The 144,179-nt window shown below is 38.6% G+C and overlaps 2 protein-coding genes across 3 annotated transcripts; both read right to left on the reverse strand.

The window, feature by feature from the left end:
* Window positions 1-911: 911 nt before the first annotated feature.
* On the reverse strand, window positions 912-78,556 carry atm (ATM serine/threonine kinase). 2 transcript variants are annotated; one of them, XM_081369709.1, is made up of 62 exons: window positions 78,219-78,556; window positions 76,648-76,769; window positions 76,421-76,566; window positions 76,151-76,315; window positions 75,326-75,491; window positions 75,006-75,244; window positions 73,493-73,662; window positions 73,018-73,190; window positions 70,926-71,300; window positions 68,216-68,419; window positions 67,886-67,987; window positions 65,592-65,826; window positions 65,274-65,405; window positions 60,405-60,530; window positions 59,620-59,712; window positions 58,922-59,117; window positions 58,623-58,816; window positions 57,027-57,109; window positions 55,669-55,833; window positions 53,585-53,660; window positions 53,289-53,419; window positions 53,105-53,213; window positions 51,626-51,796; window positions 51,368-51,543; window positions 50,383-50,626; window positions 50,104-50,222; window positions 49,621-49,747; window positions 49,325-49,524; window positions 45,198-45,372; window positions 42,143-42,307; window positions 41,022-41,154; window positions 40,805-40,900; window positions 40,062-40,233; window positions 39,337-39,478; window positions 37,186-37,362; window positions 36,894-37,071; window positions 36,671-36,782; window positions 35,868-36,026; window positions 35,671-35,779; window positions 34,999-35,087; window positions 28,550-28,652; window positions 28,314-28,462; window positions 26,544-26,648; window positions 23,688-23,807; window positions 22,266-22,500; window positions 20,776-20,946; window positions 20,538-20,657; window positions 17,065-17,282; window positions 11,427-11,634; window positions 11,208-11,336; window positions 10,978-11,118; window positions 10,238-10,376; window positions 8,262-8,344; window positions 8,018-8,158; window positions 7,183-7,299; window positions 5,348-5,497; window positions 5,049-5,214; window positions 3,489-3,575; window positions 3,286-3,400; window positions 3,070-3,133; window positions 2,834-2,979; window positions 912-1,568 (listed from the first exon to the last, which is right to left on the reverse strand). In XM_081369709.1, the coding sequence occupies exons 1-62, from the start codon at window positions 78,288-78,290 to the stop codon at window positions 1,388-1,390; spliced, it is 9,306 nt and encodes a 3,101-aa protein (XP_081225835.1). In that variant the 5' UTR covers window positions 78,291-78,556; the 3' UTR covers window positions 912-1,387. The 2 variants fall into 2 exon arrangements, 1 of the variants encoding a protein (XP_081225835.1); XR_014030395.1 differs by lacking the exon at window positions 5,049-5,214.
* A 907-nt stretch (window positions 78,557-79,463) lies between these two features.
* LOC308693837 (kelch-like protein 10) lies at window positions 79,464-84,459 on the reverse strand (the record flags this gene model as incomplete). Its single annotated transcript, XM_081370928.1, has 8 exons — window positions 79,464-79,620; window positions 79,734-79,825; window positions 80,143-80,259; window positions 80,430-80,579; window positions 80,797-80,994; window positions 81,392-81,811; window positions 83,452-83,941; window positions 84,317-84,459. 8 exons carry the CDS (start codon window positions 84,457-84,459, stop codon window positions 79,464-79,466), a joined length of 1,767 nt encoding a protein of 588 aa, XP_081227054.1.
* Between the last annotated feature and the right edge of the window lie 59,720 nt (window positions 84,460-144,179).

Consider the following 144,179-nt stretch of genomic DNA (forward strand, 5'->3'; position numbering starts at 1 on the left):
TTTCAAAGTGGACAATATCAGCATGAATTCTTATTTCTTGGCTTGTATTATACATTGTGAAGGATATTTAGGAGCTATGATAGTAATCAGTGTTGAGCACAAGGCTAAATAAATGTTTGAAAATGATTAACAGTTGAAAACATTCATTAGAAAAGTAATCAAATGTAATCGGTTACATTACTTTAATAAAGTAATTGAAATAGTTACACTACTTATTACATTTTAAATAGGGTAACTTGTAATCTGTAACCTATTACATTTCCAAAGTAACTTTCCCAACACTGCTGAAATCATATTTCTGCGCTAACATTACAATGTTTTCAGAAAACCCTTTAAATAACAGTATATTGTTGATGGAGATGGTTTATTTCATTGGAAATAAACTGGTTGTGCTTGTATCAGAAATTCAATGTATAAAAGCTACCGCTTTTTGAGTTTCATTGCAATATTTTACAGTAAAACTGTAACTATATGGAAAGTTGGTTCTGAATACAGTTAATAAAATAAATATATTTAAAAATACCCATAGCTTTACATAAAATATAAAAATGGTCTTTTTATCACCTTATTTACAGTATGGTGACTGTATATTTGAGTATTTTATGTACATGGTTTTGTAATTTATTATTATTTTGTTTCAATTTTTTTGTTCATGTGTGTTTCTCTTATTTTTGTGTGAGCAACACTTCATGTTCTTATTACCTATAAATAGTTTTAATATGTAATGCCCCATTTATACTGTGTGAAAAAAAAAATATTATAAAACATGTTGTTTGAAAACCCCTGATCAAGATTTGATATTATGGCAGTCCAATGTTTATTATTTCCTGTGGACTGTGGAAATGAAAGAAACTATTAGTCATCTTTTTATTATCAAAAATGTGTTTTTAACTGAAATGATTGAGAGCTTTACAGTTTAACCGTGATTTATTGTACATCCAATAAGTAATATCTGTACTGTGTATAAGGCACACATTACAACATGAACCAAACTTTGATCATCAATGCATGTGATGAGCTTTTTGTTTAACTTTACTCTCTTTTCAATTCCATTGTCATCTATTATTAAGTAAACATTCATATTTAATACATACAATTCAAAGCTTGTGGTGACATTGAATACAAATGTTTTCAACAAAACCTTACAAAAACAGATCAGACTGTTCAACCGTTCACTAAAAGTATTAGGCTATAATAAACATTGCTAAGTGCTAAATATATTCAAATCTTTTAACTATATACAGGCTAATAGTGCAACATGTATTAAAGATGGACATTCAGAGTTAATAAACATTCCATGTCACAAAGCGCATGAGAATACAGTCATAAGGCATTTCCACTGTATTAGTTCATCTGGAGATTTCTTTGGTGTAAGAATCAAAGTGTGTCAGACCCAGGCCTGCCATCCGGGGAAGAGGCGGCTGAGGTTTTTGGGGTCCATCGCCTGCTGAATGAGGAGGTTTACCTGGCCATCCACGCTGAGCACCGTCCCGTCCTCAACACCCTTCAGCTTCTCCTGCAGGCGCAGTAACACTCGCTCCGCCACTTTATTAAAGCTCTGACTGTCACTGCACAACACACAATCACACTTTGCTGCAGGAATCCAAAGCGCTATGTAAATAAACCTGACTGTTAGAAACATGGCCTTGCACTGGAGAAATGTGTACACAAGCTTAATACACCTGTATTTTCACTTAAAACCTTGATTCAGATTAGGGTGTGTGTGCATACAGCTCTGATCACGACTCTTACCAACTCTATACTGCCGTACAAAGGTAAAATACTATAACTACACCAGTACTGAGGTAAATGGATACACAGTCAGACCAACATTTATTCAGACACCTTCAACATTTCTCACATTATCACAGTTTATTTGCTATAGTTTAGAAAATGGTAATAAAATATGACAAGAACTCAGTTTATATTTGACTGGTTTTGTCCATCCTTCTGTTAGACCGTCTCACACATGAATTATGTTGAATACCTGTCAGCTGTTAAATTTAACTACACAATTAGATAATACCAGTTTAGCTCAACCGATTACCCAGCAATGCTTCATTTTCTTCAGTCTGTGTGTAAAAAGGTCGCATTAGCAAATGAAGAAAAACATGATCAGGTCAAAGTGTCTGAATACTTTTTGGTCCCAAATTTTTATACATTTTACTGGTAGTCACTGTATGAAGAATGTTTGGGTATAATATGTCACAGTTTACTTTATTTTGCTATCCTCACATAAATGAACTATAGTGTCCTGCACACACCAGTAAAAAAATATCACAAATTATATCTGGTGTCAAAATAAAACGTGGCGCTTTTCTAAGCGGGTAAAAAGGATAACTATAATGTATGGCGGAACAGCACTGGGAGCACTTCGACTCGGCGTTGTAAAAAGTCATGTTGGTTTTAATGACAGAAATGAGAGGGAGAGGGGGGGGGGGGATTTTTCAAGAGTGATGATATTACTGCGCCGAGTCGAAGTGCTCCCAGTGCTATTCCGCCATACATTACAGTTATCCTTTTTACCCGCTTAGAAAAGCGCCACGTTTTATTTTGTGCCACCATACTTGGTCGTGTAACTACTCGTGTAACTGTATCTAAATAGGGAAAACGTGGAGGTGTTTGGTCGCTTCTAGTTTCATCTCTGTTTGGATCCTAATGAATGAACTGGGCTAAGCCAAGTGCTTTCAAAGTGTCGCCGCGCGCCAGAGCGATTGAGTGCACGCACTGAGACGAGAGAGGTATGTATCAACTCGTCTTAGTTAAGGGAATAACATAGTTTAATATGAAAAAACGGTGGAGTGTTCCTTTAAGTGTGTGAAATGAGTGTTACCTGGCCTTGCGATGCGCGTCGATCTCGTCTGCGCCCGGCGTGGGGTTGAGCGTGGCATTGAGCTCCGCCTGCTCATCGTGTTGCTGCAGGTAGAAGGCCTTCAGAGGGTTCATGGTCCAGTCAAACAGAGGGTCGTACAGCAACACCTGCACACACACACACACACAAAATCAAACATTACTTTACCGACGAATGACACCTGTCAGGTGTGAGATGGGATAAATGAATGTGTTTACCTCCACAATGGTCAACAGGGCTTCCTGAGAACTCCTCATAACTTCCATTGTTTTCTCACAACATCTAAAAAAAGATAATAATTGTTCAGTTCCTTTCACAGAAATTGATTATAACGTCACAAAACATCAAGAGTCCCATTTTGGTTTCAGAGTAGGTTTAGAGTTGACAAAACCCGGTTTAGATCAGGTTCAGTGGGTTCAAATGTGAAGACTGACCTCCGGAAGACGCCCTCCACCCCTGTGATGCCCATCCCATCCACGATGTCCCGAGACAGTCTGAAGGGAACCGTCTCAGGGGTGGGCAAGATTTTACCCTGCTCAAACGCAACACCTGTGCGGAGAGACGACGAAAAGGTGACAATGTAAAACACGAAAAGAGCCAAGACCTTCCGAAGCGTTCGTTTTCGGTGCACACATACCGAGGTCAATGTGGACCAGTTCTGCAGTCTGTTCATCAATGAGAATGTTCTGAATGTGCCGATCGCCCAGGCCGACGATGTAACCCACTGTCAGACACAAGACACATCATTCACATCATTGTCTATGAAATTCAGGGAATAATATTGTATTTTAAAGGGGTTCGGAAAAGCTGAGGCCAGATGAATGTCTGTTCTGTCCCGCAGAAATGAACTTTTCCAATTAATATTGGAACGGAATTGATTTCCAGGGGGAGTTTTTATTTTTACCTTTATCTAATTAAATGTATCCGTGTTGCCCTCTACGTCAAATAGGCCTGCATATATTTAACCAAGTACTTCAATCAATCAGAATACTACAGACCATTATCAATAAAATGTTATCAACATTAACAAAAGCCATCTTTACAGCTAAGGTAGAACAGAATCTGGCATAGCACTTATGTTTATTTACACAGACCAGGGTTCGTACCGATACTGTAAAATGAAATTCCAGGACTTTCAAGCACTACTTGTTTGGTTTTCAAGGGATCGCACTTATCAAACAATATCTTTAGTGTTTTTTAAGGATTTTTTAAAACTCAAATTACAGATATAAGGTATCTAAAATACAACTTACAATGTATTTAACCTTCGAGAACATTTATAATGGCTATTATTGTTCAATAAATAATATTTTAGAATATAATGTTGGCGTACCGTACCGAGGGCTGCAGTGTTCATTTTGCGTGAAAAGATTGCATTTGTGTTTTTTTTTTTCTCAAAAAAATTACATTTCATATATATATTGTATTTAAATAAGTCAAGCACTTTTCAAGTCCCTCTTCGTAAATATGGCTGTTTTCAAGGGTTTTCCAGGACTTAAAACACCTTGTACAAACCCTGAGAGTTACTCAAAGGTGGTGATTATTATTGTAGTAGTAGTGATTATTATTAATGTCATTTAATAAAATGTGTTTGGACAAATGGCACGTCATATTTTGGCTACACAGACATTTATGTATTTTTTTATTGCTTTTTACACATTACAACACTTCACAGTAGTTATTTTAATAGCATGTGAAACAAAACTAGGAATAAATTACATACAGAAAGTGATACGATAGCATTCCCCATCACTGAAGCGGTCCATGACTTCAATGAATCCATTACTTAATATATCACATCTGCACTTTGTTGTTTATGATGAGAGAATCTACAGGACAGCAGCATTTAGTCAGTGAGTGTGAGCAATGAACAAAACCCCAGCGGTGACTCGGACTGACCTCTGCATTCATAAAGTCAACAGAAACGTCTGTGATTGGATTTAATGCTCAATGCTGCATCTAAATGTCACGTCGCAATCAACACTTTTCATTCATTTCATGACAGCTGTATTAGATTTATTTAGAAATTGTACAGAGGCATTTTCTGCCCCCTTATCTTGAATTTGGAGACCATTTTTGTTCATTTTGTGTGTATTTTACCCAAAGCCCCCGTTAATTTCCGACCCTGCATGTCACTAATAATCAGTTTATGGTCAAATGGAAAACTTGTGAGTCATGATGTTGTGTGTATGAGTACCGATAGAAGAGGTGGCCACACTGCGAGTGTACGCCAGCTGTCTCTCCAGCCACACTGCAGGATCTAGGAAGCGCTCCATGCAAAAGTATCGGAATACTGGCCGGAATTTCTGGCACACTTCTGTGAAAGCCTGAAGTTTGCCATTGAATTCCAGCCTTTGAGCCTCCTACATCATCACAACGAGCACATGAGTCAAATATTTCAATTTTTTTAAGACGATCCCTAATATTACAAACAAACAGGTCATAGTAAAACGCCTGTAAGAATGAATTAGCAGGATGACAAATGAAATCCAGTACCATCATTTTCTTGCGACAGGACATGTTGAGCCAGTCTTGTGGGCGGAAGCGTTTGTGTGCCCCCTTCTGTGGGTCCACCAGGAACTCTCCAATGGGCACAGTACCAGAACACCACTCCAAAACACCACTGCGCTGGGAAAACGGCACCACCTGGTACAAACACATGGCTCAGTGTTGATAAAGTCATATTTACATATTCATTACAGCTCTAAAAGCTATTTTACTTGACCCAGTAAGCGCACACACATTGTCACATTGTTAAATTGTGCATTCAAATCGTTTAATGCACAGCTAGCCGTGGGTTAACCTGCTTATATCATGGTTAACAAGTTAAAGCTGTTATTGATGTTTGCAGCATAATATTTGACTAGATGGGAAAAAATTATGTTTTTTTTTTTTTTTTCCAGTTATTGCTCATTAGATCTAGCATTCTGCCCACTTTAAATCAGACACAGAGATGAAGCAGTGTGGCAAGATTACTTTTATTTGAATGAATTATAGCATTTATTTGCATTAATCATTGAGAGAGAGAGAGAGGCGTGTGTGAATTACCTTTATCTGTGCAGCATCTCTCTTCTACCAATGAAGATGTGAGTTTAATTACTTGAAAAACAGTGACGCTACCCCCTCATCACTTATAAATATAGCAATTCAGAAGCAAAGCTATTTCATTCATAAAAGCCACAGGGCAATGTTGATCCGATTCTGTGCTTCTGAATCTTTCTCCGTGCGAGTGTGATTCAATGAAAGCAGTGCATTAAAGGGGTCATATAATGCCATTTTTGTAAAAGCTAATATGATTCTTTGGGGTCTAAATTAAAAGTTTGTAATATACTTTAATTAAAAATTCTCATTAGTATTGTAAGAAAACACTAATTTTTCCTGGTCAAAAACAGCTCTGTTCTCAGCACGCCGTTTAAGTGCACGTGTCTTTAAATGATAATGAGCTTTGCTCACCCCGCCCCTCTATTCTGTGCGCACACCGTTTGAAATAATAACACAATAACCATAACGCGTTGTTCATTATAAACGTGGGATTATGAATTATATTGAGAACGTCGTACATAGAAAACATGCCGTAATGTACCCTTGAGTGTAAACCTTAGCTGCATTCATCGTGAAGCATGCTAGCAATTTGCTAGCCTGACTACGTCAGACTTTGTACTTCCGCTCAATTTCAGTTCGCTTCTGTACTCAGCCGTTTTCCCCGTTTTCCTCCGGCCTCAAAACAGCCGGCCAATCAACGAACAGAGGGCGGGCTGAGAGCCGTGACGTAGATGCTGATTGTACTGTGGATGCGATGGTTTTGTTTTCGCATCATACATGTGTTTACAGTGGAAGTTAGATGCGGCTGAGCATGCGCATAACACACGCCATAACCAAACGTTATGTGATTGGCTTACGGGTAACCAATGATTTTAAACTTCAGACAAGCCTGACAAGTCACAAACTGCCTTGTAACCAATCAGATCAACGTGTGATCGTCAACGAGTGGATCTCTGAGCTGTGTGAGTGAGTGGAGGCGGGGCTCATTTGCATATTCATAGAACCGTGAATACTAAATGAGGCAAGGGTGTAGAGTTACATTCAAGCTATTTTAAGGCATGAAGACTTATTTTTTCAAGAAAAAAAAAACTTTTAAATATGTAATTTTGGTAATCAAAGATGAGTTTTAAGGGATAAAATGATTGACTACAGACGTACTTTAAAAGATTTGAATGCACACCTTTTCAGCCAATTGAGTATTCAGACAGACCATGGTACTGTATTAAGATTTTAAGTGTATGCACATAGACATAAACAATAAATCATAGACATCATCAAAAGGTCTTTACTTTGTAACGGCGGATGTTGAGCTTCCTCTTGCGGGTTTCTGCGTTGCGCTGGAGAAGAGTGGAGCACATATGAAAGACCTGCTGCATCACTGCGTCCTGCCGGAGATCATCCTGACCCTGTGTCAGAACACATTACCTCACTTCAGACTCAGTTATTAACAACACTGACTGGCAAACCTACAAGTTTTAAACAAGTAAGAAGATTAAGACATGTGCAAGCGATTTTGTCCCCACTCTGTATCTAAAACAAACGAAGGGGTTCTCCAGGATTTTAGTGTCCGAATACTTGAAAGAAGAAAAGAAAAGAAAAAAGCACAAAACAACTAAGTGAAATAAATAAGAAATCAGCTTTTTGACTGGATGTTATTATTAAAGGCACACTATTTAGTTTCCGTTTTTCTCAAACGGCACCCCCTAGAGTCACTGTGGAGTACTTGTATTTAGCGTTACTGTCGTAAATACCACTCACGCAGAGCCGTCTCTGCACTCTTCCGACCGCGCTTTCTTCATTTTCTTCGTCGACTCTGCCATGATTCACGTCTGAAATGCGTGCTAGTGTCTTCCATAGAGGCTGCTTCATATGTTGTTGATGTATGTGACGTCGTGCCGTAAAGCAAGTCGTGATTCTCGCGAGATCTGGCGGGGCGCCACCGTTCAAACCTGCATTGCTGGTTTTGCCAGCGGCTTTGCTATCGGGATGATCTGCCCTACTACGACTTTGTTTACCATCGAAATGATTTTGAAGCTGTTATATTAAGGTACAAATCTTGCATAGTGTGCCTTTAAGAAAAAAGAAAAACTCTGAAGAGGTGATGGTGTTCTTGGATAACCAGACCTTGACTAGCTGTCTCCTGCTCTTGCCGTCTGAACCCACACAGTCGATTATTTTGGGTAGGTTGACACCTCCAGCAAGGTGAAAGTGAGGTTTGAATGACCTGACAGTCACAAGGTCTTCATATTTGCCTGATGGGTCCACCTGAAAGAAACGGCCACATACACAACAACAAGCTCAAGTAACCACATCACAGGGCACAGGCTTCTCTGACAAGAAAGAAGATCTTTCAGTGATCACGTGTCACCTTGATGTCCATGGTGGGAATGACGACGTCATTGAGGTCTTTGATTTGCATGATGGGTTGTTCCGGTGGAATAGGTATGGCTTCTGCACAGAAAAGACAATCATATTTAACAATAAACAGTCTGTAGTCAGTATATAACATTTATAACGTTGACCATTTTGACTCTAAGTCTATAAGAACCACTTGCCTGAAAGTCACCATGTAATCAAAATTTACAATTCTTGTTTTTTTATGGAATATATATATATATATATATATATAATTTATATATACAGTATATATATATAGAGTATATATATATATATATATATATATATATATATATATATATATATATATATATATAATAAATTATTTATCCATGCACATCTTTATAAAAATGTGTTTTATTCAAGTTCCTCATAATCTTTAATCAAAATAACTTCCCCTCCCTCTTGAAGCTCATCTCTTCTCTTCTCTGATGATGTGTTTACTGGTGTGAGGGCGGAGCACATGAGGTCCACCAATAGCAAACCACACCGATCCAAGACTTCCAATGGACAAAATCAAGTCCCGCTTGTTCGAGAAGCATATTTCACGATGCAAGTAAAGATTATTTCGTTTCTTACCTATTTTAACAACATGTTAAAGCACAATCCTGTTAATGCACCCTATTAGTGTAAAACTCTGATAGGAACCATAAAATAATATTGATAATTAAATAACTACTAATTAGTAAATTACCTGGTGCTTTTATCCAAAATGACTTAAAAGTACAGGTAGTACAAATTTTGTGGGTGAAAAATGGATCTTAAAACACTTATAAAATGTGTAACAAATGGTCAGTAAAAGCAAGTGCCTAATCCTAAAAAAAAAAATATTAGTCCACTTTAGGACATTATATATTGTATTTTAAATATGCAGTTTTTGCAATCATATTAAAATTTTAGACATGTCTAAAGGTTTAGTTTAAAACCATGATGTGTCTTTTTTTTTTTTTTGGCAATAAACACTAAATACTAAAATGAACTAAATAAATAGATACAAATTATAATTACAATGTTTAAATTAAAATTGTCAAGGTGGGTAACAATATTGACTTGAAATTAATATCAACACTTTCACAACATTGTGAGAATAAGAGTGGCCAGAATATTCACTTGGGTTTAGAATAACATAAAGGTTTAAATGTTGGTGAACTAATAAGTTATCATCCCTCAGTAGAGGCTAGTTAGTTTGACAATAGTCTGATTACACTGTATTCAGCACAAACACGGCTACAATAATATGTTAAGAACATGTTTGTATTTATATATATAAATAAATAAAAAAAAATCCACCAAAATGCGGCGGTGCGTTTGTCGACCCAGAGAGTTAAAAAAAGAATACAATATATCTACTACTTATCAAGTAAACACTGAATTTGTACAATTATTGCTTAAAAATTTGAACTTTTAAGTGCAAACTGATAATGGGAATAGACAGGAAGTGAATCTCATCAGATGGTTGACCTTTATTTGACATATATTAAGGACTATATTAGGGGGAAGCACAGGCAAAGCACTGCTACTTGGGCGTGATATCTCTGCCCAAGTAGCAGTGCTTCGCCTGTGCTTCCCCCTAATATAGTCCCAAGTCAATATCTGCATAGGAAATCGCCTAGTGTTAATCTGCATCGCTATTTGTACCTGTTGTGAATACGCAGGCCACAAGAAGTAATTACGTGTTTTTTTTGTTTTTTTATATTACTTTTACTCAGGACATGCTAGCTGGCAACAAAGGATTCCATTCATTATGCTAAGCTAAGCTAGCGCCGACCCTGTCAAACTAAAACAATGCATGCACTGAGACAAAAATGCATTTGCCCACCTATCTAAATGTATGAAAGAAGGTGAATAAGCCCTATTTCAAAAAACGGTGGAGTGTTCCTTTAAGTGCAAACTGATAATAGGAATAGACAGGAAGTGAATCTCATCAGATGGTTGACTTTTACTCACTCTTTTCAGTCTTATGGCGACTGGCGTCCATGTATGCCAACGTGATGTAGGCATTGCAAAGTGTCTCAATGTCTTTGACCATCTTGGGTCTCTTTTTACGAACCACGTCAATGATCTTTCGAGCGACCTCGGCCCGATCCTACAGACCAACACATGTCATTAAGGTTTTGGTAACAAAAAGGTTAGTCAGGACATAGTGCTACTGTAAAACTTGATTTCTACATAGTATATTTCCATGTTTTATTAACAGTTCATATTAGTATTGTGTATTTAGCATGGTAACTTAGTTTCCAACTACTGTATTTCCACAACTTATTGTATTATGAAAAGCTAGTTTGAGACTGCTATTTAATAGCCTTCCCTTATACTGTTATTCATCAGAGTTAGTGATATTCTTACAGTTTATGTGTATGTTAAATAAAGTGGGACGGTACTTGTGTGTGTGTGTGTGTGTGTGTGTGTGTGTGTGTGTGTGTGTGTGTGTGTGTGTGTGTGTGTGTGTGTGTGTGTGTGTCAACTATTTTTAAAAACTAAATACTTGATTCAAATTCCTGAAAATTTGGGTCACGGCTTAATGACAATGGGAAAATGTGCGTCCCATGGCCAAACCAGTGGAGAACCACTGATTTAGACTTTATAGAAACTCCTAGAGCAGAGCAGAAATATCTTCTCATAACAAATGTTTAGCCAATGCAGCCAAAACGTAAAAGACTTATGATTATGTCTTCTGTGTTTTATACCAAGTCCAGAGGTGAAGGTTGGCGGGCACTGCTCTTGGATAGACGACTGCGAGAGAAACTCTCATCCTTGTTGGCGTTGACCAGTGCCAAAATGATGAAGAGAGTGTGGTGGGGGTGGTCAGTGGATGACTGACAGATCAGCTGATGACAGACCATATGTCAGTTGTGCGTCTATGGTAGATTTCACTTATGAGGTTCAAATTCTGAATAAAAATAAAGGAACATGTTACCTGGTTTAGAACATGATGGAAGCCCACGTCCTGTGAGGTCACGGAACTGGACACTTTAGTGCCCATCCGAGCAGCCAACTGGTACATCAGGGGCAGGAACTTGTATGATGGGATTTTCTTTACACCACTCTAATAAAAGCACAAACACAAATTACAACACAGAATCTTGACCGTATTTCATCTCTGCTTCCTCCGTACTTCTGGGAGATGTTGTCTTACCTTCATCATGTCATTCACGGTCTTGACATCTGCATTCTCCAGCCAGAGTGAGGCCAGTCTGAAGACCCAGGTGTCATGTTCTTCTCCCAGCTCCAGGCACTGAATGTAGTTCTCCACGGCCTTGAGAAGGAAGCGGTTGCGGTCGGACTGTAGGTTAGCCAATGCCTTGACGTCCAGCTCTACTTCTCTCATAACTTTCACTGTGTATCTGCACATGAAAAAGAGACATGTTTAACACTTCGTATATGTATACCAATCTTTCATTTGAAAGTCACGTGTCTAGTATCTGTAAAACCGCATTTTTCCATCTTAAAGGAGAACTCCGGTCAATTTTAACATTGAGCTCATTTTTTTGTAAATTTGGAGTGCTGTCAGTACAGAGAACAACGACAAAAATCGGTGTTGCCTACACCGTGTTATCCTCTTTTTAAAATTTGCACCCTGTTGACTTCAATGGGGACCTGCGTGAAGTTGGCCCCCCACCCAACGCAAAACGTCGTCAAACTATGCTCAATCGTTTGTGCTCCGTTTGTGCTGTAAAAATTTTAGTTTGTGCTGTTTCGGTTTTTCAGATATTAGAATATTTTTAGGTCATTCTGAGGTCACTCAGCCCCCCTCATGTTCCAAATTCACCCAAAATAGTCTCGTTCGTTTGTGCTTCGTTTGTGCTGGTTTGTGCCGGTAAAATTTTCGTTTGTGCTGCTTCGGGTTTTAAAATATCAGAAATTGAATTATAGACGATGACGTCACCAGCCCCCCCACATGCTCCAAATTCACCCAAAATAGTCTCGTTCGTTTGTGCTTCGTTTGTGCTCGTTTGTGCCGGTAAAATTTTCGTTTGTGCTGCTTCGGGTTTTAAAATATTATACATTCAATTATTTTTGATGACGTCACCAGCCCCCCCACATGCTTCAAATTCACCCAAAATAGTCTCGTTCGTTTGTGCTTCGTTTGTGCTGGTTTGTGCTGTAAAAAGTTTCGTTTGTGCTGCTTCGGTTTTTTAGATATTAAAATGATATTTTTAGGTCATTCTGAGGTCACTCAGCCCCCCATATGTTCCAAATTCACCCAAACTAGTCTCATTCGTTTGTGCTTCGTTTGTGCTGGTTTGTGCCGGTAAAATTTCGTTTGTGCTGCGTTGGGTTTTAAAATATCAGAAATTGAATTATAGACGATGACGTCACCAGCCCCCCCACATGCTCCAAATTCACCCAAAATAGTCTTGTTCGTTTGTGCTTCGTTTGTACTGTTTTGTGCCGGTACAATTTTCGTTTGTGCTGCATCGGCCTTTAAATATATATAATATAATATAATATAATATAATATAATATAATATAATATAATATAATATAATATAATATAATATAATATACATATTTTTTTTTTACAGTAGCTAGTTGAAGTAACAAGGTAAGACCGAAACGGATTAAATTAATCAAAAGGGGAAAAAATATCAAAAATTACATTTTCCACAAAAAATATTAAACATAAAAAAAAAAAAAAACATACGCAATATGTAAAAAATATAATACAAAATACAATACAAAATAAGAGCCTTTCTTAAATGAGAAGTGAGCACCAATAATAATTGAGCACAACATCAACATCTTATGATTTCTAAAGAATAATGTGACGGTGAAAACTGGAGTAATCATACAGAAAATTCAGCTTTGACATTACAGGAATAAATTACATTTGAATTATATTAAATTTGAATTATATTAACATTAAAATATTAATTATATGAAAATATATAATCTATTTATAGGCTAATCATTTTTCACAATATCAGCAGCACTTCCAAACTGTAATACATTATAGATTACTTTGTTACTTTTATTTAAAGGAAATTATTTAGAGTACCTTACAATAAAGGCCGTCTCAGAATTGTAATGCATTAGCTAGGCTACTCCAGTTACTTTCACCAAAATAACTACAGAAGTAGAACTTAACATTTCTAAAACAAACGACTAGGGCTGTGTAACAATATGCAATATGAAACCAAAATCCCGACGCTCCATCCACGGACCTGTGTTGCGGTGTGAGAAGGCAGAATCGCGACACACCCCTTCCAACTCCTTAGTCCAGATCCAATGCTACCACATCTTCATATAACTATTATTTGAAGTTAACATTATAAAATACATAGACTTACACCACAAAAACAGTTGAGGATAAATTCTTTCAAATTGGTCAATTCCAGCGTTATGGACGTGACATTTGCAAGTCAAAACTTGAAGTATAAATTATCAGAAAATGCACTTAATACCAATATATTGAAACTGTCTGTTATATATCCATAGGCTTCTCCCTTAATAAAGGAGTCCAGACATTAAAAAAAATATCAGTCTACTCATGCGTTTTATATTTAATATGAGGGAAATAGCATGTGCGTTACATTTTTTTTTTAGTAATTCTGCGCAAACCAAAAGTAGCCTAATACTAGCCTACCCACCGGATGAAGAAGCGTTGTCTCTCCGCAGAACATAAATTATTCATTTTATTTAATTTTTCGTGTTTGCATTTATGAGGAAAAAACAATGTAACGGACGGAGAACTGCGTTACGGACTGACCACTCTGAAAACGCCAATAAAAGACTGCTTTAAAACTTTCACAGAGACCTCAAACAGAAAGCACAAAGCCTTTCTTTAAGGTGAAATTCGTTTTGTATTAATTTTATCTTAATTTTAATCATTGTTTCATCTACCAAATGTCAGGATTTAATAGGCAAAATAAAATGTTAATAGGCCTATATCAGACAATAGATAATCAGGACATAGAGGCGCCGGCGCCTGAACTGCAGTTGGTCTCATAAATGAACCGAAACTCAGCGCCTAGACCTACTTGCATCACAGACATGTCTACTTTTAAACAGAACAATTCAAAACGAAAGAAAACAGACTGCTCTCTGCTTATGTATGAAATGTGCATTTCTCTGTGGTGCGTTCATGAAGATGCAGGCTGGTTGAAGTCATTTAATGGGCTGGTGAAGTCACCGTCTATAATTCGCTTTCATTCACTGTCTAATATTTTTTAAAGGCCGATGCAGCACAAACGAAAATTGTACCGGCACAAAACAGCACAAACGAAGCACAAACGAACGAGACTATTTTGGGTGAATTTGGAGCATGTGGGGGGGCTGGTGACGTCATCGTCTATAATTCAATTTCTGATATTTTAAAACCCAACGCAGCACAAACGAAAATTTTACCGGCACAAACCAGCACAAACGAAGCACAAACAAATGAGACTATTTTGGGTGAATTTGGAACATATGGGGGGCTGAGTGACCTCAGAATGACCTAAAAATATCATTTTAATATCTAAAAAACCGAAGCAGCACAAACGAAACTTTTTACAGCACAAACCAGCACAAACGGAGCACAAACGATTGCGTCTATTTTGGGTGAATTTGGAGCATGTGGGGGGGCTGGTGACGTCATCGTCTATAATTCAATTTCTGATATTTTAAAACCCGAAGCAGCACAAACGAAAATTTTACCGGCACAAACCAGCACAAACGAAGCACAAACGAACGAGACTATTTTGGGTGAATTTGGAACATGAGGGGGGCTGAGTGACCTCAGAATGACCTAAAAATATTCTTTTAATATCTGAAAAACCAAAACAGCACAAACGAAAATTTTTACAGCACAAACGGAGCACAAACGATTGAGCATAGTTTGACGACGTTTTGCGTTGGGTGGGGGGCCAACTTCACGCAGGTTCAATGGGGCAGGTTTGAAAACCTGCGTTTAGCCTCTTAACATCCTTGATGTGTCATTACAAGTGCACAGGTCATGTGAGTGATTCCTTCAGAGTGATCACGGGTGAATCTGACTGCAGTAGATGTGAAAGAAATGAATAAAAGTGATGTTAATTCAGCCAGTGAAAATACCTGTATTTACATCCTGTTTTCGGTCGAAGTCCATAGTAATCGATTGTCGAGTTCACGCACATAGGTTTAGTACCTATGATCACGCGCGTGAACTCGACAATCGACTACTTTGGACTTCGACCGAAAACAGGATGTAAATACAGGTATTTTCACTGGCTGAATTAACATCACTTTTATTCATTTCTTTCACATCTACTGCAGTCAGATTCACCGTGTTCACTCTAAATAAACTCACTCACATGGCTGTGCACTTGTAATGACAAATCAAGGATGTTAAGAGGCTAAACGCAGGTTTAAAACTTGCCCCATTGAAGTCAACAGGGTGCAAATTTTAAAAAGAGGATAACTCGGTGTAGGCAACACCGATTTTTGTCGTTGTTCTCTGTACTGACAGCACTCCAAATTTACAAAAAAATGAGCTCAATGTTAAAATTGACCGGAGTTCTCCTTTAAAAATATATCTAAATTACGCCATATGCTCTCATTTAATTAGTTAATGCGTTCATGACCTCAAGGCTAGGTTATTGTAATGCTTTACTGGGTGGTTGTCCTGCACACTTAATAAACAAACTACAGCTGGTTCAAAACGCAGCAGCTCGAGTTCTTACCAGAACCAGGAAGTATGACCATATTAGCCCGGTTCTGTCAACACTGCACTGGCTCCCTATTAAACATCGCATACATTTTTAAATATTGCTGATCACTTACAAAGCACTAAATGGTTTAGCTCCGCAGTGCTTGAGCGAGCTCTTAACGCATTATAGTCCTTCACGTCTATTGCGATCTTAAAATTCCGGCCAGTTGATAATACCTAGAATATCAAAATCGACTGCTGGCGGTAGATCCTTCTCCTATTTAGCACCAAAACTTTGGAACAGTCTTCCTACCATTGTCCGGGAAGCAGACACACTCTGTCAGTTCAAAGCCAGATTAAAGACACATCTCTTTGACCTAGCATTCACATAATACATTATAGACTTCTATAATTCCATATTAGGCTGCAATGCATAGATTAGGTCAGCCGGAACTGGGAAAACTTCCCATAAATCCTGATATACTTCCCATAAATCCTGATGTTTAGTGTCTTTGTTTATCCAGGGGTTTTCCCGCAGCCTGCCGGATCCAGGCCGTATCCAGATCTGACAAAGGACCTGCGCCTGGACCAGATGACAGCGCAGTGCTGAAGTGCCAACTAGTCTCTCCCTATGGAGGATCCCACTACCACTTTACAGATAAAGCATTTTTGGGAAAATTTGTTTCGCGTATCTACCCTGAAGTGACAAAATAAAATAAAAATTATGTATCAAAATTTAAAAGGAAACGCCAGTACTTTGTTTAGGCTTGGTTTGTAGGGAATTACAAACCTGCGCACATATATTCAAACGCACATAACTATAGAACCAATTCTTAATGCGCATGTGAACGCCATCAGCGTTTATCACAGGTTCGCGTTTAAAGTCTATGTAGAGAGAATGGTGTCGTCTTAGCGGCCCCTAAATTAATAACAAATGATTGTTGCGACGGAAGCGAATCAATCATAACTAACTTTAGCTGGAAAATAACTTTATTAAAGAACCGCTATAAAGCCAAAACAATCTCTGTTACCTTAAATTATACGCTTATCTCTGTAAAGCTGCTTTGAAACAATCTACATTGTTAAAAGCACTATATAAATGAAGATGACTTGACTTGACGTGTCACTGGCAAAAGATTTCTAAAAAAGGTAGTTTCATGCTGACCTGTTGTTGCCGACCTTCCTCTCCCGCATCAGGTCCACTTCCTCCTTGGCCTTCTCCAGGAGGGCATTCTTGTTCTCGAACTCAGATGACTTCATGTAGTTTTCGATGCTCTGGTACTGTGCGTCAGAAAAACGGGCCAGCGAAAGGAAAGCCTGGGTCTTCTGGCTCTGGAGTTTAGCGTCTGAATCTCCACAGTGGTCCTCAATGACCTCCACAGCCTATCCAACAACACCACATCATCAATACAAACACAAAGGTTATGGTACCATGGTATGACCATGGCACTTCGACTGTAGTGCTGCATGATTTGGGTAAAAAAAATAAAAAATTTCTTATAAAAACTGTGATATAAAATGTGATTTAAAAAAATTCCAGGTTTGCAGGTTTGTTTGGATTGGGATATAATTTTGTGGTTTTATATTAATACAGCAATAATTACTAAATAAAAATATAAAAAATACTGAATAAAAACAAAATAAAACAAAGATTACTATTGTTATATTTCAACTGTAAAAAAGTATTTAAGAAATATAATATAATAAAAAAAATTATTGTGTAAAAACAAATTGCCGCACATACATTTATACATTTATTAAGCACATACATTTATTTAATTAAATTGCAGTCTTTGCGATTTGATAATCACACCAAGCCATATCTTCCTCCACTTCACTATGGTGATCCACATTAGATATTGATGGTGTATTGGCCAAACCTGGCTTCCAAAAGTTCCCTTCGATTCCACACTCCTTCACTTCACACATTTCTTCTCTCACCAATTTGTCCTTTCTTCATCTCCACAACATTGCCAGGCTGTGTCCTATGCTTAGCTCCACTGATGCTGAAACCTTTGTTCATGCATTCATTACATCACGTCTTGACTACTGCAATGCTCTCTTTTTTGCTCAACGCTCTTCCAAATTATTTAATCAATATGCTCCAAAACATTCATAATTCTGCTTTAATGGATCTCACCTTTCCCAAACAGTGTTCTCATTTCACCTCCATCCTCCGCAATCTACACTGGCTGTCTGTTTCCTATCAAATCCAATATACAGTGAGGAAAATAAGTATTTGAACACCCTGCTATTTTGCAAGTTCTCCCACTTGGAAATCATGGAGGGGTCTGAAATTGTCATCGTAGGTGCATGTCCACTGTGAGAGACATAATCAAAAAAAAAATAATCCAGAAATCACAATATATGATTTTTTAACTATTTATTTGTATGATACAGCTGCAAATAAGTATTTGAACACCTGTCTATCAGCTAGAATTCTGACCCTCAAAGAACTGTTAGTCTGCCTTTAAAATGTCCACCTCCACTCCATTTATTATCCTAAATTAGATGCACCTGTTTGAGGTCGTTAGCTGCATAAAGACACCTGTCCACCCCATACAATCAGTAAGAATCCAACTACTAACATGGCCAAGACCAAAGAGCTGTCCAAAGACACTAGAGACAAAAATTGTACACCTCCACAAGGCTGGAAAGGGCTACGGGGAAATTGCCAAGCAGCTTGGTGAAAAAAGGTCCACTGTTGGAGCAATCATTAGAAAATGGAAGAAGCTAAACATGACTGTCAGTCTCCCTCGGACTGGGGCTCCATGCAAGATCTCACCTCGTGGGGTCTCAATGATCCTAAGAAAGGTGAGAAATCAGCCCAGAACTACACGGGAGGAGCTGGTCAATGACCTGAAAAGAGCTGGGACCACCGTTTCCAAGGTTACTGTTGGTAATACACTAAGACGTCATGGTTTGAAATCATGCATGGCACGGAAGGTTCCCCTGCTTAAACCAGCACATGTCAAGGCCCGTCTTAAGTTTGCCAATCACCATTTGGATGATCCAGAGGAGTCATGGGAGAAAGTCATGTGGTCAGATGAGACCAAAATAGAACTTTTTGGTCATAATTCCACTAAACGTGTTTGGAGGAAGAAGAATGATGAGTACCATCCCAAGAACACCATCCCTATTGTGAAGCATGGGGGTGGTAGCATTATGCTTTGGGGGTGTTTTTCTGCACAGGGCGACTGCACTGTATTAAGGATAGGATGACCAGGGCCATGTATTGCGAGATTTTGGGGAACAACCTCCTTCCCTCAGTTAGAGCATTGAAGATGGGTCGAGGCTGGGTCTCTCAACATGACAATGACCCGAAGCACACAGCCAGGATAACCAAGGAGTGGCTCTGTAAGAAGCATATCAAGGTTCTGGCGTGGCCTAGCCAGTCTCCAGACCTAAACCCAATAGAGAATCTTTGGAGGGAGCTCAAACTCCGTGTTTCTCAGCGACAGCCCAGAAACCTGACTGATCTAGAGAAGATCTGTGTGGAGGAGTGGGCCAGAATCCCTCCTGCAGTGTGTGCAAACCTGGTGAAAAACTACAGGAAACGTTTGACCTCTGTAATTGCAAACAAAGGCTACTGTACCAAAAATATTAACATTGATTTTCTCAGGTGTTCAAATACTTATTTGCAGCTCTATCATACAAATAAATAGTTAAAAAAATCATACATTGTGATTTCTGGATTTTTTTTTTAGATTATGTCTCTCACAGTGGACATGCACCTACGATGACAATTTCAGACCCCTCCATGATTTCTAAGTGGGAGAACTTGCAAAATAGCAGGGTGTTCAAATACTTATTTTCCTCACTGTAAATTCCTCCTCATCATTTTCAAAGCTCTCCGCTGCCACTCTACAATATATTTATGATCTCCGTCACCGCTACTCCCAACGTCGCTCGCTTATGTCCTCCAGTAAGGGTTCTCTTGTTACACCCTGCTTTAAGCTGTCATTATTTGGAGGTAGGCGATCAGTGTTGCCTCTTCCAAATTGTAGAATTGTACAATCGCTCCGGTACATCTCCAATATTCCTGACTTCAAGAGAACTGAAAACCACCTCACTGTAAAAAATCTAACCTCCCCAACTCAAAATTTTCTAGTGACTGGTCACATCTAAATTTTTCAATTGGCCCAAGTGAAATTCTGTAAATTATCAAATTAAATTTACAGAATTTCACTTGGGCCAATTGAAAAATTTAGATGTGACCAGTCACTAGAAAATTTTGAGTTGGGGAGGTTAGACATTTTTTACAGTGCTCTTCCTTTAATGATTTTCTGTGTGTTGCTGTATTATGTACTATACACTTGTTATCTCCTACTTTATTGTTGTATTTTTCCATTGTTGTATTGTAAACCATCCTTGAATTGGCAGAAAGGCGCTATATAAAATAAACATTAATATTATTATTATTATTATTATTATATCGGGTTTTTGGTATTATTTTGATTAAACATGCAGCCCTACTTTGTTATTTACCATTGTACATAATTGTGTTATAAAGCTTATTCTATATGGATATCATATGCAATGACACTAGAAAATAAATAGTGCACACTTAGACTACTTATATGTCACTGAATTCCTTTTATTTCCCATCATGCCTTGCAGAATATATGAGCGCTTTACCCTCTCCAGATATTTCTCCAGTATGATAGCAGGGCTCTCCAGACAGGATTCAGCCAGCCAGCTTCCACACAGTCTCAAACACTCCGAATACACCGGCACCACAGCAGGGTTCACACACACCTGCTCACACAAAGACGTTCTGTGTTATTCAGCAGATATGCGAGTACTTGGCACATTTGGCATTATCTACACCTGTGAAACGGACTATAGAAGCCACCTTAAGCACACTTCAACTCACCAGATCCTCTAGTTTTTGGATCATCTGTTTGAGGAGCCCCAGAGCCAGCCCGTGTTCCTTCTTCACCCAGAACACCTGAGCCTCCTCCAGCTGGCAGGCCCATGAGCGGCTGCCGACGCCACCACTGACCAGGCTGTGCTGCTTCATGTGGAAAACGGCTCGCTCGGCCAGCTAGAACAACATATGCATGACATATGCCTTTGCATTATATAAGAAAATACCATAAAAGGGGCATTTTATGTCATGACAGAGTACAAACACACTTTTCAGGTAAAATATTTCACAAAAAAAGTTTGTTAGGTATTAATATATGAAGCAAAAGTCTTATTGTTCAAAATGATTGATTTATACAACTATAGGTATACCCAAGTTTACCCAGATACATACAGTGCACTCATGTTACTCAATTCTGACATCTCGCAATTCTGAAAACTCTCAAAACTCAAGTTTACATCTCGCAATTCTGACATCTTTTCTCAGAATTGTGAGATATAAACTTGCAATTGTGAGTTATAAAGTCCAATTATAAGGAAAAAAAATACATCACACATACACATCACACTTTTTTCCTCAGAATTGCGAGTTTATATCTCACAATTTTACCCCAGTACTTCTGTGATCATTTGAATTATTGTAACACAAAAATGATGATACTGTGTGGTTACTTGTCGAAGGTTTAACAGACACAGCCGGATCGTTGTCATATAGGAATCATATAAGATCGTGTGGGTGTTTGAATCAAGATAATGATCTTTTAAAGATTAATTGTGCCGCTCTATCACCCAGGGATAAATAAAAAATTTATATATAATACATCCTACTTTACCTGCATACATACAGTATACTCATGCAAAGCAATATGTAGTGTATTAAATCTTTGCTACCTGATTGTTTATATTGTATCAAAATGTGAATTGCTTATTGCTCAGCTCTATATATAAAGCTGGACATATAACCAAATTTATCCATACACATACGGTACACTATATAATATAATATAATAAATATATATATATATATATATATATATATATATATATATATATATATATATATATATATATATATATATATATACACACACACACACATTGCTAATATATATCGCTAATCTACCTGATTTTTTTATTTCATTGCAAAATCTAACTATATTATTGGCCATCTCTTTATATAAACTTGGATGTCCAACTTTATCTGCATACATACAGTATACTTGTGTATTGTGTAGGGCATGTATTATGTGTACTATACGGCAAACTACCGGTTTGCTTGTATCGTCACAAAATGTAAACTATATTATTGCCCAGACCTGCTAAATGTGACTTTAAGGCATTAAGATGTTATAGCATTAACATCATGATTTTTTGTTTAAAACAATGTGTATTGTGAAAAATGCTATACAAATTCATTTGACATGTTCATATGATAATATAATGCACTACACCAATGACACATGAGTCTGGCTAACTGACACACAGACACAGACAGACCTGTGTGTTTCCTGCAGAACGAGCCAGCTTGCACAGCTCCATCAGGTGGGAGGAATAGGCAGAAAGCAGGTATTTCTTCTTCTCTGGGTCCGTCTCTGAGGAAATCAGTGTTTCCTGTACAGAGGAGCGCAAGGCTAAGACGGGCTCCACCAGACTGAAGTCACTGTCGCTTAGGAGATCCGAGTGCTGTCGCCACTTCCTGTAGACTTCATTGAGGCTGGAGTCAGTTACAGGCCTGGCAAGAACAGAAACATACTATATATTAATATACAGTCATATACACTCATTTCTTGTATTTGGATCTATAATCAAAAAAAAAAAAATAGAGTAATCACTTATTTTACCTTTTTTAAGGTAAAAATAATTAAATGACAGTAATTAGTTACTTAATCATGCATTACACCCAACACTGCAGCTGTGTATTTGTGATATCATGTTATTTTTTTAACATTAAGGGTCAAAGCACTTCCAGATCTCACAAAAAGGAGTAAAGTTCTTGCATGAGGTTGCTTTAAATAAAATAAAAAACTGCATCTGCTTTGTAAAAGTGATTTTTAAAGAGTGTTTATGTCTATATAAAAAACTAAAACGATCCGTTTGCATTTCCATTCATATCAATAAGACTCAATACTTCTTTTATTGATCCCTGAGGGGAAATTAAAGTGTTAACAGAAAGAACAAGACACAAAACAAAATAAACAATACAATCAATACTCACAATAACTCAAGAATATTTATCATTACAGAGTACCATGCAAAGAGCTAATTATCATAGTAAACTCAAAAACACCTACACTTACACACAGACGCTCTTATATTGCATTAGGCCTATAACTTAACCGCCAAACATATGCCGCTCATGTTCTTAGTTCAAGCCAAAAAATAGTTTTATAGTTTTTGTTAATGATAATGATAATAACCCTGTGCAGAAGTATATCAGACACTCAGTTCTTGCTCAGTTCTGCTGGCAAGCTGATCACTTGAACCTAACATCACATGTGACTAACGACTACACACACATGAAAATCAGGGCTGTGCTGATTGGCTGAGGAACATTTACTAGCCATTAAACTGCCATGTCATCATAAAATCATATTTTTAAGTGACTGTCAATGAGAAAGATGCTCTTTGCACCCAGATAGTTCAGTCACAAAAGCTACATAGCACAAATTTGACCTTGACTTGATAGAAACGTATACAATAACATTTAGAATCTATGAAAATTTGACTCTAAAGTTCTTAGATTCCTCAAGAAAAAAATCAAATGATACTCAATTATCATATCAAATCTTGAAACCTTGAAATTTTTTCTTGAGGAATCTAAGAACTGTAGAGTCAAATTGTAAGTGTAGAACCCTGCAATAGTGCTTCAGGGAACAGTGCTTTTGCTTCTATGACTGTCAGATGCGAGTGTAACGTGACCTGGAGAAAAGCTCCTCGACGCCCCGCAGCTCGCTGATCCTCTGCAGGTTACAGAGAGCGGGATACAGTGAAGACACGGCCTCCAGACTCCCACGACACAACTCCTCCACCTCATGACCTCTGGCAGAACAGGCAAACACACACAGGTCACATGGATGATGCCTCGTGGACAGGATCTATATTCGTAAGTGTTACTCAAGTCATAAAGTGAGGACAACAAGTATCCACAAAACCATCCTTATTTTACCAGTGTAGAGGCCCATTCTCACCAAGAATGCTAACTATAGAGATAACTATAACGATAACTACATTAGCATCCACACCAATGCATAATATCGCTGTTTATTATAAGAGTGCGCTGCAGCTTTGTCATCTGCCACTTTAAACGCTTAAACATTGTAGAGTCAGATGGGATGAAAAGTTGAAAGTTACAGACTATTATCTAGTAATGTGCATTGTTATGTGCAGTCGTGAAAACTTTGTATAAACTGCAATCTATTCTTTTAACCAAAGACTTTGAGACTTGTTACACATTCTTGTATTTCCACACGTTGGATTATATTGAAAGGGATACTCCACTTTTTTTGGAAATAGGCTCGTTTTCCAACTCCCCCAGAGTTAAACAGTTGAGTTTTACCATTTTTGAATCCATTCAGCCGAACTCTGGGTCTGGCAGTACCACTTTTAGCATAGCTTAGTAATGATATGACGCAGCGCCTGAAAATAGTCCCCAGCTCGGTAGACTATAGGGTCGACTATTTCCAGGCGCTGCGTCATATCATTACGCCTGCTGCACTCATATTACGGCAGCAAAGTTTCTTGATTATTACGCAGGAATGAGAGTATAGTTCCTAGCCATATCAACCTAGAAAATCGCAACTTTATATTTTCCGTCGGTCTAAGTGCACGATGTAACTACAGAAGAGTCAAGTTTTAAATAGGAAAAATATCGAAACTCTTTGGTCATTTTTTGGAGAGAGATGCTAATGGTCTTGTCCGATTCAATGATCGGCTGAATGGATTCGAAAACGGTAAAACAACGGGAGTTGTAAAATGAGCCTTTTTCCAAAAAAGTGGAGTATCCCTTTAAGCATTAGTTGTATGGCTTCAGTATGTCCAAAATGCTGCAGCAAGACTTTTAACTAATACCAGGAAAAGCGATTATATAACACCAGTGTTGATAACTCTTCACTGGCTACCTGTAATATACAAAATACAATACAAGGTTTTATTGTTTGTCTACAAAGCACTGCATGATCAGGCTCCAAAGTATTGAATTTACGTACAGCACTTTGGTCTATTTTTTTTTGTGGTTTTGAAAGTGCTTGATAAATAAATTTTGAGTCGAGTTGAGAATATTACTACTTCATATAGACCTTATGTTGTCCCGCCTCTTTCCAGCGCTGCGCTCGTTGTCTTTTGACTTCCGGTCTGTATTTTCACAGTGATCTTGCGTATTTATGAATGAACGGCTCGTTTTAAAATCTTCCCGGTCTAGTGACATTTGTTAAGTCATCTGCTTTAAACATTACAATCCTCATGATAACTTTCATTAACTTTACATTAAGTAAATCCACTTCAAAAGCTAATTACTCCTGGACAGCAATGCCATTGAAATATACAGAGCGATCGCAAAAATGGAAGTTCAAAGACAATATTCTAAAGATGGCGGCGCCCTCGTTTCTCTGGCGCATAAGGTCTATAAGGTCACCATGATTTTACAAAGCAAGACATGTTCCTGGGCTGGGTCAACATGTTTTGTTGATCCTGGAACAAAATTCCTGTCCAAAATTTGAATCCCAACCATAACCCTACCTCTAAACTAGGGCTGCACAATATATCGGAATTATCGAAATATCGCAAATGTATATATCGCAATGGCTTGCAATAACTCGGGTCAAGAACAGAAGACGAAGAAAATCTTTCACTGCTCTTGGCTGAATAACTTTTGTAGTTTTAATAAGAATCAGAATATATATTTAATTCATACTGTGAAAACTAAAACTACTGATTATTCAATTTCTGTTGTTAAATAAACCTTATGTTAACCTGAACCCCTAAACCCCGTGGTTTACACTGATGTTAAAAGAACACTTCTTACGCTACAGTAAAACACTGCTGTTCACTTTCAGAAGTTTTAGGGATATTATCTTGTCACAAAAAGAATGTGAAACACGCATGTAGGTTATATAATTTTAAAGGTATTTTAAAGATAATTTAAGTTCATTTTACACACTTTAAGCATTATCGTCTCGCATATCGAATATCGCATTATTTAATGAGTCATCGCATTTCGCATTTTTCTTCAATATCGTGCAGCCCTACTCTAAACCTAACCCTACCCATAACATTTATCTAAAATCAGAGGGAAATGATAGTGAATAACACTGATGTAGAAGCACCTAACCCTGGTTGTAAGCCTAAACTAGACACAAAGTGTAAACTTGTCCCTCAAATCTGATTGGTTGATTGAAATGTTGTTCCAGGATCTACAATGATGTTGATCTAGGAACATGTTGCACTTGGGTGAAATTAGGTTTCACCTTCCTATACGCAGAGTAATCATTCTGTACTGTACGCATTAGCCACCTACCTTCTAAAAGAGGGCAATAATCGCGGTTAAATCAAATAATAGATATTTAATAATCGCGGTTAAATCAAATAATAGATATTTAATAATCGCGGTTAAATCAAATAATAGATATTTAATAATTGCGACAGGCCTTGTTTTCGTTATAATTGTGGTGTGGATGTCCCTATTGTCATTGAATTAGAACGATTATATTAACTTTATAGTTATTGTTATAGTTATCGTCCTTGGTGTGAACAGGGCTTAACACAGTGTAAACTGGTTACCTGGCGTAGTTGAGGGTTTGCTCAAATAAGGACAGTTCTCTATCTCTCAAAGCTTGGAGGGCATTGAACAAGGACTCGTTGATGCCAGGCTTCAGCTTCTCATTTCTGAAAAAAAGAGAGAGAGGGTAGAGTACAACTGAAAAAAACCTTCACTACAGTTGAAAGTAATGATTATAATTCTGTTCCATGGTTAAGGCGGCGTACACTGCGTGAGTTCGGACACACGTTACGAGTCAGTTAACCTGATAATCTCGTCAAAACAGCTGGTACACGGCACGACTGTATTACAGGGTGAGCCGGCGGCGATCACATGAGCGTCAGATAGAAATAAAAAACGAGTGTGAAAATTACGCATCTGCAGAGAAAGACGCAGCCATTCCTTTCAACAAAAACAACTAGAGAGTGTATTTGTGTGTGTCAGTGTGTGTAGGGATCTATAATAATATTCATGGATCTAGCCCAGGGGTAGTCAATTCAAGTTCCAAGAGGTCCGGTCTCTATATTTCCTTCCCAGCGGAGGTCTGGACAATACTTTTTTGGAACAGTTATACATTTTCATCGAGGCACTAAAAAAAATAACCTAAACACTCAAAATAGTCATCAAAGATTAGAATTTTGGGCCCATAGAGCCAAAACAGTCAAGTCAAGTCAAGTGTATTTGTATAGCGCTTTTCACAATACAGATTGTATCAAAGCAGCTTCACAGTATTAAATTAAAATAATACAACAAGGTTTGTTTCTAGTGGAATTTATTTAACAGTAATTTTTTACAAAAAATGTATCCAAAAAAGTAAATATTTCTACCAACTGGATATGAATATAAAAAGGTTAGGTCAGATGTTTTAATGGGCTATTTTAATTTATTTTACATTTAGACACCTACATGTATATGGCACATAGAGGGCCTTGGGACTGAGAAAACATACAGGCGGTTCAGGTTTACCTCTTAAGAAAAGTATGAACCATTGTTATATCTTGCTCAAAGCAATAACCTAAAAAACAACTAAAAACAAACAATGTACAAAATCTAATAATCAAAACTCTCATCATGAGGACAAAACAAAGTTTTAATTTAAAAGTTTTTTTGTCTTTCCTTGCCATCTCTAAATAATTTTCCAAATTATATTATGAAATGCTCTTCATATGCTGATTAATAATTCTAAATGTATGAAAAACCGTCTAAAGATGAACTGGTTTAGTTAAACCATCAGAATCAGCTGAATGACAGATCAAAATAATTGTATTAGCAATTCTCATTTCTCATTTTCTGCAGTGTTTTAGCAAAAGTATCTATTTTGCTGCTCACCATGTTTCTGCTACTGTCGTTAACCGTGTCCTCTGCAGCCATTAATGTGGCGCTTTACGTTTAAAGCGAGGGAGAGAGAGAGACACGCACGAAGGGAAAGGGCTTGAATGAAGCACTTTGGCTCTAGATAAACATATTATAGATATAGCTCTGTTGTTTTGCTCACTTCAATCTGTAGAAACAGTAAAATGGAATAATTATGTCCCGCGGTCCCGCTGATCTAGCCTATGTGACGTGGTTGTGTATGATTTGGCAATAGGGGACAGCCTATACACTGGTCAAAATCGTCCGACACATTTTTGAAACATATTTGAAAATTATTGGGAGGTCGGGAGGTGCTTGTCTCGTTATTCCTCTCACACAATGCCAGCCGCGACCATACTTGCATCAGCAACTTCCTCCGAGAGAAAAGACAGCAAACTTGTGTTCGCCCGGCTTTAAAGAGCGTTGATCCAAACACACACCTCTCAGGCAGGTCACAGTCCCACTGTGTGCTTCTCCAGGCGGCCTGAAAGCGCAGCTCTCGGAGTTCAGGACTCCACTCCACCCCCTCTCTCTCCAGCCCGTGGAGATACGTGCGCAGAATGCCACACAAACCAAAGTTCTGCAGACCCTGAGAGAGACACACACTGACCGCTGTTACCCAGAGACCACCACTTTAAATCGCATCCTCATAATTTGGCAGAAGCTTCAACCGTACCTCTACTATGCCGATCTGTCGAGTGACCTCTGGGAGGTTGGAGTGAAGGTCATACGAAACCAAAGCCTTTTCCCACATGGCCTCATGTTCATACGTCCGAATTCTGGAGACCACACACACACACACACACACACACAAAGAAAACATCAACACCTTTAAATTTAGATCTTAATTAGTAAGAAAGTAAAAATAGCTACAGGGTAACACTACAATGAGGACCATTAATTAACATTAAAGGTGCTCTAAGCGATGCCGGGAGTCGTAACTTCTTGTTGACATTCGAATTGTTGTCAAACAAAACGGAGGCTAGCTAGACCCTCCCTCCTCCTCATCCCGTCTCCTCCCTCCTCCCCCCTCCGCTCACTTAAGTCAAAGTAGTCACTACAAAGTTAAGTTTTACTGATACTTCATTCAAAGTGTAATGTCACCAAGTTAGATAATTGCTTTTATATATTGCAGAACAGAATGCAGAAAAAGAGAAACATTATCTTAAAATCGTCTCGCCACCTGAGGTTATAACTATAGCTCCCATACAAGGACGCAATAATAGCAAGATAACGTTAGCTTCGCGTTTCCCAGTGAGCATAAACAATGGCGGCGTCGTAAACAAATTTAGTCAAAGTTGTCAATAGCCTAAATGAACATTCAAATTCATAACAAACAGTGAATGAAAACGATCATTCACACAAATTGTCGCCCTACTGTGAATTTACAATAGAGATTGATCGCTAGCTGCTAGAAACATATATGTTGTGTATTCACCGTTCTAGCTAATTACATCCTTGTGTTGGTTTGGCGAACATGAACGTCAGTTTAGAAAGAAAGATGGATTTACCTGTTCTGCAAAAACAGAGCAACTGAATGTCGGATTGGAAGCCCTTCTGCCGGCGGAGTTCTCGCCACCTTTCTAAGGTATTTCCGATGTAAATTCGGTACTTCGCGCGTTCCATATCCTTGTCCCTCTTCTTTGCAATTTGTTCATCGGAACGTCGTCTCTTTGGTCGTGTGTCGGCCATAATTCAAACTTCCCTCTTCTGCTTCTCTCTCCTCCACACCCCCTTCATGTGTACGCGCACTAACCCCCCAAACCCCACCCTCAAATACTTCTTGTCGGTGATTGGCTGGAGCACTGTTTGTTGTGTTTCGTGGTGCGGGTGAGCCCAGTTTGTTTTTGTTGCCGTTTGTGGAGCCTGTGGTGTCTACAGAGACCGCGTTTTTTTACAGTGTGTTCAGGGGATAGGCAGCTAGCGGATAGTGAGGAGATGTTTGCTGGATGTGACAAAAAATGTTTTGGCCTAAAAAACGCGTGGCATCGCTTAGAGCACCTTTAACAAAACATTATTATGTTTGTTAAAAAAAAAACGGTAACACTTTACAATAAGGTTCAGTTATTAAACATTAGTTCATGTATTAACTAACATAAACTAACCATGAGCAATACATTTGTTACTGTTTTTGCTCGTCTTTGTTAACGTTAATTAATAAAAATGCAGCTGCTCATTGTTTGTTCATGTTCGCTAGTGCGCTAACTAATGTTAACAAGATTTTAATATAGTATTAGTAAATGTTGAAATTAACAAAGATTAACAAATGCTGTGTAAGTGCAGTTCATTATTTGTTAATGTTAACTAATGTAGTTAACTAATGTTAAATGATGTATGGAAGTAAAATAATGTCAAATGTTTTTGAAACAAAAAGCCTGTTGAATTGCACTACTTGAAAAAAATAGGCATTGCATTAACCATGCTTGCATTTTAATGCATTGTATTTTTAGGGCTTGCATTTTTATGGGCTGAAATTCAACATGGTTGAATATTTAAGCTGTGAATATTTCAATTAAAAACATTTCAAACACATTTTCATTATTAAAAATTCAATAATCCATATTCACCTTTCATATTTCACTTCCAAAATATTCAAACTGTTTAAAAATACAACCTATAATATTCAACAGGCAATTTTCGGTCCATTTTATTTCGCTTTGCAAAATTCGCTTCCACAAATTCAGTGGTTCAAATTCGACAGTAAATTCAACGGAACTGCAGGAAAAGCAATAGATTACCGAGATACTCTTCATCTGCTGTTAGTCAACCTCACCAGCAGGTGGTGCAAAAGCGCTTGTTGTTGACGAAGACAGAGCAACAGTTAGAGCAAGCCATTCATTCATAAAACTCATTTAACAGCAGTGCAAGTGTATTTGTGATTATTATGACGGCGGTTTTATGTTAAATTCAGTGTCTTCACGGTTACTTTCCCTGTGTAGCCTACAATCTTTCTCTACCGTGAACAAGATTATAATGTTATTCCCCGATGCGGATATACAGATCCAATATTACATTTTTGAGGTTGACATATATTTCTCTTGGTTGTTTAGTTGCCTTAACTTTATATTGTGGCGATGTGCTGCATGCAAGCTATTAGGGTTTCCCTCGATACTCAAGGATTCCCCAGCTGGACATATAAAACGCTTAACGAATAGCTTAATGGACTAATTACAGTGATATAAAAGACCAAACTCGCAGGCAAGCAGATTGACTCAGAATAACGCGCAAAGTCTAATGCTGAGCGTTTCCCCAGTGATAGACTGGCATTGACGTTGGACATTCGCACATTTAGGGACCGTCTCTAAAGTGTATACTACTTTGGTATACACGTTTCTAACTTCTATAGCATTTGAATAGAACGACTTACAGTCATAAAACCAACTGTAAAGTGTTCATGTAGTGTCAGGCATAATGCACACCCTTTGGATTTTTGATATTTATTCAAATAAATTAAAGTTTGCTATTGAAGTTAGAAATGTGTATGCCAATGTTTTATGCAACTTTTGAGACGGTCCCTAAATGTGCGACTGTCCAATGTCAAGCCAATTTTACATTTATTAGGCTACATTTAGTCATTTATTTATTTAGCAGACGCTTTTATCCAAAGCGATTTACAGTTAAACTAACAATAGGAGGACAACAATATGCAAGTGCTATGACTCTTCCCAGTTTAAGCTAATGCAATACACGTATAGGCATAGCCTATACTATATATATATATATATATATATATATATATATATATATATATATATATATATATATATATATATATATATATACACTGTAGAGAGAGAGAGAGAGAGAGAGAGAGAGAGAGAGAGAGAGAGAGAAAAGAGAAGAGAAAGTGTTAGTATTGATCAAGTGTTGATTTTATGCCAGTATATCACGAAACGCTCAGCATGAAACTTTGCGCGTTATGTTCATATTCTTAGTCCATCGAGCCTATATAGTAGCCTATAGCCTACATCCCCAATAAGGTGCGAGTTTGGTCTTTTATATCACTGTATTAGTCCATAAACTACGTTAAGCGTTTTGTCCCGACAGAAGGGGAATCCTCGAGTGCGAGGTATTGAGGGAAACCGATTATAATCCTGTTCATGTAGAGAAAGCTAATGACATGTAGGCTACACAGGGAAAGTAACAATGAAGTTATTGAATGAAACATAAACACAGCTTTTGTGTCTTTATCATCTTTTCCGCAGATATACTGACACAGCTCATTTTCATTTTATGAATGAATGGCTTGCTCTAACTGTTGCTCTGTCTTCGTCAACAACAAGCGCTTTTGCACCTCCTGCTGGTGAGGTTGACTAACAGCAGATGGAGAGTATTTCGGTAATCTAATGCTTTTCCTGCAGTTCCGTTGAATTTACTGTCGAATTTGAACCACTGAATTTGTGGAAGCGAATTTTGCAAAGCGAAATAAAATGGACCGAAAATTGCCTGTTGAATATTATAGGTTGTATTTTTAAACAGTTTGAATATTTTGGAGGTGAAATATGAAAGGTGAATATGGATTATTGAATTTTTAATAATGAAAATGTGTTTGAAATGTTTTTAATTGAAATATTCACAGCTTAAATATTCAACCATGTTGAATTTCAGCCCATAAAAATGCAAGCCCTAAAAAATACAATGCATTAAAATGCAAGCATGGTTAAAGGAGACATATCATGCTTTTAAATTGTTCCTTTTTTCATATAAATCATACATTTGTAGTCTATATAAAGCGGAACTGCAATGCTTGGGTCTGAATTCCTCATTATTATAGCTCCACAAGCCCCCTTTCTACCCCTTTTCTGACGTGCGTCTGAGATCAACTCGTTTTGGTGTGGTCTCTTTAAATACAATTGAGACACTTCATACCCCGCCCCCTCTCCAGGATGTAGAGGTTCAACTCCACCCCGTTCGGCCATTTTTGTAGTCTGATAGCAGAGATAGGATTATCTAGCGGCACATAAACTTTTTATTCACACGTTATTAACAAAATGTCAACAACGGAAGACTTATCCAGCCAGCCTTACATGTTGCCGGAGCGAGATAAAAATGAAGACGACGAACCTGCAGAACAACGTCTTCATATGGATGTATCGCAATGGTGTGTTACTGTATTTACACATGAAACTTTGGTCTTCCGACCTTTTACCACCGTGTCGATTTATTTTGATTAGTATGTGCGAGGGAGAGAGAGCAAGACAGCGTCTAGTTTGGAGACGGTGATGTCTTGTTTACACTTTTGCCTCTCTGAAGAGAGAGAGTGAGCGCGCGTGCGCGCGCGACCGGGTCTCTCTCTCTGCTCGTTCTTTCAGTCAAACATGCGCCACAAGCGCGGCAGTTCATCTACATTAGACGGTGTAATGAAGCGTGTGGGTTACTACATCCAACAACCGAACATTTTAACTTACCCTCTCGTAACTTCTGCATCCTTTAGCTTGGACTACAAAATTGCAGCGAGAAATAATAATGGCGGATTGCTCGAAGTGTTGGGCCGGGAGTCAATATCCTTATTTGGATATTTACACATGAAACTTTGGTCTTCCGACCTTTTACCACCGTGTCGATTTATTTTGATTAGTATGTGCGAGGGAGAGAGAGCAAGACAGCGTCTAGTTTGGAGACGGTGATGTCTTGTTTACACTTTTGCCTCTCTGAAGAGAGAGAGTGATGCAAGCCCTAAAAAATACTGTGACGTTATAGTTCAAAAAACGTCATAGATAACAGAAAAATCGGAACAGGTTGAAAAATATGACCAAAACAGAATATAAAGATATCAACGAAGCACCTGAAGAGAATAATTTCATCTTTTCTGTACTTCTAAACACTCCAAATATACAACAAAATGCATTTAAGGGCTAAAAAAGTGCATTTAGCATGATATGTCCCCTTTAATGCAATGCCTATTTTTTTTCAAGTAGTGCAATTCAACAGGCTTTTTGTTTCAAAAACATTTGACATTATTTTACTTCCATACTGATGAACCTTATTGTAAAGTGTTACCAAAAAAAGTACTGTTAAACTACAATTTATGAAAAAACATTTAATAAATTTCATGCATTTATGAAATGAAAAACTAGCGGAATGAATTTGTGTAAATTGTTTGTAAAGTTGTTTTGATTTATATTTTTGGATTCATGAAAGTGTCTGTATTTTCAATTGGTGGATTTTTTTTTTTTTACGTGAACAAAATCATCTGAAAGCTTAGTTTGTCTTTTAGGCAAACTGACACTGCATTTAACATAATAATATACAGTATAATGACCAATTTAATTGATTATCCAATAAGTTAAATTTAATAAACAATTTAACTTATAAATAAACAATTACAATTACAAAAACAATTTAACTTTAATAAACAAAAATTACTGAAAACAGCCGCACTGTCTGGCTTTCTTTTTATTATAGATACTATGGTAGTACTTTATTTTACAGTCCTGTTCCACATGAACATACTATATTTATTATAGTTATTACAATAACTGGGTCATAACTAGGTTCTAAATCTGAACCTTAACCTAACCTTAACCCATGTAGTTACCTTATATGAACCAGTACTTTCTTAGGTAAATACACTGTAAGTACACATAAGTGCATGTACTGTAAAATAAAGTGCAACCAATACTATTATTCTGATCACCAGTAGAATTTTTGTGCAAGCTTTAATTGAATTATTTTTGTAAGGCATATGGCCTTATTTATTATATTTATATTTATGCAATATACTGGAGCCAAACCTGAGAAGGAAGTCCAGAAGATCCCACAGCAATCCTGCAGTAATTATGGGTGGTGATTATGCTAATTTGAATGAGCGCGTAAAAGTGCCCTATTTACGAATAATTGGAATTCATTACCGTTCACACGTTTAACTATCAAATCTACATAACATAAATAAAAATAGGTTAATGAAGCATTTGTGAACCCAAAGGAGTTTTGGGAAGGTCCATTGCTTTGCACAAATTACTCTGAATTTACTTCATTTGAATATATTTATTTGTTAATTCATATATGTATTCCTCATTCATTCTTAAATGAGGCCCATTGTGCATACAGTGTATATTCATATTTACATTTCTTAAAACAGCTGGGTTTATTTAAAAGATCATCTGTTGTGTTGAAAAGTCTCACCTAGTCAGAGGACTGATTAACTTCCCCCCTCCACATCCATACAGGCTGTCAGGTTCTCCAATGCACCTGTACACTTCAATCAGAAGATCCTGACACAGACCAATCAAAGTCTTACTGAACATCCCAGTGTTTTCTGCATTATAATCAGTGAAGGAGAGTGTGTGAGCGGTGCAGAGAAGTGGAGTTACAGTGGCTACGTTTACATGCAACCAGATAATCCGTTAGTAACGGGGTTGACGGCTCAATCGGACTGCAAAGCCTTCGTGTAAAACACCTTAAGCGATCTGAATGAAATTTCAATCGGATTGAAAGGGGTGGTTTATTCCTTTTCTAATCCGATCGAGAGGACATGTAAACACTTGATCGGATTGAAAACGGAAACTGAAATGACTGCGCATGTGCGATGACGTTGAAATAGCGTAATGACGTAAGACGCGCTGAACGAGCTGTTCATCCTGTTGAATAAAGTGTCATGTAAATGAGTGTCCCGTCATTCTAAAATTCTCCTTTCACTTCATCCACGTTCGGATTCATCAATCGGAATGAATTCAGTCCGATTGAAACAAAAGTTGTGCATGTAAACGTAGCCAGTGAGGAGTGGAGTTGAAGCGCAGTGATGAAATGGCTGTCGCTCCACTTCGCTTCCAGGCTCTGATACCCATCATCACCCACCTGGAGACTGATGCCAGAGTCTTCTAAACTCTTCTCATTCACGCTGCTGATGGACAGAGTCTGGCTGCTCTCATCAAACGTGATCCGTCTCGACACTCGAGACTGTAAGCTGAGACGAACACATGCCATTGGTCACTACACGGCTCTTCAAACAACAACAACCGTGAATAAGCAAGTCAGAGTGTCACTTGCAGTACCTTTGGCTCTGCTCCATGTTGGATCTGATCTTGTCCATGTAGATCTCAGAGTACAGGAGAGCGGTGAAATGGGCCGAACACACCTGGGCGGCTCCAGCCACCTCCAGGTAATTCAGATCCAGCCAGAAATTAGAGTCACACACCGTCCCATATTCATTACTTTAAAAAAAATACAAAATGTTACAGTTTAAATCACAATTCCTGCACTTTACAATGTAGCAATGTACTTTAAATGAATAGTTCACTTAAAATTGTTAATTGTCAGCATTTACTCTCCCTCAACCTGTACGAGTTTCTTTCTTCTGTTGAACACAAAAGAGAATATTTTGAAGAATGTCTGTAAGCAGACAGTTGATGGACCCCATTGACTTACATAGTAGGAAAAAGGCAAATAGTACATCGTACATCATTGACTTACATAGTAGGTCCATCAACTGTCTGGTTACCAACATTTTTCAAAATATCTTCTTTTGGTTCAGCAGAAGAAAGAAACTCATACAGGTTTGGAACAACTTGAGGGAGAGTAAATGATGAGAATTTTTTAATTTTTAAGTGAACTATTTCTTTAACTATTTAACCAGGTCTCATTACAAATGCTCAACAAAGCAGCTTTCTGTGGATCAGCACGGGCGCAATTGCTTGACTAATTTGAACATGAGCAAAATCTCTCGAGCAGCAATCAATGTTACCGCCCCTAGGGGCAGTAGGGGTGCATGCATATTCAAAACATCAAAATAAGAGCATTAATAATAATTATATACTTTGGCCACACAGAATTTGATAGAAATGAAACTTTTTCCAACCTTCCAGGTGCCACTGGGCGGCTCTGTTGTCTGAGATAGTCTATGACTGCCAGCATGCTGCGGAGTGAGGTTTTGTCTATCCTGCTCTGGTTGGCAACATCAATAATGTTCCCTGTTAAAACAGAAAAAGCACTTGCACAGAATAGAGAATCTCTAATAAGGTAGCACTGCAGCAGAGTGAGTTGTAATTGTCATATTAATGAAGACTAACAGGGTTTTGCACCTGAATCGGATAGCATGGGGGTGGTGGGGCGGCTGGTGGGGGTGGAGGGTCTGCGGTACTGACTGAAGAAACTCTGGATGTGTGAGGATAACAGCTGCCTCCAGGAACCATCCACATCTCCCAGGAGGATATCATGAACAAAGAGCGGCAGCATCCTCTGACAAAAATCGGTGTTCACCTACAGCAATAAAGAAGTTGCTTTCCGTTTACACTAAAGCTTTTGGGTCAGACAAACACACATCAGCATTATACACTGGATCACCAAAATACAGCAACTTTTTCATCAGTGTACCTCGCATAAAGGTCTGGTGAGAAGCAGAGCTTCATTTCGGACCCCTCCACTGTCTAACAGGGCCATACACAGGTTCTTCAACCAGTCCTTGTGTCCACCAGGTGTCACTAGCCACAGGTCAGAGCTGTCCAGCCTGTCTCTGGACTCTGAGCTCACTTCCATGGTCATGATGGGCTCCTGTACAAAAGAGCAGATAAGTCCTATAAGGTGTGGACCGTAGTATGGGTTACTTTTATTACTGCAGGTATTATTTTAGTTGTCATTTAAAGGTTTATTTATTAAAATATCTATTCACTAGGGGTGTAACGATACCCTCATGTCACGATTCGATACATATCACGATACTGAACTCACAATAAGATATTATTGCGATACTCAAGACTTATGGTAAAAGGTTAACAAAAAAAGTACTGTTGATTCAAATGCTAAATTTGGTTTTGCATTGTGTGTAAATGAATAGGCTTGGACTTGGGTGCTGGAAACCCAACGCACAGGACAATAGAGACACCAGAATAACAATATTCATGATTCTGAAGCTGAAAATACTGAATTATTTCAGACAAATATGCTTGCGCTCTTTCACTGACTAGATATATTTAAAATAATGTAGGCCACCTTTTACTGGTAACATAAGACATTTGGCATTATCAAAACCCAAAAATATTCCCCCATTGCATTGTTATACATTATATATAGCAGTTGAATGTAGTGCTGACACTAAAACTCTGAAAACTTGAATTTTTCACACACAGTAATTTTCATTTTGGGTGAACTATACACAATACATATGTTCACTATCCACAATAGTTTGTTTGTAGACTGTTGCATTTTTGTATTGCGATATATTGTGACACGATATATTGTTACACCCCTACTATTCAATCATTTGTTTATTAAAGTACCTTTATTACGCTTTTTCGGATATTACCTTTCATGCAGTGTGTAATATAGCTGTTTGTGAATGTAAAAAATCTGCAAAGTTTCAAAGATTATTTTCTCCTAAAAGAAAGAGCCGATTCTGAACTGACTGAAACAAGTCATCAGTAAAGCCAGTCTCATTTCCTGCTCGAACGTGTGTGGATTTGTCACAAATTTGCATGATGCCAGTCTATGGTCTTTCATTGGTGGCCCTCAAACAATGTCTACTTCGACCCTCAAACACTGTAGTTGTAGCTGAGGCCTGGAAGAGTTTGATTCATGCTGACGACATGTCGAGAAGACGCTGTTTTATGCGCTGTGAATGCAAATTCACATTTCACGCAATTCCAAATGAGGATGAGGAATCGGGCTCGAATTGATACGGTAAAACTGATGCCATCATTACTGTTCATATCACTCTGTATCAAGTGCTAAGGAAGATCCGGAGCTGAAATTATAAAAGATATTATAATGCCAATCAGAGCAGAGCAGACCAATCACAACAGACTGAGTCATCTGACCAATCAGAGCAGAGTAGACCAATCACAACAGACTGAGTCATCTGACCAATCAGAGCAGAGTAGACCAATCAGAACAGAATGGGCCATCTGACCAATCAGAGCAGAGTAGACCAATCACAACAGACTGAGTCATCTGACCAATCAGAGCAGAGTAGACCATTCACAACAGACTGAGTCATCTGACCAATCAGAGCAGAGTAGACCAATCACAACAGACTGAGTCATCTGACCAATCAGAGCAGAGTAGACCAATCACAACAGAATGGGCCATCTGACCAATCAGAGCAGAGCAGACCAATCACAACAGACTGAGTCATCTGACCAATCAGAGCAGAGTAGACCAATCACAACAGAATGGGCCATCTGACCAATCAGAGCAGAGTAGACCAATCACAACAGACTGGGCCATCTGACCAATCAGAGCAGAGGAAAGGAAGGGTTTATTGAGACTGAATTTGACTTGATCAAACTATGTCAGGCGAGGTGATGCTGTAACGTATTATCAGAAAATTAAAACTTTTTTTATTTTATTATTTTTTACCTTGGATGCATGTAAACCTATTGCAGGATACCTTTAAAACAAAATAAGTTACTTGTAGAATAATAGAGGTACTTTAATGGTTCAGCAATTCACAAATATTCAACGTGCAGTTGGGATCAAGTGTCCATAAAAAGGGTTTCATGTCGACATATGCAGATGTGAGACACTTGCCCGTCTCTTGGCAGAGCGGAAGGGGTTCAGGTATGCCAGCAAAGGGTCCCTTTTACTTTTATACATCTCTCCGAAATCAAGCCCAGACTGTGTGGCCAAGATGTCCTTTAAACACACACCAGCAGCCTGACGCACCGTAATACTGAAATAAAAGAGAGAACTGTGATGTAAGTGATGCAGGCACATTCAAAATAAATACTATCAGAAAGCAAACACTAGAAATTGTTTCGTGTGAATTTGATCCAAGAACAGTGTGAAAGTCAGGGATGCACCGATATGAAAATTTTGTCCGATAGGATAATTCTTTATATTTGAAAGGCGATAACCGATCTATTGGCCAATAAATCTAAATCCAAATTTTTATATAATTTTTGAGAGCCTGATTACAAAAACAAAAGTCTCACCATGACAAGTCATGTCCCAAGCACACAATTATAATGTTCTCATTATAATTTTATGTAGCCGATATGACAGACTTGCACTGCACTGTATTTTCCTTTTTCAAAGTGTTTCCAATCATATTTCAAGCAATTCAAAACCATCATGGCGAACAGTGTTCATCTGAAGGAAATAATCCATTATTTATCGGCTTTAACTTTCTTATCGAGCCGATAACAATAACATTACAAATGAACATATTCCGCCCGATACCGATATGGTGGCCGATATATCGTGCATCCCAAGTGAAAGTGTAAGATCTGCTAAAGGAAGTAGTAATGAAGTGCCTGTGATGTGTGAGTGCATTGTCCATGCAGTTCAGGATGATGAAGATCCACTGAAGAGGAACATCTTGGAACATATGGGCTGCTCTAGCATACAGCTGGTCTTTCCCATGATGCAACGCAATGGATGACAGGTCAACAGGCCCAAGTTCTCCCAGGCACCGACCAACAGCCTCTGAGGAGTAAATGATCAAAACGAACACGACTTTATTCAACTTTTCTTCTGTGTGGGCCTCTGAGTGAGTTCACGTAGTGTAACAGCGCAGCGCTTCTGGGCCAGCATCACACACATGGACCAGCGTCTGCCAATAATGAGCCTACGTGCTGACGTACAACCCAGAAGCGCTGCGCTGTTACACTACGTGAACTCACTCAGAGGCCCACACAGAAGAAAATGAAGAGTTAAATAAAGTCATGTTTGTTTTTGCGCACAAAAAGTCTTCTCTTCGCTTGATAAACTTAAGGTTGAGCCACTGTAGTCACTTGGACAATTTTAAACATTGTCTTTACTAACTTTTCTGGGCCGGCAAGTTTCAATAACAGAGAAGCCTATGGAGGAGTGAGACAGCTCTCAGATTTCATCAAAAATATCTTAATTTGTGTTCTGAAGATGAACGAAACTCTTATGGGGTTGGAACAACATGAGGGTGAGTAATTACTGAAAGAATTTTAATTTTTGGGTGAACTAACCCTTTAAGTAATTTCAATGGGGTCTTTATGTGTATGACAACAGAGAAAGCACTTACTCAAGATGTCTCCTCCACCAGGGTGGTTAGCTGCGATTTTGCAGAGCTGAAGGAGGTTAAGAACCAGCTTCACCAGAATGCAGCTGGCAGGATCGGCTAAACACATATCAGATATAAACATGAGCATTATAAAGACAGTGCTAGTAGAGTTAAATATATAAAGAGCTATAGCACCTTTATCTGACGGTAGCATAAAGAATTATAATGTGATTCTGACCATGGCATTCTTTCAAGAGTTGTCCTATCTGCTGTTTGTGGCTGTGAAGTTGCCTTTTCAGATCTTTCAATCCCTCCAAACGTGCCAGGGGCAAAGAATCGCAAGACGTAACAGACAGAAAATGCTCGATTTCCTGCAATAGACAGAAAAATAGAAGGAACAGGCACATAAAACAATGTTTAATAAGAGCATAATTACATAATAAGAACACATTGTCAATGTTAAGCCGTATCCCATATCAACTGTGATTAGGATCATCAACCAATTATGAATTACTTAATTTCAAATTCATTCAAAATCAACTTCTCCAATTTAAATTTAGTTCATTATAATCCCACAACACAACATGTAGATATATTTAGACATGTTAAAGGTGCAGTAAGTGATTTCTGAGAAACACTGTTGACATTTGAAATCAACCCAAACAAACAAGAGCATATACAAGCAAGAGTTTGTTGCACAGCAGCTCCAGACAAACCATGACACTCCAAACTGTCCTGTTACTATAGCTAACATTACAACAACAGCATATAATGGTTCTGTGAAACAGCAAAACCAATGTTAAGTAGATTGTGTTTAACACACAAAAGAGTGATTATCAGTTCAACACACAGAGTTATAGAAATTCTACTTGATTTAAAAAAATACGCGCTGGTGTCGGATAAGTATCGGTATCGGTCGATACTCAGAATTTTTGGTATCGGATTGGATCGATTCTGAAAAAATGGTATCGGTACATTACTAGTCCTAAAGCTCTTGCCTGATCATAACCGTTGTTTTCCCAGTGATATTCCTCTGACCTTTTCTCTTTTGTAATGTCACTCAGTCATCTCTCTTTCTACAGTCATTCTTCAAACCCCCCCCCCCCTTTTTTTGAGTAGGAAGCCCCCTACTTCTGATTGGCTCATTCACTCCCCTCTCCCATCGTGAGTGGACACGACCCCTGCTGCTGATTGGCTCCCCCATCCCCCATCATGAGTGGACACGCCCCCTACTGCTGATTGGCTACAAGGGTGCTGTGCTGCTTGGCCAAATCCACTTTCAACAGCATTTCTCAGGAATCACTTACTGCACCTTTAATGTTAAACAATGTGGGTCTACGCAGCATTTCTGATGTTGACCTGTCTGAGAGAGAAGGCTCCAGAGCTGTATTTGAGGGCATGTTGGGTGGCTCTGAGCTCTCTGAAGTTTGGTCGGTCAGGGAAAGGCTCCAACAGGGGAATGGACTTTCTCAACATGCTGTTCTCCGGGTTTTCTATTACCAGGAACCTTAGCAGACGGAGGACCTAAAAGTAGCCGCATGTACAACATGTCAAATAATGAATAATCAGGGAAATCATGCATCACACTTGTAAACTTGAAAATTATATTATTTTGTTAGTGAACACTGTTGACTTTAATGTGCTTAAAAAGGTCCCATGACATGCTATTTTTTGTAGGCTTTAATATAGGCCTTAGTGGTCCCTAGTACTGTATCTGAAATCTCTTTTCAAAAATTCAGTCTCAGTGCAGAATTATAGCCACTATAAGCCAGTCCCAGAATGAGCTTCCTTCAGACAGGCCGTTTCGGTGTCTGTAGCTTTAAATACTAATGAGGAGGAGAAAGGCGGCGCAAGGTGGAGGGTGGGTGTGGCCTTGACCATCTTGCGCAACGGTACCGGTCCGTGCATGTTTACGTTGGATATAGCAATGGCACGAAGACACGCAGTCATTCAAGCATTTCAGTTTGACCCAGAATCTGATCCGGATGGAGAAGCAACAACTCAGCAGCTCCAGCAGGACATTTCCGAATGGTTAGTTTAAAATATTATGTCTGGATACGGTACTTTATTCGGATGGTTTACAGTTATTATCATGTAGCTAACGCTAACCTACTGTTGCCTTTTCATGAGAGATCTGTAACATCTGTAATTTATCTTATTACAATTACATCATCAAGCTCTGCGATCTTGCAATGCGGATATCGCGCGCGCCGTATAACCAACAGGAAAACGGTTATCCAAATTACAAAGAAGTGTACAACACTCGCGTTACTGTGTGTGTATTCACACACATAAACTGCATAACTTAGCTGCATAGCTAATGTGACAGCCACATTCTACGTGTAACAGTCTAGGCAACCATAAACAGTAAAGCAACACACTTAGTTGACTTACTGTTCCGAGGTGTGTAGCTGAGCCAAAGAGAGTGATCCAGACTTTAGTTTCAGACGTTCAGCAAGCCCAGCTCTGTATTAACCCTTCGGTGTTCATTTGTACATCCAATTATTGAGCAATTGTTATGCTTCGCTCGCTCAAAAGCCATGATATCTCTCGTGGACAAACTAAAATCGCGCGCGCGCATTCCTACTTCCTTCCTAGCTCATTTTCTCATGGGCGGAAAATATTCTCTGGGCGGGCAAAGCAGAGACAGGGGAGGTAACATTCCTCCTTATAACGTCACAAGGAGGAGATTCAAGATCAGCGCGATTGAGCTTCCATTTTCTCAAAGGCAGAGAAAGATAGCAAAAGCTCGATTTACACCGATTGAAATTTCTAGAAACTTGGGGACCATATACAGGCTAGGGGAACTCATATTAATGTTAAAAAACCTCAGAAAGTGAAAATTTCATGTCATGGGACCTTTAAATCAGTACTGTAATTCGGTTTTGCATCCACCTCTTGTGTCACGACTCTTAACAGAAACTTAACAGTGACTTAAAACCCTAATTACAAAAAAGCATTTCAATTTACATTTACATTTCAGTTATTCATTTCCAAATTTATTTAGATATTTCTAAATCAGTTATTTTCCAGTTGTTGAATTCCATGATTTCCGAAAAAGGATTTATAAATGCATTTTGTAGAGATTATGTCCGTGTAAATATTTTTTACTTTTAATTTGAAAAATGTATAATCTCTTAACTATACCAATTTCCTTGACTTGTCAGAACTGTAATAATTTCCACAATTTTTCCAAGTCTGAAATCATCATTTTAAAAATCCTTGATATTTTAGATTTTTTTTGTGTGTTATCGCTTAAAGATGCACACACTCTTGTGGCTAGATGTGTTAGGGCCAAAATAAAAAATGTGGGGATTTAAAGGGATAGTTCACCCAAAAATTAATTAACTCACCCTTATGTTGTTCCAAACCGGTAACCAAACAGTTGATGGACCCAACTGACTTCCATAGCGTGGGGGAACACAAATACTATAGAAGTGAATGGATAATTCTTCAAAATATCCTCTTTTGTGATCAGCAGAAGAAAGATACTCATACAGGTTTGGAACAACAAGACCAAATGATGACAGAATTTTCATCTTGGGTGAACTATCCCTTTAACTGTATTTTAAACGGCTTTATTTGAAATACACATAAGTAAATGTTGTTTTTATGGTAATAGGTTTCCTGTGGTACATCTGCTGTTTTCGAATACTTTTTTTCAATTTACAGATACTAGGAGTGTCAGCAGATTATAATAAGTCTGTGCTTATTGTTATAATAAGTTGTGCTCACCCTGTGGTCTGTGTGGGTCCTAATGCCCCAGTGTAGTGACGGGGACACTATACTGTCAAAGAGCACCGTCCTTCGGATGAGACGTAAAACCGAGGTCCTGACTCTCTGTGGTCATTAAAAATCCCATGGCATTTCTCGTAAAGAGTAGGGGTGTAACCCCGGTGTCCTGGCCACATTCCACACATTGGCCCTTACCAATCATGGCCTCCTAATAATCCCCTTACATTAAATTGGCTCTATCACTCTCTCTCCTCTCTCCACCTATAGCTGGTGTGTGGTGAGCGCACTGGCGCCGTTGTACTGTGGCTGCCGTCGCATCATCCAAGTGGATGCTGCACACTGGTGGTGGTTGAGGAGAGACCCCTGATATGATTGTAAAGCGCTTTGGGTGTACAGTAGTACATATGAAAGCGCTATATAAATGCCTCATTCTATTCTATTCTATTCTATTCTATTCTATTCTAAGTAACTAAAACAATTATAAAAAAAAATTAAAAGAATACAATTTCAGAATTCTAGAAGTTTGAATAGCTGAATATTTTTTCAGACATTGTTTTATCTTAAAACTTGTTTATTTTGAATCATTTTAAGTAATCTTGGGGCCCCTCGGACGTTTGCTGAAGCCCCCTAGTAGAGAACCTCTGCACTTAAAGATAACCCTCTCTCTGTTCTCTCTCACCTGCTGAGATATGGCAGACTGTTCGGTGACCTGTGCTGTGAGAGTGGCCACTATGACCTGCAGGTGACTCTCCAGAGCATCATCACAGTATTCAACAGCCGTCTGACAGACCAGCGACAGCAGCTCACAGCACAGGGACAAACTGCGAGAGGACACCTCATCCCGAGGACATGATCTGCAGCAGAACACAAGAGCTCAGTCATTACCAGCAAATTCAGCCTGTGGACTCTTGTTTCTCAACCTGTCTCCCACTAATGACCACTAATTATTCATTTGTCATCTAGCTGATAACCCAAAGGGCCCTATTTAAGGATCTAAGCGTATGGTCTAAAACGCACAGCTCAGGTGCACTTAGGGCGAGTCCGAATCCCCTTTTGCTAGTTTAATGATGGGACAAATCGTCGGCGCTCCCGGGGCATGGTCTAAAAGGGTTGTCTCAATTCTCTCAATGAGTAATGGGTGTGTTTTGGGCGTAACGTGCAATAAACCAATCAGAGTCTCATCTCCCATTCCTTTTAAAAGCCAGTTGCGCTCGTGTCATGGTGGATTCGCTATTTACATGGAGGAATTTGCAAGCGGAAAAACTGAACGAGTCTCCAGAGAGGAAACGGTTCAGCTCGTGCACGAGGTTAAAGTGTGCAAGCAGACCATTTACGGGACAAGCTGGATTCCACCATATCCTTATGTACACAATAATAATCTTTTACATAATAATCCTTTTATTTTTAATATATGGCATGTTTGTGTGCTGCTGCGTGTCCCTGTGTGTTTAATAAGCAGAGTGTACGCGTGTTGTGGACCCGCCTATAGGCGCACATTACTAAAGCGCTCTTTATATAACAAAAAAATACTGCGCCACTGACTTTAGACCAGGTTTCAGTTGGTCAATGGCTCAGTCTATATCAGTTCCTCAAAATAGTAGGGCTGGGTAAAAAATATCGATTTCTCGATTTTAATCGATTCTCACTTTTACGAAACGATATCGATTCTTAAATCCCAAGAATCGATTAGTCATCCTGTTTTCAGTTGATGAATGAATGGATCATTGTTGCGTGCATCCCATCCAATAAATCGCACTAATCTTTGTGCTTTGATATTATTGATATGAAACAAAGTCTCAGATTCAAATTACGTCCATTTTATTACGCAATTCAAAAACATAAATACCATTTTGGCGCTGTGGCGTGAGATCGCTCTGGCGCAGCTCAGCTCAAGAGAAGCAGTGCGGAGCGCACGTGATCATCTCTTCCGCCTTAATAACACCAGTTACAGCGCGAAATAAACATGAATGAGCATCTGAAAGTGTGTTAAAAGATAGTGTAAAACTTATCGAAATCCGTATCATGTGACATGGAATCAATCGCTCAAATCAGTGTTTCAACCGTGGAAAGACGTCAGTAAATCAGCTTGCAAACAATGTCATGTAACGTCACATTTACCTCAGAAAAACATATCCAGTGACCATAAACTCGTTAGTCAGCTAGAAAAATTAACTCTAGAGAAAAGCATTTTGCTAAATATATGCACCATATTACATATTCATTATAATTTTTAATGTTCTTCTATTTTTAATGCATGTTTGAATAAATCTGGCAGGTTTTTTTATGACAGCCACCATTTAAATGTTTATATTTCATATAACTTTATTATTATAAAAATAAATAAAAGTGTAATTTAAGTGTTTGTATACAAATCAGTTAATTTTTACCTTATTTTTAACCCTCTGGGGTCTGGGCTGTTTTTGGGGCCCTTGAGATGTTCTGACATGCCCTGACATTTGTGCTTTTTTCAGTTGCTTATAAACATATTAATGGCAAAGGTGTAAATTCACTCTATAAAGCACAAACAGGGCTACCATAATATGTGAGCCATGTGTATGTACATGTTTTCATTTTTGAGAGAATAATGTTTATGCGTGGTTATTGAAAAAAATAAAAAATAAAAATTCTGAAATAAGGCCACAAAACACATAGTAAATATGTGTCAATAAGACTTTTGACAAATGGATGTCCTCGCCTAGTGTTTTTTCTTCAAAATTATGTGAAAATAGTCTTGCTTTATCGTTCACATAAAACCATACATTGATTTAAATTGATGTAAAACAGGTTTTGCTTGGAAAGCCAATATGCGAGGGGGAGGAGTAGTTTACACCTTAGATTACAGTGTCCCACCCACTTTGCATAATGATGAGCCATTCACTCAGGTGTGAAACTGACTGAGCCACAATACAAGAACAACAGATATATTTAGAAGACTTATATTGACCATTTAAGATTTTGCTTACATCTATCTTGTAAATATGTTTTGCTATTTTATTAAAAAGGTTACAATTACAACAATAATTACAATTTCAACAATATTTCAAGTGTACTCTTTCTTTGTAAAAAAAAAAAAAAGATTATAGGCCTACATTTTATCTATGTATTCATATTTCAGTCGATTTTTACTCATCTCAGTAGCAATTCAGTTTGCTAAAACATCATCATTCATTCACACACGCGATTTAAATTTAACTTCTGGCAAAGATGAAGTTGACGATAGGCTATTGACTCGCGATCTTCGCAGTAGGCTAGTGTTTTGGATGGTTTGTTTAGAACCAGCTTTCTGTAAATATATTTCACATTTTTTAGACATGTGAGGCGAGAATAGGCTACGGTCTGGTTCATGATGATCTCCAGTTCAAGCACCTTATGTTGTGATTGCTAGCCTATATTTACTTTAAATCCAGGAAATTTGTTAATGAAAAAATTATTAAAATTAAGATACAATTGATACAAAACGAAATTCGTTTTAAAGAAAGGATTTGTACTTTCTGTTTTGAGGTCTCTGTGAAAGTTTGAAAGTCTTTTAGTGCTTTTTTTAGAGCGCTCGCGTCCATAATGGAGAACTGTCACGTAATATTGTTTTTTCCTCATAAATGCGAACACGAAAAATAAAAGACAAAAGACTTTTAAGTAAAACTTACTCTGAAATTGTGTTCTCGGCGGAATTCGCTCTTCAAAATGCTGCCGTTCGTCCTCTGAGGAAAAGGTGCATTCTTCCTCGCTGTCCAGAATCATCTGAAGGGAGTCTTTATTACTGGAGAAGCGTGTCATACTCAAAACGCGATGAACTATCAGTCTGAAGTCTGATGAACAAACTGTGTTTTTATGGCATTGATCGGGGGGCGTATGCGATGCATACTAGATCAGGTAAACTATTTACATGTGAATCGCGCCGGGGGCGGGGCGGCTGCAGCTCATTTAGAGATAATGAAGGGAGAAGGAAAAACGGTACCTCTCCTTGCTTTCAAAGGGATTACATGAGTTAAAAACATTTGTTTTTTATATAAATTACTTCATTTAAAAGAGGAGATTTCAAGCTTCATAAAGACATATCTCACGTGCCTGTGTGAGAAGTATTCGCTGAGTTATGATTCATTTTCGGACGCGTTTCAGAATGGACTACACGGACAGAGAGAAGGCAGAACTCGCTTCGTGATTATTTTTCTTTATTTGGCAAAAAGCACAACATTTTGTTTTTATTGTGAGTATACACAAAAATAATACACATTTAACAGAATCGATTGATGTATGAAACTTGTTTTATAAAATCAAAGTCAAAAGAGTATTTGGGGTCTCAATTCAACTCATAAGGAAAAAAGCGAGCAGATCACGCCGGCGTGATCTCCGACCTCTGAGGGTTAAGCTATATTATATTAGGCTAATGAAGCCTACAGGCTAACTGACTCCCATAGTTAACAGCATTAGTTAAGAGATTTGTTTTCCTTGAGAAAATTTGCCATGTATTGAACCTGATATCCAAAATAATCGATATTGAATCGAATCGAAATCGAATCGAATTGCAAGCTTGCGAATCGAAATCGAATCGAATTGTGAAATTTGTGTCAATACCCAGCCCTACAAAATAGCAACACGCCAACAATGCGCCTGAACACACCTCGTTTTCAGACCAGCAGCCCATGGGCGAACAAATGGCCGCAAATGCATTTGCTGTTTAACTATGACGTGAAAATGATAACTGCGTCGGGCTGAAACTAGCAAAACACACTTGAGTCGCGTCTGGCACTGCATTGCGTCGAGTGTGTGATGGGCCCTAAAACAGCCCTAATGTGTGTGTGAGCAGACCTGCTGTTGATGTGGTGAATGAGTGTATAGATGATGTCCCGTAGCACAAACGCCCATGCTCCGCCCAGCCCGTCCTTCACCTCCCTGAGCAACAGGCTCACAAACAGGTGGTACATCATCAGTATACGGTGCCGCTCGTAGGCGTTGGTGGTCTCGGCAGCCTTCTGACAGATCGCTATGAGAATCCTCTGAATGGACATCTGAAACAAACACAGACAGGCACCAATGCACTTGCTGCACATTTATACGGTAGCTCAGGGCAAATATGAATATGGACGTTTGAGTGTGAGGCTCACGGGAGTCTTTGACAGGATGGTGACTAGAGACTTGTGGCTGGCACTGTGGCATTTGCTCAGGTAATCCAGCGTGGCTTTGATCACATATGAGCTGAAGAATGGCGGGTTTGGCGCGGGATCCAACTCTCTAATTACAAAAATGCAACATGTTTAGGAAATGTCTTATGATTCCTATAGGATGGCAATATTATAATAAATTCCAAGTGGAATTATCAGTGAATTTGTCAATGCTGGATGAGCATTTGAGCGCATACGTTTTTATGCGCATTTTTTTTAATTTATGTGCATCTTGCCGTTTCCCTCCAGTTTTTTTCTGCATAAAAAAGGTGGATGGAAACAGCTATTTTCACTACGTGAGAAAGTTCTTAAAGTTTCAGTATGTTTTCATAGTGTATCAACTCTCTTTTATCTCAAATAAACTGATTCCACATGTTATAATCTGTGTAATGATCTGTAAGGTGGCATGATAAGAAATAAATATACCCAGTAAATTTCTGTAGGTCTCCACTATCCGCAGACGCTCCTCCTGCAGTCTCATGCAGTGTCATTAACAGCTCCACCACAATGTCAGCCAGGTTGTTGCAAATCAAACTGTCAATTTGCTGAAGGAAAAAGAAAACTGTGTATATAAATAACTCTTGAGCTGTGTACCAAGTTTACCAATTGTGTACCAACTGCATCTACAGAAAGATACAGTTTAAGTGTAGATCAGTAATGTACTAAATATCAGTTGAATGAATTGAAACACAACTGTATCCTCACCTGTTTTCCCAGGAAGTTGCTGTCCTTCAGTATATCGTACACCCTGTGAGCCTTATCTCTCTGCTGGGCCACATGGGTGTCTTGCCCAGCGAGGGCGAAGTGAGGTAGGATGTTCACCATGATCTTGGGGAAGCAGTCAGCCAGCAGCTGCTTCCAGTCCTGAGCCAAGTGATTCCCAATGGATTTCACCTCCTCAAAGTCATTCAGGAAGACCAGGTGTGGGATCAGCACATGGTAGGATGACCTAAAATGATAAAACATAGTTACAGTATAATCAGTACAATACAGTATATTTACAGAAGACCTTCAGGCAAAAAATTCTGAACGTGTTCTGATACTGATAATTTTCTACTATACTGTAGTATTTTTGCAATGAAAAATTGAAAATGATAATGATTAATTGACCATATGGCACGGGTACTTCCTGGTTTTCGATAAGCCAGCTTGGGCATTTCCGGTGAACTATTAGCTGTCATTTTGCACTCACTGTACATCGACACTTGACTTTTTAATATTGATTTACATTTTAATGCAGTTATCACACTCACCTAATTTGTCAATAAACCAGTTTTATTGATTGCAATAAAGACTTAAAGCTAATGGGAATGCTGGAATAAGAAACAGTCACAGAATAAATACAGAATAAAACCAAATGCAGAATATGTCTGTATTTGGACATGCACACACACGCAACATTTTTCCAGCACTTCAAATGTTATTTTTTATGTGATGACCAAAAACATTATTTGTTCATCCTTCTGAGATTGTCCCCATTTGTAAAACCGAACGTTTTAAGATGTATGAAATCCAACATTTGATAGAAAACACTTTATTTTTAAATAAAAAAGACATTAATTACCACTATAACCAGTAGATGGCGGCAGAGTGGCATTTTTATTGCCATGAAAATAAATAATGTTAAAATAGCCTGAAAATATGACCAGCTTGTTTTTTGTGAGATTCAGCCTATGGCAGGAGCACAAACCTGTAAAACTCGTCCAGACTGCAGAAGCCCAGCAGTGTGTAGGGGAAGGACTGCAGCGTGTACCTCGAGTCGGACTGTTTTTGGTTCAGCCACTCAGCCACCAGGTAATATAGGTGTGAATGAATTAAACTCTTCGAGTCCCTGTACCCAAGCGACCGGGACACACCTCTTAGCACCTGCAGAGTTCACCACGGAAAAAAGTTTTAATGGAGGATACAAAGGAATATTTGGATAGTGTTCAGTGTTGAATATCTTTACCTTATTGATGAGCTGTTCATCAATGCTGTTCTCCTTGTAGGACTGAAAGAGTGCAAACAAGGCTTGCTTCTCGCACACGGGGCTGCAGGACATCACCATAGAGACGCTTTTCAGCAAGGTCGCCCGTCGATTAAAGGTCTCGTCGGGTAAGTCTTCTGAAGGACAGCTCTTCTGTACAACAACAGCATTAAAGTATTAGAAGTATATTCTTAGGATGGCAAACCAAGTCAATACCAAAACTAAAGAAGTTTTACTTTAAAAATTCATTAGGTGTTTTTTTATATATATATTTCTGAGCGTTTACAAACTTGTTCACTTAAAATCTTTGTATATCTGTTCTTTTTTTTTTTTTTTTTTTGTGTAATTTTGTGCTCTTTAGTTACTTGAATAATTACTTGTAAAAACTTGTTAATAATTGATTGCTACATAACATGGTTTTAATTCAACATTTATAAATCTAGGCTACACAATTAATTTATTTAATTTGTAATTTTTAAAATAAAGGACTATGTTCAATAAAAAAAAATTGTGTTGTAACAAGTCTTTTTATTGGATTAATTATGTCATAAATGACCTATAATCAGGTAAAGATCAAACATTAAAGAATTAGAAATCTATTCTTAGGATGTGAAAGTAAGTTAATACCACAACTAAACTAAGATGTTTTAGTTTAAAAATTCATTGGGTGTTTTTTCTTCTTTCTTCAGATCTTTGTATATCTGTTCTATTATTATAATTTTTTTGTTCTACTGTTTGTAATTTGGCTCTTTATTTTATAACTGACTGCTTACTTGGATATTTACTTGTGTACACAATTAAAACAAGTCAACACAATTAATTTTGTTTATTTAATATATAATTTTTTAAATAAAGGAGTATGTTCAATAAGATATAAGAATCTTGAAAACTCACTGGTATTGATATCAGCTACTGAAATTTTAGTGTTGTAACAACCCAAGTTTTTTCCATAATTATTGGATTGGTTATGCCATAAATGACTTATAATCAGAAACACAGTATAGCATGAGTTTTGCCCTTAGTCCTGAGAGCGTATTTTAATATCTAAAGTCATTTGATTCAACTTCTTTATGCATCAAAATTCATTGATGCAATGGGCAACGAGTTATTAAAAAACAAAATTTCATAGCACATTAATTTGAACAACATTTTAATTTAATTAAAAAAGTTTTATTTCTGATGAATAAAAAAATCGGGGTGTCTAGTTATAAATAAGTTTATCTTTAATTTCTGGTAAATGCTGGATTTAGATTTTTCTCAGAAAATTCTTACAGAAGTCAGATCTGTGCACATAAGCTTACACAACGCTGACAAAGAATGGACAATGAAATGAGAGTAACTCAAAATTGGGTTAGCACTATTTAAGCCATTTACTATATCCTTCACATGTCAGCATAATCATTGTAAGATTGCATATAAACACACTATTTAGACGTTCAAATGAAGGTAAAAGAGTTCTACCTGCCCGCTCATTCCTTCCTGAGCCTTGAGGTAAATGTTCTCAAAGGCCGTCTGCTGGTTCTTCATAGGAAGCATCATCTTGCCTTCCGGCCCGTTTTTAAGGAACAAGCTAGAATTGAAAAGCCCATGTGAATAAAGGAAGACCAGTTTCATCAGAAGAGGTTATATCTTGAGCTCAGCCCACCTCTCCACAGACAGCGCCGCCAACATGCACACATGGTGATGTGGATCTGCTAAATGAGCCGAGAGAACCACAGACACGGGCAGCTCCTCGTCCCTCAGCGTCAGCGTCGCCCACTTACAGCAAGGGTCCACCTGGGGAAAACAGCGAGTACACATATGTAAACCTCTCTTGGAAACAGCCGTTTACACGGACTTGAACGTCGGAAGATGATGTAACTGACTGTTATACTATAAAATAGTACTGTTTAAAATAGTACATTTACTATTTACTGGAATACAAAATGATACTGTACTTACCTCCAGCAAAGCCAGTAAACACTGCATCAGTGCCACTCTCACCGCTGAGGTACATTTGCCAGATTTCCCTAAGATGCTGTACAAAAAGAGTGAATTTAACCTTAAGAAGCTCTTGAAGAATCTCTTTTAAATTTTGTCTGAACTTACATCTCTTTTTTTTTTTTTTTTTTTTTACAAAACAAGTATTTCTTTACAGTTAAGTTATTACCATTAAATAATGAAGTAAAAGTATTAAAGTAAAACCATCTCTAAAACATTTTAAAATCAGAAATACCATAGTACCATTTAATTTATTCCTGATCTGCCTATTGACACCATTATATGAGAACTGAACTGAGCTGGGCGATGGCATCACTGTTTTCTCCTGAGCGGCTATATATATAGAAAATGAATTAAATTAATAATTAATAAAAAAAATATATTTTATTTAAACATGCCACTAAAACGTTTTTTTTTTTTTTTTTTTTTTCTAAGGCCAGCGTATTTTTTTCAATTGTTTTCAGTGGGAGTGCCATGTATTTAAAAACGGCAGCCATGTGACGAAGCGCTGATTGGCAGCCGTCCAATCACAGTAGAGGAGGGGCGGGACAAATACCACACGACCAACGACAACAGACGGCAACAACAAGCACAGCAACAGACAACAAGCACAGCAACAAGAGCCAGAGCAAATACTTTACTTTGTTTCAACATTCAAACTATCTGCGAAATCAGAAACTAGTGACACTTCCTCCGATATTCTGTATCAACTGAAAAAAACTGCTCTCAAGCGCCAGAGCAAGGCGTTTTCTGCTGGCAAAAATTAAAAAATTTAAATAAACTCTTTAGTGGACACAGCCTAAATGATGACCATATTCAAGTATCATGATATTTGAATCTTACTCAAAGGAACTTGGAGTAAGAACTTCAGTACCATTTACCATAGTACTACCATGGTACATTTCTGTTTGTATATTGTATTAATGATTTAACTTCACTGATACTTCGGATTTGATAAGAACAAAACGTGAACTGAATTGAGCTGAATAACGATATTATTGTCTTCAGAAGATCTGCTTATAGCTGAATTGAACCAGTTTCATTATGAATGAATGTTACAGAGTTATTGAACTGAACCGAATCATCACTGAACTGAATTGAGCTGAATAATGACACTATTACCTTGCTGCTTTACAGCTGAATTTGAACTTCTCATATTTTAAGTTTGCATCACTACCTATGTTTCCATCCATCTCATTTTAATGTGCATTTTGGGATATGGCATTAAACGCAGGATGGAAGAGCCCTAAATTAAAAAAATGCGCATAAAAAAACTTTGGTTACACTTTATTTTAAGGTGTCATTGTTACAGTGTAATTATATATTACTGAGTAATATTAAGCAACTACATGTACTTACTATAGGGTTAGGGTAGGATTAGGGTTTGGTTGAGGGTTAGTTGCATGTGATTATGCATAATTTACTGTTAATACTACGGTAAGTATATGTAACATATGTAACAAGGACACTGTAAAATAAAGTGTTACCAAAACTTTTTTTATCCGATAAGAATTCTAAAACTACAATGGAAACACATTTACTGAATAAATCCCTTGATGCCCAACAAAAACATGACTTTGCCTCAACAGAGGATGTGATTGGTCCGCTGGTTAATCCAGTTATCCAATCACATCTCACAGCATGTCAAATGTTGGCTTAGTCGTTCTGAAATGCAAAGTCTGTCATCAGAATCATTTGGTTAAATTCACTCCAGAAGCGTCTCACACAATTGCATTCCCAAACACCAGCATCCCTCCCAACGCAAGAGAACATTCCAGCATTTATTGCGTTTTGCCTGCGCACTCATATATGTAATTTATGATGTACGAAAAAAAGCCAAAGTGGCTCCCCTGGTCACAGCAACTTCCATTTTTATAATATTAAAATTTTGCCCACTTTGAATGGAAACATAGCGACTGTTTCTGCTACTTTCCTGTGTATTATCATGAAGCTGCTTTGACACAATTTCTATTGTAGAACACGCTATAAAATTAAAGGTGTTCCAAAAGGAATAATTTGCTTCATTGAGGTCTTGGTGGCCTCACCAGAATCCGGACACGACTTTGAGCAGCGCTCCTTTGATATGTGCCAGGTCGTCGTCCTGCTCGCTCACGGGGGGCGCTCGGCCCAGACAGCGGATGGAGGGCAGGAGAGAGCGCAGGACGGCGGCACACACCTCCTGGTCTTGCCGATACAGAGAACAAACATCTCTGAATGAAAAAAAACAAAAGGAATTAGAAAAATATTGTTATTGGAATACAATACTGGCTAATGTTTGGAATAATTCTGCTCAAAAAGGATGCATTTAAATGATCAAAAACAAAACCGTAAGAACAGTAATATTGTGAAATATTATTACAATTTAAAAGAACTGTTTTCTTTTTTTACTCTTTTTACTCCTGTGATTGCAAATCAAATTTTCAGCATCATTACTCCAGTCTTCAGTGTCACATGATCATGATTCAGAAATCATTCTAATATGCTGATTTGGCGCTCAAAAAACATTTCTTAATATTATCAGTGTTGAAAGCAATTTTTACTGCTTAATATATATTTGTGAAATCATGTTACACTACCATTCAAAAGTTTGGGGTAAGATTTAAAAAAAGAGATGCAATAAATTGATCAAAAGTGACAGTAAAGACATGTATACTGTTACAGAAGATTTTGGTAAAGCTTTATAATAAGGTCTTATTTGTTAACATTAGTTAATGTATTAACTAATATGAACTAACAATGAGCAATACATGTGTTACTGTATTTATTAATCTTTGTTAAAGTGAGTTAATAAAAACAGTTGTTCATTGTTTATGTTAGTTCACTGCATTAACAAATACAACTTTTGATTTTAATAGTGTATTAGTGAATGTTGAAATTAACTAAGATTAATAAATGCTGTAGAAGTTCATTATTATTTCACGTTAACTAAAGTAGTTAACTAATGTTAACAAAAGAAACCTTATTGTAAAGTGTTACGAGATTTCTACTTCAGATAAAATGTTGTTCATTGAATATTCTACACATATTCAATGAACTCATGAATTCATGAATAAAATCATGAAAAAAAATGCATTACAGTTTCCACAAAAATTTTAAAAACGGTTTTCAACATTGACAATAAGAACAATTAGTAATAATTGAGCACCAATAAAACTTAATTACATATTTTTTCTATAATATTTCACAACATTACTGTATTTTTTTATTTTTTTATCAAACAAATGCAGCATTTGAGTGAGAATATTAGAAGCTTCTTTCAAAAAAATCTTAATTATTCCAAAGTATTATTGACAGGTACTGAAGTTGGTTTCATTTTTACATTATCAAATACACTTCAGAAGAATTGAGATATTAGTTGTTTAAGATATTGAACAGAACATAGGGGAAACGGAGGAATCCTTACGCCAGAGGCCTGAGAAGAGTATCAAATTCTTCAGGATCCAGAGATGAGACTTCAGCTGGCAGTTTCTTCAGCAGGGAAAGATACTACACAAGTAATGGATGAAGAAAAAGGAAAAAACATTTAAATATGTAATTTTGGTGATCAAAGATGAGTTATAAAGGATACAATTATTAAGTACAGGGGGACTTTAAAAGAATAATTTATTAGATGCATGCTGGGTTGTTATCGTAGGGACATCAACTTTACATTTTCACACCCCTAAACATGACGCAGAGAAAAAACAAATTGTGATTGGTTGCGTCACATGTCAGTCAGATGGCCTCTGGGCGCTCCTTGGCCAATGAAAGCTGCGACAGAGTCTAGACCAGGGATAGACAACTCCGGTCCTGGAGGGCCACTGTCCTGCAGAGTTTAGCTCCAACCCTAATTAAACACACCTGAACAAGGCAATCAGTGTTTTCAGGATTACTAAACAGATACAGGAAGGTGAGTTTTTATGAGGACTGAAGCTAAACTCTGCAGGACTGTGGCCCTCCAGGACCGGAGTTGTCTATCCCTGGTCTAGACCTTCTGCCGCCAGTCTGAAGGTTTATCTACACGAGGCTACTTTCCTAGATAACCCCATGAACAGTCTTTGACATAATTCAATGTTTCAATTATATATAAGAGTCAGCCAAGAGGCAACCTTCCGGTCTCTCTCATTTGAATCCAAAAACGGAAGTGACTTAAACTGCAATTCATCGACTGGCCGCTAGAGACAGGCTGCAAAATCCCATAGACCGCCCATTTTAACATGCTCCACCTTTAAAGCAGAAACAAATATGTTTTCAGCTGGGTACAAAAAGTGGTTTTGGTCTGTATAGCTAATTTTGCCCTTCATGACAACTGTGAGGGGGGGTTGATTTTTTTTTTATAACTCATCAATTTAAATTATATTGAGCCTTTGATCGTTGCAACGAAAGCGAATCAATCAAAACTAACTTTAGCTGGAAAATAACTTTATTAAATTCTAACCGCTATAAAGCCAAAACAATCTCTGTTACCTTAAATTATACATTTATCTCGGTAAAGCTGCTTTGAAACAATCTACATTGTGACTTGACTTGACTTAAAGTTCTGCATAATTAAGGGTGTGGCCACTTGAGTGACAGGTGAATTGCCGCTGATGTCACTACTAGCCGTTTGTCTGCTGTCTATTAGCCACCAATAACTAATCCCGCCTCTTTGCCCACTTCCGGTTACCAGGAGTGACGCCCTGCCAAGATGGCGACGGCCGGCTCTGCCCACTTTAGGCTATAAAAATGCTCTTCAGAAAACTACGAGTAATGTCACGGACACTACGTCCATTGTTTTATACAGTCTATGGCAGGGATCAGCAACTCCGGTCCTGGAGGGCCACTGTCCTGCAGAGTTTAGCTCCAACCCTAATTAAACACACCTGAACAAGGCAATCAGTGTTTTCAGGATTACTAGATAGATACAGGCAGGTGAGTTTTTATCAGGGCTGAAGCTAAACTCTGCAGGACAGTGGCCCTCCAGGACCGGAGTTGCTGATCCCTGGTCTATGGAGTCAGTACATTAAGAAATCATAATCACCATGTGGAGGTGAAGCATCTGAGAAAAGTCTGTGAGGTCCAGTAGTTTGAGCAATTTGCGTTGAGTGTCCAGAGGTTTGAAGGAAAATCCACCGTTGAGCTCTGAGGATCCACAGAGCGACAGGAATCCAAGCACAGACAGGAAGGCCAAGTCTTGTCTTGATAAATGCTCCTCGGATAATGCACTCTTGGTCCCTACGATCGAAAATGAGGAGAAAAAATCAATTACGTGATCTTAACAGCTGCGAAATATGAAATCCCATCCCTGATTATATTGAGTTCTCCAGTCTCGCTGAGCACCTGTGCTGAATTTTGAATCGCAAGCTTCGTCATTGGACTGGCAAGGTCTGGAAGTGCTGAGGTGCGTCCCATCTCCATCTTCAAACAGATCAATCTCCTCCTGATTGTCCGTTTGGTTTCTGCTCGCATCCACTTGATCTTCATCCATTGGGTCGTTCTCCATGACTGTGTGGTCTTTTTTACTCGAGTTGCTCAACTGCAAAAGTAAAAGGTGCACTTTAGATGAGTGTCAAATAACAGAAGTTTGTAGGGGTGTGTGATATGATTTTAGATTGTGAAACATTAAAATGTCTCCACGATCTGCCATTGAAGAGAAATCGTAGTATTGTGCTACAGTGCAATCAGTTCTGGCGCCTCCGTCCCGACATACTGTACAATGCCACACACATTTACATCACATGTTTAGCAGTATATACCGGCCTCATTCGCACGCTGTTCTGAATTTGTGACATAAACTTATCATATCACCCACACCTAGAAGGTTGGTTGTAAAATCTCAGTATCATCTCTAACTGAAAAAAAACATAAATAATAAGGTAAATCGTATAATTTCTGTCTTTTCAAAAATATTAAAACATTTTTTGGTGATCAAATTGACATTTTTGCTGCTTATTCATAAACAAACATGTCTCCCGTAACTTCCTGTAGACTCATTCAGGAGATGTGGACATCTGTAGTGACGTGTCAGTAAGTCTCACCAGTTGCTTAGATATGTCACACAGGTCGTTCAGCAACCTCACAGGCAAAGTCTTCATGAATAAAATGCGAGATATGGTAGAAACTTTGTCATCCTAGAAAAAAATGTAAAATCAGTGGAGTTATTTTGAGGTTACTGGATAAGGATTTTTTTTAAATGCATCATTCAGACCTATGAACCTGTTTGACCAAACCTTTGAAAAGAACTGACTTGAAAGAACAATTTGGCTCACAAGGAAGTTTTACACACGAGCCAATGACATATTTTGAAGCAGAAAAATATGTATATTCACGGCGCAATCCCATAGCTCAAACAACAGAGCATGGCACTGGCAACGGCGAGGTCATGGGATTTTGATTCCCAGAGAACGCATTGACTTGCAACATAAGGCACTTTTGATAAAATCTCATGCCAAATGCATTCTGTAAATGAAATGACCTTAAAAGAGAAGCGCAATGAAAAATAAAATCTTTGTCAGGTTAATGGGTTAATGGGCTCCAATGTTCAGTTTCCAATCTTCTTCAAAAAATTTTTTATTATTTTCTGCAGAAGAATAAATGGCAACCAGGTTTGGATGGAACAACTTCGAGGTGAATAAAACATTGACAGAATTTACATTTTTGGGTGGACTATCCCTTTAAGAAACATTGGATTTTTGATTGACCTGAAAATATATTTAAATAAAAACTTAGTATTACAGTATTTGTAAAATACAAAACTGTAAATATTGAATAAGAAAATAACACTCATACCTTGTATTTGGTGACACTGTATACTGTAGCTTACCTTTTCTCTTCTACTAATACTATCAGAGCACAACAGCATCACTGACTGAATTGATGTGATGGTATCGTTCTCAGCCAATCTGCTCTTTGCTGTTGATAAGTAATGACTAAATTCCTGAATCAATGCCTACAAAGGAAGGAAATAGTAATTAATTACCAGGCTATAGAGTAATGAGTTATGTACATGCATTTTAAATCAAATAATTAAGGCTGTCGATGGTAGAAAGAAAAATAACACAGAATTCTGACATTTTTTGCACCAATAATTTGTAATACATTTTCAATTGAAGCTCCAAATCATTGTGAAAACAACAGAAATACAGTATTTTCAATATTTTATATTTAAAATGTTTGTTTAATGGCATCTTCTGCAGAACACAAAAGAAGATATTTTAAAGAATGTCAGAAACCAAACAGTTAAAGGGTTCGACTTCCATAGTATTTTATTTTTTTTCACACTATGGAAGTTATTGGGGTCCATTAACCAACATTTTTCAAAATACCTTCTTTTGTGTTCAGCAGAAGAGAGAGATTCATAGAGGTTTAGAACAACTTGAGGTCGAATAAATTATGACAGAATTTTCATATTTGGGTGAACTATCCCTTTAAATGGATTTTATTTATTTATTACCATTTCCAGGAATACAATTAATAATGATATCTTTTAAATTAAGTCAATTTAAAGGGGTCATACATGTACATGGATTTTTTTTAATATTTGTTCCTTAAGGTTCACTTATAATGTTAAAGTCCTCCTGTGGTGTCGAAAATCAAGCTTTAATGTTGTTTATTTGTGTAAGATGGTGTTTTAAATATGCTTTAAGACAAACCATGTGTAAATTCATAAGTCAACACCATTGCTGAGTATTTTCTCCTTAAAACTGCAGTGAACCAAAGACAGTCTCAAAAACACGGTTTGAAATCGCTGGGGTTTCTGACGTCACAAACTACCTTGTAACCAATCAGATCAACGTGTGATCGTCAACGAGTGGATCTCTGAGCTGGAGTGAGTGAGTGGAGGTGGGGCTAATTTGCATATTCATAGAACCGTGTATATTAAATGAGGCAAGGGTGTAGAGTTACATTCAAGCTATTTTAAGGCATGAAGACATTTTTTTCCAAGGAAAACACTTTTAAATATGTAATTTTGGTGATCAAAGACGAGTTTTAAGGCATATAATTATTGACTACAGGGGGACTTTAAAGTTTCATGCACAAAAAAAAAAAAAAAATGTTTATGACCTGAAAAAGAAATATTTTCAACCCTCACTCTGAGCCTCTGTCTGAAATGATCTGTTTTTAAGGGGCAGCTCCTTTAAGGCTTGTCAGTAAACAGCCACTGTTATGATTGGCTAACTTCACTGAATAGGAAACAGTATCAACGCCTACTCACTATTGAACGCGAGTTAGTGTTTTGAACACATTATCCATATAAAACCATAATTTACATTATCAAATTGTTCACTTACGGGTTGCGATAGCTGTTGTCAGAGCCAAGACTGCTTCATTTTTCAACAAAAGGGTCTTTCGCACCAGAGGATCCTTTTCATAGCTCCTAGAACTGATGGCGGAAGTTACCGCTTTTTGCCGTATTCGCACCGCAGGAACTTGGAATGATTTTAGATCTAGGAACTCCTTTTAAAGGAACTAATTGAGCTCCTACTTCAGAGTCGGTCTAAACCAGCGGTATAGGAACTACCAGAGACGTTAGTGTTCGCTGATTGGCCGAACACACGCGAAACACCAGCACCCGCCATTTTTAAAAAGGCTGTGTAAACACACAGATTATAGCCTATATATTTACTCCACAAATTAACTCTAACGAACATGGAAAACAGTGATAGATGAACATCTTAACCTTTACGCTGAGGAGAAAATCCAACAAACCAAGCTAAACATGATCCTGCATTTCTGCTCAGCTAGTGACACTGGACATCAACCACAAGGCATACGCTAATAACTTTTCAAATACGGTCTACTTTCAATGTGTAACAGTTCTGTCTAATACGTTATTAGATAGAACTGTTATACATTGAAAGTAGACCGTATTTGAAAAGTTATTAGCGTATGCCTTGTGGTTGATGTCCAGTGTCACTAGCTGAGCAGAAATGCATGATTGTAAACTAATGAACACGGAGAATGCGAGCGCTGTTTGTTTGCTCAGGGTCTGGCGTTCTCGGAGCCATCAAAATAAAAGCCACAACAAGCGCGGGAACCATTCCTAAGGGAACCATTGGTTCTCAGGGAAACACACTGGTGGCTAGTTTCTATAACTAAGTTCATATAACTATCTGGTGCGAAAGCTCCTAAAATTTTCTTTGCAAACTCACCATTACACTGTGCCTAAAAAACAATCTGCAGTCAAATGCTCTGAACAAACTTCAGACACAATCTGGGAAGCCATTCAAATAAAATGAGCTGTTTGAACAGGACGTGTCAAAGCATTTTTTAACTTTTCTCTTGTCCTGTTTTCGACAGACTCAAGTGTGTGGATACATCCGGCGAAGACAAATGTTAGCCGTTAACCCTCTGAGGTCTGAGCTGTTTTCTGGGCCCTGGAGGTGTTCTGACATGCTCTGACATTTGTGGTTATTTCTGTTACTTGTGACATTTTCATGGCTAAAGTCTAATTACACTGTATTCAGCACAAACTCTGCTACAATAATATATCAGCAGCATGTATGTAAAAGTTTGTAGTTTTGAGATAATGACATTTATGCGTGGTTTGTGAAAATACAAAAATAAATTCTCACTGAAATAAGGTCATGAAACCCATACTGATTATTTCTTCACAAGACTTTTGAAAATTGTATCACGTAGCCTAGAATATTTGCTCTAAAACTATGTGAGAATCACCCTGACTGCTCATTCAGAGAAGACAATATATTGATTTAAAAATTTTACGACGTGTTTTGTGTTAGAAAGCAATATGCGAAGGGGCGGATCACCTCATTAATATGAAAGCTTTCCACACCTGAGAAAGACAAAGAACCTCCCTAATGGCCCTATTAGGAGCTTATCAGGGCCCATCATTCTGACCAACCTTGCACAAAGAATGAGGAGATTTAAAAAAGAATGGCTTTTAAAATTGTTTGGATTTATTTACAACACAACATAATCCAAAGATACACAACAAAAAAGCACTTATTGAAGAAAGAGACCTTTGTGCCATTCCTAAAAACATTGTACATACCTTTCATTTTCTAAGGTGTTTGATTTTCACTTTACCATGTTCATGTACAGAGACATGTACTGTGAATGTTGAAGTCAGCAGGACTCAGTGGCATCTGGGCCCTGAAAAAAAAAAAAAGTGAACATACTGATATCAAGAGAAAGGCCTGCACGATTTTGGGAATACATTTTAGATTTTTCTTGTTAAAATTGCTTTTTAATTCACAGAATACACACACACACTCACACAAATGTTTCCAACAATATATAATGAACACCAGGTTTGTTGTGCCTTGTAGGTATAGGCTATGCGTAGTGCTGCATAAAATAATAACAATATAGCAGCCTATATATATTTTCAAAAAGATTTCAGTAACAACTAAGCTAGAGAAAAATATATTGATTATCATGTTACTTCAAATGTTTCCATTCGTTATGATGATATGAAATGAGATAATAGTAAAAACATGAAGCCGTTTGGAGCGTTTTGCTTTTCCAAAATATGATACATTAAAACGCGATCGCAATCAAAAATATGATACATTAAAACGCGATTGCGATCAAATATAAAACATTATGGTTAGGCCTACCATATACATAGCCTATCTACGTTTGAGCAGATATCCACAAACACAGTAACAGTAAACACGGGTCTAAATATTATAATATTCACCATATATTTAGCAACAGTTCAACTGCAATGTGAAATTTATGCAACAATAGCAAACTAATATGTAAGAATTTCTTACCTTATCTTTCTTGTCTTCAAATATCGTTCTTCTTCTTCTGATGTAAATCCAATGTAAGCTCAGGCACGTCTTTCAAACTCGACGAAAAGTGAAGTGAAGTGTTTTGTTGTTGAGGTAATGAGGGCGATCGCGTTCCCTGTGGAGATTTGCATGTGAATATCTTTTGCGCGAGTGGGCGTGGCCGAATTAAAAATAATTAGGAAGCGTTTGAGAAGCTGGACATCTTGTTGGTTTTATACAAATTACTTAAACAGAGAATATTTGTTTTCGTTTTGAATCCGATCATTTAAAAGTACACACTTAAATGTTTAGAAAGGTGTATGGCTCATAAATGTGTAACAAGTATTCGCTGAGTTTTGTTTCAGTTTATAGACGTGCTCAAGAAAAAAAAGTTCACCGCGACGGAGAGGCAGAACGCACACACTGTTTATTTTCTTTATTTTACAAAAGCACAATGTTTTGATTTGATTGGAAGTGGACACATACAAAAGTAGAAATACCACAGATTCTTTTTTTATATTTATTTTTTCTGTATGACCATAAATGACGGAGAAATTTAAGTTTAAAGTGCTACAATGTGGAGAAAATCCAGCAAAACGCGCCGGCGCGTTTGTCGACCTCAGAGGGTTAAACGAGTAAACGCCAGTGGGCCTATGGTACGATAATGAAAACCTATTTAGAAACTATTTATCGATGTCTTGCTCTGGAGGCGGTCATTTGCAAATGTATTTTGTGACGTCACAGATCCCGCATTATCAAAACGAGCCATTTTTGGAGCTTAATTAAATAAATGCTTTGTTTACAATGAGGAGCTGTGAAACTTGCAGAATGTTTTAATGGTACAAAGAAGTCTATCGAAAGTTCAAGGCAAATCTGATTTCTCATGTCATCATGACCCCTTTAAACCATATTGATGAAGATAAATGGATGTCATGGATGGAAAACCCCACCTTGGCTTTAAGGAAGAGGGGCGAGCGACAGGCCTCTTCTTCTGTGAGGAGTCCCATACACACGTACGCAGCCAGAACTCCAGTGAGCAGCGAAGCACAGCGCAGCACACACTCGTGAGGAGTGTTTGAACTCTGTGGAGAGAGTGAGGGAGATAAATGAAGACACTACAGATCAGATCTAACTGCAATAAAGAGTTCATACTTTACATAGTGTGAATCAATTGTTTATTGTATTGTTTCAGCCCTCAGTTTTGCCATTTGTGAAGCAAAATGTGTCTATTATAGTATAGCGGTGCTTAAAAAGTCTACTATACTTACATCAGGAGTGTAGCAGTTAAAGAGCTGCTCCGCGACAGACAGGAGACTGTCCTCGAGTTTTTTTCTGAGAGCTGGAATAACAGTGAACTGTGGTTTCTCTGAGTAAACACCGTCTCTATCGGCTGTAACTTTAGTGCTGGGAGGGGTGTCATCAAAACTGAACTGCAGGAAGAGACCTTCAACCTCTCCCAAAGTGTCTTTCGCCTCAGTGAGGGAAGAACTCTGGGAAGAGAAACTGTATAGGACACAAAGACATAATATCAGACAGAACCATTAATATTATTAGAGACATTAGTATCAATTCTCAACTTTTGAAGTCACCATGAAATCAATATTGACAATTTTTTAATGTAATATTGCAGGGAACTACACTGCGACCAAAATGGTCGCATATGCGACCTTTTGAAATGCCATTGCGACCAAAATTTTTAATGGGTCGCAAATGTATCACTGATTATTTTTGTACCTATGTTTTAGGCAATGTGCTATGATTTACTATGAGCATTTATTAAAACAGAAATGTGTATTTTAAGAATACGTTTTATAACCTGCTCTGAGCATTCAACACATCAAGTTGGCTTCAGCCCCGTGACCGTTACTTAGATTAAAACGTACCATTGTATCTGCGCGACTCGCGAGCTCTCTCTCTCACACTAATACAGACGCGCGCGCGCACACACAGAGAGAAGATAATTGTAAAATGAAAATTGACAGGCTATAGTTTAAATTTTGTTCTTGCTTGGGTTTTTTTCTGTCAAAATGTCGGAAAGCATATTGTATTATCCATCCGTGTTTTTAAAATTCGTTAAATGACGGACGTTTTACAACACAGCCCTCGTTATATGTCGGATTCGTCAAACTTAGCCTACTTGATATTATTTTTAGAATAAGTGATTCGTTATGCTATTATTGGACTCCTGTCTATTCATTGTCAACTGTTTTCTATAAATATGTTTGTATTGGCTAACAAAATTATGCAGCTAATGCCTGTCCTGTTTAAAATGTGCAGTGTTCAAATGCAAAAACAGCACGTCACAAATAGAAGCCCTTTTCCCTGTGCTATTTAGTATCATATTTGGTTATTGGAATAATAAATTAAGTAGCCTATCTTTATTGTACACCTGTTTTTTTTTTTTACTGTTTTCTAGGGGTTTCTTAATTTTAGACCAGCACACATTATATGCAATGCAATGCAATATAATGCATGTGTGTGTCCTATGTGTGACATATTTTGCACACAGGTAAAGGTGCCCAACATAAGTCATTTCTAAAGTAAAAAAAAAATTCTGTTTTGGAAAATTTCTCTTTATTTGATTATCAGTAAATTTGTTTTCTATACAGAGATATCGATATCGGCCATAACAGCAATATTAATATCGGTTATTATCGGTATCGGCCACAATTTTCACATCGGTGCATCACTACTTAAGAGTTCAGGAGTCTGCCCATCTGTGCCAACCATAGCATGTTGAAATCCATTTTGCACTTTATTGTGTACTGTATTTTCTATTGCAGTAAATCTATCCCAACCAATGTTAAAGAAAACAAAAACAAGAAGGCATGTGGTTTAAAAGATGGCAAGTAAAATAAAAAGCACATCTGTATGCAATATAGTTTCATTATTGTTCATTATTATGCAGAGCGGCTCACTATAAACAATTTGTGCGACCAAATCATGTTTTGCGCCAGTAACTGAAAAAGTTAGTAGCGCAAGTGCCACCAGTGGAAAAGGTTAGTGTAGTTCCCTGTATTGCAGGATTTATTAAAAAAAAAATTTCCTGTGCACGTCATTATTTGTATATATTCATTTTTATTTATGTTCCCTCATAATCTTTAATCAAAAAAACGTATTCTGCCTTGTGCATGAACATCTCTTCTTTTCCGTGATGATGTGTTTTTTGGGACAAACTATCACTCACATGAGATCGACCAATAGCAAACCACTATGACTTAAATGTTAGTCGACAAGAAGAAGCTTAGTCGACCAAGATTTTATCAGTCGGTTAGTCGTCCTTGTGGTAATTACAGTATGCCTGGTAGGAAATTCAAATGTTGACCTAATTTTCATCAACCTCAAATATGACTTATCATTTACATTTTACATTTAGTCAAGGCCGATTCCTGACCTCAAGTATTCGATTCCAGAATTGGAATCGATTTTCGATTCCCAACCCTAAATATACCCCCCCCAAAAAATGGGTACTCCATGTTTACATAAAATCTGCATACTATGCACAGTAGACATACTGCAACAATAGTATGAGTAGTATGTTAGCCAGTTTTGTTCCACTCACCTCTCTGGCTTCAGGCTGCCCATCAGAAACGTTAGTCCTGCCCTGCTGTCTTTCAATGTCAACGACACTAGAATTCTAGGAATGAGGTTCAATGGAAAATCCCTACAAAGACAAAAAATATTATTATTCAGAAGGCTACCAATATTTACAGTAGGCCTACATTAGTAGCAACTTCAGTTGTTGAAATTCAAAGATGAAATGTAGTGGCTTCCCAATAGAATTCGAGAAATTAAAATGACTAATCACTAAACTACATTTTTGAAGGAAACCAGAGTGTTGCTTTCCCATGCAAAACTGGCCACTATGCTATGCTAACTGGTGATGCTGGACCTGGTGATAATGAGGTGAGGTCTGCAGTTCTCCTCCGTCTCCTCGTTGTGTTCGTTCATGAGCAGCCAGCTGATGACGGAGTCTCTCAGGGTGGGCGGCTCTCCACCCGTCTCCATCAGCACTCCACTGATGACGTCACGACTGTGAACGCTTTTGGGGACGGAGCACTTCAACAAGGCCTGGGCCAAGCTGAGGGCGCCAACGCTGAGGAGAAACAATAAGAAGTGAACGTTACTGACAGTTTTGAGACATTAGATAAATGGGAAATTGCCAAGCAGCTTGGTGAAAAAAGGTCCACTGTTGGAGCAATCATTAGAAAATGGAAGAAGCTAAACATGACTGTCAGTCTCCCTCGGACTGGGGCTCCATGCAAGATCTCACCTCGTGGGGTCTCAATGATCCTAAGAAAGGTGAGAAATCAGCCCAGAACTACACGGGAGGAGCTGGTCAATGACCTGAAAAGAGCTGGGACCACCGTTTCCAAGGTTACTGCACTGTATTAAGGAGAGGATGACTGGGGCCATGTATTGCGAGATTTTGGGGAACAACCTCCTTCCCTCAGTTAGAGCATTGAAGATGGGTCGAGGCTGGGTCTTCCAACATGACAATGACCCGAAGCACACAGCCAGGATAAGCAAAGAGTGGCTCTGTAAGAAGCATATCAAGGTTCTGGCGTGGCCTAGCCAGTCTCCAGACCTAAACCCAATAGAGAATCTTTGGAGGGAGCTCAAACTCCGTGTTTCTCAGCGACAGCCCAGAAACCTGACTGATCTAGAGAAGATCTGTGTGGAGGAGTGGGCCAAAATCCCTCCTGCAGTGTGTGCAAACCTGGTGAAAAACTACAGGAAACGTTTGACCTCTGTAATTGCAAACAAAGGCTACTGTACCAAATATTAACATTGATTTTCTCAGGTGTTCAAATACTTATTTGCAGCTGTATCATACAAATAAATAGTTAAAAAATCATATATTGTGATTTCTGGATTTTTTTTTTTTAGATTATGTCTCTCACAGTGGACATGCACCTACGATGACAATTTCAGACCCCTCCATGATTTCCAAGTGGGAGAACTTGCAAAATAGCAGGGTGTTCAAATACTTATTTTCCTCACTGTATGTTGAATGTCACTTCTGGAGAAAATAATTTTGACTACTGTAAATCTGACTGACATAAATGCACTTATAATGGAAGTATATGTGGTGTAGCAGAAGGTTTAAAAGTAGTGATGTATAAATAGTTTTTCAAAATTTCTGCTCATTCAAACTTTTCACCAATGTCGAAATTGTAATTTATAACACTTTCTATGAAGACCTATAACGAATTATAGCTCCATTTATACTTACAAGTAAGTATTACTTTTTAATAAATACATTTATAATGACTTATTAAGACCTATACTGCATTATAAGAACAGTAGTAGTTACATTTATATTATTTTTATAATTACTTATAAATCATGCATTTGCTTTTTTAATTGGCATGTTCATAATCCATTATACACTGATTTATAAATAATTAGTCAGCCGTATGGTTACATGAATGTATTTATAAAGATTCAACCAGTATTTCTATAATGTTATTATATTATAGTTCTGACTTTTTTTTCAGTAATTCAGATTAATTTCTGTCAAATGAGTGAATATATTGTTATTAATAGCAGTGTTGTGTTCTTATAAATACTTATTGTGACTGATAATACAGTTACTAACCTCTATAAATGCATCATTGATGGTTTTAAGTAAAGTGAAGAAATCATGAAGATTTAAAGATTTTAGTATAATGAATCATGAAGCTGAAGCTCATTTTGCATTTTAAGTTGTTTACTTGTAGATGTAACTAATGAACAATGATTCCTTTAATAAAAAAAAAAAAAAAAAAAAAAACAGAAATCATTAATACAAACAGTTGGAAAAAAATCTTTTTAAATTTGAAAAAATACTTGCAACAATATTGTTTAAAGTATAATTCCAAACTGCTATAAGTAATACCATGCATATGGCTGAGGAGATATAGATTTTAACAAATCATAATTACCATTCATGACCTCTAATGCAAACAGTAGCCATTAAAGACATAATTAATAACTAATTGGTACAGCAAACAGGTGTCTCTGAAACTATTTTATATTTGATCATTTATAAGTCAGTGTATAATGGTTTATGAGCATGCGCATTGAAAAAGCAAATGCATGACTTCTACATAATTATAAAAAATAATATAAATGTAACTATAACTGTTCTAATAAAGCAGAATAGGTCTTAAGGAGTCTTTATGAATATGTTTATAATAGTAATACTTACTAATAAATAAGTATAAATGGGGCTATAATTCATAATAAGCATGGGCTTCATAGAAAGTGTTACCAAATGATTCGTGATAATTTTGGAAACAATAAACATGGGTTGAAAATGAAACATTTATCAAGCTATTCCTATGGAATATAATTTAGAATAAAATTTGTATATATTTATTTGCTGTAAAGAAAATTTTATGATGCTTATATTTATAAACATAAGAATTACACCGCCAAAAAAAGTCTCAGTCATATATATCCTTCAGCATATTACTGTAAATTATTTCTTTTTTTATAAACGGAGAGATGAGTGCAAATAATTTTCCGCATTAAAAGAATTTCATTGAATAATGAACTCCAATATTGTTACACTCAAGCTAAGCTTGTAATGCTGAACACTGTGCAAAGAAACTCACAGAGAAGGCTTGCAAACGGCACCAGAGAAGACTTTCCAGAACTCTCGATCAACAGGCTCCAGAGATTCCTGCACTATTGTGCGCAGCAGTTCCAGACTCAAAGTGCCGGTCTGGGCTGAGCCGACTCCACGCAGAGCCAGAGCCCAGACCCTGGCCCACAGACGGGCCAGCTCCGCAGCGTGAGCCGAGGCGTTGGCTGAGCCCGTGGCGTGGCAGAGGGCCAGCTCCCTCAGACAGCGCAGGACGTACGGGCCCCTCTCGCCCCGACGCTGCTGTTCGCCCTGAAGCTGGCAGAGCAGACCCAGCAGAGGCACGAGCTCGTCCACAGGCAGGATCCAGGGGTATCGGGATATCAGAGCGGCTGCCACCTGTAACCTGTCGACGCACATGAAGAGATGCTACACTGCAAACACGCAATATTAAGATACTAGGGGCCAGATTTACTAAACAGGGCAGATTAGCGTGAGAGCGCAACTCTTATAAAGGACAGATGGGAGTGGAAAGTTCTGAGCGTGATCTACTGATGATGTGCAAAAGTGTACTGTTGGTAAATCTGGCCCTAGGGGCGTCAAATGTACCGGTATTACCAGTAACAGTCGGTAATGAAAAAAAAATGTTGACAGTTCCAAGCATTTCTGCAGTATTGAGTACCGGGTATATTCTGTACCTGCTGAGAGACGCTGCTTTCAAACGCTCTCTATTTATAGCGTGTTTTTACAAGTGTTGAGCATTGTAACCAATCGCAATCATATATGTTTAGTGTGTGAACGCAATGACCAATCAGATGTGCTAGTCAGTAAGTTAGTCAGAATAGTATGTGACGTCAGAAACACCAGTGATTTCAAAGCGTGTTTTTGAGACTGTCTTTGGTTCACTGCAGTTTTAAGGAGAAAATACTCTGTAATGATGTTGACTTATGAATTCAATTTACACATGGTTTGTCTTAAAGCATATTAAAAACACCACACAGACATATAAACAACATTAACAACTTGATTTTCACCACAGGGGGAGTTTAAAGTACAAATTCAACAGTTTTTGCTAGTACTGACTAGAGCTGCATGAATCTAGATATTTTTATTTATTTTTGTTTAAAATACTCCAACCGGTTATGAATAGACAACTAAACAAAATAACATGTAATTAAAGGGATGGTTCGGAGTAAAATCAACCTAGGGTCCTTTGCACCATGACCTTGAGCCAAACACCCCTCCAGAAGCCTTTTTTCCCCTTGGTCGAACATTATTAAAGTTAGAGCTTATTTAGAGATCCGGCTGATATCTCTAAATAAGCTCTAACTTTAATAATGTTCGACCAAGGGAAAAAAATATTCTGGGGGAGTGTTTGGCTCGAGGTCCACTTGTTTCATTACTGGATGAATCAGCATTTTTTAATGAATGATTGAATAAATGATTGAATGACAAATAATTTACAGTCACTTGTCGACACCTACTGGTGTAACGATGTAATTGATACAATCTTAATTTGAAGCATCAAGTTACTTTCAAAAGGTGATTTGCTCTATTTCGCTACCGATGACGTCTGTGTTTATATACGGACTATAAACCTTTTCTATACATCTATACATGACAACTGCTCTCTCTGGATTAGCCAGTAGCACCTCACTGCAGTACACGAGATCCAGGGGGCGGAGTTGGATCCAGATATAAGGGGTGGAGATGGGTAGGTTTAGGGGTGGGTTTAGGGATCAGGGGGTGGAGATGGGTAGGTTTAGGGGTGGGTTTAGGGATCAGGGGGTGGAGATGGGTAGGTTTAGGTATATGTAAGGTGGGGGGAGTTGGATCTGGATTCAACTCCTGCCCCTGGATTTAGGGTTCTGCAGTGAGGACCATCTCGGATTAGCGGCAGCTCTAACACAGATCTGAATGTTTGCTGTGATAGTACTTGTCAAATGTAGTACTTGTTGATGTATGTGACGTCGTGCCGTAAAGCAAGTCGTGATTCTCGCGAGATTTGTCGGGGCGCCACCTTTCAAACTTGCATTGCTGGTTTTGCCAGTGGCCCAATATACAAATATATAAATTTTGCTAATGAAGGATTATTTGTGTTTTAAATTTAAATAAAACTGTACCAGGGTATAATGTCGAAGTCGCTGTGGTGTGGCTGAAGTTTGGATCGTATCCCCTCCCAATTGGTCAGCGGCTGCTCGACTCGCCTGCGTTTGCAGCTCTGCGGACTGTCCCGCTGAGTGTCCCGACAGACTGATGATGTCACTTCCTGAACATGAGTGCCTTGACAGAACAACTACAGAAACACGGCACATTCGTCAATACTGTAAGCCATTAGAATTCAACATATCTGAATTTGATGGAAACAAGTGATACACAAGATTAACCAAATCGACAAAGTGCTTTGTTATTATAAAAACAGTACAGTGTACAGGTACAGTGATGATGGTAATACTATGGACCTCTAATACATTGATATACCATGTTATTTATTTACTGTATTGGTATTTAGTACTCCAGCCAAGGTACCTAATTAATATTAAACAAGAAGAAGAATGACGATTGAGCAGCAACAGCATTTAAGCCTCCATGAATCACCTGGTGGCAGACGTCAGCGGTCAGTTCAATGAGATTTTCTTTCACAGCAATATGCCGAGAGCCAGTGGCATATTTCCCTCTGCTGCCGATCTGACTGATCTCACTGACGAGGGCATCATAGAGGGCGCAGAGCTGACCCTGCCATCTGACCCAGTCCTCCGCATGGGCACCTGAGCCAGCAAAGAGTCATGGTCAAGACTTCATTAAAGCTGCAGTCCGTAACTTTTGGCGCTCTCGCGGTTAATAAACAGAACTGCATGCGTCTTGCGGAAGAACACTGTAGCCGGAGCTACTTCTCTCTGTTTATGTCTATGACGAGTCTATGACTGGGCTCCTCCGCAGCAGTACGACCCAAACCAGTCTAAAATAGTCCCAATATAAACACTTTTTAATATAGTAGTGATTCAGATACAAAAACACGGTTTGGAAAGTGGATTCATGATGTTCTCGCTCATTTTATAATTTTTGTCCCTGAGTTGAATATGTGCAACCTCCTTTTTCCTGAGCATGTTATTGGCCAAGACTTTCCGTCCCTGGAACAAGCTTACAATCCTCTATAATAAACAGTAGATGGCATCACAAAGCCTGTTTTCTTTTCACAGATGATTGCTTTTAAAATATATTATTTGGGGTTTAAACCATTTTGCCCAAATAGAAGAAGAAAATATCAGGTACAGTCTCTTTAAATATATACTGCTGTTCAAAAGTTTGGGGTGTGTTAACTTTTCTTTTTTTTTCTTTTTGAAAAAAGGTTTCTTTCAAAGCGCATTTATTTAATAATAATAAAAAAATGAAAATATAAAATAAAATTAAAAATAAGTAAAATGAAACAGTAATATTGTGAAATATTATTACTTTAAAGAACCGTTTTCTATTTTAATATAATATAATTTATTCCTGTGATGGCAAAGCTGAAATACTCCAGTCTTAAGTGTCACATAATCCTTCAAAAATCATTCGCAATAGGATGATTTGCTGCTCAAGAAACTATATTTTTATTATTATCAATGTTGAAAACAGCTGTGCTGCTTAATATTTTGGTGGAAAGCGTGTTACATTAAATTGTCAGGATTTTTTGATGAATATGTATTTAGCATTTATTTGAAATGTATCTAACAATGTAAATGTCTTTATTGCAACTTTAGATAAATTTAATGCTGAATAAAAGTATTAAAGGGATCATGAAATGCAGTTTCAGATTTTTATATCATGTTATTTATGATTAATTTATAAAGTTTGCAATGTTTTTTGCAACAAAAAGGTCCAATAATTGTAAAAGAAATTATAATTTTCCATCCTCTGCAAGGAACACTAAATTTGAGAAATCAGTTGTCTCTTGCACAAACGAAAGTAAACGGCCAGTGCTGTAACTTCATCGCACCGAAGAAGATCTTTAACAGAATGTCCACACTATTAAAGAAATTGCAAGTTACAATGGTGTGTTTGTTTAAACAAATGCGAGAGCAAAAAATACAAAAAAGCAGTGCATTTTTAAAAACTGTTGTATCATTACCCGTCTCTAAAGTCTTTGCTCCTTTTGGGTGATGAACACAAATCTGCAGCTGGAAAAACTTCACGAGCTCGTCTTTCAGCGTGGAGCTGGGTCTCATCTGAGTGTAAACACACAGCATAGCGGACAGGACCTCCTCGCCCAGAGCACACGCCCTCCTCCTGCAGGACAGGAGCACTGAGCGCAGAAACACGTTCACTGCAGACACCAGGTTCTCCAGAACCATCAGCTGTCTTTCGTCCCTGAGAAACAGCATCACAGCACAAGTTAAGCATGTGATTTTTAATTAGAAAAAAACATATTTGGCGTGCGTTAAACGATACCTGGTGCTGCTCAGAGCCTTCAGGAAGAAGTTGAAGAGAGTGTGGGACAATCCCTCCGTTTGGACACAACAGCCCCAAACAACCGTGTAGAGGATGCGACTCACTTGGACTCTGTTAATGGACTTGGATCTCCTATTGAACAGCCCACAGTACAGATCCAACAGACCTGCACAACAAACAAAACCACAACAGGAAGGCTGATTAACACTATTAACAAAACTACATGTAACGTTATTAGCAAAAAAACAAAAAAGTATGGATAATGCGTGCTTTTATTGCAAAATAGACACTGACCTAGGTTATTTTAAAGTCCCTCTGTGGTGAAAATCCAGCTTTTAATGTTGTTTATATCTCTATGTGGTGTTTTTAATGTGCTTTAAGACTAACCATGTGTAAATTCATCAGTCAACATCATTACAGAGTATTTTCTCCTTAAAACTGCAGTGAACCAAAGACAGTCTCGAAAACACGGTTTGAAATCGCTGGGGTTTCTGACATCACAAACTACCTTGTAACCAATCAGATCAACGTGTGATCGTCAATGAGTGGATCTCTGAGCTGGAGTGAGTGAGTGGAGGCGGGGCTCATTTGCATATTCATAGAACCACGTATAATAAATGAGGCAAGGGTGTAGAGTTACATTTAAGCTATTATAAGGCATGAATAAATTGTTTTTAAGTAAAACCAGTTTAAATATGTAATTTTGGTGCTTAAAGTTGAGTTTTAAAGGATAAAGTTATTGACTACAGGGGGACTTTAATGTTTCAGAACCTCAGGAATAGGGAATACAGAGAAATGGGGATGGTAGACTGGTCTCGCACTCACTGTGCCACTGCTGCTGGTTCATCTCACACCAGTATTTCCGCACAGACAGGACGTCCTTGAGCAGAATACTGCTGTAGTCCTCGCCGTACGCCCCGCAGCTGAACGGACTCTGCAGGACCTCCACCACATGGGACAGCAGCTCGGCACACTTTAACTTCGGACCACCTGTAGAACAGAAGCAGGATGTATCTAATGTACAGTAATAAACATTGCTCTGTATCCATTGATATCTACAATACTGTCATGACATATTAGTAGCTCAGACATTACGTTGGTTGGCGCATCTGATGAAATACTTCATCAGGCTGCTAATTTCCTGCATCTTTTTCTGCCGGTTTGCTTGCGTGGTGGCGGATACGTTGGCTTTTCCTGACTGCAGAAGTTCTGTCTCTTTCTGAAGGAACTTTTGTAAAAATCTGTAAGGAAAAACCATCGTGAGCGCACTGTCAGCTCACACCATGGAATTACATAACGGAAAAATAAAAACTGAGATAGACCGGAAAACAGCATCCCAGGTGAGCTGCTTGGAGCCTTTGGAGGCTTTGCATCCCGACGTCCGATCGAGTTCCTCCACCGTGTCTGGAGAACGGATGAGTCTCCTGAAGCGATCCACCTCTTTCTGGAAAAAAAAAAACAAAAAAACATCAGTCAAGTTTTATTTATATATCAATTTATAAAATACTGATCGTTTCAAAGTAACCTCACAGTGTGAATGTGCAAAATTAGCCTATTGATAAATTACTTAATTTTAACAGTTTCTGGTCCCCGTTGACTTTCATAGTAGGAAAAAAAATACATACTATGGAAGTCAATGGGGTCCAAAATATCATATTTTGTGTTCAGCAGAGGAAAGAAACTCATACAGGTTTGGAACAACTTGAGGTTGAGTAAATGAGGACAGATTTTTCGTTTTTGGGAGAACTATCCCTTGAGTTTTAGCAGTGGGCTTCAAGTCAAAATGACAATCCAATGCAAACGGTTTCAAGAAAATTGTTTATTTCTTTTTACCTGACTGTTACACCACTTGATTCATTTACAGTAAGTCTATTCACTGAAAATCAGGATATATTTCTAAAATGATTACACATTGTTCTACATTGACAAAACAAGCAATGTGCCATAGACATTAGTGATCGACGATAACCGGTGTTACTAATATTTTCCCTGATATTTAAGCATTTTTCCACAATCGGAGAAAAGAGAAAATAACTTGCCGCCCTTAATTAGTCAATTTTATTTAACATAACAGCCATTAACGCACAAATGAGATATATTACATGTGTGATATGTAGTTTAAACTTGGTGCAGACAAACTGATGGAGTCACATAATCCATCAAATCCTGTCCCAATGAAGTTTTTTTATTGAAGAGACTCTTTAATGACAGACAGTGCTCTTTATTTGTTGATGTAGAAATGTGTTTTGCTATGTATGAACATTACAGAATTTACAGCATATAAAATACATAATAAAACAGTTTTGTTCAGTTCTGTTATTACTGTCAAAACAAATATATCGGTTCTGTATATCAGTTATCTGACATATAAACATGCAAATAATCAGAATCGGTACTGATTACAAAAAGTCAATATCGGTCGATCTCTAACAGATATCAAAAGTTATTTTATGGTTGAGCACCACATTATCAAATACCTATAATACTAGATATTTAACATAAAAATGTAGGGTAAATTACAGCATTTGGAGATATGTGACTGTCCACTAAATATAAAAAACATACACTTAAAACATTACCACATATCAGTTACATCTAAATTTCTATATATGTATCATTGTCAAATATTGATAATCAATATCATCATCCAGGGTTTCTGAAAGTACCTCATATGTTGTTTTTATTGATTTTATTGAATGATTACTCAATTTAAATATCCCTCCTACCACTCAAATTCGCATTTCCTTCCTCAATTCATATTCAGAAATTGAATTTCTCAATGTAACGCTGATGTTTTATTGGTGATTGTGATTTGGCATGTCTGAAGTTGAGGTGAATGTCCATCCTCGGGTCATTGATTAATAATGCATAAGAAAAGAGATGTTTCACACACCTTCCTCTCTGTGGCTTTCTCATTCTCCAGTCCTCGACAGCACAGCAGCAGCTCGTGCAGAGCCAGACTCATTGTGGTGTTTCAGAGGAAAGTCATCGCTTGTGTTTTGGAGAGTGTAGTGTGACAAGTGTCTATTTTACTTTACATCCCGCGGATTTCTGCTCACGAGAGCGTCATCACATCACTGACAATCCGGCGTACATATGCAATCTATTCAATACAAGAAGAATAAGCCTTCTCTGCTATATGTCAGCTTACAGTACTTTATTTATCATACATACGCTTCTTCAACTTTCTTCCACACTCCTGTTTTCCATGCGTCTCACAACATCAGTACCGCCTTCCGCTCTTCTTCATCTTCATCGACGATGCCTGAGCTTCATTACTGCCATCTGAGGGCTGGAGAAGAAACTAGCTCATGAATATTCATAATCACATCGCGCTGACGTGTGAGACTTTTAGAGTTACTCTACAATGCTCATCCTTCTATACATAAAAAGACGTGAACTCAATGCAAACCAAATTTTTCACATTTAAAAATGACTTTAAATTATATGCAAGTCTTTTGGAACAAGCAAAAAACAACAAAAACAAAAACGTTGAAAACATGTAATGCTTTGAAAGCACTGGATTTTTATGTTAAAAAAAATGCATTTCCTGGCAGCTAATTTTAATGTCATATTGTGAATATGCAATACCTCTTGTTCTCATGGCATTGAATTAATAAAAAATAAAAAATAAAACAATGCTCATCCTTCATTTATTTTGGCACTGACCTTATGTGTCTATTTATTTATTTATTTTGGCAAAATGTACTTGTTGGACTATTGCGGCATGTTGGCCTTATAAGATTAGCATGGGCATCAGCTATAAAAAAGTGATACAAAAACACTCAAAATGTTTTTTTGTTTTTTTTTTGCTTTTTAAAAAGCCAAAAATCCGTTCACCCGTAGGCCGCCATAGTTATTTATGTCAAATGGTTCAAGAACAGCATCCAATGTATTTTGGGTATGCCTTTTTAGGCGTTTTTGGGCAAATTTTGCAGGAATTCTGAAGGGTTAATAAAGAGTTTACTCAGTAAAAATAATTCTCAGTATTAAATGTTTGTTTGTTGAGCTGTAGAGATCCCTTGCAAGGTTTAATTTTTTTAATGAACAACACTAAACCTGAGAGAAAGTTAACATTAAGAATACAGCCTCTTTTTTTGAATGCATTTATTCAGGAGACATGACACTCCATTTGTAGTCAGATTGTCAGATCTGCTAGAGGGAGATCATTCACTGTCAGACTCGTCTTGTGTCTGGAGTCTCGTAGGGCAGCATACTGTGCCATGTTAGGCAATCCTGATGCTACACAACAGCTCAGAGCACCGCGGGAAATGGACATTTTATTTGCATCAAACCTGTATAGAAAACAGATGCAGTGAATGCAATGAAATATAGCCTGCATTAGACTTACACTTATATCTAATGCAGCGTGAAATGATCTGTGAGATTTAGTGTTTGTGGAAGTTACCATTGATCTGTCTTATCGTCATAGCGCTCCACATCAGAGATGGTGCTGAATTCATCAAAGCCTCCGACAGCAAACAGCTGACCATTAACTACCTGGATTTTGAGGAAAGTAAAAAGGAAAATGAATAATGTACAGCTAAACTCTTTAACTTGACATCAATAAATCTTACAGATGCAACACTTCAATTAAACATAGTAGAATTTTCTGACTCCTTGAATTAGGTAGATGTTTTTATAGTCAAACACATTGATCTTTGAAGCCTTCTACAATTTTAGGGTGCAACTTTCCACTTATTGTCAATATGGGACCAAAACCAATTTTTTTCCTGCATATTCATTATAATCAAATCATTATTTTAATGTTATTTCATAGTTTCACCAGAAACAGATTTTAACTGTCCACATCTCACCTCAATGCCAAAGCTGCTGCGTGGATTGCACATTGATGCAACATCAGTCCAGATGTTAGTGAGCGGATTGTAAGCCTCCGCACTCCACAAAAAACTGGCACCATCAGAACCACCAACCTTTAAATAAATACACTCTTTATTTATGTATTCTGAGCATTTGTATATGCACATCCATGCATGCATTTACATACGTGCAGCCTTTAAACTGTGATTGTTCCATATTTGCGTATTTGTGTCATGGTTATCATATTAACACTATAAAACTGATATGTGTGTTTAATACTCACAGCATACACTCGATTTGCATAAGCGATCACACCTAAACTAATGCGGCGGCTACTCATGGAAGCGATGAGAGTCCACTGGTTTGTTTCAGGGTTAAAGCTCTCAGCAGAGGAGAGATACCCGGTCCCAGTAAAACCTCCACAGATATAAATCTGACAAACACAAACATAACATGCATGATGTTCATGCACAATCATCACAGACTGATCAGAAAAGCAGTGTTTAAAACACAGTACATTTTATGATATTCCTTTTCATATTTAAACTATTCCCATGCATGCCATATCTCTATTTCACATTTCCTTCATGCTTTACAGGCATTAAGAGTCTCCAGCAGAAGAGTGTGGAATCATGGGTAAGTGCTCTTACCCTGCCCTGCAGTGAGGTGGCGCTGGCGTTACTCCTCTCTTCATTCATGGGTGCCATCATTGTCCACTGATTGGTGTTTGGATCGTAGCGCTCTACTGTTTTAAGCCGTTGTTGTCCATCAACACCACCAATGGCATAAATGAGCCCGTCCAGAACAGCAACACTAATAAAGCCTCGGCGTTCATACATGGGGGACACCTACAACACACCAAATACATCAGTGTGTGAACACACACCAATACACCATCTCATTGGTTCTGTCCTATCAGTTGCAAATTAGTACAATAATACTATTATTATTTTTCTTAATGGTATTTTTTTGACACAGTCATGATGCTCTGGTGTATTATATTATATTATATTATATTATATTATATTATATTATATTATATTATATTATATTATAACAATTGCTGGAACACAAACAAAAATGTATCATGGTTTGTATCTATTCTTTGAAGTAATGTGGAGTACAGCGCATCATTCAGCACTATGGTCCATATCAAAGAACAATCCGGTACCATCACTGTACCACAATACTGTTTTGTAAAGAAAGCTAAATTAAAGTTACATGTTGAGCTACAGCATTACTCACCTCATGCCAAGTCTGAGTGATAAGATTGAATTTCCTCACGCTATTGAAACAATCCACACCATCAAAACCACCAATACAGTAGACAAACTCATCCAGGACTGCTGTACCATGAGAGCCTCTGGGACGCTCATCCTCTGGAGTCACACTGACCCAGCAGTCTGCCTTCGCATCGTATGCCTCAATCGCATTGGTGGGATTTTCGCCACTCAATCCTCCCATGGCCAATAGGATCGATGAGGGCAGACGTGGACGTGTCAGTTGATGCATAAGTTCTGAGTTGGTGGGTTCATCCATGTTGTGGTCAAACAAAGTCTTCATTGCATTGATGATAACAGGCATGCGGTCTTCATTCTCCATCACTAGTGCATTGCACTTTACATTATTGAGGAAGTAGTCTGATGACATCAACCCCAATCGAACCTGAAGCACAAGGGAGAGTTTAGACTTTCAGAGACTGTTGCAAGAAGTCATTTTATGAAAAATTGTTTCAAAATTAAGTGAGTTACTGCTTAAAACAACAAGAAGAAGAAAATCTGTCAGAAGGGGACGAAAAATAAACTTGTTTGCCCTTTGAATTAAGTTTATTTTTCTTACCGCATGCCAGGATTATTGTAGTTAAACTAAAACCTTAAAATAAAATTAAAAACCTTTTCTCGTTTTCATTTAGTCTGATTTATACTAAAATAACAAAAAATAAATAAACTGAAAAAATATATTAAATTATATACAAATTTAAAAAATATATAAATGGCAAAACCACAAAACAAAATTTCTAACATTTAACTAACATCTCTCTATAAATTACAGGAACGTCTGTCTGTCTGTCTGTCTGTGTGTGTGTGTGTGTGTGTGTGTGTGTGTGTGTGTGTGTGTGTGTGTGTGTGTGTGTGTGTGTGTGTGTGTGTGTGTGTGTGTGTGTGTGTGTGTGTGTTATTCGCATATCTCTCGAACCGTTAGTCCGATGGATTTCAAACTTGACATGTGTCTTGCTACGGGCACGAGTAAGTGCAGTGCCAAGTTTGACGTTGTTTGGATGAGAAATGCAAAAGATATCGTTAAATATATCATTTTTATAAGGTTGTGGTTTAAAAATAAACATTCTGACATTAGAGAGTTGTATCGGTCAAAGAAGCCCCAAGAAGGCTGTGGTTTAAAAATAAACATTCTGACACTCAGTCAGCTACACTGTTTACTTCTGAATATTAGAGTTTGGTTCCAGAACGTGATAAATCCATTTTGATTAATTTGAGTAAAAATGTGTTCTCTTTACCAAGAAAGTGGCAAGATGAAAACCACTATTTTCTGTTTCAAACTTTCACATAGCATCTTTAGGTTATAATATCATAAAAAATTCAAATCCAGATTTGGATTTTCAAAGATTTATTATAAAAACGGATAATTTTTTTCCCAAAAATGCAATAAATTCATGACACTTTTTTTCCCCAAAATGCAATTAATTCATTGAATCAATATAAAAGTTATTTTTTTATCATATTGAAACTGTTGAAATCAGCCATCGCTAAGAAATATCTCCTGAACTTTTTTGATGGCGATCAGCTAACAAAAACTGATTTTGCACGGGCACTTTGCACTGCTCCCTGAATCAACGTGCTTATTCATTTGTGGATGTAAACTGAATCTACAAGTTAGCTATGCTGTTTACTTCTGAATATTATATTTCATTCTGGTGCGCTTAACGTTATCGCTACTGTGTAAATGCTATTCGCCAACTAAACATTCTTTTCAGTGCGTTCACATTGTCTTTCACGGGCATCATTTGTAGTAACCTATATTCACAAAATGTTTGCTCAAGCATAGCGTTTTCTCAGAGTTCACTGTGTGCTTTCTACCATGCACAAATAAAAATGTCACTGAACTTTTGCTGTGTAATTGTAACAATGTGCACTCAAACACACCAAACCAACAATTACTAAAAACACACTTAAAAACTGATTTTGCACGGGCATTTTGCACTAGTTAAAATAATTGCAGAAAACTTGATCTTGATTTAAGACTTTTAAGATATTTGAAATGAAAAATGAGACAAAAATCTGTTTTACCTTTGGCAGAAGCATGGCAATGTGTTGCCTCCTGTTTTCTGGTGCATGATTAATCCAGTGGAGGACGGCTTCAAAAACCACCTCCTCCTGTCTCACATTCAGCTCATCCTCATCAATGATCTCCTCCAACTGTTCCAGGGAGAGCTCCAGGAACTCCTCACGAACGTGCAGAACCTCCTCAAAGTGCTGCAGGATGTAGTGCTTTGCTTTACAGCGGAGCTTTGAGCAGGAGTAAAAGTCCTCTGTAAACTTGTAGATGCCAATGCAGTTCTCTGGGCATAACTGTGACTCCAGGAACTGACAGCAGGCGTCTACAAGACCTGAGACTAAGGTCATGTCAGCCGCCACCAAGAGCTCCAACACATTCTCTTGAGTAATGAGCACAGATCTTGTGTACGCATACTGGACAATAAGAGGCATGATGTCTCTGGATATTCCTGGAATTTCACAGAAATGTTGTCGTCTGCTCCAGTTGTTGGAGAAAAGAGCCCTGTGAACAAATTTGACAAATAAATACAGGCATTAATAATGAGCATAAATAAAATAACTTTTTGTTATTTACATTTTAATTTTAGCCAAATTTTCTAATGTAGAGAATCAGATTAGTTTCACCATTCATTGCCACTCTTCAATTCCATTCAAATAAAGAATTACATTTCAAGAAAAGTTTTTCCTAGATACCATAGTAGTTAATCTTTTTGTTTTGTTTGTTTGTTCTGGCAATACACTCATTCATTGTCATGCATTTATGTATCAGGAATTAGGCAGTTTCAACAGTATAATGTTGGCAGTGGAAATTATGTATATAATTATAATCATTTCTTGGTAATTTGCGCACAATTGCAGTTCAAATGCTTCTTCTCACCTAAAGTAGGAGCTGCAGCCACACATGATGATCTTGTGCACTTGAAATTCTCTGTCATTGGACTTGATGATCATGTCAGTGTGTTCGCCCAGTAAACGTGCTTCATCAAACACGTCAGAGGCTGTTTCTCTCATGGTCTCCATGTTCTCTCAGGACTGTAAATGTATTCAGTCTTCTCACCTCAAACTCTGATTAAAGTCACCTCAGGATTGTGTCTTTGTGGGACTTTTGCTCAGGAGAGTTCTATAGAATGTCTCTGTGACATCATAGTAGTAGAGTATGAATATATATTTTTTCAGTTTGTGTCTTGGCCACATAATTATTATAGAGTTTTGTTTTATCGATTCCTTTTGAATGAAACATCTTCACAGTAACAAAGATATTAAAAATTATTAATTTATTTAATAATTTATCTATTGTTACCATAGTTATTCTTTGTTAACATTAGAACCCTCCTATTACCTTTGGGGTCGATTTGACCCCATTCAGTGTTTAACGTCTCTAAATACATACTTTAAAAAATTTGTTTTGCTTCATATTTAAAGACTTTTCCTAATTTAATGGGGACAACTGGGTAAACATAAAATTAACATGATGATAGGTTTTCAATGTTCTGTGCGTACTTTTGTAGCATCGGTGTTCTTTGGGGTCAATTTGACCCCAGGCTCATTTTGCTGTATAAAACATAAGAAATATAATTTTTTTTTGTTGTTCACACATTGGTGATTAGGCACAAATCCAACATTTATTCTGGATGATATTGAGGTCATTATAAGTTGAGATTTTATGATCTTCAAAAACCTTCCCTCTGCTTTAGGGCCCTAACCTAACATTACCATAGGCCTACTTGAAGTATTACGAGAACCACTGATAGTTCACACGATATAGTGGAGTGGGGAATCATAATTCTCACAAGAAATTAGATATTTCCAGTGCCAATTATACATTTCCAGGGAAGGGAAAACATAATTCTTGCAAGAACTTTGATATTTTGTGCCATGGGGGAGGGGAAAACATAATATAGGGGAGGAGCAAATGTATGAAAGCTTCCATAGAAGCCTTATAAACAATTTCTTTGTGCTTTGTGAGCTCTCTCTTTATGCTCTCTCAATTGAAAATTACCTCGTAGCAAAGTTTTTTGTTTTTTTTGGGGGTTCTATATGGACCTGTTCGCCAGCAAGACACCAGTCGACCCGCCCGAAATGCAGGACGACGCCTTACCAGCCATCCCGTCAGTGTTGACCAGTGAGGTCAGGCATGCGATCCAGAACATCCAGAAAGACCGGGCGCCAGGGCTGGACGGAACCGAGGCCGAGCTGCTCAAAGAGGGTGGACTGATCTTTTGGGCGGCATTGGCCAGCCCAGGCTGCCAACAACAACATCTACATCAGCCAGAAGGAGATCGAGCAGGTCGACAGCTACGTCTACCTCGGCCAGGAGCTGACTGCTGGGCATAAGAACAACAACCGCTAGCTGGCACGCCGACGGAGGGACGCTTGGGTTAGCTATGCGTCCATTGCAGAGGTGGTCACCAACACGGCCGACGCCCCCCTGCGCGCCCACTTGTTCAACAGCACTGTCCTACCGGCCATGCTCTACGTGGCCGAGACCTGGTCAGAGGCTGGGAGGGGAAAACATAATATAGGGGAGGAGCAAATGTATGAAAGCTTCCACAGAAGCCTTATAAACAATTTATTTGTGCTTTGTGAGCTCTCTCTTTATGCTCTCTCAATTGAAAATTACCTCGTAGCAAAGTTTTTTGGGGTTTTTTTGGGTTCTATACGGACCTGTTCGCCAGCAAGACACCAGTCGACGGCCATGCTCTACGTGGCCGAGACCTGGTCAGAGGCTGGCAGTGACCGAACGCGCCCTTGAGCGGCGGATGGTCGGCATCAAGAGGACAGACCACATCAGCAACGAGCTACTGAGGAAGACGGGCAAGGTCAAGGATTTACCAGATCATTAAGAGCTTCAAGAATAGAGGTTCGGCTGCAGTGAAGAAGGCTTTAGGATGTCCCAGAGTGTCCAGCAAGTACCAGAAAGTTCTCCTCCTGCTAGGGAATCGTGTCACCACCAGTGCAGAACTGCTCAATATTGGCAGCAGGTGGGTGTGAGAGCATCTGCACACACAGCGAGGCCAAGACTTTTGGACAACAACCTGGTGTCAAGAAGGGCAGCAAAGAAGCCACTTCTCTCCAATAAAAACATCAAAGATTGGCTGAAATTCTGCAGGAAGTACAAGAATTGGACAGCAGAACACTGGTGAAAAGTTAATGTATCTGATTAGAACATCTGGAAAATCGATTGTCCAGAGAAGAAAAGGTGAACGCTACCATGAGTCCTGTGTCATGCCAACAGTGAGGCATCCTGAGACTATCAATGGGAGTGTCAAATTGACCCCAAACCTATCCTTGATAAAATATATTGTATAATATAATAAATAAAAAGCTATTAAAACACCAAAAATATATATCATTTTTTAATTTTAGATCAATCAGTGACATTTTATAGTGATTTGCTAATTTGTCCATAGTCGTGCAATAGGTATTCTGGATGTATAAGGGGTGGGGGGTTGGTGGTGTTTTATTTAAAGGGATATTTAAGTAGTCAACAAAGAAACATAAAGTACCTGACTTAAACCTTTGGGGAAAAAATCTAATTGTGGGGGTTTAAATTGCTGGGGTCAAATTGACCCCAGTGGGTAAAAAATGTTGGTAGATTTGAGGGTAACAGGAGGGTTAAAAAAATACAACTGATCATTGTTAGTTCATGTTAGCTCAGGTCCATTAAATCCTTTTGAATGTAATAATTTGTTATTAAATGTTGAAATTAACATAAACCAAGATTAATAACTGCTTTAGAAGTACTGTCCATTGTCAGTTTATGTTAACTAGTGAATGAACTAATAAAGCCTTATTGTAAAGTGTTACCTGTTACAGAATGCAGACCCAGACACAAAGAAATACATTGAAATGTGAGCTTTATTAACAGCACAGAGCAGAATGGAGAATACGGATGAGTATGCAGTTCAAATAGACTTTGAAGAATGAGTGAAGCTTAGTAATGAAGACCTTCCTTGTTTACAGTTTTTCTCATTTGCTAAGACACACTAAATGAAACTGGGATCCGCTTGATCTTCATCATCACATTATTAGCACAGCAGAAGTCTTCTCTTGCAAATGTTTTAACACTTTTTCATTTGTTTCACACATTTTTTCACACCCTTTGTCAAAACAGTTATCACGGATATCATTGAAATACCCCGAACTCTATTGGATTCACTGTGTTGAACAAAAGGAAAACATCTATTCACAGCTGATAGAAAGTACTTGCATAATTATAAATCTCTATGCACCTGTGTGAAACTCATTTGCACAACTCTTCAATCAGTAATCAGTCCTCATCCATCTATAAAAGATGCCACATCTGTGTTGCTATTTGCAAGCATGGATCAAAGAGGCCATAGGCACGGAAGGAGAGTAAGAGGCCATGGCAGAGGGGCTTGAGGAAGAATAGTTTGTATGCGTGGTGGAGGAGCTGCAGCAGCAAGAGGACAAAATCGAGCTCAAGTTTCAAATGAAATTCGGGCAACAATTATTGACCATGTCATCAATCATGGCTTGTCCTTTAGAGAGGCTGGACAAAGGGACCAGCCCATTCTGAGTCGGAGCCCTGTTAGCAGAACAAACTGTGTCTACAGTAATGCAGATGTTTTATCAATCCCATTTATGTGACTGTCATACAGTAATGTCAATTTTGACACGCTTTTTGCTTTTACTTCATAGAATCCACACATTACCACACTGGTGGCAGAGGAAAGATATTTCGTATTGAACAGGTGTCACGGTCCATCGATCTGTGTGTTCATTTTGTGTATCTGTTGGTTCTTTTTTGTGGGGAAGAAGATGGTTCTCTGCGACCGTGTATTGACTACGGAGGGTTGAACAACATCACGGTAAAGAATACTTATCCTTTGCTGTTGATGTCTTCAGCCTTCGAGCGGTTGCAGGGAGCATCCGTCTTCACAAAATTGGACTTATGTAATGCTTATCATTTGGTTCGCATAAGGAAGGGGGATGAATGGAAAACTGCTTTTAACACCCAGGGGGCACTTTGAATATTTGGTCATGCCTTTCGGGCTGTCTAACTCCCCTGCAGTTTTCCAGGCACTCGTCAATGACGTGCTGAGAGATATGGTAGATCAGTTTCTTATATGTTTACCTGGATGACATATTGATATTTTCTTCTTCTCTCCAGGAACACGTTCAGCACGTCAGACGAGTGCTCCAGAGACTGTTAGAGAATGGGTTTTTTTGTCAAGGTGGAGAAATGTTCGTTCCATGCACAGTCGCTTCCATTTATGGGTTATATCATCTCCTCCGAGGGTGTGCGCAAGGCCCTACAGAGGTTTTTGGGGTTCGCCAATTTTTATCGGCGTTTCATTCGCAATTTCAGCCAACTAGCCGCTCCTCTGACTGCCTTGACCTCCACCAAAACGACGTTCAGGTGGTCTGGTGCAGCTGAGGCTGCACCTCAAGAGCCGCTTCGTTTCAGCTCCCATTCTTGTAGCTCCTGATCCTTCACGTCAGTTTGTGGTGGAGGTCGACGCATCAGAGGTAGGGGTAGGAGCGGTTCTTTCCCAGCGCTCACCCACGGATGATAAGATGCACCCTTGCGCGTTTTTTTCTTATCGTTTATCATCTGTTGAGAGTAATTATGACATTGGTAACAGAGTTACTGGCAGTCAAGCATTGGAAGAGTGGCGCCATTGGCTAGAGGGTTCGGGGGTACCTTTTATCGTCTGGACCGATCATAAGAACCTTGAATATATCAGATCTGCTAAATGGCTTAACTCCAGGCTGGCTCGGTGGGCACTTTTTTCGGTCGTTCTGACTTTTTACTATCGCATCGTCCAGGTTCGAAGAACATCAAACCCGATGCTTTATCTCGAATTTTTGACCGTTCCGTTCGCCCGTCCACTCCCGAGTGCATTTTTCCTGAGAGCAGAGGTGGGTAGTAACGAAGTACATTTACTTCGTTACATTTACTTGAGTAGTTTTTTGGAAAAATTTTACTTTTAAGAGTAGATTTGAATGTGGGTACTTATTACTTTTACTCGAGTACATTTGTAATGAAAAAACTGTACTTTTACTTCGTTACGTTGGGCGACGTTCCTCTCGTTACTTTATTTTAATGCAATATGTGTTGTTAAATGCGTAAGTGCGATGTATCTTTTTTCTGGGCTTGAGCGATGCTCAATTCACAAATGAATCACTCTTTTGAGTCGATTCTGTTCAAAGACTTCATCAAACAAGTTGGCAGATCTGTCTAAATCGGTTCGCGAATCAGTTTGAATGAACTGTTCAGTTCCTGCACGCACTGAATCGTCTGAAGCCCTTTCAATTCACACTCGACTCGGAGTCGTAACAGGAAGATTTAAGCACATCAAGAGCGTTAGATGAAGTGGACGTGGACCTACAGTACAGTCAAGTGAAAGCAACCCTGCAAATGCATCATATATTTGCCAGCGATGAAGATCTTTATTAGTTGAACATCTTCGTAAGCTGTCTGTGAATGAATGATTCCACAGGACGATATATTCGATTTCATTTCACTCAGGTAATACATTTTACAACCAAACAGATTATTACGCCATGATAGCACTTCTAAAAAAGTATGACATTACCCGTTTTTTGGACATATACATTAATTTATACATTAAATAATCTACCATTGCCCATATGAACACCCGCCATCCTATGGGATGATTATAGTCTCAAAAAGATTAACACGTGTAAGCACACTTATTGATGAACTTGATACATGTTGCAGAAATGTTTTATCCATGCCTTTCAACTTGCGTGTGCAAAATTCTAAATTGAATGAATGTGAAGCAATTTGTACAAATAGAGACATTTTTGTGAATACAAATGTTTTCCTTTGTATTAGTGTATCATAGTTTGCGCATGCAACACAGAAGATGTGCATGTGTGGATCAGGTGACACGCGTGCATTCATTGACGTCTCCTCTGAGTCGATCTCATTTGATTCATTTGAATTTTGAGACTTTCTTTTCGCGGTTTTTAAGCATTTCACAACCCACACACAAACAACTACAAATGAATAGGCCTGGTGCTAATTATTAATGTGTGCACAACTACCCATCTATTTGACAAATTCACAAATGTGTGTCACTGCATTTAAACTAATACAATACAACTTGTGTGTGCAAAATCCAAAATCACATGAATGTGCAGCATTTTGTACAAATAGAGACATAGTTTTTAATACAAAACCTCGATCTTGTATTAATGTAGGCCAGAATTTGTGCATGCAACAAGTAAGATGTGCATTTGTGGATCAGGTGACACGCGTGCATTCATTGACTCGTTTCTGAGTCGATCCTATTTGATTCATTTGGATTTTGAGACTTTCATTTCGCAGGTTTCGCTTGCACGATCCACACACAGCTGTCTGAGAAAACCTGCTACCACTAGATGGCAGTATTCTGCTAAAACAGACAACGGCAGCATAATAAAGCGTTCTTCCCCATTTAAGACGCTTAATGAGAGTGATATTGAAGCACCACATTTAGTACACAATATTGGCCTACCTTATTAATAAAGCATACTTTATAGAGGCAAACAGATTACATCAGATTATGAACAACACCCATAGAAAACCACTATAAAACGCTTAACGTGCGTTCATATTATGCTTATTTTTTATCTGACTACACATAATATTCATAGTATGCAAGCTTTGGAATTTGAAAATGTCTGTTTTTAAATGTTATAGACGATTTTCACAGTACATTTGTTTTCCCTTGACCCTTAAGCCATTGTTATAGGCTAGTCTTACTATAGCACGATTAGTTTTAACAATATGCAACCATTGTATATCGACATGAAATATTAATTGAAAATCAACTGGCCCTACGTGTGTAGCTGCATATTTGTACATGAGAATGCTTTGACGCGCTAACCACGGCTCGTGATGCACAAGGGAACGTCGGCCAATTCCACTGCGTTAAAACGTATAATTTGTTTTCATTCAAATTACTTTTAATATTTAAAAACAGACATTTTCAAATTCCAAAGCTTGTAGAAGGTTCCTGTAAGACGGATTTACAAGTAAAATTTGGATAAGTCTTCCCTTCATTTTTAAATTGCTATTTTTAAATCTAAATTGAAAACTTATTTTTATTCCCTGGCATTTTAATGATCTCCTGATGCTGTTTCTGCCTGTTCTGTTTGGTTGTTTCTATGCTTTATTCTGTTTGTTTTTACTTTGTTCAGCACTTTGGATAGCCCTGCTATGTTTAAATGTGCTTTATAAATAAAATGTAGCTTAATTACTTTCTTACTTTACTTCATGTACTGTATGTAGCCTGTATTCTGCAGAAAAATACTGTAATTCACTAAAAGGGTTTTTTCATGTTCAAAATGGCTGTAGTATGTTCCTAGTGACTAGACTGGCTTACTACAGGTGAAATTGTCCAAATACCGCCCTTGCCTATTTACAGTAAACAATATTTTTTTTAACAAAAATTACTGTAATTAACCAAACAGGTTTTTGGTGACTTACTAAAGGTGAATAATGCAACATTTCACCTGACTATCACTAACGTAATACAACCTTTGGAACATGAATAGAAAAACAATTTACAGTAGGCTAATTTAAAAAATCGTACTGTTCAATCGGGATATTGGCTGGACATACACTAGGCTAAGTCAGTCTGCCCACTAGGCATTTACCACAACCTTGGAAGTATTCATTTGAATGAATGACTGGACGTTTATTTTTTGACTGTGAGTGGAATTTGCAGATGGTCCCTTTAGAAAATGCGGCGAATATCAAACCTAAAACGTAGGCCTACTTCACTGCGCTCTCGGAGCGTTTCTCTCCCATACACACGCAAAGTTAAACGCAACTGCAGAATTTCATGTTAAGCTTCTTTTAACAGGCTCAGGAAGGGAAATGCCATTAACATGAAACGCCGCGCGTCGCGTTCATATAGGCTCTTGTCTGTAGGCTCTATAGTTTTCCTCCCATAGAGCATATTATAAAGAAAAAGCTTAACGTCAGTGCAGTAAGACGGTGATATTTAAACTCAGTAGCCTTATACACCTTATTGAACATTCAACGCGCGATTGCACGTTAAGCGTTTTATAGTGGTTTTCTATGGGTGTTGTTCATAATCTGATGTAATCTGTTTGCCTCTATAAAGTATGCTTTATTAATAAGGTAGGCCAATATTGTGTACTAAATGTGGTGCTTCAATATCACTCTCATTAAGCGTCTTAAATGGGGAAGAACGCTTTATTATGCTGCCGTTGTCTGTTTTAGCAGAATACTGCCATCTAGTGGTAGCAGGTTTTCTCAGACAGCTGTGTGTGGATCGTGCAAGCGAAACCTGCGAAATGAAAGTCTCAAAATCCAAATGAATCAAATAGGATCGACTCAGAAACGAGTCAATGAATGCACGCGTGTCACCTGATCCACAAATGCACATCTTACTTGTTGCATGCACAAATTCTGGCCTACATTAATACAAGATCGAGGTTTTGTATTAAAAACTATGTCTCTATTTGTACAAAATGCTGCACATTCATGTGATTTTGGATTTTGCACACACAAGTTGTATTGTATTAGTTTAAATGCAGTGACACACATTTGTGAATTTGTCAAATAGATGGGTAGTTGTGCACACATTAATAATTAGCACCAGGCCTATTCATTTGTAGTTGTTTGTGTGTGGGTTGTGAAATGCTTAAAAACCGCGAAAAGAAAGTCTCAAAATTCAAATGAATCAAATGAGATCGACTCAGAGGAGACGTCAATGAATGCACGCGTGTCACCTGATCCACACATGCACATCTTCTGTGTTGCATGCGCAAACTATGATACACTAATACAAAGGAAAACATTTGTATTCACAAAAATGTCTCTATTTGTACAAATTGCTTCACATTCATTCAATTTTGAATTTTGCACACGCAAGTTGAAAGGCATGGATAAAACATTTCTGCAACATGTATCAAGTTCATTAATAAGTGTGCTTACACGTGTTAATCTTTTTGAGACTATAATCATCCCATACCATCCCGCGGTAGTTTGTGTGTATTGTTGCGCAGTGGCTTGCGAACTCGACTTGAAAACAAACAAATGCCTTTAATTGCCTGCCGTAGACACAGTTAACCAGTTTAAACATGCTTGCAGAAATATACATTTGATTATATTTTGGAGAACCGACAGAAGAAGATTCGTCGATGTACTTTTTTTTTGTGTGTGTGTTCAGATATTCAGTAGCAGTCATGAGCGCGAGCACATGTGAAGAGTTTTAACTCTTTCTTCTCTGTGTCAATTGCATGCCTTTGAATGCAACACTCTACAGATTCACTTTATTTCAACATTGTCTAATAATCCAATGTAGTTGTATAAGTTATATTACTATTATACAAACCAAAGGACAGGCAATGATTTTCTTTTTCGGGCTACAGATGGGAGAAAATGCTTTTTGTTGCAAAGAGAGCCAGACAGTCTACTTATGAAAATAATAGTCATTTAAATAAAAATAAAAAATTGAAATAATATAATTTTATATATATGACGACTTCAGATGCAAAAGCCTCTAAGTACCATCTGAAATTTTCTTCTAAAAGAGCATTTTTATCAAGCTTGTATGTTTATGTTCAGTTATTTCACTTAAATGGCAATGAAAAGTATCTATTAATTGTCATTAAAGTGAAATTACTGTACTTAAATATACAAGCTTTATAAAAATGCTTGTTTTAGAAGAAAGTTTCAGATGGCACTCAGAAGCTTTTGCATCTGAAGTCTTCTTCATATATATATATATATATATATATATATATATATATATATATATATATATATATATATAATCCGAAGTAAGTTACTCGCTACTTGAGTAGTTTTTTCATTGGATACTTTTTTACTCTTACTCAAGTAACTATTAAGATTATTACTTTTACTTTTACTTTGAGTAAATATTTCTATAAGTACTTGTACTTTTACTTGAGTACAGTTTTTGGGTACTCTACCCACCTCTGCCTGAGAGACACATTGTCTCCACACTCGTATGGAAGATCGAGTCGAAGGTCCGTTCGGCCTTAGAAGGGGTAACGCCTCTGCCCGGGTGTCCACCGAGTTGTTTATTCATGCCGGAGCGGTTACGGTCCGACGTGATTCAGTGGGGTCATTGTTCCAACGTAGCATGTCATCCAGGAGTCAATCGCACCAGTTTTTTGGTCAAGCAATGATTCTGGTGGCCTTCCATGACTCGCGACATTCAAAGTTTTGTTTTGGCATGTTCAGTCTGTGCTCGTGGTAAGACTTCCAATCGCCCACCGGATGGGTTACTCCAACCGCTGTCTGTCCCTTCGAGACCCTGGTCCCACATCGCGCTAGATTTTGTCACTGCCCTCCCGCCCTCCCAGGGCAATACAGTCGTTTTGACCGTAGTGGACCGGTTCTCGAAGGCGGCTCATTTCATCCCCTTGCCCAAATTACCATCTGCCAAGGAGACAGCGGTTGCTGTCATAGATCACGTCTTTCGTTTACATGGCCTCCCGATGGATGTGGTCTCTGACAGGGGTCCCCAATTTATTTCCAAATTTTGGAAATAATTTTGTCGATTATTGGGGGCGAGTGTCAGTCTTTCTTCTGGTTTTCATCCTCAGAGCAACGGCCAGACCGAGCGTGCCAACCAAGACTTAGAGAGAGTGTTGTGATGTTTGGTTTCTCAGAATCCTTCCTCCTGGAGCCAGAAACTCTCATGGGTTGAGTACGCACATAACTCATTACCAGTGTCATCCACGGGCCTATCTCCTTTTGAGTGTAGCGTAGTGTACCAGCCACCTATTTTTCCCAGTCTGGAATCCGAAGTCGCGGTCCCCTCCGCTCACGCGTTTGTCCAGAGGTGCCGCCGCACACATAGGTCCAATGATGATTACGTCAAAACATAACCAACACCACCTGATCCCCTTTTATCTTTGTTCAGCTGGCAGTTATAATTCAGATACAACAGCCAAACAAAATCTAATGTTAACAGTTTAAGGGTCAAGAGCCCCACGAAAGCGAACACTAATCACCATAATGGTAACTTAAAATGAGATTTTCTCCTTTGGTGATTCTGCTTGTTAACATCAGGTGTCTTCAAAAATGGTCAATCATAAACACAATTAATCACTTAATTATCTCATTCATTTTAACACTCTTCAGTGTTCATTTAACACTCATATTTTAACACTTTAACCCTTTGAGTGTGGAGTCAAATAAACTCCCAGGAGAGTTCATTTAACACTTGAGTTGTTGCTGTGTAGGATAACATTCTCTAAAAACATCCTCAAAATGTTACAGTTAAAATGTTATATCTTAGTTTACATTTAACCTTACAGAAACATTATTTGGAATGAGAAAACATCCTCAAAACATTCTTTGAACATTACATTCAAACGTTTTCTTTAAAACATTAACCAAACTTGTAGGGAATGTTAGCCAACGTTCTGAGAACGTTCCCTGCTAGCTGGGTATTCATATCACTCATCCTCTCCGGTGTATTTGTATCCTGGTCGCCCGCCTGCTATACGTGGTGTTTTGAGTATTATCATCTGTTCAACCTGCCTTTAATAAACTGTTTGCTTGCATTTGGATCTACGACTCTCATTCTGACAACAGGAGTCTGCCATTGTAGATATGGTAGTGGCAAACAATGCAATCAGACTGCGTGAAATCCAGGCAGCAGTAATTGCAGATCAGGGAGCATTTAGAAATATAAACAGTGTGAGTTTGGCAACTATAGATCGAGTCCTTAAACGAAACCATGTCAGAATGAAGCAGAATGAAACTCTGACATCATAAAGGAGGCACGATTCCATTATGTGCAGGTACAGATTTTTTATTGTAATACCTTGTTTACCATAGTTACATGCGACTGGAATAATTTGCCTTATGAATTTGCTCTTTTTCTTAGAGAATAATGGAGCTTGAAGCTGAAGGGGCTAATCTGTCACTTAGATCTGGCTCAGTCCCCAGCTACTTCAAACAAGCTGTGGTAAACCCGATCCTTAAAAAGCCCAATCTTGACCCTTCAGAACCTAAAAACTATAGGCCCATATCTAAACTTCCATTTATCTCCAAAATTTTGGAAAAAGTAGTGGCATGCCAGCTGACCTCCTTTATGGAGCAGCACAACTTGTTTGATACTTTTCAGTCTGGTTTTCGAAAATTACACTCCACTGAAACAGCCCTTATCAAAGTCTCTAGTGATGTGATGATGGCAGCAGACTCTGGCCGCTACACTGTACTTGCACTTCTTGATTTGACTTCTGCTTTTGACACTGTGGATCACAGTATACTGATCAATCGGCTTCATAATGAGATGGGAGTGGGACTATCAGGATCTGTCCTTCAGTGGTTCTCTTCCTACATTCATGACAGAACATTTAATGTAGCTGTAAACAATGTACAGTCTGATGTGACCAATTTATCCTGCGGAGTGGCAAAATGGTCAGTTTTGGGTCCTATTTTGTTTTTACTGTACATTTTGCCACTTGGTCAAATTATCGGTTGTTTCAAGGCTGTATCATATCATTTCTATGCCGACCATGTCCAGTTGTATTGTTCTTTTAATGATGCTGAGTTTCATCGTTTGTCTCTGTTCTTAGAGTGTGTGTCCTCCATCAAAGACTGGCTGTTCACTAACTACTTGCAGATAAATTCAAACAAGACTGAAACGCTTATCTTTGCTCCAGACCATAAGATCCCACTGATCAAACAGCACCTTGGCTCTCTGGGCTCCTCTGTCAAATCCAGCCTCAGAAACCTGGGGGTTGTGTTTGACCAGGCCATGTCTTTGGAGACACACTCAAAACAGCTCGTCCGAAATTGCTTTTATCGTCTTAGGAACATCTCTAAAATTTGCAAAATGTTGTCAAAGAAGGATCTGGAAATGATAATTCATGCTTTCATATCAACAAGACTTGACTACTGCAACTCTGTTTTTACCTGTCTGAATAAGTGCAAATTGTTCAAAATTCTGCTGCTAGACTTTTAACAGGTGCCCCTCGAAGGTCTCAAATCACTCCAGTCTTGTCGGCTCTCCATTGGCTCCCTGTAAAATTCAGGATTGATTTTAAGATTTTAGTGCTGACTTTCAGAGCCTTAAACGGTCAGGCCCCACAGTACATCCTGGACCTTTTGAAGCCATATTCCTCCGCACTCTTCGGTCCTCTGGCCAGAACCTGCTTGTAGTCCCTAAGACTCGTTATAAGACCCGATGGGACCTGTCTTTTCAGTCTGTTGCTCCCAGACTGTGGAACGCCCTGCCCCTGTCTATGCGTCTGGCAGACTCTGTTGTCTCTTTTACTGTAAAAAATATCTGAAAACATGTTTATTTAGGAAAGCTTTTGGTTGATGGGTTTCCACTAGTGTCACTTTAATTTTACATATGTATTTTTATATTGTTTGTTTTACCTATTCTCTTGAACAGCACTTTGTGATTTTATCTGTGAAAAGCGCTTTATAAATAAACTTTACTTAGCCTACTTACTATCACAAATTCATTTTTGTGGATGAAGCCGGCTGCAACCTCTGTAAAGTGAGGACGCGGGAGGAACATCATTGGACAGAGGGCCACTGTCACAGTGCCAGAGGGGTGCCGATATCACCATGTGTGCTGCCATCTCCAATGATGGGGTCCTTTGCCACATACCAACTATTGGCCCATACAATACAGAATGCCTCATCACATTTCTTGATGCATTGAAAGAAATACTGATTCCACCTGAAGAGAGAGGGATGTTGATGCCTGGCATGACTCTGTATGTCATAATTTGGGACAATGTGGCTTTCCACCACTCTCGCCTTGTGAATGTATGGTTTGCAGCACAGCCTCGTATTATGATGCAATTCCTCCCTGCATACTCGCCTTTTCTGAACCCAATCAAGGAGTTCTTCTCTGCTTGGAGGTGGAAGGTGTATGATCACCGGCCATATGAGCAGATGCCCCTCCTGGAGGCAATGAATGCTGGTTGCCTGGCAATATGTGCAGAGGAATGCCAGGGATGGATACGCCATGCAAGGACGTATTTGCAAGGGAAAACATTCAATGAGATGTTGATGAGAACCTGTGGCATAATCGTCAAGAACGAATGGACTAAATGTGAAACAAAAAAACTAAAAAAAATGGAAATCATCATATCATATTTCATATTGATGGCTGTATTTTGTATTTTGTTGTCCACTGTGTAATGATTGACTGAAAGAATAAATTAATTTGACCACAAGTTGTGGTGTTTGATGGAAATATTTGCTTAATGTTGCATGTTTTTAATGTTTTGTGAGTGTTAGAGCATTTAGAGCAGTTTTATCCTGTGTGTTAACTGTTTTGAAAATGTGATGTCAGAGTGGGCAAATGTGTTTAAGCAATCGAGAAAAACTGTAATGTTCACTCCATTTACATGAAGTATACAGGTTCAATTCTACAAACGTTAAGGGACAACATATGGCTTCTCATTAACATCAATAGACCTGCGGGAATGACTTTTTATCACAGAATAATATTCTCTATATTTAATAGGAAATTACTAGAAAGAAACTGAGCTGACTGATCTAAAAGGTCAGAGTGAAAGTAAATTCCTTTATCCATCCAACTCTGTAAATAAAGAGATTTCCGGTTAACTGTAATATAAGCATTATTCCACAAGATTACTTTATGTGGGGAAAAGTTATGTACATTCATACTGTTATAACTTCAGATACATGTCCGTGATCGCAGGTGTTCAGTGTCCACAATATACCAGTTACGGAATAACCATTTCACTGAAGCTCAGTCTTACTGACTTCACATCAATTCTATCATGTGTCCTATCACACAAGACAAATCTGACAATAAACCTCCGTTTTTATTAATCGCAGTGTTTTTTCCACTGCTCGTCTCTAAAAAACCCTCACAATTATCCATAATTCCACACTCAATTTTATTTACAAAAGAACATGACGTGAAGATGATGCTTGATGATGTCTGAAGAACCGGTTGATTCAGGATCTTCTCATGTACAATCTCCAAAACCATCACTTTTCTGAAGAGGAATGTCACTCTACATAGAAAGAGAGACAAATGAATCAAGAGCTTAATAAAAATGTTTGTCGTTCCAAGCCCATAAGACTTTCATTCATCTTCAGAACACAAACACAAAAGATATTTTTAATGAAATCTGAGAGCTTTCTGTCCCTCCATCGACAGTCATGGTCAAGGCCCAGAAAGCTAAAGACATCATTAAAGTAACCCATGTGACTACAGTGATTAACCTCAATTTTATAAAAAAAAAAGATTGTAAATATTTCTCAGAAGGAGAAAAACATGCAGTAGCCTAAATATCTGGACTGTTAAGTTAAAATGTGCCAGATGCACGCTTGTGGCTTTCCAGGAGATGTTTCAGTTGTTCTTCTGAAGAAGCAGTAATGTACTCTTCTGATGATCCACATATTTTGAAAGTTGATGGGAGCCAGTCTGATGGAAACAGTGTATTCATTTGAAGAGGCTCTCCTCATCATTCTGGCTCTCGGCGACGGAGCGGATTGTCAGAGCCTTAATAAATTTAGTCACAAACACATTCTCCTAACACAGTTTAACACCAGGGACAGCAATGCTTGGGTGAGCTATACCTAATGAACAACAGACCTCAAGTTCATTCCTTCATCCAGGACAGCGAAGAAAATATAATACAAATCTGCAATGACTTGGGGCCAAAACATAAGGGACAACATTTTCAGAAGTACAGAACGCTTCTGAGTGTACCAAAGAGAGGATGGCAGTGTGCGATTAACAGTTATACTGTAATGTAACTGTTGTCTTTGGAAATATAATTCTATAGATGGGGCTTGAAATGATTCTTTCTAATTCTAACCATTCATTATAAACATCCCTATAAAAGCTTTCTTTGCCTAGTGCCGTTTGGTCAAATAAAACAAACTGATCAAATGTACACCTTGAATGCAACCTATGCAATCACTTTGAATAAAAGCATCTGGCAACAGCTTACATGTCTCAGCTCTGCTCCTTTGTGGAGTAATTTTAATGCTGTCATAAAGTAACTATTTAGATGCTTAAGTCACACTTGATATGTCTGAACATTAATTGAATCAGATCAAGTGCATGGTTTTGAATGCTGCAGGACCTTTGACCTTAACTAATGTCCACTTTGTTCATAATTTTTGCTCGGTGTGTTTAAATCAGCTGGTGTTTTGGTGAAAGGAAACACATGTTGGTAAGAATGAGGAAAACTGACTGTGAACTTTTTTAGCAATTTCTCCTCTTAATGTTTCATTCAAAATATTCACAAAAATCTAGTCAAATAGTTGAAAGAAGAAGAAAAAAAACATTCCACCTATATTTACCTTCTCCAGTTTATTTGTCCTGCATGAGTCTGGGTTCAAACCAGAGCACCTGAACTTATGAGGCAGAACTACATCTAACATAATCAGAATTTATTTCTAGCCTTTGTTTTTGTTAAAAGTAGAATGCTATGCACCACCATTTTGGGTAAAACGTTGACTTTCATTTTTATACACGAAAGTAAAATTAAATCCTTATTTCTGTTGTGTAGCCTATAATACAAAATTTTTAATTTTAATTAAAATTAAGAAAAAAGAACCACAAAACATTATTCCGGTCTCCCATCACTACTTTTAGTCCTCATTATCTTACAGAGCTGGCAAAATTACACACACCCTTCACTCAAGCAGAAGTACAGATACTAAAAATACTATATCTTTCTAAACTATACTATACTATACTATACTATACTATACTATACTATACTATACTATACTATACTATACTATAAAAATATATTAAAATTACCACAAAACATTATTCCTGTCTCCAATCACTACTTTTCTGTCTTCGTGATCTTACAGAGATGGCAAAAGTACACACATCCCTCACTCAAGTAGAAGTACAGATACTCAAAGACTCAAGTAAAAGTAAAGAAGTATGGGCTCTGACTTAAGTAAAAAGTAGTCATTAATACTTGTTTTAGTGTCACGCTGGTAACTGGACCTCACATCATATTAATACATTAATACAAATGAACTTAGATTTCAAATTTTGTTAGCTAATGAATGTATGCAGCCTGAACAACCAACATGTAGAGCAGGGCTGGACTGGGACAAAATTTCAGGCAAGGAAACCTGTGGTAAAACTGTCGTTAATTTTCGTAAGGGTTCTGTTGTTGTCCAGCCTAGCTCTAAACCTATAAAACAATGTGAATATTTGTCTGCTAGATTACTACTATAACTTTACAATCGATAATAATGATGTCCTTTGAGTGATAATAGTAAATGGCTGGTACTGTTAAACTATGTGAAAATATCAAGGATCAAGAGCCCAACTAAAGCCAACACTGATCTCCATAATGGTGACTTTCAAATTATGACTCTTTCCTTTAGTGATTCTGCTTGTTAACATCACTAATGGTCAATCGTCACTCAACTAATCACTTAGCCTAATTATCTCATTAACTTTAACATTGCTTCTTGAGTGTGGACTCAACGGCTATACGTTCAGTCTGTCAGTCCAAATCCGATTATTTGTGTTGGAGTCTGATCTAAAATGATTGACTTGTATATGATTTCAAACCACATATGGATGTAGTTTGAAACCGATTTTTAAAAATCACATTTCATGCTGTGTAGTGAGTCTGAAGGTCTTAATTAGCTGGTCCAGGTGTGTTTATTTAGGGTTGGAGCACAACTCTGTGGGACAGTGGACCTCCAGAAGCAGGTTTGGGCGCCCCTGCTTTACCAGATTTCAAACATGGACTGTTTAGTTCCATTATGGGATCTCAATGATGGTCGGTTTTATTCTGTTAGGAGATTTCAATGATGTTGACTATGTTCTACAAATGACGGTCGGTTTTATTCTGTCAGGAGATTTCAATGATGTTGACTATTGTAACGTTGCGGTTGAAACAAGAGGAAGCAGAATCCACATGCAGTGGTAATTTATTTAAACAAACTCAAAACTAGGCAGACTAGGACTAAGGAACAGGACTGTGGAACAGAACAACCAACATCAAGATCAAGAACCCACAAACACTAACACAAGACACAGGGTTTAAGTAAAGAGGCAGACAAGCTAAACAAGATAACAAAGTAACAAGGGGGCTGTGGCTAATTAGAAACACCTGGGAGACTAAAAAACAAGAAAAACCTACAAAGGAGAACAAAACATGGCACAGAACAGGAAATAACTAAAGTCCACACAAGACAAGGGGAATACCAGACAGGAATCATTACATAGCCCCCCATTTAAGGAGCGGATTCCAGACGCTCCACAGGAAACAATAGTCCAGGAGGGTGGTGGAGCGAAGGCGGATCCGGGGGCGGGATGGAGGGCCAGGCCCGTGAAGCGGAAGAGGGCCTGGAGACTGCGGCAGGACGGAAGGCCAGGGCGGAGCAGGGAGAGCAGGCAGTGCAGGCGACCAGGGAGGAGACGACCGTTCAGGCGGCCAGGGAGGAGACGACCCTTCAGGCGCCAAGAGAGGAGACGACGGTTCAGGGGGACCAGGTAGACCTGGTGGTTCAGGGCTACAGGGCGGACAAGACAGTTCAGGAGACCATGGAGGCGTTGTCCTATCAAGGGACCAATTTCCTTGGGGGCGGCTATGGGGTTATGGGCAGGAACAGACACCGGCTCGGGAACAGACACTGGCTCAGGAACAGGAACAGACACCGGCTCAGGAACAGACACCGGCTCAGGAACAGGAACAGACACCGGCTCAGGAACAGACACTGGCTCAGGAACAGGAACAGACACCGGCTCAGGAACAGGAACAGACACTGGCTCAGGAATAGGAACAGACACCGGCTCAGGAACAGACACTGGCTCAGGAACAGGAACAGACACCGGCTCAGGAACAGGAACAGACACTGGCTCAGGAACAGACACCGGCTCAGGAACAGGAACAGACACCGGCTCAGGAACAGGAACAGACACCGGCTCAGGAACAGGAACAGACACCGGCTCAGGAACAGGAACAGACTCCGGCTCAGGAACAGGAACAGACTCCGGCTCTGGAACAGGAACAGACAGCGTGGCAGCAGCCATCTCTGCTGAGGGCTCAGGTTCAGGCGTGTCGGCGGCCATCTCTGCTGAGGGCTCAGGTTCAGGCATGTCGGCAGCCATCTCTGCTGAGGGCTCAGGTTCAGGCGTGTCGGCGGCCATCTCTGCTGAGTGCTCAGGTTCAGGCGTGGCGGTGGCCATCTCTGCTGAGGGCTCAGGCGACGTGGCGGTGGCCATCTTGTCCGGAGACACTGGCTCGGCGGCGACCATCTTGTCCGGAGACACTGGTTCGGCGGAGACCATCTTGTCCGGAGGCACTGGCTCGACCATCTTGTCCAGAGACACTGGCTCAGTGGCGGCCATCTTGTCCCGAGACACTGGCTCAGCCATCTTGTCCGGAGACACTGGCTCAGTGGCGGCCATCTTGTCCGGAGACACTGGCTCGGGGGCGGCCATCTTGTCCGGAGGCACTGGCTCGGCGGCGGCCATCTTGTCCGGAGGCACTGGCTCGGCCATCTTGTCCGGAGGCACTGGCTCAGTGGCGGCCATCTTGTCCGGAGACACTGGTTCGGTGGTGGCCATCTTGTCCGGAGACACTGGCTCGGCAGACGTGACATGAACAGTCTGTGGCTCGGCAGACGTGACATGAACAGTCTGTGGCTCGGCAGACGTGACATGAACAGTCTGTGGCTCGGCAGACGTGACGTGAACAGTCTCTGGATCGGCAGACGTGACGTGAACAGTCTCTGGCCGATTCCTCTGACGGAGACGCAGGATTTGTACTGCTGTATCCATGGTTGGCATTGCTGCTGGATCTTGGTGTGGTGGGTTCTTCTGTAACATTGCGGTTGAAACAAGAGGAAGCAGAATCCACATGCAGCGGTAATTTATTTAAACAAACTCAAAACTAGACAGACTAAGGAACAGGACTGTGGAACAGAACAACCAACATGAACATCAAGAACCCACTAACACAAGACACAGGGTTTAAGTAAAGAGGCAGACCAGCTTGTCCGGTCCCTTTGACGGTCGTGTCCCTTTTACCTGGCTGATATACCAGAGCACCTGCTCCACCTGAAGGCTCTGCCTCCCAGGAAACGCCGTCGTAGAGGAGTGCGCAGCGGTAGGCTAGTCAGGCTGAAATCCTGGCTAGCACTTTCTCCAAATTTGGCGTGGTTCCATGCAAGTATCCCTCAAGAGTATGAGGCTTGTTTTTATCGCCTGATATCTCGGCGCATCTTTGTTCCTGCTGGCAGCTATCTGGTCCCTGTTGTCGGTAAACTGGATGAGTGTCTTGCTGTGCGCCATTGCCGATCTCGGCTACGTGGAGTGAACCCAGGCCATCTCCAGCCGTTGAACCGGGTAGTTTCTGCAGCTAACCGCGTCCAGGCTTCAACTAGGTGTGCGCTTGTGAATGCAAGATCAGTGATGAATAAGTCATTTATTCTGAAGGACTTCTTCAATACACTGTAAAAAAAAAACCTGTAAAAAAACGGTATTATTCCGGCAGCTGGGGCGCCAGAAAATTACCGTAAAATAACGGCAAAAAACAATCACGTTAAAATACAGTAATTTTCCATAATTAAATAACAGATTATATCTTTAATATTACATTAAATCTTATGTAATTACTGGGATTTTTAATGTTTTAAAAAGTCATATACACCTTTAAAACAATTAAATACTGTAAATTTAAGGTTTTATAAAATTATTTTATATAATAATGCTGTCTATCTACAGTAATTTTCTTTTAATATAGTTTTTATGTGTAAAATAACAATGAAATTATGTATAAAAAATGCACACAAGTACATAAATTCAAATACAAATGTTTGTAAATTTACAGTTTTATTTTTTATTTGTACAGATCCAATTTCACAACATCTCTAATTACGTTCTTAATAATAGCAAATGTACAGTCAATTTCTTTTAAATTAACTAAATGTATGAGTACAAATTACCTGCATATTTAAAGTATTAGTAATTGAACAAACACTAAACATCAAGATAAGTGATTAATAGGAAATAGAAGCTTAGTATATAATTTAGAACATGTAAAAATATCCACAATAAAAAGCAATTACCGTATACCTTTACAGTATAACTTATTTTAACATTTACAATTACATTTTATCCAAAGTGACTAACCAATTAAGATAATAATTAAAGATAATAAAAAGCAACAAGTGCAGTGACAAGTCCCAGTTAGTCTAGTACAGTACACATAGAAAGGTGTTTTTTTTTTTTTTGTAACAAAGATTTAGTATTATTGGGTGAAGTGTTTATGAAAAAGATGGATCTTTAGCAGTTTCTTGAAAATGTGTTGCGTTGCGCCGGTCATTCCACCACCAGGAAACAGTCCAGGTAAATGTCAGTGAAAGTGGTTTTGTGTCTCTTTGGGATGATGGCACCACAAGGCGCCGTTCACTTGCAGAGCACATGCTTCTGGAGACACACAGATCTGAAGTAGTGAGTTTAGGCATAGGGCTACCTTTAAAGACAACTCTTGCTGCAGCATCTGGATCAGTTGCAGAGGTTTGACTGACACTGGAAGAGCTGCCAGGAGGGCATTACAATAGCCCAGTCTGGATAGAACAAGAGAGTTGTGTAGCTCCGATAGGAAGGGCCTGATCCTCCTAATGATAAGGCAAATCAGCAGGATCACAGCAAGTATGTTTTGGCTGAAAGCTGAACCATAAGCAGTTCTGTCTTGGCAAGGCTGATTTAAAGGTGAAGGTCATTCATCCAGCAAGAATTTTCCATCAGGTAGGCTGAGATGCGAGCAGCAACCGTCAGATCATCTAGCTGGATTAAAAGATATGTGTCATTAAGATAGTAGTGATAGGAAAAGTCATGTTTCTAAATGACAGAGCCCCACTAAGCAAAATGATGTCCGAAAGACGTCTTTTCAATGTCTTTGTTACAAAAATCAAAGGTTGAAATGCCGTCCACTGAGGAGCCAGAATGAAAGTTATGAAGTCTTTTTTTGACGTGTTCTGCACGTCCGATATAGACGTTCATCGAACCTTCGTACAAGGTTAAAACTAGTTCAGATGTGGCCATTGTGGACATATTTCAACATCATTTATGGTCTCATTTAGACATAATTACTTTTATTATTGCTGTCAGATGATCTTAGTGAGAATGAACAGAGGTTTAGATGTTGATATTCGTTTAATTTGAAGTGTCACCATTGTGGCGATCCGTGTTTGCTTTAGTTGGGCCCTTGGTCCCCGTTCCTTTTACTTTAACTTTTCTTTGGCTGCTGTAACAGTGTGTTTGTGTAACAATTGTTGTGGCAGAGAAAGCCTAGAAAAAGTTTGAGGTGTTATCAGTTCAATGTTGATGATGACATAATTATCACAAAATGGGCCTTTAATATTGTGTTTAAAGTTTTGTGTTTATATTTGCCGTTAATAACCACCAACCTTGTGGAACTGCATTATTGGTGAAGGTGTATTTATTTGAAGGTGTGTAAAAAGCATGTGCACATGATGTTTTGAGCAAGAGTATCATACAGTCACACACAGACATCAAGATTGTGCATATGATTTCCAACAATGGTGACAATTAAAAAAAAAAGCTTCATGCTGCAATGCATGATGGGTAGCTTTCATAGTACAAAACTCATCCTTAATTCCCAAGCTTTTTTTAATTGTCACCGTTGTTGTGATTCATATCCAAAATCTTGATGTCTGTGTGTGACTGTATGATACTCTTGCTCAAAACACAATGTGCACATGCTTTTTACACACCTTCAAATAAATACACCTTCACCAATAATGCAGTTCCAAAAGGTTGGTGGTTATTAACGGCAAATATAAACACAAAACTTTAAACACAATATTAAAGGCCCATTTTGTGATAATTATGTCATCATCAACATTGAACTGATAACACCTCATACTTTTTCTAGGCTTTCCCTGCCACAACAATTGTGTTACACAAACACACTGTTACAGCAGCCAAAGAAAAGTTAAAATAAAAGGAACGGGGACCAAGAGCCCAACTAAAGCAAACACGGATCGCCACAATGGTGACACTTCAAATTAAACGAATATCAACATCTAAACCTCTGTTAATTCTCACTAAGATCATCTGACAGCAATAATAAAAGTAATTATGTCTAAATGAGACCATAAATGATGTTGAAATATGTCCACAATGGCCACATCTGAACTAGTTTTAACCTTGTACGAAGGTTCGATGAACGTCTATATCGGACGTGCAGAACACGTCAAAAAAAGACGTCATAACTTTCATTCTGGCTCCTCAGTGGACGGCATTTCAACGTCTTATTTTTGTAACAAAGACATTGAAAAGAAGTCTTTCGGACATCATTTTGCTTAGTGGGTAGTTAAAAAAAAAATAAATAAATAAAGAAAGATGGGTGGAATCTAACACAATCGTAATCTTGCTGTAGCAAATCCAAACCTTGTGCATACTTTTAGTGCAATCATATGGAATCAGAAGACTGTTATGAACATATGGAATCAGAACCGTTATGATTTTTATGTTTTAATGAATTCTTCCCATACCTTGTTTGCCATGATCATCTGCTTTCCACGTGACCTGAAATCACACACACACACACACACACACACACACACACACACACACACACACACACACACACACAAGTTATTTTAAAACTCAGTATTAGATTTACACATGTCAGAATATGTTCCATTGGGACAATGCAAAAACTCAAATGACTATGATCTTGAAGCTGAGCTGGAAAGGCTAACAGTAATATTTTGAGCTGCCATGTGATTTTAGCTAAGTTACATTTATAGAAAGTAAAGTTAAATGAATATGATTTACTGTGACCTAGCTGCACACCTAGGTCCTAGGGGTTCATCATGTTGTATTCATATTCTAGTATTCCTGTTCTAGGCATTCCTGTATCATCAACAAGTACCTTAAGTTACAGTATTTTGATTTCTTAACGGTCTTAATAAAGTTAGTCATGTTAACTATTACGAAATAAACAAAAGAAACACGGTAGGCCTATTTTTAGTAAAACTGTGGCTATTACAATGGTAAAAAATCAGCTAAAAACGTGTTTACTACAATTTTATTATAATAAAATAAAGTATTTTTTTAAGAGAAAAGTTTTCAGCTTCCAGACAGTGTTTCAAAATATCCCGCCATTTATTGATTTAATGTTACTGACTATCATAACGAAGATTTTATACACAATTATGGACTTTAATATGAATAACAAGTCTACTAAAGATTGTTTTAGGTCTTTAAGTTAATAAGTAGAGATGTGGGTTGGGTTCAACTGATCTTTCTTAACACAGATCGATAATTAAAAACGCATGCTGCATTTTCAGTGTTTTGCCCTGACCCAGTTATAACTGAACATCATTTAAGAATGCTAACGTTAGCATGGAAACTGTCTAACCACTTACACAAATGTAATATAAAATATCGTACACACAGTAGTATGAGACTCTTACCTCAGCCGTTGATCGGTCGGGATGAGGTCCGCTGTGACGACGAACCAGGCTCACTGAAAAAGGGCGCATTATTTCTGGACTGACTGACAGACTACAAACAACTAATATGTGTTCAGCGCTCCTGCTCACAGCTGGCTGCTTCTGTCGAATAATAGCTTTGAACCACTGTGATCACAATCCACGACTACTTCACGAGCGTAGACTGAAACTTCAAATCTCCCGCTTGCCCTTGACACAGATCGACGACAGAGACAGATCTGTAGCTAACTGTTGTGGGCGGGACTAGCAGCCAGCAACGAAACGTAATGGCGGATAATTTGAATCTGCGCGCGCGCGCGGGCACACACACACACACACACACACACACACACACACACACACATACATACAAACGCACACAAAGCCACGCAGATTTGGAAAAACGATTCATAAAAGACATAAAATATAGGCCTAAATGAAATTTTCGGGCAAATAGCCTACAAATGATGATCAAAATGAACATCTATTTGCAAGACAAAATTAAAAGACTATAAATAATTAAATAGGCTTGCCTAATGTGTGTACAAATCTAAAAACTCACTTTAACCCCCACATGCTTAATAATCTTTAAGGAAAACATGTTTAGTGACTGCTGATTTCTGCAGTTATACCTTATTTTCTTTGTTTTCTAATTCCACAGAAATAATCTGTAAAATATTACTTAATTTTTTATGTAAAATTACACATAACCCTATAAAATTACAGAGAATTTCCTTTTAAAAACGTAAAATTAATGTAAAACCAAAATAAAAGCAATTACCTGTAAATTTAATAGTGGACCTTTAAATTACAACAAATATCTGTAAAATAACAGGTATTCACTGTATAATGACAAAACGACAAAATTCTGTTAAAAAATACAGACCGTTTCCTGTAAATTTACAGTTTTTTTTTACAGTGTACGCATTCATTGGATTTATTTTTTATTACGGAAACATGGATTAATCTGGGTGAGTCCACTGCCTTTTCAGAACTGTTACCTCCCGAATGTACTTTTATTAACACACCGCGTATGACTGGACGTGGAGGAGGAATTGCAACAATACTTAAGAGTCGCCTACATTGTAAGCCATTGTCGATGGCTTTTTCTTCATTTGAGCTGAGCTGTTTTGAACTGGGTGCGCGAAATCCTGTTCTGTGTTCGGTGATATACCGGCCGCCAAAGCAGAATCATGATTTTATTAAGGAATTTTCTGAGTTTATTGCTGTTATAAGGACAAATTATGATAAGATTCTAATTGTTGGTGATTTTAATGTACACGTCTGTTGCCCTTCAAAAGCTATGGCAAAAGATTTGATTTTTAGATGTGATTTTTAGATGTGATTGATGGTTTTAATTTAACTCAACATGTTGCAGGATCCACGCAAATACATGGGCATTTATTGGATCTTGTATTGTCCTATGGGTTGCCTTTTGATTATTTATTAGTTTCTGATGCTATTTTTTCGGATCATTGTCCTGTCATGTTTGATTTTGTTTTTAATGATTTAGTAAAACCACCAGCTCCCGTGCGTTATGGCCGCACTCTTAAGCCCGACACCTCCTCGTGTTTTTCTTCTGTTTTTTTCTGCTCATGTGCAAGCAAACAGTAGCTCCGCTGCCTCTGACACAGAGCAATTAACAAATGTTTTTTTGTCAACCTGTTGTGAGGTCCTGGACACTGTAGCTCCAATAAGAGCAATTCGCCCTAGACCAAAGCCTGAGCCATGGCACTGTGAAGCCACGCGCGCAGCCAGACAAGAGAGTAGAAGGGCAGAGCGTCGGTGGAAAAAGGATGGAAACTATCAAAAAATTGTTAAAGTTAAACAAACACAATATTTTTCAGAAATAGTATCTCAAAAGTCAACAATCCACGTGTTCTTTTTAAAACTATTGGGTCTGTGTTGAACCCTCCACAATCCACTTTTATTGAAATTTTGCCTGATACTTGTGAAAATTTTTTGGCCTTTTTTAATAGTAAAGTTTCAAATATCAGAGCCAATATATTGCCCCTTTCTTTAAACTTTTCCTTAAACATGCACTGTTCCGCTATTTTTGGTCAGTTTGAGCCAGTTTCAATGTCATCTCTTACAAAGATCATCAATCAAATGAAACCCTCCACATCCCCTACGGACTCTGTCCCTCCACACTTTTTTAAGGATGTGTGGGAAACGATTGGCTCTCATGTTGAGGAAATTATAAATAGTAGTCTGTCTTCTGGAGTTGTGCCTGCATTTTGTAAAAAAGCAGTGATTGAGCCACTGATTAAGAAATCTGGACTTGAGTCCACAAATGTTTCAAATTATCGCCCTATTTCTAAGCTTCCTTTTTTATCGAAAATTTTGGAAAAATGTGTATTTTTGCAGCTACAGTCTTTTCTGGAGGCACATGACATCATAGATATTTTTCAGTCAGGTTTTAAAGTATTTCATAGCACTGAGTCTGCACTTTTAAAAGTTTTTAATGACCTGTTTTTAATGACAGATTCTGGTGATTCAGCCATTTTAGTGCTTTTAGATCTCACTGCTGCTTTTGACACAGTTGACCACAAAATTCTTTTATCTCGTCTGGAAAACTGTGTGGGAGTCAGGGGGACTGCCCTAAAGTGGTTTCAGTCATATCTTTCAGGGAGATGCTGTTTTGTTAAAATGGGGGACTCTACTTCATCAACTGCGCCTTTTAATTGTGGGGTCCCCCAGGGATCAATTCTTGGTCCTATTCTTTTTGCATTGTACCTACTTCCACTTGGAATGGTTTTTAAAAAGCATGGCATCTCCTATCATCTTTATGCTGATGATTGTCAAATTTATATGCCAATCAGAAAGCATGAAGGCAGCCCCCTGACACCCCTACTTGAATGTTTAAATGATGTCAAAGCGTGGTTGGCCCAAAATTTTTTAAAGCTAAATGAGAGTAAAACAGAGATTATGCAGTTTGGCCCCACTAACCCCTTGATAGATTTGAGTCCCCTCAATGACTTTGTGCATCCTGTTGTAACTAACCTTGGGGTAAAAATAGACAGTGATTTTAAATTTAACAAACAAATAAATGCAGTAGTGAAATCTAGTTTTTATCATCTTCGCCTTTTAGCCAAAGTTAAACCGTTTTTGTCTTTTAACAGTTTTGAACAAGCTACACATGCTTTTATTTCTTCACGTTTAGACTACTGTAATGCAATTTATATCGGTATAAATCAAAACGCACTTTCACGCTTACAGTTAGTCCAAAATTCTGCAGCACGTCTTTTAACAGGAACCAAAAAGCGTACCCATATAACTCCAATTCTTGCCTCATTGCATTGGCTTCCTGTTCGTTTTAGGATTGACTTTAAGATTTTATTGTTTGTTTTTAAAGCTGTGAATGGACTGGCCCCAACATATATCTCGGACCTCATTCAAATTTATACGCCAGCGCGGACACTGAGGTCAGAGGGCCAGCTCCAGCTTGCGGTCCCCAAGTCAAGGCTTAAAATTCGGGGGGACAGGGCTTTTTCTGTGGTTGGACCTAAACTCTGGAATGTTCTGCCCCTACATATCCGAACTGCCCCTACAGTCGAGTGTTTTAAGGCTCGTCTAAAGACCCATTTTTATTCTTTGGCTTTTAACTCTGCGTGAGTTGTGTGGTCCTTTGTGGTGTTTATTCTTTTTATTTGTTATATTTTATATATATTTTTTTTTTAAACCTGATGTTCTTATTTTGTTTTAATTATTTAATATTAATTGTTTGTATGTTCTGAGTCTTTTGTGCAGCACTTTGGGAACTTTGTGTTTGTAAAATGTGCTATAGAAATAAAGTGGATTGGATTGGATTGAAGCTAAACAAGATAACAAAGTAACAAGGGGGTGTGGCTAATTAGAAACACCTGGGAGACTAATAAACAAGAAAAACCTACAAAGGAGTACAAAACATGGCACAGAACAGGAAATAACTAAAGTCCACACAAGACAAGGGGAATACCAGACAGGAATCATTACAACTATGTTCTACAAATGACTGTCACGTTTTATTCTGTTAGGAGATTTCAATGACTGTTGGTTTTGTTTGACTATATGAGATTTCAGCGACTGTTGGTTTTATTCTGTTATAAGATTTCAATGATGGTCGATTTTGTTCTTTTCTATCTAAATCTCCATGAATTTTTTTTCAGATACCAAATATTTTGACAATCAAACACACATATACACTTCTAGTGATGCAAGGATTTTGTGTTTCGTTACTATTAGAGTATTTATCTATTATTTATTTATTTAAAATGTATATATTTTTTGTACAAAACCGTGTCGCCTCAGTTTTTTAAACTACCCAATATAGTTTTGTTGTGAATCATTGGTTCAGATTTGTAAAAGTTTGTAGGTGTTTTGAGACAGTGGTGTAATTAAAACGCAGTGGCACGCACAGACCTCTGCGTGGGCAAATCATGTTTTGGTTTCTGATTCAACCAGAGTCTAATCTTTAGTACCAATTTTTCATGATTATAACAGTCCTTGAACTTTACAGTATGAGATCCAACACTTAAAAATACAATAAAAAAAAAGAACTTCTGAGCAAGTTTTAAATCTCTTCTTCAACACGAACACAAACCGTAAGAATCAGCTTATGAATCTCAATAATGGTGAGGTTATTGCTCTGGGAGCCACTGATGAGTTTTGTATGATTCACCCAGAATGCATTGCGCCATGAAACATATCACCATTGTTGAGATTCATTTGCTGATTCTTGATATTTGGATGTGTCTTAAGACAAGAGTGTTTAAACATTTTTGGTGTGTTAAAAGTATGTTCAAAAATTTTGAAAAAACGGTGTTTTAAATATGACAAACATGTGCAAATTCACAAGTTAACGTCATTGCTGAGTATTTTCAAAATCCCAGTTTGAAATCCCTTGTGTTTTTGATGTCACAAACTAGCTTGTAACCAATCAGATCAACGTGTGATCGTCAACGAGTGGATCTCTGAGCTGGTGTGAGTGAGTGGAGGTGGGGCTCATTTACATATTTATAGAACCGCGTTTACTAAATGAGGCAAGGGTGTAGAGTTACAGCCAAGCTATTATAAGGCAAAAAAAAAAACTTCAATATGTCATTTTGTTGATCAAAGATGAGTTTTAATGGATACAATTATTGACTACAGGGGGCTTTAAACAATTATACAGGTCCTGTTATTAAGACCTTTTTGGACCTCAATCTGTAGTAACATTACTATAATTTTATGAAATAACATGAAAATAATAACACATTTGGCAGTCTAGATGAGATCAGCTGATCAGAGCACCACATCTTGATTACATCTTTATCATCATCATCAGGTCACACTTTCTCTTGCTGCTCTTACAATACAAGTAGTTCCAGCAAACAGACAAAGCTAGCATTAAAACATCAAGAGTCAAACTGCCCGACTAAAGCAAATACTGACCACCATAATGGCCACATCAAACCAAACTATTATTTTCAATAAAACAGCTCAGTCACCGAGTGTGAAACCAGTTTACAAACCAGTTTACGATTATTTCTTTCATACATGTACAAAAGTTCTTGTTGAGAATTAACAGATATTTAGTTGTTGATGTTTTATTGAAAATAATAAAGTTATTATCACCATGATGGAGATCAGTATTTGCGTTAGTTGGGCTCTTGACCCTTGACTTTATAATATTAGTTTTTCTCTGGCTGATTTAACTATGACATATTTATTATGGCAAGAAAAAATCAAGAGGAAGATTATAAGGTGTTTTTGATTGTTGTGATGATTGCATAATCCTTCTGGACATGTCTGATTCTCTGATCTTAACCAGTGTATAAGTTTTGGATTTAAGGGTATTTCATATTTGTCATATATCTGTTAATCTACAACATGAAATACAACAATGTTTCTGTAATCAGTTATTCTGAAGAATAATAAAATAATATAGTGCTTTAAAACATTTTGAACTCCTGCTTAATTCAAACACACACAGACTAATCTAATCTAGAGTCTAATCTCTGACTTAAATGTATATTGCTGATTACAGCATCAACTGTGATTCTACAGCATAAGATCCAGAATTTTCTAAATAATCTAAAGAATTTCTTAAAAGTTGTTCTGCTAAAACAAAAACTTTTGTTTAGGCACACACAGACATCAAGAATCAGTGTATGAATCTCAACAATGATGACAAACAGAATATTCAATTAGGGAAAGGAAATTACTAAGACAATTCAGATCAAAATGTATTCATACCGCAATGCATGATGGGAGCCATGAATGAGTTTTGATTGGTGGCACCCAGAATGCACTGCAACATGCTTTATTATTGTCACCATTGTTGAGATTCACAGGCTGATTACTGATATTTTGGATTATATTGAAAATCATTTGCTGTAGATTCACAGAGCTGCTGAAATCAACAAGGTAGACATAACTCTCTAAATGAGATTTGTGATTATTGACATTTATGATTATATCAAAATATAACCAACACCACCTGATCAACTTCTCTCTTTGTTCATCTGAGAGTTACATCTCAGATACAACAGCCAAGCAAAACTAACAAACTACTAGAGATATTCTTATGCAGTGAAAGAAATGTAACAATTAATTTTACTAAACATTAATTTATATCATGCAGCAAAATGATATACAAGAATAAAACACAATGTTCTTTGGGGAGGAACTCGATCTTTTATCTGAATATCACAGTTGAAACTGCTGGTCTTGAAGATGAACTTTATTCACTGTGACAAATCCAGATGATGTTTCTTTGCCTTGTTAGTCATTGTCGCTGGTTAGGACAGATTTTACTGCTTAACACGTTATCGTTTCACGTTTGGTGAGGATGCGGCTTCACACTTGAAAGTGCTGGATCTGAAGATGAACTACTTACAGTGATTGTATTTTGTGTGACTGTGTAGAGAAGATGATTGACTGAAACTCTTCCCACATGCAGTGCAGTGATACGGTTTCTCTCCAGTGTGGATCCTCTGGTGCTGTTTTAAATGTCCAGCTCTACTAAAAGGCTTCCCACACTCAAAAGCACATATGATTTCTTACACCACACAACAAAAACTCCAGTGTTAAATTAACACTCCTGGGTGTGTAAATGAGTCCACACTCAAGAGTGTAAAGTGTTAAAATATGAGTGTTAAATTAACACTCAAGAGTGTTAAAGTTAATGAGATAATTAAGTGATTAATTGAGTGATGATTGATCATTATTGAAGACATCTGATGTTAACTAGCAGAATCACTGAAGGAGAAAATCACAAATTGTAAGCCACCATTATGGTGATCATTGTTTGCTTTAGTTGGGCTCTTGACCCTTATATTATTAACTTTAGATTTTGTTTGGCTGTTGTATCTGAGTTATAACTGCCAGATGAACAAAGAAAAAAAGTGATTTGATGGTGTTAGTTATGACAATCATCATTTGAATTTGATCACTGAACTCATTAAGATGCTTATTTCTGACTTAGATTTATGTTGTTGATTACAGCATAATTGTGATTCTGCATAAATATCCAGAATTTTAGATATAGTACAAAGGATTTCTTAAAAGTTGTTAAAAAAAAAACTTTCTTTTAGGCACACACAGACATCAAGATTCAGTCTATGCATCTCAACAATGGTGACGAGCAGAATATTAAATTAGGAAAAGTAAATTACATAGACAATTCAGATCATAATTTATTCATACCACAATGCATGATGGGAGCCATTAATGAGTTGTGATTGGTGTCAGCCACTGCAACATGCTTTATTATTGTCACCACTGTTGAGATTCACAGGCTGATTATTGATGTATGTGTTTCTAAATAAATTCATTTGAAAGTATTTTGATCAGAACAATGTTTATTAAATATTTTGGATTATATGAAAAATACTGAAAATCATATGCTGTAAATCACAGAGTTGCTGTAATTAACAAGTTCAACCAAACTATCTCAATAAGTTTTGTTTTTCAGATCACAACATGATTATGTCAAAACATAACCAACACCATCAGATCACATTTTTTCTTTGTTCATCTGACTGTTATAAATCAATAACAGCAGACAAGCAAAATTTAAAGTAAACATAGAAGGGTCTAGAGCCCAACTACATCAAACACTGATCACAATAATGGTGACTTACAATTTGTGATTTTCTCCTTCAGTGACTCTGCTTGTTAACATCAGGTGTCTTCAATAATGCTCAATCATCACTAAACTAATCACTTAATTAGCTCATTAACTTTAACATTCTTGAGTGTTAATTTAACACTCATATTTTAACACTTTACACTTTTGAGTTTGGACTCATATACACTCCAAGGAGTGTTAATTTAACACTGGAGTTTTTGCTGTGCAGTATGCATTTTCTGATGATCTTTAAATTTTGTCTTCAGTTTAAAACTCTTTCCACACAAAGAGCATGAATGTATCACAGGAGAAATGAACTGTCATGTGTCTCTTCAGGTTTGAAGCCTTCAGAAAAGTTTTGCCACACTGATCACATTCGTGCAGTTTATCTCCAGTGTGGACCCTCGTGTGATCCTTGAGATTCTGTTTGTATGTGAAACTCTTTCCACACTGACGGCAGGTGAAACATTTCTCGTCTCTTCTTTTCAGTGAAGAAATACTTTCAGTCTGTGAGTGAGTTTTTTCTCTAGTTTTGACATGATGATGTTTCTCCTCCTCTTCACTCTCCTCATTCTCCAGCATCACATCTGAAATAATAGTTAAAAGTCCCATGTTTCTGTAGCATATATTAGATCAACTGCACAATTATCTAAAATAATATTAACATTTTAAAACTATACAACAGTAATACAGTTCTGACAGTCTCTCAGAAAAATATTACATTTATTTTAATAAAAAAAGTTTTAATTACTTATAATTTAAAATGAACAATTAATTAGCCATTGTACATTTTTCACTCAACATTGAATCAATCAACAATTTCCTCCTTATAAAATGGCAACAAACAGGAAGTGACATCATTTGAACTCTTTCTAGAGTATGATGGGAAAATAATCTCAATCCATAGTGTTGATTACATTCATCAACCCTGTTACCAAAGTTATGTGTACACTGTAAAAAGTTTAACTATTATTTACTCAATTTTATTGGTGAAACATTTTTACACAAAAAAATTGAGTAAATTTTAAAGCTGTGAAATCAATGAAATATACTGTATGAATTGAGTAAATGCAAGTAAAAAAATTAAGTAAATCTGAGTAACTGCATCTGGTACATTAACAAATAAAATTGAGTAGAAATAATTTAACATTTAAACATTAAAAAAAACAATATTTATGAGTAATATTAACTGTTTTTATTAATGAGTAATATTAACTTTTTTATTTTCTCTAAACCTTTGTAAAATAGTACTCCAGACAACCACCAGTATACATTACATTGGCCTTTATTTTCAATGAGTACAGCAATACAGCACATTTTAGACTGTTTTTTCATGTATACAATATTGCCTGCATTTAAACTTATTTAACAAGTAAAAATGAAATATTTAAACATTCAGGTAGCCTAATTCAAGTGTAATCAACCACTCTGTTATCCAATATCCACCGAATCTGCGCTGGTCCTCGTGCCGGAGACAGACTCGCGCTCTGCGAGTGAACTTTGAACTTCATACCGCCGTCCTGCGTTTCACTCACAGTCACTGTCTGAACTTACTCAATTTTAAGAGCGTGTTAAATATATTAATAATATTGATTTGAATTAAGTATTTTTTTTTTGTTTCTTGAAACAGATCAGTTTAATTAAACATTCTCAAATATTTTGATAGAAATTTCACATATATATTAAGTATATTATAAAGAAATAATTGGTTAGTCAAATACTAAATTATTTTATTGAAAAAAACTTAAATATATCTGTAAATTTTAGATAAAATTAACTGTTGGATTTTTACTCAATTATTTTCGTATGTTTAACTCAAACAATCAAGTAAACGATATACAGAGATATTATTAAGTTAATAAAGTTAAAAATTTCTGTAATATTTACTAAGCCACAGAATTATTTTTTACAGTGTATAAATATATGCGACTTAACCTTCGTTTCCATCTCTTCTCGTTCTGTTCAAAAGAACAAAATCATCACTTCACGGGATTTCTAACAATGACTTTAATATTAATAAGATATTAACAGCCAAAACATGATAAAACATGTCCAATTTCTGGGAATGACAGCACCGTGTCACCTGGAGCACTATATGTGTTCATTCATCATTATGAATTTGCAGTTTAAATCTAAGATTTATAAAGTGTCAAAAAGATTACTCTTCAACAGTTTAAGTTTGTATTCGACAGATTCGACGAATTTTAGAACACCAAATTTCAGAATGATTTTACATTTTATGATTTTATCAAAGTTTCAGATGTGTTGATTTGTCCTATTATTCCAATTATGAATTAATTTATTCAGTCACACTTTCTAAATGCACATATTACATTCCATCTCAAGCGAGTGTACAAGTTTAATTTTGGAGATTTTGTTCAAGGCTTCTGGCAATAATCAAAACATATCGTAAAGTTTTTCAGAGAACCATTAAAGTTGCGTATTATGCAACCTCATTATCTTGCAACTTACATTAGCTCAACAGTCAAAATAAGCCAATTATGCCATGGATAAGTTTCAGAAAACCGCTTCACAAATAACAGAAGTGCATCTAAGTTAAGCCTATAGCCTATAATGTTGTGTTGGAAACACGAATAGCAGTCAAATCCAATAGATCATCGCCAAAACATGACATGTAGTGCACTTTGTAGAGGCTTTTCTTCCACTTCTTAATACTTTTTTTTATACATTTAACATGGATATAGCAAGTTGTTGATAACATTATACTTATTCTTATACTTAATTTTCCTGAACATTGGTAAAAACAAAAATATCTTTCAGTGGTATTTTGAGATGGCGGATCCCCCAAATGAGGAGCTGGATCGGATTTGAGTTTGAGCTTCAGCAAGAACCAATGTGGTTCATTCATGTGTTACGCAGCACATTTGAGCTTCAGCAAGCTTCAGCTTCAGCAGGGACGCTGATGGACAACCCAGTCAGTCGCGATGGTAAAAGATGATGGAATACTGATGCACTGGCTGCCAGGACTCGGGGACCCGAAGAAAAGAAACTCTGTGGAAGCATTCAGAGTGCAGAGGACAGGAATACTGGATACAGATGCAAATCCGGTAGAAACGAGGACAGACAGGAAACAAACACACCGGGATATAATTTAAATCATGAAGCAAAATGATATACACTGTTAGACCTTACCAGTTTTTTTTTTTTACAGTAAAATAATAATGACTTTACCAATCAGCAATTGGCTCTTTTATTCAGAATGCTATTATAAGGTATTCCGCCATATTGCATGTTGCAGTTTCTCCCATTCATAAGCCAAAAAAAAAAAAAAAAAAAAAAGCAAAACCTGTTTTATAATTTCTGATAAAATTGTATGTAGGCATGTGATGGTACCAAATTTTCATGTTGCGACAATTGCTGAAACTTTTATCATGGTATACGGTAGGCTATTTTCTCGACACATTTTTTTTTTAAATACTATAACCGGTTTAATAACTTTTATTCTTATAACAAAAAGAACTCTGAACATATAAATATAATAACGCAGTAGCCTACACAATAAAAATAAAGTAAACAAATGTTTCAAATAGATTAAAGTGCAGAAAGAATAAAAAAGACCATGTAGGTATCCCTTTACAATAAGATTAATGTTAGTTAATGTCTTCTTAATTAACGTTAGTTAAAAAAATACAACTGATCATTGTTAGTTCATGTTAGTATAGGCTATTAAATGTTGAAATTAACATTAACTAAGATTAAATGCAAAAGATATCGTTAAATATATAATTTTTAGAAGGTTGTGGTTTAAAAATAAACAATAAACAAACACTCTCTGGATGTTAACTGAATCTGTAAGTCACGCTGTTTACTTCTTAATATGTTTATTTAAAGCTACGCTGTTTACTTCTTTAATTAATATATTATTTAATTCTGGTGCGCTTAACATTATCGCTACTGTTTAATAGTAGCCTACAGTCTCTTTTACGGCCATTATAGTAAATGCTAATATATTACTATGTCATGCGCGCTGAAGTTAGCCTGTAACTATGTAATGTTTAATATGTTAGGCTATACAGGCTTAAACGAGGTTAACTCCTCTTACCGATCGTGACGGCAAATCCCCATCAGCTGTTACTTTAGGCCGGCGTGCGCGTGTCCGTTTTTATTTCGGCTCCCATGTTAACAGGTTAGAGTGTTTCCCAACCCTGCTCCTGGAAGCACACCAACAGTTCACATTTTGGATGTCTCCCTTATCTGACCCATTCAGGTGTGATTGATTAGGAAGAGTTGGAAAATGTGTAGTGTTGGTGGTATGCCTCCAGGAAGAAGGTTGGGAACACTGATCTATATAGAATGACTTATCAGTGTTTCCCAACCACTGATCTATATAATGACCGTCATGAGCTATCCAGTCATTATATAGATAAGTAATAATAAAAGCCGCATTATATATATATATATATATATATATATATATATATATATATATAATGTGTGTTTTTTAACCTTTATATAGGCTACCAGCTGACAGGGCTCTCAGCATTAGGTGAGATTTTATTTCTTGAGAAAAATTAACATGTAACGTTATTGATATTGATTCAGCATCAGAATCAAATGACAAGATTTGAATTGAAATCATGAAATTTGTGTCAAGCAAATGTAAAAACAGTATAGCCTTCCAATCATTGTAGATGTAAATATTGTAACTTGTTGTCACTAAAATTGTTTAAAGACCAAATTGACAATCATAATACACTTATTGTTATGCAAGGATTTTTTTACATCCTGTTTTCCCCTCATTCATTATTCTGATGTCTTAAGATCCGTAAATTGCAACATTAAGCTTATTTTATTGTCAACAGACTTGAGCAAACAACAGGATCAGGTATTGTGACATCTACAAGATATAGGTAAGTTTTATAAAAACATTTATTTCATTCATCTGTGATAAACCATGTTTCACATAAAACACAAAAACTAAGACAATAAACCAAAAAAGTTGTCATGTTGATGCTTTATTTAGTGGTACTTGCAAATTTTACAATTGTATTTATATTTATTCTTTCATTTTTATTCATTGTTTACATTTGGTATTTCTTAATTATTTTTTTATTTTTTTATTTTTTGCCTATATTAATGAGAGGTAAGATAAATGTAAGAATTTAAATACGTTTATGAAATTCTTAGAAATAAAAAGAGACAGAGTTTGTGAATTAGTAAACACTTTGCAATTCATTTACTTAAAAGTTACTTTACTAGATGGAAAGGTGAACATAAATACTTGTAAATTGGTATGACAACATAATTTAATCTTGATTTTGACAGATTTTTAATGCAATTATCATTCTTTTACTAATGCTCACATCAATTCACTAACAAATGCTGGAATATTTCCATCAGCTACAAGTGAAGACGAGCATCAAACCATCAGGAAGAGCTGAAATCTGCTAAGACTTTATTGAAGGACCGTGAGAACATGAGTGATCCAGAACACTGCAGAGTGAAACACACTGAAGAACAAAGAGGTTGGTGTTTATTCCTGATTCATCATTAATGAGGCTGAAGATCATTAAGGTTATAAAGCAGTTTATCAGATTTAGTGTTTGTAGTAGAAAAAAGAGTTAAACCAATAAGTAATATAGGGGACACTTTATATGTGCATTGGTACAAAATAGGACCTGAAACTCAAATGTTTTTTGATTTTCTTGTTTTGATCCAGTGGTCAGTGCAACAAGATCTGATAAACATTCACATTGATTGTCAACATCACAGGGGCCGGGGCCGGTTTCACAAAGCTATTTTAGACCGGTCTATAGTGTTAGACGAGTCTATAATTTGCTCATAGACTAGTCTAATGCAAGTTAGACTGTTTCACAAAAATAAAGACTGACTTAATTTAGACCAAAAGAATTAGACACCTTACCCCCAGGCTAACTTAGGTCTAAGACTCTGTTACCTTGGCAACCAGCAGTAACAATCAGTTACATTACAAACAGCCAAAAGAAAAGGGAAAATTGCTCATAATATAAACATTTCTTCTTGTTACTACATTCTCCAATAAATTTCCCAAGTAAAATGTCCTTGTAACTGTTATACTCCTCCAACAAACACATATTTTCCGCTGGGGTAAACCGCACTGAGCGGTTGAATGCGCTTACTCGATCCTCCATGTTTTTGTTTTGAAAAGTGTCTTATTTTACCCAGAATGCACTGCAGCGTAGTCCTACTTAAGATAGTCAGAGTCGTAAGTGCTTTGTGCAACGGTCTCATTTACATGTCTATCTGAAGTCTGACTATCTACTATATCTAAGCCATAGTCAAAGTCTATCTTTGTGAAACCGGCCCAGAACAGATTAAGACCAAACTAAATATGATATAAGCTGTTTGATTTTGCATTTATTTTATATCTTGTTCACAATTTTTGTTACCCTGTAAGCAAGCAGAATTTGGGACATACCTAAATACACTTTACAACCCTGACACTGATTTGGCTGGGGGGGTTTTTAGACAAAAAAACAAACAAAAAAAAAAAAAACATAATGGTGTAAATTAAGCAAACCCTGTTTTATAGTTTCTGATAAAGTTTTATGTAGGCATGGGACAGTACCAAATTTTCATGTTGCGACAATTGCAAAGAATTAGAAAGAACAATAGATATTGCTTTACAATAAGATATTATAAGTTAATGTTAGTTAGTGCCTTAACTAACATGAACAATGATCAATAGCTACATTTGTTACAGAAGTTATTAGGGTTGGGCCGATCGGATAGAAGATGCCAAAGTTGGATGCGCTCAACGCTCATATCACAACTATTCAGTGTGTTTAACCACATAATGTTTATTTTAGGTTTCAGACATTTAAATACATATAATTTATAGCAAAACAATACATTTATAGTTTGTAAAATACACAAATGGTTGGTGTCTATGGAAGCAGAAATAACAATCCATTCAAATATATTTGCCGACGTGTTTTATTCACATCAGATACACGGTGTAAGTAACTATAAAGTTTACTCTATTCTTCTCCCAGTTCACCAGCCACTTACTTTCATGTATTTCGGGAGAAACTGATGAATTCACGTGCTGTAATAAATCCAACAGACAGGAATCTCTGAACTGCGGCGCCCATCTTTTTCACCCCTTGTCCCGCACGTCGCATATTGAGAATATGTCCTGCATTTTCATTGGTCTATTGGTTTTTAATACATAGTTCCCACATGACGTCACAACATACGGGCATTTGCCGACCCGGCGCCATTTCTGAGGGCAGAACACAACATTCTTACAATGCAGAACATGAGAAGAAGAAGCTGAAACGGAAATTTTGTGATTAAAAAGTAAAAATGGTGATCTCCTGCTGGGTCAATGGATGTTTAAATCGTGTCGGAGGTTCAGTTAAATTTGGATTTTACAGTATACCCGTCATTAGACTTCATGAATGTGAGAAGACTAAGCTTTTGTCAGAACAACGACGGAGGTTATGGCTGGCGAGGATAAACAGGAAAGAAACTCCCTCAAAACACACAAGAATTTGTTGTTTTTTATTGCGAGTGTACACAAATAGAAGTTAACACTTTGCAGTTTGAATTATGTCCTGTATGAACAAAATGACGAGAAAACATACAAAAACAACATTGTTTCCACTGTTCGATCGCGCCCGCGACTCTCTCACTCTCACACACACACACACACTCACACACACATTCCAGCACGGCAATCTCAGATTATGTCCCTAAAGAACCCGCGTATAAAGTAGTTCTGCATTACATTAATTAATTTGCACGCGAGTTTTATACCGTGTACATTCATATTCATGCACATATTTCCAGGCTCGGAATTGCTCACATGTATTAAAACTCCTAGCCAATACCAGATAATGGCACACATGATAATACTGTATCTGAGGCAAAGCTGCATAATCAGTGCTCAGTGCTTCCTTTGTTAGCGCATACGGATCCACACCGTTTATGACTGAAATGTTCGGATTGTACCTCTCTCTGTCTTGTGTTAATAGAGTCTCTTTATCATCTGTCACTTTGTCTCTTCATGATTTTCGTAACATTATAAATAGAAAGAAATATTCGAAATTTGCTTGTAAAACTCATAGACAGTATGGTAAAACATTGTAAACACAGCAGCTTTTGCCCTCAAAGATGGCGTCTCTGGAGAGGTCACGTGACATTAATTGGCCTGTGGGAACTATGTATAAAGCTAATTTTGCCCTTCATAACAACTGTGAGGGGGGTGAATTTTTTTTATAACTCATCCGTTACAAAGTAAATATAGGGTCAATTTTGATTTCAGTTGGACTTTAAAAAGAACTTAATTGTTAAATAACTAAATAATTAATTAATTAAATTAAACTATATAATTTAACAATATTTATCAACTTCTTGCCTGCTGTGGTTGTTTTAATTTTCATCCTTTCTAAAAATATGAAAGTTTTTGGTTTAATATATTCTCAATGTATAAGACTGTCAATGATTTAATTTGATGTTGTTTTATATTTTATTTGTTCATTGTTTATTTTGTTGGATTTTAATTGGACTTGCTCAGAACTGTTTATAAAAAAGTTATCTGCATGATGCCTACTGCCTTTGGGCTCAGTGATGTTGAATTTAAATGACATGTCAAATAAAGACATGTTATGTTACATTTTGATGTAGGCTAATGGTGTTTTCTGGAAGGGACTAAAGAACAAAGAATTTGTATAAGCTGAAAGGCAGAATTCAATTTTTTTATTAAGTTAGACATTATATAACAGTTTCAGGTTATGTTTTAGTGTTGGTAAAATGTCCCACATTGTCCCACACAAACTTATAATCGTCCCACATTTGGTTTGTTTGATGGTGGTCACCCTAGTTACAGATCGAGATCATTTATAAAGGTTTTTAAACGACAAAACAAACTCACTAACACGTATTTGAGAATCGGAATAGAAGATAGATGATGACAAGTTTGTTAATATTTAGAAATAAAAGCGCTACATCTGTCATACAGCGCTTATTTTCGCTGTGGTAAATCACGTGCCAAGCATGTGCCAAGCGTGTCACCATGGAAACATGGGGGGGGGGGGGGTATCGCAATTTTGGCTCGTCAGCCATTGCAATGGACGATGGCATCGTCTATCGGCCCAACCCTACAATGGCTAATTAACTGTTCATTTTAAATTAGTAAGTATTTACAACATTTTTATTAAAATAAATGTAATATTTATTTGAGAGACTGTCAGAACTGTATTACTTGTATAGTTTTAAAATGTTAATATTATTTTACATAATTGTGCAGTTGATCTAATATATGCTAGAGAAACATGGGACTTTTAACTATCATTTCAGATGTGATGCTGGAGAATGAGGAGAGTGAAGAGGAGGAGAAAAGAAGAGACAAGAAATGTTTCACCTGCCGTCAGTGTGGGAAGAGTTTCACACGCAAATATAATCTCGAGATTCACATGAGGATCCACACTGGAGAGAAACCGTTCACATGTGATCAGTGTGGGAAGAGTTTCACACATAAATCTCACTTTAAGCATCACATGCGGATCCACACTGGAGAGAAACCGTTCACATGTGATCAGTGTGGGAAAATGTTTTTCAGGGCTTCAGACCTGAAGAGTCACATGCTAGTTCATACACGGGAGAAACCGCATTCATGTTCTTTGTGTGGAAAGAGTTTTTCACATCTGCAGAATTTAAAAGTTCATCAGAAAATACATACTGGTGAAAAAGCTTTTGTGTGCTTTGAGTGTGGGAAGCCTTTTATTAGAGCTTCAACTTTGAAAGAGCACCAGAGAATTCACACTGGAGAGAAACCTTACAAGTGTTCACACTGCGACAAGAGATTCAGTCAGTCAGGATCCCTGAAAACACACGAGAGGATCCACACTGGAGAGAAACCGTATCACTGCACTGCATGTGGGAAGAGTTTCTGTCATTCATCTTCTCTACACAGTCATACAAAAAACAATCACAGCAAATAGTTTCTCTTCACTATAAAAAAAAATCTTTTCAACAGCTTCCTAAGACTGTAACTTGGACAAATTGTAATAATAAATTCATTACAATAACCTTTGACCATTCACCTTTGTTATCCAGACTTATTCTTGAATCTACAAAAGCGGTCTTCATCTTTAGCCACCCCCATGTCTAACGACCTTCAGGAGATAAAACTATGTTATAGACATATTAGTTCAAAATCAACACTTCTATACATTTTTTTTTCTTGCCCATAAGGCAACCAACATCATGGTCCTGATATAAATTAAGACGTTTTGTTACTGTCTCCACATCAAATAATGACAATCACCTCATGGTCTCAGCTGGTTCTTGAAAGCCCATTCCCATTAGCTCTTTATCTATAATCTCCATCAGGGTGTTGTCCCCTGGCATAGTTGCAGACACTTGTCACAATGAAAAACAAGCCATCCAATGAATGCGGTTTCTGGTGAGTGATATGGAGGAACTCACATTTCTGGGTCAGACTGCTGTAACTCCTCACAGCTCATCCCCCCTTAATGATATAAGGATGCTGCTGGCCTCACAGTCATCCGCTTCATTCTCATACCCATCTCACATAACACACCTCCCATAAGGGTAGGCGTGACCCCCTGCCTTAGGTTGCCCTCGTTTGGCCAAAGAGGATCTTACCTGTCCTTGAGTAATCATCTCATGCACACTGGTAACCGCTCTTCCCCTTAACAGAATCTTTGACCGTTTTCTTCACTGTTAACCCTTGCTGTAAAAAAAGGCCAAATTCTTACAATATCATACCATTTTCCATTAAAATAGTAATATACCATAGAAAACAAAAATAGCCTACAGGAATATACTGTGAATTAACAGCGCTCAAAATCAACACTCAGAGGCTGTTTTCACAATCACACCCTATACCCTCATTCACTATTCCCTACATTAGTTCACTAATATAGTCCCCTTGACAGAGTGAATGAAAAGAAGTGAGTGAATTGAGACACTGATGAACACCTGATAAGCAGAATCACTGAAGGACAGAGAAACAAGAACAGAAACACAAGAACAACTAACTTCCAGCCACACTGAGTGTGAAACTAGTTTACAAACCAGTTTACAATTTCTTTCATACATGTACAAAAGTTCTAGTTGAGAATTAACAGATATTTAGTTGTTGATATTTTATTGAAAATAATAAAGTTTGTTGTCACCATGATGGAGATCAGTATTTGTTTTAGTTGGTCTCTTGACCCTTGACTTTATAACATTAGTGTCTCTCTGGCTGCTGTGACTGTGTGTTTATAAAACATATTTGTTATGCTAGAAAAAGTCAAGAGGAAGATGATCAGGTGTTTTAGGCTGTTGATATGATGCCATAATCATCCAGGACATGTCTGATTCTCTGAGCACATCCAGTATATAAGCTTTGAATTTATGGGTATTTAATGTTTATCGTATATCTATTAATCTACAACATTAAATCCAGCAATGTTTCTGTAAACTTTTATTATAAAGGATATTGAAATCATATAGTGCAGTAAAACATTTTCAGAAACATCAAAACAATCAGCATATGAATCTCAATAATGGTGACAATCAGAAGTTTCATCTTGCAATGCAGGCTGGGTTCCAGGATAGGATAAAACTCCCAGCATGCACTGCAGTATGAATAATGTATATTATATATATATATATATATATATATATATATATATATATATATATATATATATATATATATATATATACACTGTTAAAAATTGCTGTAAAAATACAGTGAATTTCCAACAGTAAAATACTGTTATTTCAATAAACAGTTTAATCCTGTAAATTTACAGTCTATGTTCCATAAATTAATTACTTGTTGTAAATTTACAGCATTTATGTGTAAACCCATTTGTTTCTGGAAAAAAGCAGTATTGGGCTGTAAAAAATAGCACGATGTCTTTACTGTTTAGTCTGCTATGTTGCTCCCAACCTGTACAATCGCCTTTTTCACGAGGTATTTTTGACTGTGCTGGTTACTGAGCGCGAATCGCGTTTTGTCGACAAAGCTCTCAACGGTTGAGGCATTCGCCTGCTAATGAATGTTCTCTGAGCTCCGATTATCACGGCAAACTATTTGCTTGATTAAAGTTAAGTTACCATTTATAAATTAGTTTGGCTTTCATTTGTAGTTACCTTTAACTCGATTTACATGAATTTCTGATTCAGTAACTTAATGTTACATGATGCGAATCTTACAAGATGCATTAATGGTAACGTTATTCACATAATCTAATGCACATAAAATGGAGAATAATTACAAAACTACTCGAAATATCCAGATCCATTATAATAATTAAAATTTAGTGGTCAATTTGTTTAGTTTCCATGCAAATAATGTAAAGCTGTTAAAATTCTCAAAGCAAAATAGATATTTATGTATATTTTTTCGATTTAGTGCTGCGAGTAGGCTGTTACCTGCGTGTTTTGTGAAATTCACAAGTAACTTATATAGTATTAAAAAGTCAAAGAGGTTCTTTTTGAAAGACGAGGCGGATATTCTCGACTTTTCGGCGCGAAACACGTTTTGTAGATAGACAGTTCTCAACAGCTGAGGCCTTACACTCAGCTGAATGTTCTCCGTGCTCGACGTCGAATTTCTTTGCTTTGTTTAAGATGACGAAATAATAATTTTTTCTTCTTTTTTTCTAGGAATCATTCACTTGATGTTTTACTGAGCCCTAATCTTTGGTGAGTTTCACGGCACGCCATGTATACTTGCAAACTTTGTGCACAAGCATGCAGCACCATTTGTGCATTTGTAAGGCACACGCGAATTCACAGACATGCTTCCAATATAACTTTTAGTTGTGCTCTGCCTGGTTGCAAAAAAACATTTCGAAAGTTTGAGGCCTTTAAGTCTCACAGCTATAGACATGGAAAAAGCCAAACTGAGTATAGTGCTAGGATCTTCACCTCATTTGACCTAACATGTCATGTTGAGTTATGTCAGGTCAAGTGTGAGTCATTGAAAAGCTTTTACATGCATTTAAAGATGCATATTAAGGAGGGGAAAATAGTTCCATGTCCATTTCAGGGATGTGGCAAAGTGTTTTCCAACGTATCCACATTTACTGCACACTTGTCTAGAAAACATCGTGATTGTTCTGAGGGAAATCTGGTTTCTGTTAATCCTGGTAGCCTGTCTGAGAGCTCTGACCACCTGTCAGAAGTACCACATGAGGCTCCATGTGATGAAAGCCATAGTATGGAACAAGATGACAGTGCAGAAAGTGTTGACGAAGCATTGTTTTTGAGACATCTTGCTTTATTTTATCTCAAATTACAAGCTAAATGTCTACTTCCATCATCTGTAATTCAAACAATTGTTAGTCACTTTCAAGAAATTCATGAAATGAGTAAGGAACATCTGCTTTTCAAGTTAAGAGACAAATTAGTTGCATTACAGCTTGCCGAAAGGGATATATGTGCTATTATTGATGTTTTGCGAAGTGATGACCTCTTTCAGACTTACAATTCGCAGGTACTTTATACTGACCAGAGACGAAAAACCTATTTCAAAAGTAATTTTAATCACATAGCACCAGTTCCAGTCTGTCTTGGAGAAAATGAGGCAGGCAAAGAGTGTTTTGCACAATATGTTCCAATCAAGGAAACTGTCAGTTCTCTGTTACAAATTGACACAGTAAGAGAACACCATAAACAAATGTACTACAGTGTTCCTCGTAAAGATGTTTTTCGTGATGTGTGGGATGGCAACATTATGAGAGAAAATAGTTTGCTAAAAAATGAGCCTTCGTCCTTTGGCATAATTCTCTACCAGGATGCATTAGAAGTTGCCAACCCTCTTGGATCTGGCAGGAAAAAACACAAATTACTCTGTGTATACGCCACCCTTACAGACATTCCTCCGCATCATAGGTCAAACATTGACCAGATGCAACTTGTTCTGATTTGCAGAGAACAAGATTTCAAGTTTTTCGGGCAAGAAAAAATCTTCCAGCCACTCATTAAAGATCTTAACCCTCAGAGGTCGGAGATCACGCCGGCGTGATCTGCTCGATTTTTTTCCTTATGAGTTGATTGAGACCCGAAATTCTCTTTTGACTTTGATTTTACAAAACAAGTTTCATACATCAATCGATTCTGTTAAATGTGTATTATTTTTGTGTATACTCACAATAAAAACAAAGTGTTGTGCTTTTTGCCAAATGAAGAAAAATAAACACGAAGCGAGTTCTGCCTTCTCTGTGTCCGTGTAGTCCATTCTAAAACGCGTCCGAAAATGAGCTGTAGCTCAGTGAATACTCAGTCAAACAGGCATTCAGACACACAGGAATGAACCTTGAATTCTCTTCTTTTTAATGAAGTAATTTATATAAAAAACAAATATTCTCATCTTGTAAAATCTGTATTAAAAGAGAGCGATTCCAGTCGACCTCATTAGAGCTATTTCAAATGTAATGTGACTCCGCCCACGGAGAGCGCGTGCTATTCAAACGCAAATGGCTGAGGTAATCCGCGCAATCCTGTGAACGCCCCCTGTATCAGCTCGAGACAACCAAAACACAAGTTTATTCAGAACATTACTTGTTTACAACACAGCGCTGTGAGGAATAATGAGGAATACGAGGAATACGAGCTGAGGAATACTAGTAAGTTTTTCCTTCTCGGGTTTCATTCTGTTTATGAATGAATGAACGGCATATGCGCGCTGTTTACCACAGCTGGCAAAAAACAATATTACGTGACAGTTCTATGGACGCGAGCGCTCTAAAACTTTCACAGAGACCTCAAAACAGAAAGTACAAATCCTTTCTTTAAAACGAATTTCGTTTTGTATCAATTGTATCTTAATTTTAATAATTTTTTCATTAACAAATTTCCTGGATTTAAAGTAAATAGGCCTATAGGCTAGCAATCACAACATAAGGTGCTTGAACTGGAGATCATCATGAATCATGAGCCTACTCGCCTCACATGTCTAAAAAATGTGAAATATATTTACAGAAAGCTGTTTCTAAACAAAACCATCCAAAACAAAAAAACTATAGCCTAATAAATGTGCATGTATCCGGTGCGTTCACTAGCCTACTGCAAAGATCGCGAGTCAAAAGCCTATCGTCAACGAATGATGATTTTTTTAGCAAACCGTATTGCTATACTGAGATAGGTAAAAATCGACTGAAATATGTTGAAATAAAATGTAGGCTATTTATATAAGCAACGTAAACTGCAAATTAACATTTATATGCCCTAATATTTCATGAAAACAATGTTACAGTCAGGCGAAATATGAAAGACAACATTTTGTTTAGTAGATTTGGGTACAGTTTTTACTGTAGAATATACTGCCTCGTCAAATAAGCTTTTGTTTAGCAATTTCTATATATAAAATAGCCTACTATTTTTGTCAAAAATAAAGTCATCAACTAAGATGTTAGCTGTAATGAATACATAGATAAAATGTAGGCCTATAATCTTTTTTTTTTTTTTTACAAAGAAAGAGTACACTTGAAATATTGTTGAAATTGTAGGCTAATTATTGTTGTAATTGTAACCTTTTTAATAAAATAGCAAAACATATTTACAAGATAGATGTAAGCAAAATCTTAAATGGTCAATATAAGTCTTCTTCTAAATATCCTTTGTCCTTGCATTGTGGCTCAGCCAGTTTCACACCTGTGTGAATGGCTCATTATGCAGAGTGGGTGGTAATTCAGGTGTAAACCACTCCTCGTTCACGCCCCCTCGCATATTGGCTTTCCAAGCAAAACCTGTTTTACATCAATTTAAATCAATGTATGGTTTTATGTGAACAATAAAGCAAGACTATTTTCAAATAATTTTGAAGAAAAAATTCTAGGCGAGGACATCCATTGGTCAAAAGTCTTATTGACACATATTTACTATGTGTTTTGAGGCCTTATTTCAGAAATTTTAGTTTTTAGTTTTTTCAATATCCATGCATAAACATTATTCTCTCAAAAATGAAAACATGTACATTCACGTGGCTCACATATTATTGTAGCCCTGTTTGTGCTTTATAGAGTGAATTTACACCTTTGCCATTAATATGTTTATAAGCAACTGAAAAAAGCACAAATGTCAGGGCATGTCAGAACATCTCAAGGGCCCCAAAAACAGCCCAGACTCCAGAGGGTTAAAGATCTTGAGATAGGTGGTGTTACTTTGCCCGACGGACAAGTGTTCCTGGGAACATTAACTGCAATTTGTGGGGACAACCTGGGCTCACACTGTATAGGTGGATTTGTAGAGAATTTCTCCAAGAGTATTCATTTTTGCAGATATTGCAACATTGACAGAGAGACCTTTCAAAAAGATCCTCTATCCAAAGGTACTAAACGCACTGTTGTTTCATATAGAGAGCATGCTGAGAGGGATTCTGATTCAGGTGCAGTTGAAGGAATCAAATTTGACTCTTTGTTCAATAGTCTAAGTTACTTTCATGTATGCCAACCTGGATTACCACCTTGTCTTGGCCATGACATATTTGAAGGTGTTGCATCATGTGATGTAGCATTATACATAAAACACCTTGTGACTGTGGATAAGCAGTTCACTTACCAGGAATTAAATCGCAGAATAAGTCAGTTCTCATACTTTGGTTGTGATGCTAATGACAAACCTGCTGAGCTTTCTTCAGGGGGGGATAAACTGTCTGGCCATGCAGTGCAAAACTGGTGTTTACTTAGGATGCTTCCAGTTTTGATTGGAGATAAGATTGAATGTCCAGCTGAAAATGAGGTGTGGCAGCTGGTGTTACAGCTTCGACAAATAGTAGAGCTTATATGTGCACCAGCTATTTCTGCAGGGCAGATAGCCTACCTAGAAGTTTTGATTAATGAGTACCTGCACACTAGATGTAAAGCATTTCCAAATCACACACTGAAACCAAAGCACCACTACATTACTCATTATCCTGAACTGATTTTCCACTTTGGCCCTCTAATCCGTTTGTGGACGCTAAGATGTGAAAGCAAGCATACATATTTCAAGCAGTGTGCTCGGAAATCACATAACTTCAAGAATCTTTGTCAAACGCTTTCAGAGAAACATCAGCTTCTTCAGGCATACCTTTATGCTGGCAACTTCTTTCCACCAGATATTGTTCTGGAAAAAAGCACTGAATTTTATTCTACTGAATACAGTGAGGAGATCGGAACGGCAGTTTTGCATATGAATTTTGAGGCTGTAAACACTGAGGTTGCCAATGATATTACACTGAGAGGTACAAAATACAAAAAAAACATGTTTGTTTTGATCAGAGACTCAGATGATGAAGAGCTTGTAGTTGGAAAGATCAAATTAGTTCTTGTTCATCGGGGTACATCTGTACATTTTGTTACCCAGGAATATAAGGCTGTACTGGTTCCTAACATGGGTGTTTACAGTATTACGCCAGCCGAGAGAGTGTGCTGTGTAAAACACGAGAATCTGTTAGATTATTACCCATTGCCTGAGTACAGAGTGTGTGGCATGCCTGTACTAATTCTTCATCACTCTTTTCTCTTTCTATAGACCCATGTCTGACTGGAGTAATGAGGTTCAAGACATCATTTTGGGGGCATTGCCTAACCTATCCTCAGATGTTCTACAACAGATCCTTTCAAAACTTCAGAGCTCTGGTCTAGAAAGCAAAAATGATTTGCAGTATGTTCAGAAAGATGACCTTCAAGATCTCTTGCCAGTTATTCAGCTTAGAAAGCTTCTTCAAGTTTTTAAATCAGGTAACGTAACGTTTAAGCTTATAAAGTTAATGAGCGTTACCTGCCCATACAAATGTAAATGTTACAGACAGTAAGGATTAAAATACATTTTATTATATATATGAGGTCCTTTTAATGGTGTTTGCCAATTAAAATTTTAGTTTACATGAATGTGTAAATGTATAATATTTTTTGAGACAAAATAGTGACACTGTACATGGTATCATCATTAGAGTTTATAAATAATGTTAATTCTCTGTGCTTTTATCAGAAACTGAAGTGATTACTCTAGACCTACAAGCCATCTCCAGCCCATGTTCAAGTTACAGTCAGTCAAGTTCATCCTCTCCTCTTTCAAGTCCAACACCTGACAGCCAAGCTTGCAGGTCATTTTCCCCAGACATTTCCAAGACATGGCCCACAACTTTCCAGGTCTCTTGGGACCGAATGCCACCAGAGATCCAATCAGCTATTTCTGCAGGCAAGAGGCCCAAACCTGCTGAACGGCGCCAGATGGTGAGAGTCCTAGTCGACGAAATCCGCAAATATGAGCTTAACCCCACGCGCTCTCAATGTATTACAGTCTGCCAAAATATTGTTAGGCAGTACCCTAACAGCTTTGCGGACCAGTTTCCAAATGGTGCTTTAATAGCAGGAGGGTATACATCTCTCTTACTGCAAGTGAAGACACGTGTGGAAAATCTAAATCGTGAGAGTAGTTTTGGCCATCATAGAAGAACCATGACAAGGTCTGGATGCAAACGAGGACCCACTGACACTTACGGGTGTGTGAGATTTCAGCCACATCTCCCACCAGAAGAAACCACGGAAACCATAGAGGCAAAACGTCAGCGACTACAAGACATTTACAGCAAGGAGGGAACTGCTGGATTTGAGAAAGTAGAAGTAGAAAATCTAATGAAAACAACATTCTGTCTGCAGCGTCAGCTTTTAAATTCGACACCATCTCCTTCCGTTGACGACATAAGGTGCCAGTGGCCTTACCTTTTTAACCAGAGGTCCATCTGTGCCCATTTTCACTTGCTTACTGAAATTGACATACTGCGCACTCTAGAGATGTCAATGGAAGAATGTGGAAAGACCATTCCTGAGTACTTTAAAAGCAGACCAAAAGACACAAACATGAAGGATGTCCTGTCCCAGGCAGACAACCTTGAAATTGCAGACCTGGTCATCAAGCTTCTTCTGGCACATTTCAATGAGAGTGAAAGTGGCCTGATATTACATGCAGATGTGAGTGTTTATTAAATCTTTTGTTTCTTGTTTCATTTGATCTAATTTATTTATTTATCTACCATTCTAATTGTTTTGTTCTCTTTCAGGTTTCTGCGACTGCAGCTGATGTAGAGAAGATGCCAAATCTACCTGCCAGCCCTCGTCTTATTCTATGTGGTAAGTATGTCATAACTAGTGCAGATGTGATAAATGATTGGTTGCAAAGGCAGTACTTTTGAAAGAAAGGTTCATTCAAAAATGAAAATGATGTGATATTTTACTCACCCTCAGGCCATCAAAGAATTATTTGACTTTTGATTATTGACTTTTTCACTAGAACACAGCAAGATTTTTAGAATGATATCTGCTGTTTTACAGATTTATACGATGCAAGTGAACTGGTGCCATATTATGTTATGGATGCGAGTAATCTGACACAGCGCCACAAATTATTTGTGTTTTGATTTAACAGGACGGTTAATAATTAAATATTAATAATGGATTTGTTTCTTCCCAACATGTATCATTTTAGCTTTGAAAACATAAACTGATGGACAGGAATAGTGTGGATTACTGTAATGATGCCATAATATGCTGTTTGAATTTTCAAAAGGATGGGACCCATTGCATGCATAAACAGAGCTCTAATTTCCTTAATTTATTTGTGTATGTGGCGAGCAGGACGAGGTCAAGGGACATGAGAGAACAACGCAAGTCCGGTGGCGTGATTACTGATGAGTGACACCTGCGTGACGCACCAGTCTCGTATCTTTCACAGAGGAGCGGAAGCATAAAAGGAGGAGCGACGACAATGAAGATCGAGAGAGGAACAGGCCTGATTTTATGTTGGGTTTTGTTATGGGAAGGAGGCGGGAAGCAGCAAACATTAAATTATTTTAATAAATAAACCAATAAAAAAAATGAAAGTATAAGCCAGCAGCCCCTCACGGACGACTGCTGGCCACATAAAACAGAAACAAAACCCAACATATAATCAGGCCTGTTCCTCTCTTGATCTCCATTGTCGTTGCTACTCCTTTTATGCTTCCGCTCCTCTGTGAGAGCTACGAGACTGGTGCGTTGCGCAGGTGTCACTCATCAGTAATCACACTGATGATGAACGGTCTTTGCGCCATTCTCTCACATCCCTCGACCTCGTCCCACTCGCCACAGTGTTCTGATAAAGAAAAAGTCATACACTCCTAAATAATCAGAAAATTAAGAATATTTTGTAAACTTATTTTAAGTGTTGTGTATAATTTGAAAAAAATAAAATTCATTTCAGGGAGGGCAGAGAACTGCACTGAACGCTGGATGGTTACCCTAGAGGGCCGTGTTGTTTGTGAGGGCATACAACCTAAATTTCTGACTGGAATAGCAACCATGTTTGCAATGTTCTACGTCTTCAATCTTCAGTATCCAGAGGAGGCATGTGGCACATTGGAATTCATTCAAAGGTATTTTATCACCTTTTATAGTACCCTTTAAATTGGTTTATTATTTTCTTTTATTGCTCCCTAATTTAGCAAATGTATATTTAATCCAATATTTAAATTGATAAAAGGTAGATTTTGTAAGTTTTCTTTTTTAATGTGTGTGTGGGTGTGTTTTTTGTATTACCCTTAGACGATTCATTGGGATAAACCCTGAAAGAGGTTCGAAGACCTGCAGAGGCAAGGTGGTTTCAAAGAAGACTGGAAAACTTGTCAGCAAGAAGTCTGCCACGGTCAATCCAAAAGTTGCTTCTCTCCTGAAGAACCTCATCGATTTTGAATGGAACTTCGTCTAGGTAACTAAACTTAAATGCCCACTGACACTCACATTTGTGCAGCTTCCTAAAAGCTTCCATTTTTTTGTCAATTTGGAGTGCTGTCAGTACAGAGAACAACGACAAAAATCGGTGTTGCCTACACTGTTATCCTCTTTTTAAAATTTGCACCCTGTTGACTTCAATGGGGCAAGTTTTAAACCTGCTTTTAGCCTCTTAACATCCTTGATGTGTCATTACAAGTGACCAGGTCATGTGAGTGATTCCTTCTGAGTGAACACGGGTGAATCTGACTGCAGTAGATGTGAAAGATATGAATAAAAATAATGTTATTTCAGCCAGCGCACATACCTGTATTTTCTTCCTGTTTTCGGTCGAAGCCCATAGTAATCGATTGTCGAGTTCACACGCATAGGTTTAGTTCTCTTACGAGAGGTTCTCTCGTATTGCGTAAGCTTGCTTACGCTGCGGGAAAGTCTTCTTTTCTCGAGATACTGAAGCCAAAAATTATCCTTAATTTCATTTTTTGTCAACGCAGTGCAGCTGCGGGCAGCTGAGCTAGAGCGGCATACTGCGCGCTCATTGGCTGCCGCGCGGCAACTGCTTAAGCCTACCAGTGAGCCTGGCGTGACGTCACGCCCAATGAGGGCGCGCGCGCCCTAGCGCGTCACAGCCCGCCAGAATGGGCGGCGTCAGAGCATATATAAGGAAGGCTCGTAGGCTATATTCTCTGATTTCTGTCTTTTCAGCGAAGCACTCGCATCGCTGATCTCGGAGAGGAAGCCGTCGCCGTTGTCCTTCAAGGCCCAGCTAACGAGCCAGCTTAGGTCAGCCTGAGGAAGCCGGACGATCTTCGCCGCCTTCAGCCTGCCGTGCCAGCTCAGCTATCCGGCGAATATCCTTTGCAAGCTCTTTTGTGTGTGTTCTTGCTTCCGCAGCACTTTCTAAAAGAGCAGAGGCGTTGTTGCAAATGCCTCGCACCACGTGCGGCTCATGCCGCTCCGCGCTCAGCGACGGAGACCGCCATCTTCTCTGCGCTCTCTGCCTGGGCCAGGACCACGCAGCCGTCGCGCTTTCCACGGGCGGCTGCGCTTTCTGTGAAGAGCTGCCGATGTCGACCCTGCGGGCTCGACTCGCCCTCTTCACGGAATCTGCTCCAACTGTCCTCGGGCCGCGTAAGAAGAAACGCCGCTCGCAGCGACCACCGGAGCCCGAGACTCGAGCCAAGGCCTCGCCGGAGCCTCTCCCGCGAGCCTCGCTCTCTCCTTCTCCGCCCCCGCTTCCCGACGCGCAGCCGACGGCTCACGCCCTCGATGCCGTCGCCTCAGGGGATGAAGCGGATGATGACGCGCTACTGGACACGTGCTCACTAATGGCGTCGGACAGCGAGGAATGGTCCGGTTCTGTCCGCTCCGCCTCCTCCACCAGAGCGTCCAGCAGGACTCACGCCAGTGTGGACGCCGAGCTTCTCCGCCTCCTCACGGCAGCAGTCGAACACCTGGGCCTCGAATGGTCCCCGCCAGCGGTGACTCCGCCCAACAGACTCGACGGGTGCTTTCTGCCCGCCAGTCGACGAGCTCCAGTGTCCAGGCCAGCGCCTTTTCTGCCGGAGCTTCACGAGGAGCTTACCAAATCCTGGGACGCTCCAGTTTCGGCCAGACTCCGTTCTCCGGCCTCATCTACTCTCTCTCGCGTAGACGGAGCCAAGGAGAAAGGGTATGACCGGATCCCACCGGTCGAACCAGCGGTTGCAGCGCATCTTTGCCCCCCATCCGCGAGATGGCGCTCAAAGACTGCCCTCCCGTCCAAGGCCTGCAGGACTACTTCGGCGTTTGCCAGCCGCGCTTTCTCCGCCGCTGGGCAAGCCGCCTCAGCCCTGCACACTATGGCGGTTTTACAAGTTTTTCAAGCCGACCTCCTCAGCCAGCTCGACGAGGGAAAACTTGATAAATCTGCTTTGACCGACCTGCGCAGTGCGACGGATCTCTCTCTTCGCACGACGAAAACAGCAGCCCAAGCGATCGGACGATCTATGGCTGCGCTGACTGTCATTGAGCGCCACCTCTGGCTAACGCTAGCCGACATGGGAGAGCAAGAGCGGTCCGTTTTTCTCAACGCCCCGCTCTCACCCGCCGGGCTCTTCGGCCCCGCGGTAAGTGGCCTCGTGGACAGCTTCTCGGAAGTTCAGAAGGCGTCACAGGCCATGAACCTCTTCCTGCCCCGCCGCTCGAGCTCCGCTGCAGGCCGCTCTAAAACTCAGCCTCCTGCACGCAGTCCCACGCGGCGCCCCTCCCGACCTCCAGCATCGCAGCAGCGTCAGCGCGGCCGACCCAGGTCCCGCTCCACCAGCCAACACAGGCCGCCACCCCCGCGGGGTCCCCGGCCTAGAGTTTCGCTGAAAACCGAGCCTGCGAAATCCTCCTAGCACTCGCAAGGAGGAAAAGACGGTTGAGTCCCGCCGCGGCCGGACCGCCGTCGAAGCTAACCTGTATCCCTCTGCCAGTCCCCTTGATAAAGGCTACTGCAGTAGTGTCCACCGCAGCCAACGAGCCAGTTTCTCAACTCTCTCGCCTGCACACAAACGCCGTTTTTACGGCGACCCAGATAAATCGAATAAAGAGTGTAAAATCTGGTCATCCGGCTCACGCCGTCAGTGCTATGAGTGTAGTAAACATGCCCACACCCCAGTGCTCATCACTACACACAAGCACAATCCCCCCTGTGTACCCCACAGAGTGCACTCACATAAAGCGCGCTACGGCCGCTCGAGTGTTAGCTGTAGGTCACGTGCCCACAACCCAGTGCTCACACCTACACAGTGCCCGCTCTGCCTCACACATTCGGGGACGAAAGCACTCCACCGCCGGCTGTGCGTTAATAAAGAGTCCTGTGCCCGCTATACAGCACGCACGCTCTCATGTACACACTCACGAGCCCGCCCCGCTTCCGCGCCGCGAGCCGTTGCTCAAAACGCTCTCTCACAGCGTCATTCAGCCGGCTGCCGCTATCAGCGAGCCCCCGTCTCCCCTCACTGTCACTGCGCGACTCGCGCACATACCGCCACAGGCTCCCCGTCCCGCGCTGTGCGGCGGGCGGGACCCGGAGGCTATCCGACCCCTAGCTATGAGTGCGAATGCATGGAAAGCTATTCCGGGAATGTCGGAATGGGTATTAAACACAGTGATAAAGGGCTATTCGCTTCAATTCGCTCGCCGCCCCCCGCGTTTTCGCGCCCGGGTCGAGACACAAGTGAAAGCAGATGCAGCCCATCTGCTTCACACAGAGATAGCGAATTTACTGCACAAAGGTGCCATAGAACGGGTTCACCCTCTGGCTGCCGAGGCAGGCTTATACAGCCGCTATTTCCTCGTACCCAAGAAGGGCGGAGCGCTCAGACCTATACTAGATCTGAGATATTTGAACAAAGCGCTCGTGAAACGACCGTTCAAAATGCTCACGACCGGTCAAATCCTCGCGCAGATTCGCCCGGGGGACTGGTTCATCTCTCTCGATCTGAAAGACGCGTATTTTCAGATTCAAATTATTCCCCGTCACAGGCCATTCTTGAGATTCGCCTTCGACGGTCAGGCATATCAGTACACCGTCCTGCCGTTCGGCTTGTCCCTGGCACCCCGTACTTTTACGAAGTGCATGGACGCGGCCCTCGCACCCCTGAGATCGAAAGGGATGCGAATTCTGAACTATCTGGACGATTGGCTCATTATAGCGCAGTCAACAGAGGAACTAGTTTCTCACAAGAAAGCGCTTCTCGGTCATTTGGAAAGCCTGGGTCTTTCCGTGAACTGGGACAAGAGCTCTCTAACCCCCAGCCAGTCTATCACTTTCCTGGGTATAGATCTGGATTCGGCGGCGATGACGGCCAGACTGTCAACACAGCGCGCGCGCCGTGTTCGGCACCTCGCCGCTTCCGTTCAGGTGGGAAAAGTTTTTCCCCTAAAAACCTTTCAGAGGCTTTTGGGCCATATGGCGTCAGCCGCAGCGGTCCTGCAGCTGGGTTTACTTCGAATGCGCCCGCTTCAGTGCTGGCTAAAGTCGGAAGTGTCCCGCAAAGCATGGATTTCGGGCCGTGCACCAGTCAGAGTGACTCAGCGCTGCGTCTCAGCCCTGCAGCCCTGGCTGGCGGCCGAATGGTTTCAGCGGGGAGTGTCGATGGGGGTCATCGCACACCGCAAAGTGGTCTCGACAGATGCGTCCAACATGGGTTGGGGAGCGACTCACGAGGGCAGTCCGATTTGCGGCCGGTGGTCGAATACGGAGAAAAGCCTTCACATAAACTGTCTAGAGATGCTGGCGGTCGAGAAAGCGCTGAAGCACTTTCTACCACTCCTACGGGGACACCATGTGCTAGTCCGCTCGGACAACATGTCAGTAGTGTCTTACGTGAACCGCCAGGGCGGAATCAGATCCAGAGCCCTGCGCGCTCTCACAGAGCGCCTCCTATCCTGGGCTCAGGGCCCGCTGCGCTCCCTAAGGGCAGCTCATGTACCCGGTCGCTTCAACGACGGCCCGGACAGACTGTCCAGGGACAACGTTCCCCCAGGGGAATGGTCTCTACACCGCCAGACGGTCCAAGCGCTTTGGCATCGCTTTGGCAAAGCGGAGATCGACCTCTTCGCCGCGAGCGAGAACGCTCAGTGCCAGAGGTTTTTCTCGAAACACGAGGACGCGCTGGCCCAGACATGGCCCAGCGTTCCGCTGTATGCGTTCCCCCCGATCTCGATGCTGCCTCAAGTGCTAGCGAGGATCAGGGAGACGAACTGCGCAGCGCTCCTCATAGCCCCGCGCTGGGAAAACCAACCATGGTTTTCCGAGCTGATGAGGCTGACAGACACAGCCCCATGGCCGATCCCGGTGAGGAGAGATCTTCTCTCTCAAGCTCGAGGATCGATTCTGCATCCCCATCCAGAGCACTGGTCTCTGCATGCGTGGGAAATCAACGGATATTCGTTGATCTGCCAGAAGGGGTAATTAACACGATCACGCAGTCCAGAGCCCCCTCGACGAGGCGGCTCTATGCGTCTAAATGGTCAGTGTTTAACAAATGGTGTGTGGAAATGGGTTCTAATGCTCAGTCCTGTGGAGTCCCACAGGTATTGAACTTTCTCCAAGAGATGTTGGACGCGGGCAGGTCCCCCTCCACGCTCAAGGTTTACGTCGCGGCCATAGCAGCGTTCGCCGATTCGGCGCGCGGCCGCTCACTGGGCAGGGATGAACTCATCACCCGTTTTCTGCGAGGGGCCAGGAGGATGAACCCTCCCCGGCCCCCGTCAGTCCCTATTTGGGACCTGTCCCTGGTCCTAGAGTCCCTGAAAGTGCATCCGTTCGAGCCTTTGGACTCTGTGGAGTTGAAATACTTGACGCTTAAAACCGTTTTTCTGCTAGCTCTGGCTTCAGTCAAACGAGTGGGCGATTTGCATGCGCTGTCTGTCAGCGCGTCGTGCTTTGAGTTTGGACCTAACGACTCGTTAGCCATTCTCAAACCGAAGCACGGCTATGTCCCCAAAGTGTTAGGTACTCCCTTTAGGGCTCAAGTCATTACCCTATCGGCCCTGCCGTCATCCGGCAGTGAGGAGGGTGTCAACCGCCTTTGCCCGGTCAGGGCGTTAAGGTGTTATGTCACGCGCTCTGCAGCCTTCAGGCTCTCAGAGCAGCTTTTCGTTTCGTTTGGAGGGCGCGCTAAGGGTCGCGCCGCCTCGAAACAGACGCTATCCAGATGGATAGTGGACGCTATTGCGGCAGCATATGCGTCAAAAGACCTGCAATGTCCGTTGGGCATACGGGCTCATTCCACCAGAGGCATGGCCTCATCGTGGGCATGGTCCAGCGGGATTTCCATTCATGACATTTGTATGGCGGCGGGCTGGGCGTCCCCCTCCACTTTTGTTAGGTTTTATAACCTGGAAGTTCCCGCTCTGCAGGCGAAACTTCTGTCAGTCTAGTCATGTTCATGTCCTGCCCATATGCGCAGGTTGTACTATTGACTAGCTTGTCTGTTGAGCTGCACGCTCAGGGTCAGTATACATAGACCGGCCTTGCCGTTCTTGCGTTCCCTAGATGTGCTTATGAACATGTGTTGGCCCGCACCGCTGGCCACCTGTTTTTCACCTCTATGCTCTTCATAGAGTCATATGTGATTGTTAGGCTCGCACGGCGTGGACAAGGGGTTCCCGCAGCGTAAGCAAGCTTACGCAATACGAGAGAACCTCTCGTAAGAGAACGATACTCGGTTACTCACGTAACCTCGGTTCTCTCTAGAGAGGGAACGAGTATTGCGTTCCCTGCCGTGCTTGAAGCCTGTAGCTCGTGTCGCTTCATTCGACAGAAAACAGAGAATATAGCCTACGAGCCTTCCTTATATATGCTCTGACGCCGCCCATTCTGGCGGGCTGTGACGCGCTAGGGCGCGCGCGCCCTCATTGGGCGTGACGTCACGCCAGGCTCACTGGTAGGCTTAAGCAGTTGCCGCGCGGCAGCCAATGAGCGCGCAGTATGCCGCTC

The sequence above is a fragment of the Scardinius erythrophthalmus genome (genome assembly GCF_964197995.2).
Source record: "Scardinius erythrophthalmus genome assembly, chromosome: 7".
In the NCBI taxonomy this organism is placed as follows: domain Eukaryota; kingdom Metazoa; phylum Chordata; class Actinopteri; order Cypriniformes; family Leuciscidae; genus Scardinius; species Scardinius erythrophthalmus.

Coding starts and splice junctions, on each gene's coding strand:
- atm (XM_081369709.1), bottom strand. CDS start 78,290: ATGAGTCTGGCTCTGCACGAGCTGCTGCTGTGCTGTCGAGGACTGGAG. Junction 67,988..68,215: donor CCTCACCTCATTATCACCAG/GTCCAGCATCAC, acceptor TTGTCTTTGTAG/GGATTTTCCATTGAACCTCA. Junction 55,834..57,026: donor ACTCTTCTCAGGCCTCTGGC/GTAAGGATTCCT, acceptor TTTTTCATTCAG/AGATGTTTGTTCTCTGTATC.